At 37.9% G+C, this 110,545-nt stretch overlaps 1 protein-coding gene across 1 annotated transcript; it reads right to left on the bottom strand.

Annotated features, from left to right (window-relative positions):
• Positions 1-21,631: 21,631 nt before the first annotated feature.
• On the bottom strand, positions 21,632-86,326 carry TMC1 (transmembrane channel like 1). Its single transcript, XM_030969437.1, is given in 19 exon segments — positions 21,632-21,660; positions 21,759-21,835; positions 23,385-23,510; positions 25,968-26,207; positions 27,755-27,822; positions 30,711-30,839; positions 31,982-32,134; positions 32,353-32,532; positions 34,514-34,708; positions 36,708-36,852; positions 39,301-39,443; positions 43,014-43,112; positions 45,936-46,042; positions 48,373-48,454; positions 49,306-49,396; positions 61,451-61,591; positions 67,107-67,470; positions 67,607-67,669; positions 86,293-86,326. Coding segments are annotated over 19 exon segments (2,466 nt in total).
• Positions 86,327-110,545: the final 24,219 nt, after the last annotated feature.

Genomic DNA, 110,545 nt, shown 5'->3' with positions numbered 1-110,545 from the left:
CCACCCTCACGGTCTCTCAGCACCAGCAACCACCAGGCAAGCTCTGGGATGGAGGCCTTCAGACAGCCAGTCACAGCCTGCTACTGACAGGCTCGTATTCTCTCAGGACTGAACCCAGAGCCACAAGTCAACCCTTCAATACACGGGCTCAGCCTTACAGACAACCTGGTGCACAGTACGAGCCCTGCCCAGTAATAAGAACATGGCACAACAAAAATTTTAAGCAGCAAGTATGGAGAATTTGCGCAGTATAAAAAGGAAAAAGGGTTCTGTTCTTTTGGATACACTGTCACGTTTTAATTATTTTTCTTTTGAATATTATAGTTGGAACAAAATACAGATGAGACTTTCAGCCTCTGACTCTTCTTAGAATGCCTTTTTCCATTAAGAACTGGACATAAAATTTGTCGTATTTCTCTCCACATCCTCCATACTATCTATTTTTGGAAGGTATCCATTCCAAATCCCATATTCATGCCTGTAAAATAACTTCATAAGACATAGTTTTCAGACAAATTGAATTCTGATCTCATATAAGAAACAAGTAATAATAAAGGAAAAGACGGAAGAATTAATCAAAAGTAATAATTATCAGAGATTTTCACTGTCAAATAATAATCAGAAATAATTATCAGAGATATAAATAATTATCAGAGATTTTTCTGCAGAGGATAGTAGAGAGAAGAAAGCACAGAAATAAAAATAAATTACAAATAAAGTAAAAAACAAACAAAAAAATCTTTAAAAATAAGCTGCAGATAAAAAAATGGCAAAATTATCTGAAAGTCTTTTAAAGTGGCAATGAACATAGTTTTAGTGAAAACATAGATACAGTGAAGGATTTCATATTTTAAAAGAAATGAAAAGCCATTTGTAGAGTTGGTGGATCTTAAAAAATCTCTACCATCTTCTGCTGTTGTATTTAAGATTAGAAATCTCAAAGAAGAATATATAAGTCAAATTAAGCCTATCTCTTAATTTTGTCTTGGATCAAGAGGGTGATTCTGAAATTATATTCCTGATCTTCCTGACTTAACTTCTTTACCTGGAAGAAGGATACAAGGGAGCAAAACGGGGTTCCTTTTTGGTGACATTAAGCCAGCAGGCTCACACGTGGTTTCTGGTATGGTCCAACCACTGTAACAATTCAGCTCTTAGAAGCAGACTAAGGCTAATCAGTGTTCTTTGGCAGCCCAGGACTGCAAATCCAGCCCTACCATGGTGCCTGTGACTGCAAGCCCAAGCAAAGAATGACTTTGGAATATAATGCAAGGAAAGGTAAAACACAGCATAATACAGCTCTTTAGGAGAAGGACCGACTGGACCCTTGTATACATATTTTTTTTTTTTTATCATTAGAATGTCTAAAATATTTTAATAGTGTTCCCAACATTATTGTGAATATGTATTTTAGTTCCCATTTGATAGTCTTGATGGGTAAAAGAAAGCTGGTAATGATCTTGTCCTGTCAATTTTATTTTTTCAATGTGATCAAAATGTGACTTCTAGTAGCAACCTGAAGTTGCCATATTTCAAATGCCTTGAGTCAGAGAGGTGCTTTTATGAGTATATTATGTATAGGGAAAAGAGAGAGGGAGAAAGGGAGAGAGACAAAGTCTGTAATTCAGCCAAGGTTTAACACCCAAAGTTTCCATCAGAGTGAGGTAGAGATTTGCATTGATCTGATGACACACTGAAGTTGTTCCCAAGAGATGCCATGTGGAGAGATATACCCTTTGGCATCTAGTGAGCTTAAGGAATTCAGTATGTGTGATTCCCTTAAGGAGTTGAAATATGTTTGAAGGAGGCAAACAAGGGCTCAATAAATTTCATAGTCCGGTCCAGCTTACATAAGCACATTTTTTCACAGTATAGGATGATGCCCAAGCCAGAAAAGAAAGAAGAATATGGTCCTACTTGTTCCTCAACTGCCAGTTTACTGACTCAAAGGTCAGGGGTGTGTTTTTCTCAGAAATATCTTCACTGTTAGTACTAATCACTCTGTTAATAAAAGAAATGTCCTTTCAAAATTAGGTGTGTTTGTAACTACGTTCCTAGTATTAGAGTCTCCATCTGATGGTGAAATATCTTTGCTATGTTTTTGAATTATATCTGTACATGGGTATGATGACTCGTGATCTGAACAGGAATAAATGAGGACTTAAACTCTGCAAATATTACACAGATGATTAAGGAGGCTCTTTCTTTCTGGGAGTGAATCATTATCATGTTACTCCCATTATGTGCCAAAGCAGCACCATTTAAATTTACTGGAATGAAACACGAGAAGAGCACTAGTTGATCTCTATGTAAATATTGCTTATAATGTTAGTGAAGTTGTAGTCAGTATTTCACAGAGGATGAAATTTAACAAGAGACATTAGAATTAGCATGTCCTTTCAAGGCCCCTGAAAATTGATTGCTAGTGTCAGCAGTAGTTATTAAATGTTTATTTTATTTTTTGAAACCATGCCATTTTTCCAATAGTTCTTGAAGGCAATGGCTGTCTAGGTAAATAATGTAGAGCAACATTCCAGCAGATTTAAATGGGACTACTTCTTTTCCTTGTGAACTCTTTTTCTAATCCCTTAACACTAATAAAGGCACGCCTTTAACATTCATGGAAGTATGACTAAGGACATGATTTTGCAGTTTTGTTTGAAGGTTATTTGTTTCAAGCAATTTTATACCACACAGAAAAGCAAACTCTAGAAATCTGGACTCCTCAGAACCATTTTCTTGCCAACAGTGAGGTGATCCCTGTCCCCTTTCCTGCCTCCAACACACTAATTTTTTTTGAGAGGAAGCTTTTGAATGGCTACAGAAGGATAGAAGCACCCTTAGGCTATTTCAGTCAAAATACTGAATTTGTAAGGAATTCTCATTCTGTTTCAAGAAAGAAAATTACTGATAATCCTTGACTACCAGATATGTTGGCCTTAAGACAGAGAAGAAAAGATATGGAAAAAATATTCAGAGCAAGAGAGGCATCTGGCTTGGATAAAAAGTGAAAATTCCCCAATGAAATAGGTTTTAGGGAGGAATTTGAAAGATGTGAACTTGGCAGCCAAAAGGTTTTTGGGGGAGAAGGGTAGGCCATCTGGGATGCAAAAGATAAGTGCAGAAAAGACAAGTGCAAGAAAAAGAGGGAAAAGGAAGGGAGCAGTAAAGGAAGCATAAGGAGTCTAATGACGAACAAAAGCAAAGGTTCGCCCTGAGATTCTGAAAGATCCCATTGTAAGATCTCATTATAATTTTGAAAGATTTAACATGAACTTTAAGAGATGGAGTTTTCTTCTCCAGCCCCGCTATCACCATGTTTGCTATCAGACTATTTTTGAACCACCCGATCCCTCCGCTCTTCTTCTTTCCATTCAAGTCATGGTACAGTTCTCTTGATGTTAGTGCTGTTTTCCACATATTCCCCCACTGAAAATTGAGATTTAGAGAAATCCTTATTATGGAAAGTATAAAATAAAGCAATAAAAAGAGGTCTCTGGTAATTTGAAAATAATAGTTCCCTGTGAACTTAGTAGGAGGTCTGAAGGACTGAATTATAACTTTTGTTATGCTGAGAGAAAAACAGTGACTTGATGAATATAGTGCTCTGCAAACAAAAGTAGAAAATCTGAAGCACAACATAAACTAAGTCAGTCAGTTTAATGTTGCATGAAAAATAGGGCAGGATAGTGACCCAATAAACAGAACTGTGTATTAGGTGATTTGACTGTTGAAAATCCAGCTTGTGGAACAATCCTCAAAGAGCAGCAACAAGGTTGATACCTACACAGTGTGGGAGCATGTCATGGAATGGACAGGCTAGAGAGTGGCCACACAGCCACACCACAGACAAAAAACACCGGGCCTCAAGAAATAAGAAGCTACAACTGATGATATCCAGGCAGCTTATGGTGAGGAGCAAAGAACTTGCAAAGGGCTCTGGGACCAGCTAGGAGTGCCCATGCAGCCCATGATTGGCCAGAAATCTTCTAGAACATTCTATGAGAGACTATATAGATGGAGAATGAGATGATTGGCTCTTGCAATTAAAAGATAACTATTGTGTGAATATTAATAAAAGCTTTAGTGATGTATAGTTATGCTATTGTAGTTTAAATGTCCTCTGTTCTCCCCATAATTCCCTTTTCTCCCCTGTATTTTGACCATCAGACAGCCAGGGTTGTCTAGGACAGGTAAAAGAAGGTTGCACATGTGTCCCTTGCATGGGGCAGGTGGGAATGGAAAAGCTTGTTGCTTAGGGGGCGCAGCATGGCCTGATCTCCACTCAAGTTGCAAGAAAGAAGTCTCTGCCAATGAATGGTACTGACTGACAGACTTTGGGAGGGGCCAGGGTTGGTTGATGCAACCTCTAGGGGTATATAAAAGACTGAGCATCCAGCTTGAAGATGAACCAGCTGCATGGTATCCACAAGGGCAGTTAATTCACAGCAGCGCTGTGAATTTTTCCTTATGCTGTCCTTTGTTGTATTTTTGTCAAGGTTTAATAAACCTTTTTAAATTTTCAAGGTGAGCTGTTGTCTCTCACACTATATATATATGAGTGTCAGCGCCAATTTGGGGTCTTTGGGGTCTTCTGAAGCAGCCTCTTTATGTTTTGTTTTACACCCTTCTTTGTGCCCTTTTATTTATTTAATACAATAAATAGGAGGTCAGAGACGTCACCATCAGTTGGACACATGCTGCAACACAGTGTTATAAACTGGCCATGCAGGAGGAAGAGACCATAGTTGCTTTTACACATCACTAGCAGGCAAGCATCACAAGCAGAGAGATTTGGCAGAAATATTAACCAAAATACCATAAGGTTGTCCTTGACAGAAGCTGAATAGAAGTAGCCAGCTCTCACAAGAAAAATGATTAGTACTGAGGATTTTTTAAAAGGAAGAAAGCTAGAACAGATAGCAGCAATGAGAAGGTTTGTTTTCTTATTTTAGTTTATATTTTCATATTGCTTATAATCTTATGTGGAGCATAAGGTTATCACTAAGTAATAGCTTGACAATAAAAAATGATCAATACACCCAATCCAAGATGGCTCTAGATATGAAGAGCAATTCAACACACTCTGACAAGCTTTTAAGTTTTTAAACATAGTATTGCACCTGGACACCTTCTTCTCACTAACAGCACAGAAAAATCCCTTACTTTGTCACATTCTTTATGAGTACCATTTCATATACTGCTAAAAAGCTTCGATAATACAGCATGGCCCATACAGCACAAACCCTGCTGCAGCAAACAAAATAGTGCTTTTGATCCTCAAACCTTGCCACATGTTACAAACTTGTAACATACATACTTGCCTTACATACTTGCCTTCTTGTATGTTGGTGACCCCACTATTACCTATGGCCTTCTTGCATGTTGGTGACCCCCCTATTTTGGATTCTACATTCATTCTGAATACAGCTCTTTATAATACATAGTACCCTCCACTTATGACCAAGGAATACACTGTGGTGACAGCAAGAATGAGACTGGTGACATTTGAGCAATATTTGAGATTTATTGCCCTTGTAAGAGAGAAATGCCTGACAGGAAAGTAAGCGAACCAAGTGAGAGCAAGCAACGCTGTCCGCAATTACCTACATTCAGGAACAGGAAAGACTTTTTGGGAGTGTGAAAAAAAAGAATGGAAATGTCATGTGAACTTTCTACTTGGAGCATAAATATGTCCCATGCACAGACATGTTAGCGCCTACTTTAGAACTCATTCTGTGGACAGGCATGCTGCATTGCTAAGCACTGTGTGTTAAAGAGCTGACTCAACTCTTAAAGGATCTTAGTGCACTGTGTTGATGGCAATCTTTTAAAGGCAAAAGTTCCTGTGAATGAACAATCATGGTCAAAGCAAGAGTAAGGAGGCAAAGGAGAGAAGTATTCACAGCTCAGAAAACAAACTCCATGTAAGAAAAAAAAACCCTAAACATTTTGCTTTTTTTCTAGTCTCCCCTTAATTTGATTGAGAAATTAAATTTTGGAGTTACGTACATGTAAATTGGACATTATGGAAAGAATCCCCTCTATTGAGCTAAAGATATCTTGCAGTCTGATAAACAGCTTATTTCATATCTTACATTTTTGCTGATTTTGTGATGGAAGGGTAAGGCTTCCTTTTGTTTTTCTCTAGACCTCAGCAAGCAAACAGAAGAAGACAATTGAACTCGATCTTAGGCGTATTTTCCAACATTAATGATTTTATTCTACTTTAAAAAAAATGCCATTAACCCTAAAGAGAGGTCCAGCTCAATGAGAAATTATCCTAGGACTCTAAACCTTACACTCAGCAAAGCAGGATATGTGTTTTCCTCACAATACGTTTCTTCAATCTTCACTGGGTAACTGCACTCCTTTTCAGAGAGGTCTACATTACCTTAACAAAATCATATCTAAAGGAAATATGTCCATGCATTCACTGATACAAAATACATCATGTCTGACAATTTGTCATTTACTCAAAAAACACCTAGACAGTGTCCTTTTCTGTATGTGTTGTACTAGCCACCACTAAGGCAGCCTTTCTAAAACCTTCAACATTTTATCTTTCATTTTTCCCTGCCTCTGAGAATATATAGACTTTATAGCTAACCTCCACTGGCTAGAAATTGGGCTGTTTAATTACATGGATTTACGGACACCAGAAGACCACCTTTTAAACTTTTCTCCAAATGAATAAATTTTTATGAAATTTGTTTGTTGCATATGCTATTTTTTTTCCTATTTATACTTTACTGACAGAAAAACCTGTATTTAAGTACTAATCCTATGCAACACAAATATGAGTTCCTATGTAAGTCATTTTATTATGGAGTATATTTACAAGAACAGAACATGGCAAAATTTTATTTCATAGGAGGAGATTACAAAAATAAAAAAACTTTGACAGACCAGACATATAGAAAGAAAGAGACATATGCCTTCTCTGTCTCACCAAACATGCCTGCCCTGGTCAAGGTCACAGTGGTTTCATTGCCTCTTTCTCTGCCTACTTCCCTAGCAAACAAGCAACTGCCTGTGAGAAGAGTGGGGTAAGCCAGTCTGATGCAGATTTTTGGGGGGCTTTAAGGCTCGAATGCAGTTGGAAAGCATCTGGGAAGAAGAGATTCACAGCTCATTAGGAGTTCCTTCATGTCATTTGAAAACCTGTATGGGAGAAGCCAACTGTGTACTAACATGATTGACTCCTAGAGTCCAAAACTTTCCATCACCACCAAATCCAGCAAAGTCTGATATTTTTCATGTTAAAACTAGTATTCAGAATTGTCCAAGCTGGCACTGCTTTGTGAATAACAGAGACCACTTCTGAACACTCTATAACCTACACAAAATTTTCAGTCCCATCAACTAAGACTTTTTAAACAGAGTATTTTCAAGGAATGTCTGCTGCCACTAGCATTAATTTTGATGGCTTCAGATAACCTTGTCAGTCAGACAAATATCTCCTATGAACATTGATATGCTCTGAGCAGAAGTTCTTCATTGGAATCTGATGCTTTACTCCCTCAGGACTGCTTGTATGGCATTACTCCTTTAACTTCCAAAAACATGGTTTTGTCTGAAAGACACCCTTTAAATCTTTTATACCGAAAGAAAATGCACATCTCTAAAACTAATCTTTGTGTTGAATGGTTCATGGAATAAATGATTTTGAAGATAAGACTAGTAACAGCGGTATTCCGATAGGAAAATGTAAAAGAAATCTGAGGACAGAAAAAAGAGCACATCAGTTTAAAGAATCCAGAAATAAGTTAAATATTTAAATCTAAAATTCTTACTGTATAAATAAGACCTTGCATGATTAAACAAAAATAATCTGTTTACTTTTTTGTCACTGTGCTCTCTGTAAGAAATCTTGCTTCTTTAAAGTACTCATGCACAAAACTGTGAATGTGTGTTACAGTGAACTACAATCACCTGTTAAAATCCACAATTGCAAGGTTAAATCTCACTCACAATAATCAGATGAAGGCAGAGGTACTCCAGGGAAGAAGGTGGACAAGACTTTGTCTCCCAAAAGCTTTACAAACTTAAAATAACAAAGCTTGAAAAAGGAATCAGAAAAAAAGGACATAAAATAAATCAAGAATCCTACTGAAATGGGAGGATATATTTTTATGTCAAGAGAAAAGTTGTGCTGTCAATATGGATTTGATGCAGAAAACCACAGTGGTAGAAATGAAATGTCTTGTATTATTTAACAGGCAGCAAAATATGGTCAATTATGAAGCCTTAGCATTTGTAAGAATGCATTTTTAGCTATAAAATTTGAAAGCAAAATTAAATTAAACATTCCACCCCCATGATATTTTTAAACCACCACCTAAAAAGTCCAGGTCCTGAGATTTATGGTTTTTCCTTATATATCTCCTTAAGAAGTACAATTCCCGGGAGACTAGAAGTCAGCATGTACATATGAAAAATTTAGATTTGAGAAAAAAATTTACACTAGCCGTAATTAATAGATTCAGAGAATTCATAGCTAATATTAAACTTAAAAAATGCAAGTCCAAAAGGCTGAAATGCCTGCAGGCATCAGTAATATGGACAGTGACACTCCATAGCGAGCAGAAAAGAAGCTGTTTGTGAACTTATGCAGAAAGGTAGAGCAAATAGTTTATTTAACTTATGTGTTATTTTATTATACTTTCTCCTTTCTTGCCAATACTAATTAAATAGATGCAAAAAGTAGCATTATCATCTGCAGATAACCTACTAATATGTAGGATGTTGTTCAGCTCAATCAGTCTTTGATGCAGTTTTAATGTGGATTTCAAGAATTTTTTTTTTAACATCTGTGAAATCTGTTTCTGCTGTTATGACATTTGTGACAGATGGGCCTTATTTCCTCTTCATGGTAAATACATTTGTCCTTTGCCATAATGTATTGGAAACACTTCCTCAACAACAGCAACCAAAAAAATATATAGATGAAGAAAAATAATCTGTCAAAAGAGTACCTGCAGAAGGATTTGTATAAAGGATCTATTCCTAGCCTCAAGGACATGATGGCACAACAATTCTTTAACTTGTCTTGTCTGTCAGTGCAATAAGAAACACACGAATTGAAATAAGTACTGCAGAGCAAGAAAGGATTGCATTTTAACCAAGGATTGAAATATTCTTTATTTCATAATCTGCCAGCAAGTAAATAATACATTTTATGTCTCAATCCCATATAAATTACATGCAGAGTTACCGTAAGAACTGTTAATTTTTTAAATTTTTTTTTTACTCTTTGTAGCAATCTCTCCTAGAACACACCTAGAAGACCGACAAAATAGCATAAATGCTAGCTGTAACACATCCTTGCTGTCTGCAAACATTTTCAGGAGGTACCTTGAGTTCTCAATATCTAAGTGAGCTTTTTAAAAGCATTGAAAAGAAATCTGAAAAACCTTGTGTGCTAAGCACCAAGATAACAATTGCAAAACTGAATTGGCAACCACACGTAGCACAGAGGTAAGCTGCAAGTTTCCTGCATTTTCAGGGAACAGCCCCTATCATCTCTGTGCTCTGGAGTCTATCTCTGGCACAGGTGCTTTGCTTCTAGTGAAACAGGAGAAAAGGAGAAAGTGCCATCTACAGAGCAGGTTGCTGTAGTGACATTTTTTGGAGAGGCAAAAGACTGTGGGAAAAATCTGAAGAGCAAGAGATTTGACACTAGAGTCCTGCACAACAAAATCCATTTGCCACCAGGACCCTAGGACAAAAAAATGGGAGCCTGACAGTTCATGCTGTAGTCTGCAATGCTTGCAGCTCGCAGGATTTCGGCCTGAAACTGAGTTGGTTACTCCTTGTACAGTTTAGGTATGTATTGAGTAGCCTGGTTTTTGACGCTTGAAACAATCAAGTTTTGAACATGTCTAGGAGTAGTCTAGCAGATATATGGGTACCAGAGTAATTTTGCTAGTGGAAAGATGTATTCAACAGAAACTTCAGACAAGGTAGAAGAGGAAAAATTTTACTCTGTCATTCAGAATGTAAGCCATGAAATTGGAAGTTATATGCCTGTTTTGTGGAATTGGGTACTGACCCTCAGTTGTATCTCTCAGCTAGGTAGAGCTGACACAGGAAAAGTATCCACCAATTCCATCTAACGGAAAGATCTTGGCTGAATCACTTTGGATGGTCATGGATTTGTAGACTAGCCCTAGCAAGAGAAGCCAAACTAAAAGAGCATATTCAGTGGCCTTGCTGAAATTTATCCAAGGATCATCAAAGGTGCAGAGATTATACCATCACTTGAAAAGTAAAATGTGTGATTCTGCTATGTATCTTTGGCACATCATAAAAGAGTACAGACAGATTATTCTACATAAGTAGTAAAATATTTCTAGCAAGGATGCTGTGAAAAAAAATTATCCTGATGATGAAAATGAGATGGATGGCTGAATGATAGATGTCAAAGGCTGGTAATCAGTGGTAGAGGGAAGAGTTGGAGGCCTTTGATTGTAGGTATCAGTCAAAGTCCAATACTGGGCCCAGTATCAGTGTCTTCAATGAAGGGGCAGATGCCTCCTCAGCAAGTTCACTGATTGAGCTGGGAGGAGTGTCTGACACCCAAGTGCTGTGCATCCCTTCAGAGGGTCCTCAACAGGCAGGAGAGGTGGGCAGAGAGGAACCTTCTGACAGTCAGCAATGGCAAATGCAGGATCCTGCACCTGGGGAAAAACCACTACATGCACCAGGGAGGGCTGGGGCTGACCTGCTGGAGAGCTGCTCTGTGGAAAAGGACCTGGGATCCTGGTGGACAAGCTCTCCATGAGCCATCAGTGTGTCTGTGTGGCCAGGAAGGCCAATGGTGTCCTGGGGTCCTTCAGGAAGAGCACTGCCAGCAGCTCAAGGGAGGTGATCCTGCCCTTTTGCTCAGCCCTGGTGAGGCTCATCTGGAGTGCTGTGTCCAGTTCTGGCCTCCTCAGCACAACAGGGACATGGAGCTCTGGGAATGGGTCCAGGGGAGGGGTACAAAGGTGGTTAAGGGAACAAAGCATCTCTCTTATGAGGAAAGGCTGAGGGAGTTGGGCCTGTTCAGCCTCAAGAAGAGAAAACTGAGAGGGGACCTCATCAGTGTAAGTATCTGCAGGGAGGATGCCAAGAGGATGGAGCCAGGCTCTTCTTGGTGGCGCTGAGCGACAGGACAAGGGGCAAGGACAGGAACTGATGCACAGGAAGTTCCACTTGAATAAGAAAATCTTCTTTACTGCTTGGGTGACCATGCATTGGAATAGATTGCCCTGAGAGGCTATGGAGTCTCTTTCACTGGAAGAAGACTATTAAAGAACTGTATGGACACAATCCTGTGCCATGTGCACTGGGATGACTCTGTTTGAGCACGGAGATTGGACCAGATGACCCACAGTGGTCCCTTCCAACCTGAACTGTTCATGCAATTCTGTGATCCTGTAATTCTGTGATGATGCTGAGTTTCATATTCACTCTTTGCTGGAATTTGTTCTCCTGATTTCTTGCTGCAAGATTCCCATACCATTTTAGTTTTCTTGTGGCTTACAAAAGACAAAACAAACTTACTCCACACTGCATAGTGGCAGCTATAGCCTAGATTACTTGGGCTTGTTCTGGTGCAAAAATTGCCTGGAGGGAGTATTGCTTCTTGATGTAAATTTATTTGTTGTAGTCAACTAAGAAACAAAGTGAAAATTGGATATACCATTGTTGTGCCTAGCACCTGACTGTTCTGCCTTAGATTGAGTTGAGAACAGAATCTTTTCTGCATTTTCATAATTTTTTTGTGTCACAGAATGAAAATGTGAAGTCTGAAGTATCCTTGAACTTTTTCACTCATGATGTGAAAAATGAAGGACATGTGCCTTCATATACCTCCTGAAAGAGACGTCTCAGCTTTTTAAGACAGGGTTGTATTTACTTGCATGGACAGTTCGGGCGAGGCAGGACAATCCCTCTGCCCTGTTCTGTCACAGCTTATAAAGGCTGCAGATTTTTCTTCAATCATATCTTTGCCTGTAACCTCTCATTCCTGTGGTGTTTCAGCTATTATCATTAGATTCACCATGATATGAATTCTTTGCAGAGCTGTTTGCTACCTCTACTGAAGGAGCTACAGTTTGCAGTTTATCCAAACACCTTTGCTCTGCAAAAATGTTTCCCAAATTATCCTCCATAAGACTTATCTGTTTGAATATTACTACACATCTATGCATTTGTCCAGGAAAATGAAAATCAGTACTTAATCTATACCTAGTTATTTTAAACAAGACATGTTTTTTTGAAAAAATAGAAGATTCTGAAATGAAAGTTTCCTTTGATGAGTTTGGAGTTTGCCTTTTTTGTATACTTATAAATAATGTTTAAATCTATCTTTTTGAACAAGCATCACATTTTGTCTTATTTGAAGTGAGAGAATAGATGGACTATTTTGGTCTGAGAAGTACCTATAGATCAGATTATATGATTCAGCAATATTGATTTAAAAGCAGAAATCAAAATACTGATTCATAAGCAGTTACAGTACCAGTTATTATTTCTAAAAAACACATTAATGTTGGACAGGGTTGTTCCCCCTGAATTTTCGCATTCACTATGTCAGGTGGCCTATTAATTTTTTTATTTCTTTTAGATAGCCACAGAACAGCAAATGTACCACTGGCATCGGTTGAAACATCATATCAGCAGACTTCTGGCACTTCCACAAATTCCCACTTGATCTGAAGCTATTAGCAGCCTTAATTCTTTCAACTTTTATGGGATCAAATAGAAAGGATTTATTCTTTCCTAAGGCAATTACTCACACAGATAGTTGGAATTATCTTATGTTGTTCTGACCTCTACTGGAGAGAAGACCAAAAGCACATGTAATTTTACTTTTTATTTGTTTTATGAGGCAAGTGGAAGACAAAGAGAAAAAAGTACTTTTAACATCACTGTAAGCTTTAAAGACATTTTTTATTATGCATGCAAGTAGTAGAATAATTTATATCTGATGGCCCACAGCAGTGTGAAACTAATGGTTAGGTACTCACACACTTAGATGCTCACTTAGTAGCTCCTAGTTCAATTTAGAGCAGCTTTGTAGTGGGAGACTCACAAACAGAAAAAACATCTAAGCTGCCTCAAAATGTTCCCATGTAGTTCAGGACATGATCTAGTCAGTAAATTTCACAATATAAAATGTTAGAAATAAAGAATTGGCTAGGCAGATGACTTTTTTAATAAGTTACATTCAACTTAAATTCAGCAGTTAATAAAGTGAAGACACCAGGTGTTCTTCTGCAGTCAGTGAATGTAAATGCTGGATTATGATCTCTTTTATCTCTATTTTTAAGTGATAGAGTGAATAGAGTGGAAACTAAACTAAAAGTGATGTCTACAGTTAGCAAGGAAGAAAGGCAAAGAGCAAGATTTCAGGGAAAGACAAGGAAGAATTGAGGGACAATTTCATCGAGCTCATATACTAACAAGAAAAACTGTCTTTCTTCAGTTAAAACTGGGGAACTACCGAGACAAACTATTTCCTAGTTCGAACACTCTGGAATATAAAAATACAGAAAACATTTTACCAATCAAATTTAATTGAGGTGAGAGGCTCCTTCAAGGTAAAGGTGGGATTGAAAGAGTCAATGAGTGTCTTTTAGAAAGCCTAAGAGTCCTGTCAGGGACGCCATATAATCTTTAAAAGTAAACATAGCCAGCCTGGGTTGGCTATGTTTACTCAGGTAAAGGCCTAAAAATCCATACATAAAACTAGTGACATTCTAGTGGTATTTTGCAAAATTGCATATGGAACTGAGTATAGTATAATGAGATAAACCCATACATTAAGTAAGGAAATATCATTTTAGCCTCTGGCTTGATTAAAAGCAAAAGGAAGAGTACTGGGATTTCTCTCACCTGTACATCAAAAGAGGAATTAAATGATGGAGCCCACATGTAAAATAAGTCCTACAGTAAGAAAAAGACTTCCTGACTGGTCTGTGTTTCAACAGCACTGGTTAACCACAGAAACTCTCCTCCTGCCTCAGCCATGGCACGACCATCCCAGCACAATGATTCCAGTGAAATACACATGCCTAGCACACAGGGATTGCCGGTTTCACAGAAAGAGCATGACTGTTTCATGAACTGAGAGGATATACAAGCATGCTGTGCCTTTTCTATCCCAGATTTGGGGCATAAAGGAGCAGCAGCTGCAGGTGGCAAGCCTCTCAAGCAAGTAGATAGCATGGCAGCTCAGGAAAAAATCAGATCCTGCTTCTGCTGTGTCAGACTGGGTCATGGGACATAGCTGGACCAGCTTGCCACCAGGAAAGTGGAACTACAGCCACCACCACAATGCTGTACAGAAAAGGGAAAGTAAGTCACTTCCCTCTTCTCATCAGTATCTGTGTGCTCTTCAATGATTTTGCTGCAACCTTCCATGGTAAGTATTACTAAAAGCCTGGCTCACAGGGAATCCAAAGCCAAGGTTAAAGGCAGCTCCATACTGACATGTCCCATTGAATGAACATGCAGGAGACAGCCCAGATATTTAAGTCCTCCTTGATTTGAGGTAATGTTTAGAAGATGAGGGCTCACAGGTTGTCGACCAGGATTCCCACTGTCATCAGCATCCTGATGTGGAGGGTATGGCTAGGGTAGAGAAGATGATGCTTTTTGCTATTTACAAATTTTTTGTCTATTTGTATCTTTGCAGATTTTTTTTTTATATAGATGTATAATTTTTAACACTTTCTTATGCTTTAGAGGTTATCCTTTCTCACATATTTATGCCAACTTCTTGAAATTCTGCTTAGTCTTATTTTCAAGAATTTCTAACAAGAGCACCCAGTTTTGCACCAGCATTTAGGAGACATAGCAAAATATGGCTGAGGAACCCCTTGGAGTCTTTCCAATAGGGCAGATCCAAGGGTGGGTTAAGTTACCCGGACAACCAGTCTTCTATTCATTGTACCTGCTAGATACATGAATTAATTAAACTCATTAAAAGTGTGGAAATCCAATAACATGCTTGTGCATACACAGCTGTGTTTTTGCGCTTGAAAGCTTTCATTAAAGAACTGCTCATTATATTATTACCATTTTTATATTGTTTGGAAAGCTTTCCTTTTGATTCCAGGCAACAGGGAGCTGCCTGGACAATGTGCCTTAATCAGAGGAAACCAGATTCTAACACGTAACATGCTTTGGAACTTAGGACATCTGTTGTAGATGATAGATTAGATAGACAGACAGACAGACAGACAGACAGATAGACGGATAGATAGATAGATAGATAGATAGATAGATAGATAGATAGATAGATAGATAGATAGATAGATAGATAGATAGATAGATAGATTTACTCCTAGTCTTGCCTGGTGATAAAAGCAGCATCATATTATACAGGCAGATGGTGGGCCCTAAAATTCTCTGAAAGCTGTTATTTATAGTAAATTGTCAGCATGCCCCAGAGAATCTCACTTCCAATACATGTTGTACCACTTTCCTCTGTTTCTGGAAACGACAGAATATTTGCTTTCCACTGTGCAGCAAAGTTCATTTGAGGAGAGGAAACACCAAGTGCCAAGGAGCTTATTCTGGCAGATAATATTAGAGAGCACAGTTTAAACTGAGAATTCCCATCTGCATGAAGCACACAAGAGCAGCAGTGGCACAGACAGAACTGTCAGTCTGCTTTCATGTGGTAAGACTGAGACCAATATAGACAGTAAGAAACTGCTCGTTAAAAAAAAAATCCCAAAATAAGCACTTCTCTATTTTTAATCTAGTTGCAGCTGGAACAGAACTGATTTGTGGCCCTTCAGCGTCATTGTTGTGTGTGGCCATCAGAGATACCAGGAGGTGGCAGAATGTTGACACTGGCCTTTAAAATTGTGTGAGAGATTTTAGAGTCTCTCAGTCCTAGGTATTTACACATTAAGGACTTTAAAAACACAGTTGCATGTCTCAAAAAAACTGTCAAGTCCACAGAAGGAATGTGCCATAAGATAAACTGCCACAGCAGGAACTTGAGACAAAAAAATTATGACAGGGAGGTACTAATTCCAGGCCTGGGGAGGTGAAATCTGATTATCACTTTATGGCTAACATATCTGGACAAAAATTCCCAGTGCGGCAAACTGTGGGAAAGGAAGCAACTCTCATACACATACCACACCAAGTTATGAGAATAGCATCTGCTACTACCCCACAGATACTTGAATTCCAGATACTGGAATGTAAAAAGGTGAAAAATCCCCAGTAGAACTGTTCTTGGATCCCCACCACGGGGAAGCCCAGAGTGAAGAAGAGCCAGTGGGATGCCCCTGGATCTGTGGGTGCTGACTGTCTTCACTTGATCTCTCTGTCTTCTCTCTACCCATCTCCACCTCCAAGACCTCTCTTCTATAAATTTTTATGTTTTTACCTCACATTTAGAGTTAAATAAAATCCATATTCTCAGCTCATTCTGTTATTCTGTGATATTCTTTATTTCAATATCTGGTCTTATTTGCACTTTAATTTGGGCAGAAGCATCTCTCACTAATCATAACAACCAGCTCACCAGGCTTACCAGGATATTTGGGGAAAATATCCTCAATGTATTAAATATGGTTCCTTTAAACAGGTGAGTGTGACTTGCAGACTTTCTAAAACTATCTTTTATCCAAAATATCTGGACCCACGGCTCTGTCTGCTGAGCAGTTCTCAGGTGATTTAATAAAAAGAAGTTTTGAAATATCACATTTACTTTCAGCTAGCAAGAAATTAATCCCATGATAATTTCAGTGAAATATTGCTACATATTTTCACACTGTAAGGATCAGATTGTTACTTTCATAAGTTGTGGTTTAGATTGATATCTTTCCAGAGGTTATTTGTGTTTTGCTCAAGAACTGGCCTTCATACTTTGAGAACTTACGAAATTATTTTAGAATATTTTGTTTCCTATAATTATTATTACATATCACTTTTTATCTTTCTTCAACTAATTTTTCCAGATCTTAAAAAAATTATTTTTGTTTATATATGTTTTAAAATCCAAGAGTCATTCCCTATCAGTGATGCAACCTAATTGTCCCAATCTGCGGTTAGCTACTTCTCTCTCTTTTGGATAGCTCATTGCATGATAATAGATTTTAGCTTGAGGATCAATGACTTGAGATGGCTACGTGTACCATTTTGTACTTAGAAAATTCAATACTTTAAAATGGTAATTTTGATGGGTAAAATTGGTATTGATTTAAAACTATTGGCTCTAAGAATTATGGATATAACTCTTATAATATAACAGTTATAATGTAACTGATGCTATATTTTGAGACAACTAGTTATAACTATTATTGACAACAAATTACAAAATGGATTTTTTTCTAATCTATTTCCAAGAAAGAGACAGAAAAAATGTTCTTGATCTTTTTTTTTTTATTAAGATCTTCACAATGGATTAAGAATGTGAAATATTAAAATCTCTCCACAACAATGGAGAGCTGACAAGGACACAGACACGGGTGTCAAATGCTAAGTACTGAACATTATTTACTGAACATATCATTAGTTGTGCAGGATACCAATGTACACACATAAGAATGGATCAAAGTGGAAAATAAAACACAGGTATTGGAAATTCTCTTTCCTTTTGCAATTTCCAAACTAAATCAGAAATAATTTTGAAAATTTACATACCTGTGATATTAAGAGCAGAGGCTATTATGTAAAAATGCACAAAACATTTCAACAAAAAGTCAATGACCAAAACAATCCTCAAAGTGTGTAATACTATTCTTCATTATTATTTTACTAACACACCACCAGATGTGATTCATAACTTTCTATGACTATGCACTGCAACTGAGACGTTACATCTCAAAAAAAAGCAAAATATTCTGATGTCATATACTAGCTCCTTTCTTTAAATTTTCATGCTAAGCAGAATAAAATAGTCAGACATTTGAAGTGCAGATCAGTACATTCCACTGTTCCCCAGACACACAGGAAGATTATATTTGTTCTTACATTGAATTATTATTAATGCCTAATATCTTTCAGCTTTTTACCTTTCTAATAATGTAAGTACAGGCAAATGCTTCAAAGAGAATGTTTACACCCAAATGTGATACTGGTAGTGTTTTGCATCCTAACATTAGCAACATTTCCATGTTGTACTGAAAAATAAAAGTGTCACAAAATAGACTGATGAAATACCTTTACTTTTAAGTACCAAAGAATAAAAATAAATATCTCATTTTCAATCACAGAACAACATCTAGCTTTGCTATTGTTATTCATACAGTAGATGGCTGGTACATGCTCATCTCTGCATATACATATATTTTATGAGAACACACTGGCTGTTGAAAATCAGTACAGCATACAGATCTAACAGAAAGCTCCCCAGAACAATTTCAGCTGGGAATTCTTTGCTGTGTCTCTCTTCCATTCACAATGTAAAGCAACCCCACAGAATGAAATACTAAAACCACTAACAATGAGAAAGCCTTTAATATCCTCAGAAAATTTTCACTCCCGACAGAGCAAGGAGTCATTATTAAGGTCTGTATATGTGATGTAAACATCCCTCTACATTTTAGGGAACCAGACTGTATGGTTCTTACAACTCTAATTTACTCCAACACCTCTTGAAAAGCTCCCCAAGCTCTAAAGTATCTTTAATCTCAATTTCTTCACCTTTTCTATAAAAAATCATATATTTTCTAAGGAATATCCAGAGTTTTCTTATTATGACATACTAAAAAGCAATGAACTAAAATCTCTGTGTAAATCAATATTTCAAGAGAGATCAAGCCCAGCTGGTAGGAAAAAGCTCGTTAGGAAAAAGCTTCTTAAAAGCATGAAAGCATTGCCATACTGGGTTTCATGCTTAGCTTCAGTAGAAAAACTGGCAACCTTTTGTTTCTGGGCTAGATATATGCAGTTTAAAAACAAATCCTATTAGAAAACTTACCAATTAATAAACAGTTTGAATTACTATACTTTTTCCATGAGTCTGAAGTTCATAGATGAGGAGAAAGGTGAAACAACTTGCACTGCACTTATCTGTACTCTCTCAAAATATACGACTCACAGCACCCCAGTTGCAGATACATCCAGTGTCTGCTCATGGAAGCAGTACAACAGCCAAGTAATGTATAAAGTGAACTTTCATTAAACTTTCCAAGCTCTGGCAATTGATTTAAAGACTGCTTGAGCTGGAAGTTGGATCACTGTCGTTTATGGGGATACACAGACTATGCTGAGGGGTTTTGTAAGCTGAGGGGTTTTGTAAGATCTTTTTGAAACAAGATCCACAATTTAATTAGATGGAGGTTGTTTTGTGATATCACAGACCTTTTTTATACAGGGATATGATTAAGATTTTTCTACAGCACAAAATGAATCTCTGTTATACAGAAGGCCCTCAATGGAATTACACTTATTTTTTGGAAGACAGTACGTTGATTCATTTTGTTGTTATTAAGCTTGTGAGTCTTAAAATAATTATTAAGACCAACGTTCTGAAAAAGGAAATAAGATCAGAACAAAAAAAATCAACCTATCTTACTGAATTAGGTAACATCAACTTGCCCCCAGGCTTATATCTATCCTGTGCTTCCACAAGACCTGTCAGGAAAATAACCTGTTCCACCTCAGACTACATAGAGACAAATACAGGTATCCAGTCATAAATTCAGAGAGAAGATTATGCACTACATACTTTTATGCAATGTTAAGTGTCTCTATATTACTAGGGCATTTAGGAGAAATTACTCAATAATTGTCTTACCTCCATTCCCCAAACATGTTTTCCTGCGCAGGAGATACTCCTTTACCACTCTGATTTTTAAAATGTATTTCTAATCTTCAAGAATGTGATAAAACTATTCCTAGCTGAAATTGGTAGTGTAATAGGAGTTAAATTTTCTTCATAGTTACAGGCAAGCCACTGCTTTTCTTTTTCCTTTTTAACAATTTACAGAGACTTTTGATGGAATCATGCAGATTTCCCTAGTTTTGGTCCAGGTTTCCCTATGCACAATCTGAAATCTTTGGCTAAGCATATTTGAACTGCAGAGGACAAGATACATGCAAGGTTAAACTGATTCTCATTTATACAAAGCTGTGCTTTCAGTGAAATATTCTTAGGAAAAGGAAAAGACATTAGGGACAAAATGTCAAGCTTTTAAGAAAAGTCAGTTGAATACAAATTGTTTTCCACTATTCTAACAAGTATCCCCAATAAAAACCTGTAATTTTAGCAATTTATTTTGATACAGACAACACATTTTCACAATGCCTTCAAATGCAAGAAGACATATGCCACATTTTCTTCTGATGTTCCCATGCTGCAGAAAACTGAAGCACATGGGTTTCTTCTATGCACATGAAGATTTACGACAAATATAGCAAGGTTCTGCTCTTACAGGAGTGTGGTGGGTTTAGGACCACGCTTCTATCCTTCAGTGCCTTATTCTTAAGGCTTCTTATCTGTACATGGGAGGGCCCCTGGGCATTCCTGGCTGCATCCCTGGGGGGCATGGATTTCCAGGTGGGTAGCCTGGCATTCCAGGCCTTCTGGGCCCAGGTGGCCTTGTCACAGCTATGGATGGAGGAGGAGGGTTTCCTCCTCGGCTCTGTGGAGGACAATGGCCATTCAGGACAGGGCCAGGATGCTGAGAAGAGCTGGCTTCTTGTGGCTGGCCTGTCTTTGATCCATTGCCATCCTGCCCTTTCTTGCTGTCTGAAATGAGTTTGGAGGACAGAATTAACAAATGATCATGCAAATACGAAGTTCCTTGACAGGGAAATCCAGCAGCTGCCTGACTATCCTAGATTGCAGTAGAAAGTCTGGGCCTCCCCTGCCCAAACCTGGGCTAATGCTCCTTCATGATCTTTGTGCTGTATTTATCGTCCATTTTTTCTGCAGGTCTCCCATGTGAGTATTTGGGCAATTTGTCAAGATGCAATTAGATATTGTCTATTAATGGTGATGAAAGCAGTAATTACACATGGCTCTTCCAAAGACAATCATCTCTCACCTGGGTTTCCCTCCTAGGCTTGAGGCTGTTTAGTGGCTGTAGGGCATATGTGCATGATGAGGGAAAGGAAACAGCCAGCAAAATCCCTCAGGACCGACTGACACCCACCTGCCCCAGCCAGGCTTTCTGATAGGAGCTGCTTAATGTGTTCGTACTACAGCTTCTCCACATGAACCTGGCACAGGTGACAAATACTTTCTTGCATAATTCTGCATTGACAAAATGCAACAGAAGGGTAGTAGATGTAGATTTTGACTGATGTGTGATAGATAAGAAGGATCACTGACATTTAGACCAGGCTTTTTTCAGGACGGTTATGACTTTCACTTCAATATAGTTTAGCTTTTTACTTTAGAGTTGCTAGGCATGAAATTATGTTGCAATATTTCTTTAAAAAGCCAAAGAAAGAAATAGACTAATACTTGTGATTCGGTATTGTGAAGGTGATTGCGAAGGAGATTAGATCACACAAGCATAAATTACTCATCGTGAGACATTCAGACCAATTCTTACCTGCATTTGTAGTGGACTCATCTTGCTTGTCTCCTTTAGGCTTTGCCGGTGGTGGTTCTGTCTCAAATGGATTTTCCTCTTGCTCATTTGATTTTTGTGCCTTTTGTTTATTTCTTCTTTTATTTTCTTCTGCTTGCTAATGATAGGAAGAGAGATGGCATTTTTCAGTGACCCCCAACAGTCTCTCTAATATTTAGTAAAATACAAAAAATCAGTAATTCTCTATTCTTACACTTTGTAACTTCTTTTTAAGTTCCAAGTTCGCTTCCTTGTAGGATTTGGATGTTGCGTTGAGATAATAAAGGCTCAGGCTAAATTTAAAAAAATAGTAGTTTCCTGTTAGACAATGATTTAATTACAAAGACTCAGAACATTCCTTTAGCAACCATTACAGTTGTGATAATATAAGGCCTGTATCTTTTTCTCATTTATTGTCCTTAATCAGTGCTAGTATTTTGAACTATAATGAACAATGTGCTTCCTTACATTATTCCTTCTTCAGAAGGCACTGTTATTCCAGGGGGAAAATGAAAGAAATTATTCTATCCATTAATATTCTACATTCAGTCTTATAGTATTTAAGAAATATGTTTCATTAAGTAGTGCTTAACTCTGAAATTACTTCTATAGAATAACTTACAAAAGTTAACCAAGTCTCATGACATGCCTTAAAAATGAGTAAATCATATTTATGAAAGTTCCTGAACAAATATAGTAAACAATCTGAAATACTGTCAAGAAAACAACCAAAATCACATTCGTTTTTTTTCCCAGTAATCCTTCTACTATTATCCTTCTTCTACTAAGACAAAACATAATATTTTCATTTTTCAGCGTATGGAATTACTATTGTGACAACTTTATGAAATTAGTAGTTTTCACTATTCTGACTTAATAAGAAAACATCTGCTATGAAGTCTTTAATTGACATAAGCAGTAAATAAATAATCAGCACATGCTGTTTCCTCTGCCTTGCCCGATTTTGCCTTTTATTTTTCCTCTTTCTTTTTTTTCTTCTGTTTATTTTTAGTGTCCTTACCCTTTACAGCTAAGGGTTAAAATAGAATACGGCATCAAGTGAACCTTGGCAAAATTTCATCTCAATATTTTATATTGCACATATAAAATCCTTTTGTAATTTATATTGTGTTCTGTAATGTCTACATTTATTTGCAATGCAAAGTTAAATCCCAGCGTGTTTTTGTATAGAATTAAACTTCAGTTCAGCAGTATGCTAAATACCTGATATAATAACCCTATCAAGCAAGTTAAAATGCCATGATAAAATAGGTCTCAATAAAATCTCCAAGAGCAAATATTCCAGGGCCATTTTTCTTTACCAATTACTGACTTACTCACAAAAACCTCTACTAGCCTTGTTTCACATGTCTGTCCCAATAATATAGAGTACAGTCTTTATCAATTAAAGACACTGAAGATTAGGTTCACTGACAGTCACTGAGAATAACTCTGCTCCATGATGTTCATGTTTCTATTGAACTTGCTAAGGATTTATAATGTGCTGTTTTGCATTCTGGACAAGATGATCAATGTCACAGCATTACAAATTCCCTGTGTACCTTTTGCATTTTAATAGTTTTCTATCTTTTGTGGCGGGAACAACATTTTTAAAAGTATAATTAAAGAAAAAAGAAAGCCATTGAACAAAAAAGAGATATCAGCCTTTCTGCAAATGCACATTAAGTATGTTCAAAGAAGAGACTCATGAATTGTTCAAGTCTCTCATCACTGCACAATTAGTGCTGCATTTCTTAAATATTCAGGCAGTGATGACTCAGAGTGAAAGAAACTTATCAGACCTTAGATACAGCAAGCATTGAGTTAATATTCTGTACATACACCATCAGCAATATAAAGGGTAGGATTATTCCAGGGTTAGAGGCATAACCAAAGACCTTCCCAAACCAGGAAGGAAAGTCGTGCTCCAGAGTTTCTGATATGACTTCAAACATTCTCGTCTTCCCACTATTAAACAGAAAAGTTGACAATATCACATAAAATTATTATGGCAACCGTGAATATATAAGCTAATCACATCAAATCAAACCTGGAAAAAGGATAATATAAGGTATGTTAACATTATTTAAGACTTTACACTCTGGAGGGAATATTGTCTAAAGTAGTATTTATGTATTCTATCGGGGGGAAAAGACACCAAAATACTTATTGTGTGCTAATAGATTTTGCCAGGTTACCACCCAAATTATTCCTCAGTGAATCAGTGTATGAATTGTGATCTCCATACCACCAACCAACGAACAAAGACTTATTTGTGCTCTATGAAGACATGGGGGAAAAATTCAAATCCTGGTTTTTATGTTTGACAAGCAAAAAGTGGTCTGCAATTATTTTTGTTCCACCCAATTCTCCTCTCTCTTTGGTGTGTGAGCAATGCTGCACAAGTCAGTGGCTGTGTTTCAGGATATTTTTGCACTTGTTGCAGCAATCTAGTTATCTTCATATGTAATTGTTCCAGCTTATTTATTAAGTTATTTTCTCCTTAGGCTATTTTCCTTCTGAAGTGTACCAATAGATGTTCTGAAAATCCCGTTCTGTTTATCTTGCCTTTTTCTATGCCTCAGGGCACAGAAGTTTGTAATTTTTAACCTGGACAAGACTGGTAGAATGGGTCCCTGTGTATCAATTCTAATTAGTAGTTCTACTTAGTTGTAGGAATTGTCACCAAATTGCCATGTGATTGTCCTGTCATTGAAGCTTTCTGTCACTGCTTTTCAGTCTGGTAAAGAATTTCTTATAAATGGGTCTTTTTTTAACTCATTCTCAATGTTTACACTCTTTCAATTAATATAAAAATTTTGCAGGTAAAATTCTTCTCTACTTTCTCTCTATTTGCCCTACCCACTCACAGTAGATGAGAAATTCCATCCTCTGCTGCACCGTGGCTAATTCTATCCTTTCTTCCCTACTCCTGGCAGGTCTCTGTTGAATTGCGTATGTTGCTTTAATGAATGGACTAAAATTTAAAAAAAAACCAAATCAAAACTAAACCCTAAATGATTCACAAATTTCAAAATGGATGGGACACTGAGCTCTCAACAGGAAAATGTTTTGGTTTTTAAATGTAAAGGAACGATCTACCAGTATTTATTCGCTGGCTATTCCACTGTAGCATTACCTATACTGAGGCTGAATGAACCTTCATCAGTTTCAAGTGCTCCCCATCAAAAGTTACATTGAAGATTTCACTTTTTGATGAAGAACATAACAGAGAAAAAGTGGCAAGAATTATCCTTCTCATTTTGAAGAGTAATCTCACCATTTAGTTAATACCCAATTCAATAACTGCTGCTACTCATATCTGACTTCAAATATTTCCCTCAATGTATTTTTGCTAGGACTTAAAAAAAATCTTAATTTGCATCTCTTGTTTAGTTGTAAATTCTTCACTAAATTCAAACAATTTTCTGTGTTGCCAGAATTTTTGCCATGTCATGTGGTTCTCCCTTTTAGGTACCTATGACTATTGCAATGACAATCTGTTATTTTGCCTTTCCCCAGATTTAATGTGGTGAGACTTCTGCTCCGTTACAAAGTGCACCGGGGATCACAGATTTTAAAACATTTTACAACAGTAATATTTTATTTAAAACTTCCCTTGCAACCACAATGACTCTTCTACGGTTCTCTCACTCCTGCTTTTTAAATATTTTATTCAAAAACAAAGGCTAAAGACTTTTAAAATTTTTAATTTCTTGTCTTGTCTGTTGTCAAATTATACAACTCATTATAAATTTATCTCATGTTACCTGGCAGGTAAAGATGATTCAAATGATCCTAGACTTTCCAGGTACTGTGCACAGAAGGAGAAAGTGTGGCAAAGTCTAAACTACCTTGAATTCAAGATGTGTTTGCAGGGCAGGCCTAGGTGTTTAGAAAAGGTCCATGACTATGGAGACCTTGAAGACTTCAGAAACAAATTCAGCTTCACAGTGCTAGTACAGACTCATGAAATTCTGTGAGCTGGAGAGAGTCAAGGCATTCAAAGACTGAGCCACAGTACATTTATCACACCCTCACGCATTCTGATCTGCCCTTCATACAGGACATACAGACATTTCCTGAAAGCCATCTCTTTCAAACACAACAGGTCACTGCTCTACTCCATAAAAATAATTTTACTTCAGTGCAGCAGTAAAAATAATTTTTTTCATTGAAACTGACAAAAATAAAAGTTTTTCTGTTCTACACCTCAGATAAAACTTTCTAAAGAATTAGTCAGTTTTCCAGGATTCCTGCTTTGGGAATTATCCACAATGAGAAACGTATCACAATTAAACACTCAGCATATCAGGTGCTAATCCTTATTATAGAGGCACTTTTTCATTACTTCATCATTCTCTGTGATGTGGGGAAGCAGATCATTTCAAAAATTTCAAAAGATGGAGGTAAAATGCAAAGAACCTGAAAGGACCACAGTCAAAAGATGGTGGGATGGAGACAATGGTGTACACAGCAGGTAGTGTGGAGAGAAAAAGGATGAAAAGCAGCATGGCCATGTAGAAGTTATTGGATCTGGAAGCCTTGAAGACTCGTTCCTGGGGTACGTTGCAGCACATCACTGCCCAGCACTGCAGGTACATTGATGTGTGGAGGCGGAACACATTGATTGCTGGGAGACATGGAGCATAAAAAGATCCCATCCTAGAAGAGAAGAATATAAATAAAATAACCACTATGCTATAAGATTTCTGTCTTTCCAAGTATGCCACAAATTCCCTCTGTCAATATGTTTTGCACACTGTGTACTTAGCAATTCATATAGCCAACTTTATGGGGTTTTTAAACTGGCCTTTGCTTCTTTTTAAAAAAGCTTGAATGAATACAAAGAGAATTATCTTCATAAAAATATGAACTTCTTGTTACAAAATTCTCTTTCTCTGCAAATTAAATGAGGACTTGGTGAAAAGTTATTCACTCTAATTTTTCCAGGTAGCATCTTGCTTGTGTTGTGTCAAAAAATGATAGTCTTTTTATAAAAAAATAGATATTACCAATTCCTACAGCTAGGTATAAACAAAATAATTTCATTCATAATTTATAATTTTTATTGATATACTAGCACTTTTTTGGAAAGATATTTTTGCTTAATTTACATTTATTTTAGCTGCTGTTGCCATGCTAATTTAGTGCTTCCTGCCAACAATCTGTTAATTGATTCTGTAAAATATATTTTTTTCCCTTATTATATATAGTTGCGTGGTTATGGCACCAAAATAATTGGCACATTTTAATGTTCATCACACCTTCTTTCTTATGTCATGCTGACTTAAGAGCAGCTAAATTCATTTTCCTGGTCAAACAGTACAGAATACAAGAGATTGGGAACCTGCTTCTTCCTTAATCCTTGATCCTGTGATCAAGATGATCAAGCTAAGTTGCTTTGCCCCTGAGTGCCTCAGACATTCCATTTGGAAACAGGAGAGATATTTACATTAGGGTTGGAAAGACCTTCTGAGTACAGAAAAATGACAGGCTTTATTATTTTAATATATCCCCTTCCTCTTTTCATGCATCTTAAATGAAATGATAAAGGGCTTTACTGAAGGGACGGCTTTTACCATACAAAAAGCCTGATCAGCGAGGTCATACTAAATGTAAAAAATTAGGCCTTAGCAAGAATTGAGAAGTCAAATGCTTGCAGAGAACAGTTCCTGAGGAAGACTGAGCATGTTGCATGAAGACTTTATATGCTGGTGTTCTTTACCAGTCATGTAAAGTCCAAAAATAGAATGAAAACCTACACCTTTCCTCTACATCTGACTGATGCTGCAGCAGTAGCATTGTTTACACATTCATGTGACTACACAGATAAGTATAAATACATTTGCTTTAAGGCCTTTTTGCATAGGAACAGGGGAAAAGAATGGTAAGGTTCACTGAAAGGCTAAATTTCGAAGCAAAACACTACAGCAAGCAGTCAGTGACCAAAAGAGTAAATTTAATTTATGCAGATTTTTACTGGTTGGTTTTATCAACTCGGTGCAAAATCCTGATATATGTGGTCCAATAATCTCAGTCCATAACTAGTATTGAATTGTTCCAACTGATTGTATGGTATCAGAGTTTGGTATATATTGCATATACTTCCATCAAATTAAAGAAATGGGATAGGGTCAGTATTTCAGAAAAACCCTTCACAGAGATAAATCCCACCATCCTGCAGATGCAACATGCTTTGCCAAACCTACCAGATCATGCCTTGGTTAAAGATCAGTCCCAGCACATTGCCACTTATATCAAACTCAGAATATGATGGCTGAAAGAAATTATACAGGTGTTTTCATTAGGTTTGCACAAAGGGTTTTAAGATGAGTCAGAGTAGATGAAAATGTTCACTTTGAAGAGTAGCACCACACTGGCATCATGTTGCAAGGCCTCTTGATGCATTTTATCAGTGAATCATGAAATAAATTATATAATTCAAGGCTACAAGGTAGTATTTAATATAGTTCACAGCATTTACTGAAAATCTTTCTGACATTTGTTCAGAAGCAGGTGTTAATGGAAAATTAAAACAATTTAGAAAATGTCCATTGGAGTTGCCACTGGTTATCGAAATATTTTGTCCTCCAGTACAGCACCAGCAGAGAAATTTAATGTGATGAATGTGATTTAATTGATTTAATACCCAATTGAACTCTAGCACTATTTTTCCTTTTTTTTTTCATATTCCAGCAATTGCACTTTTAGTTTTCCTTTTAACATTGATAAAGGTTCCCAATCATTTTTTTTATGGATATCTTATTTTGAATTTGGGTATTTGATTCTAATTTTCCCTTTAAGATTCAGAACTTTAAGAACTTTATATGGTCTCATTATCTCTTTCTTTGCTGAAGAAAGCCCTGTATCATACATTTTTATTTCCAGTGTGGGCACAGAAATACCATAAATATTGTTTAGTCTTTTATTTCTGAACTAATAATTTGACCCTTCATTCTGGTTTTTCAAATCTTTAATCACTTACTAATCTTTTTTTACCTTAATTATTTATTTCTTATTTATTAAAATTTCCAGTTGTAAATATCGAATACACTGAATTTAAGCAATGATTGAAAGGCAACAGATGTTATTTTGTGTCCATATGCACCAGATCAAAACTTTCTGCTAAGATATTGATGGCTTTAAATGTTTTGTTTGTACCTGAATGTTTGTTTCAAATATATTATTTATATATTTATACATATTATTTATATATTTATATATTTATACACTGTAACAGGTGTCTTGCATGATTCATCATAATGATGGACAAAAAGACCATGAATAATGCATATATTCCACATATGATAACTGATAGAGGGTAAGAGAGGCATGAGATGCAAAAATAACAATTCCCTTACAACTGAAGCAAGACAAAGTCATTCTACTGAAGTCTTCAATTAAAGCCACAATTTTGACTTGTACTGTGCTGTGCTGTTGGAATATCTGAAGTTTCTGCACTTTTTCTGTGTAATTTTATGCATATACACATATATATATGTTTTCATTGAAGTGATATATTTATGTCACATGTATTTATGAATCTGCTAACATAAGGGGAACAATTAAAGAGATTACTAATATTACACTTGAAAAGCAGTTGACTAAAGAGATATGTATAGGTTAGAATATCAAAAGAAACATGGAGATATTAATAAGATCATAGAGACTAAAATAATGCATGACTGCTTTTTGTAACGTAGGTGCTAGCATTTACAGATTAAATAATTTGAAATCCAATTTTTAAACAAATAAAAATAAGGTCTTCCCACACAACATGTAAGTTAATCTCTGGAATTCTTCACCAAAGGATATCTTGATCATCAAAAATGTTTTTCTTGTAGCAAAAGGCTTAAAATTAATGGATATATATCCATGACCACTAACCACAGAGACACAGGTATAGCTACTTCCTAAGGAAGGTTTTCAAATGAGCTATTTCTAGAAATTCAGTGATTTCCAGCTTCAACTTCCACTTCCAGGTGCTGTTTCAGGCAGCTTACTGGACCTGGGGACCACAATGGACCAGAACATTACAGACATTCCTATATACTGCCAAATAAAAATGTCAATTATAAAATGGTTTCAGGATCCCCTACAAGCAGATGCGTCGTTGTCAATTTTTCTGTTCATGCTATATTCGAACTCTTTCCATTTCATTTTGATATTGCAACAGTTATTACCTGTTTGACCACAACCTGACTAACTGGTAGTCTTTGTATCCATCCCCACACTAGTCCTGCTGGAAGGTAAAACATAAAAATAATGCTGAAATTTCATAGGAGTCAGCAAGGAAGAATGAGATTGCTGTACCAGAAGCAAGAGTTTTTTAACAGAAAACATGAAAACTTTCACTTTCTTTGGAACACTGGGATTTCCCAAGATGCAGTTCTTAGCAATGTGAGAAATTTTTACATGTATGAAGATAAAATTTTGACAAAAGGTGGTGAAAATTACAACTATGACTGCTTATGTAGAGATACTCTTGATAGTCTTAAATTATGTAGCCTTTTTCTGTACTTCTCAGTAAGTACAAAACCAGCTTCAGGAGTTTCACAAGCTCTGACAATACCATGACTCTTACTTAAAAGATGAAAAACAGCATCAGACCCTGAAAGCATAAGTAGCTGGCAAATTTAACTTGGATCAGGTCAGTGTGAGACTGCAAGTCTCAACTCCCAGGGGAAGAGTTCTGTGCCTGCATTTGTTATGGGCCTTACTAATTTTACATCAGCTAAACTAATTCTAATGAAATACAGATCTATCTGTCTATCTATCTATCTAGTAATACTTCTAGAAGAGGGTCTTTCATAGTTTTCTTCACAAGAACTGTGCTTGAAGACCCTATCCAATCAATGAGATTATACTCTGTGAAATGTTCAAATAGTAAATGTGTGAAAAATGTGTGTTCTTACAAAGAAAATAAAATTTGCTCTTACAAAATAAAATAAATTAAAGAAGTCCTAAAGTTAGCAAAGTCTAAAGAAGAAGAAAAATATTAAGACATAAGCAAAATGCAAAAAAAACCTAACACCATGTGTAGTTCAGGGATTTTGAAGTTGATGTATTTACCAAAGTTAACTCTACAGCATTGACATGAAAATGTATTTTGTTACTAAATTGTCAAGTGATGGATAGGAAAGACATTTAAAATCAGATACTTACAAATCCGTACTCCAAATCCCAGCACCAGCAATAATTGAAAAACCTAACAAAGACGGCTCTCAAAAAATCGCCAATTAGAATTGTGATGTATGTTGTCATCATGTCAGAGACTGTCAGGCGCACAAATTCCTGTTAGAGCAATATTCTCTTTTAAGAATACATTTAAGCAATTAATAGTTACAATAATAATTAAGTACTGTACTAGATCTTTAATTGTGCTTATCCTACTTCAACATGGACGAAACTCTTGACCTTCCTATATTCATTGATTCTGTAACGTGCTAGAACTACTGCCCCTCATTTTCTAGAGTTCTTAAACTGCTTTTGATCTCTTTGAGAATATTAAAAACAAAAAAAAAAGTGAATGGCTTCTTTCTCAAGGAGTGTCAATGTCCAGTGGATATGGAGAGGAAGAAAATCCAAATGCAAATCCTCATGCCTCTACTTTTATGTTAGGCATTTTATGTTTCACTAAAACCTGCTGTACCAGGCCTTACCCTGACAGCCCAGAAAGACATTACTCTCCCTGATATGAAATTAAGGGTAAAATTATTTCATTATGAGCTTTTGGTGTTCTTAGCTTCTTATTCAGCATCAGTGAAAAGAAAGGAGCTGATTTTCCTGCCTATATGGTCCCTGCTAGAGATTTATTATTTCAGGAGAACAGATTGCTAGAGTGGTGGAGAAACAGCAAAATTTATTCAGTATTGAGTTTGTTGTCATGGACAAAACAACAACAAAGTAGGATCAAATAGAGGAAAATGGTACGTTAGAAAATTGTTGGAAACCATATTTTATGCTAGTGGGTCAGTAAGAGTGAATGTTCAACTGAATCCAATAAAATATTTGAGCAGATTTTCCACTAAAGTTTTATTGTCATTAGGCATTATTTTACTTGGCTAAAGACAGAGATGCCTTCTCAAAAGCATACTGTTGTAAGAGCTGTCTTACATACATGTCCCTTTTGAGCTACTCCTTTATTTTTTCAAAATTAGTAGACAAGCAAGGAAACTAAGAGGATAGAGGAAAGGAGAGGGAAAAAATAAATGCTTTCCATTCAATCAACTAACACAAGAAAGAACTTCCTGTTAGACAGGATTCAAAGAAAATAAAATAATTTTTAAAAAACTTTTGGTCCAAGAGAAAGTCCCACATCTGCTTCTCCTCACATTGTCTCGCTTGTTAGCCAAAATACAGAGGATTTAGATATCATGTCCTGTAAGAGACTGTATGATCTATTTTCAAATCTGAGCTCCAAGCAGCTACATTACCTGTCCTACCATTGTTTCCCAACATGGTCCTCTGGGGACATCAGCAGGATCCACCTGTATTGGAGGAGCAGTTGAATTCTCTGGAATAGTACCATTGTACAGACTGGCTTCCCATATTGTCATGTTGTATTTGACTATCTTTTCTTCTTCCAACTAAGTAAAGAAATAAATCGGGGGGAAAAAATCAATGTGAGCTTGTTACCAACTCTCAAGATTGTCTATCCCAAAATTCCCATTGCTAACTTAGATAAATGTAATTTGCAGAACAGAAATAAAAGAATGCCTTTCACAGATATGTCTGTGACTGACTGGAGTGCCTCAGTGTTGCCCAGCAACCTGTCAAACATAGTGAAGGGAAGAAAATATCTTGCCTTGAGGTTGATTTCATCCATTAGGGCAATAATGAAAGTGTAGAGATTGCCAAGGAAAAGAGCAAAGATTCTTCCCAGCTGCCATCTTAGAGCTATTCGAGGGTGGTAATTTTCCAGAGAACTAATTACATCAAATAAAGTTGGACAGAACATTCCTAAAAGTGACATAACTGTGTTCACCTGAGGAGGGGGAAAAAAGTTGACAAGGAAATATTAGAGACAAATTATTCTATTAATTCCAATTTGGGTGAAAAATATATTTACATTACTAATTTTTATTTGGTATTTGATTTAATAAAAACCAAAACCCACTCTGAGTATCACAAGTTGATGAAATCCACACACAGTTCCAGTCTGCCTCTTTCCACTAATTCCCTATTCCATGACACACTAGACTGTGTGTATCTGAACTGTGTTCTGGCAGAACTAGGAACTACTGATATGGAGAGGGAGATAAAAACATTTACAGCATTAAAGAGAGAGAAGGAGAGTCAGAGAGAAAAATATCTTTTCCACAAAGTCATCAGCATCCCATTATGCTGTGAACTTCAGGAACACATGACAAAAAATATATTTACCAGGGGTTTCTCAGTCACATATAAACCATGTTCAATTCCTTAATGACTCTAGTGTAATGAAATTTTCTACAAAAGCAGATTAATACTTTCATGAAGAATGTATATTTTTAGAGCTTCCTTCTTCCTTGCACATAGGAAATGCGCTTTTTTTAAATTTAAAAATTTTACATTAGGCATTGGGATTTTTTTCTGATCAAATCCTCAATTCATATATTAATGATGCAAACATAAGAAAATTTGATCTATAGAATAAGAAAAATGTGTAAATTTCACTCAGAAGCCAAATATATTTATGCAATTAAAATATTAATATCCAGTCAAGGGCAATGTTTTGTATTCATAAATATGTTAATTACCCATCAATAGGAAAAAATTTTAGCCAAATAATGTCAGTATTGTTTTATCCACTCTGCTTTGGAGATATACCTGCTCCAGATCTTAGTTCTGTCACCTTAGAAGCATATTTTTATTATAGAAACAAAAGCAAAACTATGAACATAAAGACAAATGTTACCTACTTTCCAGATTACAGCATAAACTAATATAACAGCCTTTGGTAGCCCAGTTCCTGTTTGCACAAATCTGTTACCACATCTTTAAACTGAGAGAAAGCTGAATTCCTCCAAGCTCTGTTGTCTCAGAGCTTGTGTTGCCTTAAATCAAGAAGTTTTGTACACAATTTTTCCTTTCCTATCAAAATAAAATGTGATAACAACTAACCTAATCCACTCTCAACAGTCCTATTTCTCTGGATTCCAGAAGTGGATTATTTGATATTTTAATGTTACTTTCTCAGTCAGGCTTTGGTGTTGAAAATTCTGGATTGCTTTTCCATGTTCCGCATCACCCATCTCATCAGCTTTGTGAGGCTAACACTTTTTTCCTTACTTTAAGTCAGGTATGTACTTTACACTCCAGCTCAATGATAACCTTGAAGTAACAAACTAGTTTTACAACAAACACAGTAGCATTTTTGCTAAACAAGTAAAACCTTCCCAGGTTTTCAAACAGCACGCTGACTTCAGGTGCACACGCACACTGCTGCAACAAACAAAATCGTCATCTTCACCATACACCCTTATCAGGCAGGGTGCATCTGCATTTGAGGGAAGCATTAGGCTCAGATTAGGCACAAAAGAAAATCTCATGGGACGCATGAACAGGGCAAGTGGAACTGGGAGGCATCAGTTTCAACCTGTTGCTACACTGCAGAGTTGTATCCATGAAGCCCCAAGTAACTTTCTCTGTCCCCACAGATCAATTACTCTGTTTGGGCCAGTCTCAGGAGAAAAGGAAGAAGAGAGTGGGCTCCTTGAAGACATCTTATGAATCCATAGAGTGTCTGGAAAACAATCCTAAGAGCACAGAGGAGGAAATGTAAAGGCCTCAAATGAAATCTAAATACTGAGGGATATTTGAAAGAAGCCAAGTAGAAATTTGATGGAAGCAGAGAGACATATGCAATTCTTATGTTAGATATTTCCCACCCACACAGAGTATTTAAACTACCGGGGACAAAAAGGCAACGTGCAAAGCAGAGGAGCACAGTTTCAAACCACATCTATTATAGAAATAGCACGAACTTCATTTCTTTCCCACCACCCGTAGTTCTCCAGACCTTCCAAGGCAAATTGCTGGGATCTTCTTACAACAAAAAAGATGAGGTAGCCACTTCCAGCAAGTGTGCAAAAGGCTAAGAAGTTAGCAAGAACCCTTAGGAATCGAGTCAAATGAATATTTTCTTCTTTTCGGCTCTCCTGCTCCTCCACAATTGCTTCCTGCACTTGTTAGAAAGAAAAGAATATTATCAATACTTTAATGGTCAAGGCCCTACATTGCTTCAATTGTTAGAAGTCAGCTAAATAAATTACAAAGATGCAAATGGACGTCTGGGGTTCAAGTTTTGAGATGAATGTATATTGTCTCATAAAATCCTGTTCAGGTCCCGCAATATTCTGGGGTTTTGCCAGAGTGCCTTTGCCCCTGTTGATTGTGCCCACAACGAGTCTTGTTACACTTGTACTCATGTGTCAAAAAATACCTAGCATGTTCTTTCAGCTTGCAAGGTGAAACAAGGTTGAATGATACAGCAGGATAAATGATTGATTGTCTGTCAGAAAAGGAAATGTCACATTTTTGAAATGCACATTTGTGAGAAAAGAGGCAAATGTTTTACTCTGAAAGTCAGCAACTCAGAAAGAATGAAAAGATGCGGGAATCCCCCCCAGAAAATTGGACAGTGCAGAGTGTCAGACTGCACAACAAAATGTTTGCCCCACATTTACCCTTGATCACAACTGATAAATATTAAGACTCTAAGGCAACTATAATCTCCAGTTTTTACTCTTTCCAGGTGAAAGAGCTTTTGGTCTGGAGGGTCCTCATGAAAGGAAGTTTTGTCACAGCTTCTGACTTTGTTTAGGGATCTGTTGCCCAGAGGGGAAGCTGAACGACAGTGTAATAATTGCCTTTCATGGTTCTGCTCCTTTTACAGCATGTGTTTGTCACATAAATGAGAGGAGACTGCAACAGCTTTCAGACAAATCTCCCATGACCTCACCCAAGCCAAGATTTCACCCTTTCTCTCTGAGGTTCCTTGCTTGTTTGCAGCAATTACAGTAAATCTTCATGAGTTTGTTTCTCAAAATTAAGCCTTTTTCTCAACAGATTTGTATTCTTTCCCAAATAGCTTTCAACATCTGCTCTTAGTTGGCAGGCAGGGAAGCTCTTACAAATTCAGCACTTTCAAGCAGTATTTCTCCTGTAATTTCTTTCTTGGCATCTTCTCTTGATGACTTACATTTGAGGGCAGTTCTCTGTTATACCTGCAGCTGAGGGGGCGGACAGGGTGAAGTGGGTGTGCTGTCTGTGTGTGGCACTACTGTGGACAGGAAGAGTGCAGCTGAGCAGAGCAGCCAGTGCTCAGAGTGTCACACTTGTCAGTGTGACTGCGAGCCTGGCACCTTCTTCATTGTCTCAAAACACTACACCTCTTGTTATCTGTACATTACATTGAAAATTAAATCTTCTTTTGCATGCTACACTGGTGTGTCCCAGCCACCCTACAGCACAAACACATTCTTTAACATTCAACATATAGAATATATCCCCTCCATTGTTTTCACAACCCTGTGTCTTACATCTTGCCCCAGATTCCTTACACAACTACTCTTGAAATCAGTATACCCTATACACTGGAAAGAGGCCTAACATTGCATTGCATATTGGGCTATATTTTATAATTAATTTGAAAGTAAGACATTTTTTTACCTAAAAGCAAGTAGAAACTCAAAATTCTGAGGCCAGTTCTTCTGATAAATAGCCCTATACAGATTATTCTATCATTTTCTATTATATTCTATTATTATATTCTGTTATATCTCTTCTCTGTAACAAGAGAAATTGACAATGTGAGGTTCCCAAAAGGGGAGCAACATTTTGAAAAAAGTTTTTAAAAGTTTTTCAGACAAACACCATAGAAACTGGAAGCCATCAGAGATGAGAAAAAAGAAAATATAATTTTTACAGTAGAATCAGTTTTCTAAAACTGGTACTGTCAGCAGAGAGGACACAAAAGATGCTAGTGTTATTTCTTTCACAATTACAAAGAAAAAAAGTCTGATGGCAAGACACAGAGACTCAGAAGGGTGTACAGATGCCAATTTAAGTACACGTTTCTGAGCCTCAGCACACCTTACTCTTGACCTTAATTCCACCTAATTCACACCAGTGTGAAAGCCAAATCGTGTTGTCTCTCCTTAGTAAACTCTGTTTTACCTTAAAGCTTGTTGTGATGGAGGCAAACTTATTATCTGCTGTCTCAGGATTGCCAATCAGGTAGTCCCAGCTTGTGAACATTTTCCAGCTGAAATTAAAACTAGTGTCATCCCCACCACCATCGTCATTTGCATTCTTTGCCATTCTACAGAAAACGCAAAGACACAGGAAGCACTTGTTAGCTCTAGTTCTGCTTTGTGGGCATGACTTTTAAATGGTTCCTGATTTCTAACTCTTTTCCTGAAAAAACTCTACATCATTCTTGCTGTTAGTTATGCTTTACTAAATCTTTATTTCTGAAACAAGTGAGCAATGTGGAGATTTTCTTATTTAGACACTTTATGAGCTCACCACAAATATTTTTATGAGAAAGAATAAATGTATTTCATTAACCTCTCAGAGAAACTCTGCTAGATAAAAAGCTTAGTAGAACAACAATATTGAGAACATCTCTTAAATAGAAAGGTGCAGAGCATCCTGAACTGCAAGAGACTTTATTAGAGAGTTCACAAATAGAAAAAGAAGAAAAATCCAATAAACAAAATATTCTAAAAGCAAGCAATAGACAAAATAAATGCATAAATAAAGCAAAACATATAACAAAGAATATAAGAAATATTCTAAAATAACAAGGCAGAAGAAAAAGTGGTTTTAACATATAATATAGCACTCATACAACAATCTTCCCTATCATCTCCTATGCATATACTAAAATATTTATTACAGTGTCCAGAAACATCAGATTATTTCTTCAAAGAAGTATTTCTTCAGATTAAACTTAATCTTGTCTTCAAAGCTCTCAGTTTTAAAGGAGTTTCATTCATGTAAAAAACCATGGTATTGCTTTGTATACTTTGCCACCTAATTCAAGAAGTCATTAAACACAAGGAAAGAGTGTGCTGATAAGATACACACAACTTAGTCGTCAGTATTTCTGGTCAGGAAAAGGTAACACTTATTTTAAATCTTAATAATCCACCACAGCTATGCTATTAATATTAATATTAATATTAACGCATTCTATGCGTCACATTTTTAAAAGTCCAGTAAAATACATGCTCTGAAATCTAGATTGAGAATAGTAAGCAAATACAGAAAACCTTTCTGAGATGCCAAAAATCAATATCAGGGTTAGTCTTATCCATAAGAGTCAGACATCACAAAAGGTTCTTGATAAAAGTCTGCCCTGCTTCTGATTTATAGAGAAAGACATTTCCTTCTCAAGAGTTTCTAATGAAATTATGACATTGTGATAAGAATATAATTTCTTTGCAATCACAAATATTTCAATTTTATGTTATATACTGCAGGAGTTGAAGGGAGGAGATCTACATCTAAATATTTCCTCTAAATAAAATAATAGTGCTTATAATCCTCACTATCTCTTTCACATAGACCTTTCTCTGTTCTCAGTCAACAGCAGAAAAATGATAGCACCTCCTGCTACACTGCTTTTAGTTTCTGTGCTCACTGTGCTCATTTTTGGAGAAACAGAAAAGGGCAGAAGACGGCAAGAACTCTCATATGATTACCTAAATATTGGTCATAATTAGTGCCATATGGCAAGATGGAAAATTAGCACATATGATGTATTTTTTTTCTTAAGGATATTCCTTTGTTTTGGGCTCCGGGGTTTTCCTGCTATCAGGAATATTTTTTGTCTGAGAGTCATTGAAATAAAATTGTCTGGGACTAAGACTTTTCTAATCTTGGTAGTTGTTTTATCAAAAGTATTTAAAAACCTACTTTTGAACTAAATCAATTGCTATTTTATTGTACTAGTTTGTTACATCTCCAAAAATATGTATATGTGACTGAAGACATTTTTTTTCCTCAAATGATTGTTGCCTTATACAGGAAGCCAGTTTGAAAACAGAGCATGAATTAATCTAGTGCTCATGCAAGTGAAAAATACTGGCTTCAGAACAAAACAATGGAAATACACTAACTGCATTTTTCTCAATGTTTAACAGTGTCTTTGAGTCTTGAACTGCAAGCTTTTTATTTTTTTCCCTACAGGCTTTTTATAAAACCACTGCTAGAGGCGTACTACTGTGTTAGATGGTCATCTTTCTTGAACCAAGGGTATTAAAGATTATATTAACTGGCAGCATTTACTGTGGAGTGTGAGCTGAACTGTGAATGAAGAATTATTTGCCATATGCTTCTTTCTTGTGTTCTTCCTTCATAAAAGAGTTTTAACTCACATAAAGTACCACTGAAGGTAGAATTATGGAATTTCCTGGATTTTAGCTGAAAATCTACTGGATGCCAAGTATTATGAAAAGATGGGCTGACAGATCTCTTCCTCACTTTATGCATTCATTTTTAATTTTGAAGTTCAGGAGAGAAGTGTTTTGTTATTTCAGTAAAGATTTACTCACACTTTCACAACACTGTAACACAACTTCTGGCACAAAATAGATTAAAAAATACAGGTTGAAGAACTCTTATGTAACTTTGACCTTGCACTTGGTCTTGCATTGTCCTGTACTTAGAATTAGTGCATTTTTTAAAAAGACAGTCTCCAGGGTCAACAGTGGAATTACCTGCCTTTTTGAATGTACTTTTTCCAGAGCCAAGGAGAACTTACGTTCGAGTGACAATCATAAAGCTATAGCCAATAGACCCAATTCCAACAAGGAAATATGAAAGAGGCATCCTGAACTTGAGCCACCCGATTGTCCTCTGATTATTGTAATAACCGTAAAAGAGTACAGAATACTGTGCAAAGCCCTGAAAAGTCAGAAAAAATTATAATGTTATTTTGCTATACTTTTATATATAATGCATATAATCAGTAAATGTGTCAATAGCAATATATTAAAACATTCATTTAATTGAATTCAAATTAGTTGCAAATATCACTATAATAAAGCTCACAGAATAGGAACAGTGTATCTTTATTTTAAAAAGACATAGAATATTTCATAGCAACTTCAAAATCTTTTAAAACTGGTCATTAACAATCCCTCTACAATTTAATGAGTCAAAACTTTGTCATAACATACTTCTTGTAAAGAAAGAAACATATTGTCTTACAAAAATTGTTTTTCAGATTACTTGCAGATAAAATCCCACATTTTTAACTTAATTTTCACCTTTCTAAAATTTATTTGCCTGAATTTGATATGAAAATCTTGTATGGTTTCTTTGTCTAATAACAGTTGTCTGTTGTTTATTGGGTGATCATTCAGTGTATATGATAATCAATAGGTAGGGGCATTTTATAGGAGATTATTCAGTATGTAATTCTTCAGCATATTTAGACTCGATTCTAAGGCTGTAAAAAATGCAATATAAGTTCAGTATCTTTCTCTGCAATTCAAACTCTCTCTTCTAAATATCATAGTATGAATTTCCCTCTCTTCTACTGGTCAGACAGATGATTTTTCTAAATTTCAACAGTACGTTATTGACTGTAAGAAATTGCTGGTGTCTGCATGGATCAAATAGTTAAATCTTCCTGGTAATTCTCAGGTTATTGCAAGAACTGATCTCCTAGAAGAAAGCCAAAACCAGAGCCTTTCCCAGGACAGCTCAGTGCATGCGCAGCAGTGGCAAACCTCCAGCTGGATGTAAGAATTCCAAGTGCAATATGTAGTATTTCACTGCATAGTTGGAGGATAAACCATGTATAATTTTGACAATAATACAATAATAGGAAGGGTAGGTGAATTTAAAAACCATTTGCTACCATTGTTTTTCAGTTGCCCACTTTCCTTAAAATTACTAACATCTTTCTCTTTTGTTTTTTTAAAACATGCACTTGATTTATTGAAGCTTTTCCTATACATGAAATGAGTCTCAGGCTTATTTGAAAATGAGTCTCAGGCTTATTTGAAAAACCTAATTCACAATTCTAAGCTGAAAATCAAATATAAATATATGGCACACAAAAATATTATTCAAAATATCTTAATCCACATATCTCATTTTTCTTCATCTCTGACTAGATTTGAGAGATGTGCTTATGCATGATGAATAAAAATATGCTCATGTCTAATAAGGCAAGTATTCTAATGGAGCACATTCCTTGCTAAGTGCTAATAAAACATCTACACCAGTCAGAACACATTCAAATTCAATAGTATGTATACTGCATATTTTTGGTCACCTATAATTCCATCTTAGTCCAGGTTTCAATACAGCCTAATCCAGCTCTGGAAAGCCTTTTGGATCCCCAAAATCATTAAAATGCCTTTTTAGTCTCTGTGTTCTGCAAGTCAGGGGTAATTCCTGAACTGTGTATCATTCAGTTTGTTGATTCCACATCACTTCACCATAAGATTAGAAATAACTTCAACTCTGTAGAAGTAAGTGTGCATGGAAGATGTCTTTCACTCCTTTCTGAACCTAACATAAAAGAATACTGATTAAATGTGTTACTTCAATAAAACTGGAGACACTAATATTTTATGACTGGATTATAAACTGAAAACTAAATGTTAAAATTGAATTCCAAGTAGAATATATCAAAATACAAATATGCTTCCCTTTGCCATGTCACTAATGTGAATCAAGCACAAGAGAAAGCAGAATGGGCATGTTGAGCTCATCTTTTCTTGTCTTAGAGAGTAGTTAGGTGCTATGATCCAATTATAAAGAGATGTCTCTGCCCAAAATAAGGTGACCATAAGAGACCATACTCTGAATTCAACAGCACAGATTTTACTTAATGGTAAATGTGGGGGGGGGAGAGACACAGAGAGAGAGAGAGAAAGAAATGGGGGGTAAGAGACAGAGAGAGAGAAAAAGAGGAATGGAGAGACAGAGGCAGAGAGATATTAAGTAGAAAGATAAAGATATCACTATCACCACATGGATTCATGTGGCATGCTGCCAGTCCTTTTTCACCCTGGTCTTCTCAGTGGAAGAGTCCCAAGACATTCTTCCTTGGTATCACCTTTGTACAGTCTGAGTTACAGGTGTCCACGAGGTTGCCATGATTTGGGATGGCATGTGGATGAGCACTTGCTTCCTTTCTCGCTGTTTGCCACAGTGGGAATTTTTGTCCAGATGCTAACCAAGCCTTCACCCCTGTTAGGCCTGGAATTAACTACTGCAGCATCTGTGCTTATCTCAGGTTCCACTATGTTGGTTTACCTAATGGGGACAGTGTTTCCTGCTGTATTTTTTAAGTCCTTACATAGGGCTTGGAATTCTTGGATTTTGTTGGTGTTTTGTTTAGGATAAAATATTGATTGGTGATGTGTGATCATTTATTTCTAAATTACCTGGTAGCATACAAGTGTTGCTAGCAGATGAAAGGTACTATCTTCTGTGCTGTTTAAAGTACAGAGATGACAAGACAAAGAAGTCATTGTCTTCAGACAATATTTGACAATCTGACATGCCTCAAGAATTTTTTTTCCCCTCAATCTTACAGGGGATCCATCTCTTTCATTGCCTTATTCTATGTTTATGATGTTTGCATTTGCTCCTTTTGTTAAATGCTACATTGTTACTCATTGCATTTTCTTCTTCACACCTGTCCATTTATTTCTGACTATTAAAAACTTCTCCTGTCTTTCTACCATGCCTTCATCCATCTTCTCTGGAACACATTTATTTTACAAGCTTTGTTCTGATATTCTGTATAAAGATCTTCTAGCCTATTCTCTTGGCAAAATCTTCAAGTTGCTGTAATTCCTTTCTCTCCAATATTTCCCTGATATTTTTCTTTCTCATTTTATAATTTCAGTACCATTATCTCACTAGCCACATGATAAGATTTATTTTTACTGTCACTCAAATTTACAACCTCTAATGCACTAGATGAAATGACATTTTAAGTAGTCACTGCAAAATGTTACATACATATGTTTTTAGAAAGGTCTTCTAATGCTTTTTTATCCGAGGAGAATCCATCACTGGCATTGTATGTAATCGAAGGGATAAAATGTGTGGAGTTCACTATTATTTTTAATGTATTTTCTTCTCTTTATTTCCTAATTCATATTGCATTGTAAAATTCAGAATCTTAATCATATAAAAGCAGAAGACCAAATTCACACTTCAGAAGTGGAAACCCAGTACCCCAGAATGACAAACCAGCTTTGAGATATTTTCCCATGTGTCTTTGGATTGCTACATATACTGAGACATGCTTGTGAATATTAAGCTTCATTATGTGTTTGTCTGAAAGAAACATCTATAGAGAGAGCTTGTGAAAAAATATGAAAATTAATTTTCTTATGAATTATCTCCTGAAATAATTCATATTAAATAACTGAACATTAAATAATGAAGTAATTGTGAATAAAAGTCATGTGGATATGCAGCGTTGCAAGATCATGCACTTACACTAAAATCCCAGAGGGTAGCAAAATTCATAGCAGTTGCTTCTTCAGCTCTTGGGACAGTTTTTCTAGGCAAAGAGCCATATGGCTTACCCATCAAAGCCTGAAACCAAAAAATGAGAGTAATTTATATTTTAAAGAAAAATAGCAGCAAACTGCCATTTATTTGAAAGACTGGTTTTATGTTCCTAAATTCCCTAACGAGAAAGACATACTTCTACAATTCCTTTCACTGCTCCCCACATTACTGATTGCAACTGTGCTTAGCATATGCATTCAAGGGTGTGTTCTAAATTTAAAATTTCACTAGTATCAATGGATTGCTAACTGTGCCTCTCACATTCAAAGGCAAGAGAGAGTGCATCCATATTTCTCTAATGAGTGGTGTTTATCTTACAAAGACCAAAATATTAATTTTTCTTGCAGTATGGATTTTACTGGGATACTTCAAATGAAAAGTATGGGAAGATGCTATGGAATCAGTTTTTGGATTCTGACAGTTTCCCTCCTGTTGGCAAGATGCTTGTTCAGGCACAGTACATCTCCTCATGGGGTCTTTTCCAGGCTCACTCTGAAAACTATTGGACATTTATTCTGTTTTGGCTTCTATGGAAGATCACAATATGACGATGCAAGAATATTCTGAGTTGAAATGGACCCGCAAAGATTATCAAATCCAACTCCTGGCCCTGCAAAAGATCATCTCAAAGAGTCACATCATGTGCCTGAAAGTATTTTCCAAAAACTTATTGAATGCTGTGAGACTTGGAGCTGTGACTATTTCTCTGGGGAGCCTGTTCCAGTGCCCAGCCATCCTCTGGGTGAAAAATCTTTTTCTGATATGTAACCTAAACCTCACCTGACACAACTTCAGACCATTCCCATGGGCCCTGTCACTGTCACCACAGAGCAGTGCTGCCCCTCCTCTTCCCCTCATGAGGAAGTCATAGATTGCGATGAAGTCTCTCCTTAATCTTTTCTTCTTCAGGCTGAGTACACCAAATTACTTCAGCTGCTTCTCATAGAGCTTCCCCTGGGTGCCCTTCATGATCCTTTGGATACTCTCTAACAGCTCAATGTCTGTTTTATATTATGGCACCCAAAACTGCCCCCAGCCCTCGAGGTGAGTCTGCCCCAGAGCAGAGCAGAGCAGAGCAGGACAATCCCCTCTCTTGCCTGGTTGGCAATGCTGGGCCTGATGCCCCCCAGGACACACTTGGCCCTCCTGGCTGCCAGGGCACTGCTGGCTCATGTTCAACTTGCCACTGACCAGGACCCCCAGGTCGCTTTCCATGGTACTGCTTTCCAGCATCTCATTCTCCAGCTTGACCATGCATGCAGGGTTGCCCACCCCAGTGCAGAATCCGGCACTTTCCCTTGTTGAACTTCATATGGTTGGTGATTTCTCATTTCTCTGATTTGCTGAGTCTCCCTGCAGGGTCTCCCCGCCTCCGAGGGAGTCAGCAGGTCTTCTCAGTTTTGGATTGTCTGTGAACTTGCTTAGTATCCCTTCCACTCCTGAGTTCATTAAGGAGATGCTGAAGACCACAGGGCCAAGAATGGAGCTCTGTGGAACCCCACAGGGGACAGGTCACCATTCTGATGTCACCCCATTCACTATCACCCCTCATGCCCGACCTGTGAGTCAGCTGCTCACCCACGCCATGATGTGTTTATCCAGCTCTGTGCTGCACATTTTCTCCAGGAGGGAGAGATAGTACTGAAAGCTTTTCTGAAGTCCAAAAAGAGTTCATCCACTGGCTTCCCTTGATCAACTGGTTGAATTACTTTGTCATAAAAGGATCATAGGTTTGAAAAGCAGGACTTTCCTCTTATGAAGCCATATTGGCAGTGAGCAGCCACATAGTTCTTCAGGTGTTTTTCAATACCTCAGAGAAAAAAACTTCCCCTTAACTTTACCAGGCACTGAAGTGAGACTGACAGGCCTGTAATTTCCAGGGTTCTCCTTCTTGCTCTTCTTGAAAATTGGAACACTAGCCAGCATCCAGTGGCCTAGGACATCTCCTAACTCCCAAAACCACTCAAAAATCATTGAGAGATGTTTTTGCAATGACATAGATCATAAATCCCATCAAACCCTATATATTGGTAGGGATCTACCTGGAGGAATAGAATTTCAGAGGAATTTCATCCCACTGAAGTGCTGGGCTGGGAAGTTGTTGGAAATTCCTAGCTCTTTCTTATCTGCTTACTACAAAATGAGAAAGATAAGAGGAATATGGGATATTAAAACCTGGGAGTTGGCACAATAATTTTACTTCCATAAAAGCCCTTCTTTTAGAAGGGCAATATGATGGCTCAAAGAAACCCAGGAAGTATTACATTTCATAGAAGTAATTTATGTCTGTGTCCAATATCTGGTCTATGTACCACTTTTAAAAGAGATGTTGCATACTGCGAAATATGAGAGGTCTCTCGTGACTTTATAACCCTGTTATGCCTTATAAACACGTGAGTGTTACATCTGAAAGGATCCTCTGAGCCTCATGAAGATGTATCTTTCTATAGCAATGCACATTTGGACAAAACAGTCCTCCTGGGATTGTCTTAGTCTCAGTTCCTCTACTTTGTTATGCACAGAACCACCAAAAACAAACAAACAAATCCACTTCCCCAGACAACAAAAAACTCCCACATCTATGTCATCCCAGACCTCAAAAACCATTTCAGAAGACAACCCTAAATATATTTTTACATTTTCCCAGCCTGTTTAATTCAAGACATCTCTCTGTAGAGACAACTGTCCACAAAGGAAGCCCACTTATACAGGTTTAGTACAGTCTAATACTTCCAAATGGAGCATAAAGAGACTAAAAACGTGTTTAAAGCTGCAATCCTATGAAATCTCACTGCAAAAACAGAAATTCTTATGGCAATCCTTAAAGATAATTTAAAAGATTCCCACCTCAGGCAACATTACAAGACCAAAGGTCAATCCAAAGAGAATCATATTTATTCCATACATCCAACGCAAAAATATGAAGTAAGATGCTACTGATGAGCCAAAGTGACCTGTGAAAACATGAGATGTGATTAAAAGGCAGATAAGCTGGTCCTTTGAAGTTATTTTATCTAAGAATGCACAAAATTTACTCAAAAGAAGTAAAATCAAGAGAGGGTTTTACACATTTGATGGATTCAAATTTTAATTAATTTTAAATTCTAATTAATTCTAAATTTCATTTATTTTATTTTTTCCTTTATTACCATAATTCTAATAAATTTTTTGCATATTGCATACTAGATGTCTTGAGATGGCTGAAAAAACAAGAACAAAAATATAAAACTATTAGTTAAATAGACTTTCTAGGGTCATATAAAAGCTGTGATGCTTGCTATTATTAAGTAATCTCTAGAATTATGTTTCAATTCTATTTTTTTTCTGTCTGATGTGGATTTTATGCATTCTTGACACGCTAAGCCAGAACCAGCCCAGTTTTAATGGGAAGCAGTGCAGAATTAGCCAGCAAGGAAAGTCTTTCCAAGATGATAAAACACTTGTCAGAGCTGGTATAAGAGTGCTGACCAGATTTTTTTCACTAGAGATGAAAAACATTACCTGCAAGTGTTTGCACCCTTTCCCTCTCTAACTTTTCTGTTTATGTGGTCCATCTGTAGCCAGGTGTTCAGGCAGTCCCATCTCTAGGTGAAGTATTTGACCTGAGACACCCCCGACCCAGACCTGTACACAGATTACAGGCTGCAAGGGAAGCACTGAGAGCCAAGAGCCTGTTTTGACCCATGCTCTGCAAGTTAGGCCAAACAAAAATAATAGCTCAGATTAAACCCCAGCTTGCTTTAAAACAGTTCTGCTGATTATAGGAGAGCTGTCAATTAGATAAGTACTAGGTTTCAGTTCCATTACCATTCATTTGCAGGGGGAAAAATGAACTTTCAATAGGTTTTTCATACACAGTCTAGTTTGGCAGCCTGGAGCACACTGATAGCGAATGAAAAGTAGATCTCTCTGTTCAGAGACACTTATTTACATCATTATTTCCAAACTCTTTTGCAGATATGTAACACATTCTTTCAGTCAGTAATATGAAGTTAATTGAAGTTAATATACTTTGTGTTATTCGGGATGCATAAATTCATATTTTACTGTAACAGCTCAGTTGGTAGAAAATTCAATACACTTAAATAGGTAAAATCCCAAAATATAAAATAGGCCAACTAAGAGACATTTATCACAGCTGTGCAAAGGGAGGAACAAGCCATTCTGTCAAGGAGTTTAGTAATTTAAATCTGCTTTATTCATGGTTCAGAATTAAACCATCATTTTGTAATTTTGTGTGAAGTGGCCAATATTAGCATTGACCGACATACTGGGAAGTCTGGGGAGAGGTATAAATCAAGAGATTTTGAGTTACTCTATCTGGTTGTGAGATGCAGATTACCCAATTATAACCAAACTACAGCCCTTGGGAGACAATACGGACTCAAAAAATACAGTGCAGGAAATTATGAGTATTTCTGATTTCAGGTTACTTTTGTAGACCTCTCCATGCCCCATTATTTCTTGTGCTCAAATCCTAATAGCCCTGTAGTATTGTGAATACCTTTTTTTCATGCACTGAGTTATAGTTCTTGTATCAGTTACCCTGATGAAACCTCTGTTATGCATCCATTTGGAACATTTACAGTGAGGTAATGTGTTAGAATACCTGCATCTGTATAGTTACTGCAAGCCAATGAACAGACAACTCATGTACTTCATTCTTTTTCACCAATCAGGCAAGAACAGACCCCTCTGGTAAGTAAAAAACTTAACTGTGGATGAGGACAATTTAGCCATGACTGCCCTCAGCTGCATTTTCAGAGTGGGCAGGTCCGAACTGCAACAGGGAACGTGGAAAATGTCACAAATGGACTGCCCTAGCTGTGAACAAAAGTGGCCCAAGGTTCACCAGTATTTTGAATCCACTCCAAGGTGCAACATGTTCTGTGTATGAATGAAAGAGTTCTAAGTAGACTTTAGCCATCATTTCCTGCACCCACAGCCTCACCACACAAGGCATTGGCATGAAGATTGGTGTGCATTTTAAAATAAAGTGAAGGTGAATAAAGTGAATGGCAAAATCCCAATTAAACTTTTCTAGGATTAATTTCAACACTGGCTCTTTAACTGCTACCTGTATAGCTGCAATTTTAATCTGTAAAGTGATACCCTCTGAAGAAAATTTTCAACTAGTTATATTATCAAGCTTAATTAATATTAGTGAAAAAATTAATACTCATTGATTTTAAACTATATATTGAATATAGATACATATACTAAAAAAAGTAGCATTTGGGAGACATCAGAAATATCATGCTAGATCCTATTCTTACTTACTTACTTTCAATCTCCTTAATTTTCATTTCCCAGGGTATGCAGGCTGTCTTAAAATTTTCAAAATCTCTTTGAAATTTCATCCATTTCTGGAACGAGTCACAGAAAAGAAAAAAAAAAAAGGAAAAAAATAACAACAACAACAACAAAAAACCACAGCATCATCTCAGTGCCCAGATGCTCAGTTCTACTTGAGCTAATGTAACCCCTTAATCATTCACAAAATCCATTGGCAGAATCCACAAAGTGATTATTTGTGAAGAGCCATCTCCTTTTGTTTATTTTAATGTCTTCTACTGGATTTGTGTGAAGCTCCTATTTCTACCACAAGAAGAATTATTACCTAATCACTTCCTTTCATGCCAATCATTTTTCTTTTTCTTTTTCTTTTTCTTTTTCTTTTTCTTTTTCTTTTTCTTTTTCTTTTTCTTTTTCTTTTTCTTTTTCTTTTTCTTTTTCTTTTTCTTTTTTTTTCTTTTTCTTTTTCTTTTTCTTTTTCTTTTTCTTTTTCTTTTTCTTTTTCATTTTTTCTCTTTTTTTCTTCTCTTTCTCTTTCTCTTTCTCTTTCTCTTTCTCTTTCTCTTTCTCTTTCTCTTTCTTTTTTTCTTTGTCTTTTACAGAGGGCTGTCTCAAGGGAAAAACTGAACTTTGGATTCATTCCACACAAATGCCCAATCCACACCAAGACAAATTAGCTTTCACAAGATTTTGAACCCTTGCAAACTCCTGTAAAACAGCTGATTTTAGTTTTGATGACAAGTTTTAAAAATCAAACCATAAGCTTTCATTAGAAATATTTTCATGCAAGATCAGTGAAAATAAAAGTTTAAAATCCATAGAGAGACAAGGAACGCTACTGTGGAAGATGAGTACCCATGGCAATAACCTCCAGAAGGCTTCCCACTAGCTTTACAGGAAGTTAGTGAAACAATCAGTTTACCTTCATCATCATCACTTTGTATGCATAGAATTTTTTTCCTTTTCCTTTTCCAAGAGCACCTTCAAACTTCTCAACAAAAAGCTGTGCTTCCCTGGAAAATGAAGGCAAAAGAGTGATATAGATTATGTTATAGTAAATTTTATATTGTCTCTATCATATTAATGTAATTTTTTTACTCCTCATAGAATTTTATAAAATCTTGTTACCTTAGTAATGTTTGAAACTAAAAGCTCAGCATTTTTGTATTTTGCAGAAGACTTTATATGTAATGTATATGTAATGCAAAAATACAAGCAACTTCATTCGCCTGATCTAGTACAAACATATTTGCAACTCTCAGATTTGCCTATGTCCAGTCGAGGTAACTAAATATGTTTAATCACAGTAAGTCAGTAAACTAACTTTTGCAGTTCAGCTACTGCCCATTTATGTGATGCACATATAGTTATTCATGTTATTCTGACAGTTATTCCAAGAGAAGAAATAAGCATCTTCATGAGACACTGCAGATCCTTAGTTGTGATCACCTTTCTTGCTTTCTGCAATCCTTTGCTTTTTCCTACTCTTCTGATTTCTTCCTTGATCTCTTCTTTGATAGTGAATAAAAGTGAATTACCATTTTAATTACCAACATTTGATCTCTTTTGTGTCTTAGTCATGCTCTGGATACCTTTGAACCTCTCCCCTCTGTATTCTCAGCTTAGGATGCATTCCCACGTTGGGAGAGAGATGTGTACACTAGAGCTTTGGTTCCCTTTGCCCACCCTTCTCAATACTACATTTAATTTAGCCCTTCTGAATTTCTGTATGTACCTTCTCTAGCTGTACCATTCCCAAAGCAATTTCTTTCAAATACAGCTTCACCGGTCCTCAGTAGGCTAAAATTTTGCCTATAGAGATATAATTTAAATAATATAAAGGTGAAAGGAAGAATTTTAAACTCTTTTTAAAATGCATAAAGTCCATGGATTAAAACAATAAAGAGATGAGGTCCAGGTCCACTGCATTCTAATGTTTCCTCCATTTAATCCAATTTCCATGTATGACTTTCCACTATGTCTCTCCTGAGAAATGTGCTTTAAAGGCTAAATGTCCTAAACCACTGGAAAACAGACTAAGGATTCTTAACGCTCAGTGTACACACAATGCTGTAAACTGTTTTGTTGTCACACTGTATAACTTCAAAGCACTCTATATTATGTTTATTATTATTATATTGTATTGCACAAAGCACCTGGGAGAAGGTAAAATTGGGAATTGGGAAAATACTAATTGTGATGCATATTGATGTTGATGTACTTTTCTTTCTTTCCAGAGCTGCTACAGATAAGTTTACCAAGTGAAATTAATTATCATGTTTATATTTTCTGCTCATATATTTTATACAAGGAAGGAAAAACACAGTTTTAAGCAGCAAAATCTGGCAGTGCTAATGACAGTATAGCAGTGTAGCCATGACATAACTTTTCTAATTTAATGGTTAAAAATCTCAACATCTATAAAAGTAGCTGTGTCTTTTTAGTAACTACAAATGCTTAGAGTAATCTTCAATCTGAAGATCTATCAAAGCCTTTCAGAACTTAGACATCCACTGCAACAGTTGCTTTAACTTGCAATACCAAGGATCCAAATAAGTGCGTATAAGTGCAAAATTGAGTTATTTAATTTAATTTTCAGTCATTGAGAGCTTTCCTTATTTGAGAGTTCTGTGAGCACTCTCCCCTTCCAAGTGCTTCTGCCCAGACCCTGCTGGTGAAACATCAGGGCCAATGTAAATTCACCTGGCCTTCTCAGGACTACTGCACGCATTTTCCAACATTTGAAATTATGGATGTTAATCTAATCGCCTTTTTTTTCTCTCCATAGCAAAAGTAAAGCAAAGATTCAGATTAGAAAAGATAAAAATACCCAGCCACCCGCACAACCACAGAGCCCACCTATTGATCACATCAAACATGTTTTTGAGGATCAAGTCAGTGTACTTAGAGGGTGTAGATCCCTTCTTTCCAATCCTGTGCTTCTAGATCACATTTCTATTCTGGACTGTTAAGTCTGATCTTTCTGTGTTTAGCTAGTACTGACACTCATTGGGGATTCTTTATTTTCCAAGCCACTCTGAGTCCCCAGAGATTTTACAAAACACCGCTCACATATTATTTTTTCATTTTGATTCTCAGAAAAATCTATAATTAAATTTCAGCCCTTCCAAGTAAGTAGTAGAAAACAGATTAATTCTGCTTCAGGAAACTTCTGTCCAATGGTTGCCTTTAAACCCAAGCTTCAGGATCCAAAATCTTACTGCTCTGTCAACAGATATAAGGGCATCCTGACAGCAGATGGCAGCTTACTCCTAAATTCAGCAGACAGTGCTGGAACAGTGCCACAAAAGCAGGAAGACACAATAAACTGCACACCTACCAATCTCCCTGGTCAGCATATTATATTCTATTATCACTTCTATCACTGGGTGATTCAGGCTTGTTCATGAAAATTTTCTGAAATGAAAATCTACAGAGTAGAAAACTTGTGTTTTCAGTCACTAACTATGTTATGCTGCAGAATATGAAATTTTCAAATTTCAAGTCAGGTTTTTTTTTTCAGAGTGAAGCAATAAGTTAGAAATTTAAGAACATAATGTGAAAACAGCAATAAATACATTAAAAAACCCTTGATAGCATATATGAGTACTTTTTACATCTAAGTGAAACACTCAAGCTCTCCACAAACTTGTTCTGATATAAAATAAAGCTAAGCCAAAACATGAAGAAATTTTCCACTATCAAATTCCTAAAAAAAACTATCTTAAACACCTTCTTTACTTGTTTTAAATTAATACTGTAAGGTTTTCTGCTAGAACTAGTTTTTCTTATCCTCATCTGCCTCCTGGATCCTTATCAAGCAATCTTTCAAGTGTAATCAGTATTTAAGCTTTTTCTCTAGGACAAACCAAAAAATTGCTTTTTGGAGATGGTGATCTGGACCTATAGATCTTATGCTGCTGATGCTCTTGAATGCTTCCCTGGATTCTGCTTTGCCAGTGGCTGAAATTTCCTCTCTCTCCTTGCACCCCATCATTCCTAAATGTTTTATAACATTATTTTCACTTATTTTCATTTGGTTTCTCTGCATTGGACTAAGTTCATTATTGCATCACAAGCAACCATTTCTTACTGAGTGGTTTCAAGTGCAGTCAACTGAGTTGCACAAGACTGGACCAAGAAAACTGTTGGATCCACATGTTCACAATATTTATGAAGATGTTTCATCATAGAAGCATGAAGCAACTTTCACTTTCTTAACAAATTGCTTTCCCATGCTAAAAAGTTTGTTGCATAATTGCTAAGTCCAAATGGTGGACTTGCAGTATCATTTTCATTTTCATTTACTCTGGCCTAATAACAATGCACTTTAATTTATATTTTTTTTATTAATAGAATTGCTGGCATTAGTGCATTGACCATTAATGCACACAGACCGTGACAAGATGTTTCAAACATGCATTTAAACTGGTGACAATAATGTTTCCAATTCTTGTGAAGTAATGGCTAAAATCATTACATAGTTAATGATCACAACATAATTAATAAAAGAGTAGCACATGCTATATGGCCAAAAGAGAACAGAGTGAATAGAGTGAAATCCATCTGTCATCCAGCTGGAGTGGTGTTTCCCAGGGCTCAGTACCGAGCACAGTCCTGCTCTATAGATGATCTGGAGGAGGGGATCAAGGGCACCCTCAGCCAGTTTCCCTCCTCAAAGGAGGTTGTAGTGAAGAGGGAATCAGTCTTTTCTTCCACATACAAGAAACAGGACAAGAAACAGTCTCAAATTGTTTCAGAGGATGTTTAGATTGGATATTACAAAAAGTTTCTTCACCAAAAGTTGTCAAGCATTGGAACAGGCTGCCCAGGGAAGTGGTAGAATCACCATCCCTGGAGGTTTTGAAAAAAATGTGTGAATGTTATGATGAGGGACTTGGACTAGAGATGGACTTGACAATGCTGCGTTAATGGCTGGATTCGATGGTCATAAGGCTCTTTTCCAATCCAAATTGTTTTGTATTATTGTTATGAAATTGAAAAATTACTTTAAAAAAATAGAAATTACTTTGTGAAAAAATAGTGGAAGTATTTTTTCACTGTTGGAATAAAAGAAATCAAGTTACCTTTGATGTTCTACAGGCATATCTTACATTTTCGTAGTTTTACCAATAACATTCTAAATAACATTTTCATATTGCTTATGATGCTGAAGCCATCAAACAGAATATGCATTCATTCTCTCCTCAGCTTTTCTTCCCCCACCAGCTCTGCAGCAGATTAGTGGAAACTAACTAATTACTCCATTGAGTACTTACTCCTGACTTCTGTTTGTAAGTTACTTAAACCTCCTGACCTTAAAAGTTCAGCATCAACTTGGCACCATTCAGTCAGGGACCAGGCTTGCCATGTCCTTTCCATGCCTGTGACACATGTTCTTGTTAAATATACTTCAACAGATTACTTAACTAAGGTTTCTACCTTGATGTCTAAACTATCTAAATGAAATACCTCTATTTGTACAACCCTGTGGATTTCTGTCAAATTTTGTCCTGTCCTTCATTTCTTTTGTGCTATAAATAACAGGGAGAATGGACAAGTCTTAGAAATTCTTTAGAAACCACAACAAAAACCAAAAGTACATGTATACATATTCATGCCCACTTGGAAGTATTGTGATTTCACAAACATGAGGATGTGTCAAAAACAACGCAGACCAACAAAACCAAGCTTTGTAATCACTGGTATCATGTGTTAGAGGTAAATTATCTGTATCACAGGATAGGCCAAAGTGTACCCCACTAGCTAACTGTGAATTTAAAGAAGCTTTAGAGAAAGCTTATTAATTGAATTACAGATGCAAGGACTAATAAATATTTCAGGGGGCCAGGCATTATTGTCCCAGAGAAGCCTGAGTCAATTATTAATACAAGGTGTGGAGTTACAGCTTCCAAAGTGCTAGGTGTACAGTACCTCAGGCACTTCTGTGCTGCAGAGGGGATGCGTTACAGCTCTTAGAGCTTGTTGCTAATGAATAAAATTTGAGTGGATTGATCACGTTTTTCAGTAACAGTTCAGGAAGGTTTCAGACTCTAAGAACTAAAAGCTCAATCAAAAGAAATGTTGATCATCCAGGACCTTTGTAAGTCTTAGAATATTGGCTAAAAACAGACTTCAAAACAAATATTGTTGGGCACAGCTCACTTGAAAAGCAGTTCAGCAATAATAGTGGGCAAATTATATTGTTATTTAATACCCAGCTGGCCTCCAAGACAGCCAGTCTGGCCTCCAGGACTGTCAGTATATCCACAGTAAGAGAGATGAAATACTGATTGATGGGATTACAAAGAGTCCAACAAAAGATGAGAAATTTCCACCATCTCACACATGCACCTTATACATCTTTGGGTTTGTCTGCTTATAAAATTCCTTATTTCCAATTCATTTATCTCAATGGGCAGTCTAAGTCCTGTAATAAAATGAATTATGCTAGAAAAATACTGAAAAGTCACCACAATGTATTCTGTCCCTAGCATGAGATCTGCTATGATGCAGTGACCACATCAGTGGAAAAGGAAAGCACATCAACCTGTTGGAGCTAGTCCAAAGGAGAACTGCCAGGTTGCTCTTAGAGTAACTTGGTTAGAAGGATGGAGCCAGCCTCCTATGAGGAAAGCCTGAAAGAACTGGGTTTGCGTAGCCTGGAAAAGAAAATGTTTCAAGGTGACCTAATTACAGCCTTCTAGTCTCTGAAGGGGACATGCAAGGAAGGGGAGGGACTTCTTACAAGGGGTTATAGTAATGGATCATGGGGGAAAGCCTTCCAACTGAGACAGAATAAGTTTGTATTAAATATTAGGAAGAAATACTTTACTGTGAAGGTGGTAAAGTGTTGTCACAGGCTGTCTAGAGAAGTTGTGGATGCCCTATTCCCAAAAGTGTTTGTGGCCAGGCTGGATGAGGCTCTGAGCAACCTGGTCTAGGGAAAGGTGTCCCTTCCAATGGCAGGTGGGTTGGAATAAATTTAATTTTAAGGCCTCTTCCAGCTCAAACTGTTCTATAATTCTAAGAGAAGAAAAGATTCTGCACTACACTGATTTTTCTAGGGGAAAAAAATAGTTCTCCCATCTTTCTTTATGACATGCAATTAATTGGAAGCCCTTCAAAAAACCTAAACTTAATGTTTTACTATCTTTTTTAATATAATTTGTTATTTCACTTGTTTTGATAGTGTACTAACTGGCTTGTGGTGTAGCTTTAGAGAACAAGTTGGCATATCTTTGGGTTCTTGTGCTCAGATCTCTAATTGTATGTTATCATAAGAAGCATTGCTGTTGGATACAAACTGCTCAGTTACTAATGGAATTTGTGCTTTTATAGCACAGAATTTTGTCTATCTAAAGTGCCGTGAGCACTAATAAGAGAAGTGAGATGAGTATACCAGAGTCAAGCACAGTACTTAAATCCTTCCCTTTTCTTCATATTGGTGCAAAACTCAGGCAGAAAAATGCACAAACAAGAATACAGTTACCAAAATCCAGTCCTCAGATTTAAACTGTGATAGCTTTCCCTGTAGGTTTTCCAGTTTGCAACAGCTGAAGCTCTGGTCCATTAGTTTGGGTTTGGTTGGTTTTTTTTGGTACCTTCTTCTAATCCAAAAATCACAGAATCATAGAATGGTCAAGACTGAGAGAAACCTTTGAGACCTTATATACAACCACCAACCCAGCACTACCGCTGTAATCCCAAATCCTAAACCACATCACCAAACAGCAGACTGAGATGCCTCTTGAACACCTTCAGGGATGGTGACTCCACCACCTCCCTGGTGCATCCTATTCCAAAGCATGACCACCCCAACAGCAAAAAAGCTTTTTCTAGTGTCTGATCTGACTCTCCCTTGTCTCAGCCCGAGGCCATTTTCTCTTGTCCTCTCACTGCAGGCCCTGTAGCAGATTCAGGCCCCGACTCACCTCAGCCCCTTACAGGGAGCTGCAAAAAGCAATGAGGTCCCCCTGAGCCTCCTCTTCTTGAGAGTAAACAACCCCAGCTCCCTCAGCTGTCCCTCATGAGAGATGTTCCCCAGTCCTTTCAGGAGCCTCGTTGCCCTTCGCTGGACAGGCCCTCAGTGTCCCTTCTAAAGTGAGGGGCCCAGAACAGAGCACAGACTTGAGGTGAGGCCTCCCCAGTGCCCGGTCCCAGGGCTCGATCCCTGCCCTCGTCCTGCTGGCCACTCTGTTCTAGACACAGGTTGTGTGCCACCAGCCTTCTTGGCCACTGGGCACACGCACTGCTAGCTCATGTTCAAACAGCAGCCCTCTGCTTTCTTTCCGAAGATCTGCTCTCAAGCTGCCTCGCCCCAAGACTGTAGCACTGCACAGGGGCTGCTGCAACCCCAGTGCAAGACACAGCACTTGGCCTTGTTGAACCGCCTGCAATTGTCCTCAGCCCACTGACTGAGCCTGTCCCTCTGCAGAGCCTTCCTGTCCTCAAGCAGACCAACATCCCCACTCAACTCGATATCATCTGCAAATTTAATGAGGGAGCAGTCAATTCCCATGCCCAGATCATCAATAAAAATGTTAGACAATGCTGACCCCAAAACACAGCTGTGGGGAGCACCACTAGTGACTGGCCATCAGCTGGATTTAGCTCCACTCACCACCACTCTCAGGGCCCAGAAAAACAGATAGTTTTTACCCTAGTGCACCCATGCAAGCCAGTTTTTCTGGAAGGATGCTTTGGGAGACTTTATCAAATGCTTTTTTGAAGTCTAGATAGACGACATCCACAGGCTTCCCTTCACATACTAAGCGGGTCATTTTGTCATAGAAAGAAATAGATTCTCTTTTTTTCTGGAGATCAGGCCTAGTATTAACCAGCCTGGCCTTTTTCCCAATGACTTGTCTTCCTGCATATGAGGACAGCCGGTTCCTGAATATTTAACAATTTCCTTTTTAAAGCATATCCATCCTTCCTGGACTCCTTTGCCCTTCAGGACTGACTCCCAAGGGTCTCTGTCAATCAGTCAATCAATGAATTTACTCCTCTCTAAATTTCAGTCTCGCAAGTATTAATTAATGATCATTTTCACCTGGTGGATCTTCAGGCAACTTTGTGCTGACCTGAGTAGGCAGTGTCAAGAAGAAATATCACAAGTTCTCGTCTCCCATAGAAAAGGCAGAGCAACAATACTCACAAACCATGTAAACCAGTAGAAGGAAAATTACCAGAACAAGAAAACTCTTCTGAAGAAGATTATTTGTCTTAGAAATGACAAAAAGTCTGGACTCTAGGCACATTGATATACTCAGGAGCACAGACCAGCATGTGCCCAACCCACAAGTCTATTGCTTAGGGCCTAGAAGAGTGGGGATGTTGTTGTAACATCTTTTCACTCCTCTCCATTTCTTCTTCCTCTCTTTTTCACATCTCCAGACATGTGAAGATCTGACCACAATGTCTCAAGGTGAGCTTAGAGTCTGACAGTATTAATACAGCTCAACTTGAAACTGCAGAGGGGCACTGTATCAGAGCAGAACCCTCATCAAGTCACGGTTCTTCAGAGAATAACCATAGGCTGTTTGAAATGAATCTTTTTAGACACAGGGATGTAAATTAGAAGTTAGAGTTGATCTAAATTGCCAGTGCAGTTCTATTAAGGATGCCATTTCTGCAATGAGCTCTCAGCCATTTTTTGACAGAAGGCATCTTCTTCAGAGTAACTAGTTCTACATCTGTGCTCTAAAATGATTGTTCATTTATGCATTTTTCCAAAGAATGAAGGAAAATATTTAGCATTTTCCAAAGTAATCACTAGAGTTAAGTATAAATCATCTTTCCCACCATATAGAGTTTAAGCCATGAATTTTTTTTCCTTTGAAAATGCTTAAACAACATTTTTAATTGTAAAAAATGCCTTTTTCTCTTATAACCACAAATGTCATTGGAAATTAAATCTTTCTCCCAAAATTGTTTGTTTTGACAACACTTCTTTTAAAAAAACAATATTTAAAATTAAAAGTCCCAATTGATGTTAATATTAGCCATTCAAAATTATATTAAAAGTATTTTTTATATTATTTTGAATGGTTTTATCATGTATAGGAGTATTATTGGATAGCACTTTTCTTCCACTCTTGGAAATCAAGATGCTAATACAGAACAAACATGGAAGCGGGGGTTGGCTTATATAATTATATAACAATTATCATAAGGCTGAGAAGAAACCTCCAATGAAGCATCTCTCAATTGTGAAAGCTGGAAGACTTCCAGAAACAGGGCAATTTGTTCTTCTACCTGTAAGGAGGTAGTTTGGTTTTTTCACCACATATCACACAATATTCTAAACCTTTCACAGAGAAAGAAGCAGATGCCAGAAGGAAATACTTACTACTAACAATGGTTCACCAAGAGTTTCAAGAGCCAGAAATGCTAACACAAGGTTATTCAAAAGTCACATTATCAATTTAAAAGTTTAAGGCACTTACAGCCAGCATGTGTCCATTTTTCTTACATACAAGAACAATGCCAATAATGCCAATCTATTAGACTATCTATTAGACTATCTGTCTTAAATTACTTGCTAAAATACAGAACATAGATACGGTAAAATATGCTGATATTATTGTAACTGTAATCATAATAGAGTGCCCATTTATAAGATAAAAATTTTACTTCAAGTAGCATAAAAACTCCAGATCTTGTTCTTGCAACTCAGTTGAACTTATGCTCCAAAGAAACAATTACAAAAGCAGGAAGTCTAGAAAATATACTCTATAACTGGTTTTTGGTATGCATGTCCTGGGATCAGAAAATAATTAAATTATTTAGGCTGTAAGGATTCTCATAGATTTCCAGACCCTCTGCCATGAGCAGAACAGCTCTTACTAGGTCCAGTTGAGCAGAGCTCCATTCAGATTGTCCTTGGACACTTCCAGAATGGGGCATCCACAGCATCTCTGGGCAGCTTCATCCAGTGTCCCTCTACCCTCACTACAGAGAATATCTTCCCTATATATAGTCTGAATCTAAATTCTGTAAGTTTTTATTACCATTTTGCTTTAAGGTTTTATTACTTCTTGTCTAATTACTGCATCTTCTTATAAAAATCTGTTCTCTCTTTTTTAAACACCCCCTTTAAGTATGGAAAGGCTGCTATAAGGTGTCTCCAAGGCCTTCTCTTCTCCAGGCTGAACAAGCCAACTCTCATAGCCTGTGTCCATAGGAAAGCTATTCCAGTCACCTGACCATTTCTGTGGCCCTCCTCTGGACCTGTTCAAGCCTTTCCTGCACTGAGGATCCCACATGCCAGGTAGGGTCTCATTAGAGTGGTTTAGAGGAGCAGAATCCCTTCCCTCACCCTTCTGGCCACACGGCTTTGGGTTTGGTTTGCTGGGCTGCAAACTCACGTTGTAGGCTTTCCTTTGACTTTCCATCCACCAGCACACCCAAGTCCTCCAAAGGGCTGTCCAAGCAGACATTGACCACCAATTCCCTAGCTGTGACCTAGGGAGTTGGTCAGACAAATTCAGACAATTTCTTAGCAATCTTACAGTCCACACATTTAATCCATATCTTTAAAATTTGGGGAGAAGGATTTTGTAGGGTAGCATGTCAAAGACCTTACAGAAGTCCAGCTGAATGACACCCACAGCCCTTCCTTTGCCCACTGATGTAGTAACTTCATCACAGAAGGTTTGTTGGTTTGTTCGGGCAGTTTCTTCCCTGGTGAAGAGGTGCTTATTGTCTCAAATCACCTCCCCATCTTCTAAGAGCCTTAGCAGAGTTTCTAGGAGGATTTTTTTTTCTGTGAATTATTGTATTAATAGAGTGTTTCCTCCAATATCAGTGCTCGTAACCAGGAGTACAGAGAAAAAATTACTTCTGTGCCATCTTTCCTTACCAGATATCCCAAGGCCCAGAAGTGTCTCTTGATCATCCTTCAGCTACATGTTGCAGCATCATCACTACCCACACGGAAAAGCAATAATGGAAAATAGTCTAAGGGACACCCCAAGTCAAGAAGTTTCCTTGGAATTGCTATGAATTATGGGATAGAAAAGAGGCTGTAAAAATAGAAGCTTTCTCCATAGGAAGACTATAAACAAATGTTAAGTTTATGTACATGGGGATCCTTCAGCTGTAGACTATCCAAAACCTAGTCTGCCCATTTATACTTTGTTAAAGTTCTCTTACCTTCACAATTCTTCTACTCTACATCTCCTAGATTCTGTTTCCTTTTACCTAGTTTGATTCTTTTCACTACCTCTTTGCAAGTTTACCCTTTCCAAAATTACCTTACCTTCTAAAAGGATAAATCTATGGACTTTCCACACTATATTTCACATCTGTGATTTCTGTTCATATTAAAATCTCTGCAGGACAGACCATCTTTTCTTTGCTAGATATGTTTTGTTGGTGTCTTGGTATTGCTGCAGCAAATTAGTTATTGAAAAAGGGGAGCATAGCAGTTTTGTCAAAAAAATAAAATTCTCTCAATTTACTCAGTTCCTGTGCTTGGTGGAAATTTAAATGTGAAGAAATACTTAATTATTGGTTTCCAAGTAAATATAGCAATAGGTATGCTAGGGCAAAATACAGTTTTCTATGTGGTGCAAATAAAAATACATGAAAATACAAGTTCTGCCTCCAAAGAGTTTGCTTTTCCATAAGCTATTTTTTTTTCTTTCTTTAAAGTCAGGTTAGGGAGAAAAATCCTCTCCTTTCTCTCTAGCAATCTTGAGGTAATCTTGCAATTTCATCATTTTTCTGAGAGATATCAATGAGATATTAATCTCACCAATTGAATAATTCATCAACATCAACCTAACTCAAGAAAATAAAAAGATTTTGCGCCGGGTTGTAATGGAAATTCTGAAAACAAAAAGCTTAGCTTTCCATATTTGATTTCAGCTCTACTAGGACAAGTGAGCAGTGATCAGCAGCACAATTTACTTCCACTTATGGTGCGCATACTTTCTAGGGAAGAGAGATTAGAGGTGGTCTGAAGTTAATTTTGTGAGTAGGTGCGGAACTAAAGCGAAAATTCAGAAAAACAATGCAAAGCAGCACAACAGACATTCGTTATGGAAATCAAACCATACTTCAGGACAGACAACTTCTTTTTCATCTTCCATGGCTTGTTTCGTAGTGTGGCAATCAGTTTCTTTTTTTCTTCTACCTCTTCTTTCAGCTTGGCCAATTCCTCCTCTGTAATTGGCTCCTCCTCAGATTCAGAACCAGAGCTTCAAACAAAAGCAGCAACAGAAAAAAATCACCAAAACTCAGATAGGACAGATGTTTTCACAGAAAAACATACTTTGTGTTAATTTCTGATAAATATGAGGCTATATTAATGCCTTCACACTTGCACAAAAGGGAGGACCCACTTTCTTTAGACTTTTTATTAGTTTTAGTATGAAAGGCAAAGCCTGCACACAAAGTGCAGAGCTGGGGGACAGTGAGCAGCATGCTTGAGGTAAAATCTGACAGTCACTTATTCTTTCTGCAGCTGTAATTAACCTTCTAAGAGTCCCACCCAAACTCACTATGGTCAAGTCAGGATGTTCTAACTGCAGCCATGAAGGAAACTCCTTCACCTCAGTATGTCCCAGTAGAGAGACAAATGACAGCCCATACACTTACCAAGGCAGTAACATTTCATAGATGGGAAAAAATTCAAAGCCAGATTTCAGCAAGCATTCAAGGAAAGGAGGTGCAATTGTAATGGCATCTCCAGGTATGTTGTGTCTGAGATCTGAATTCATTATCCATACATCAGTTTGTTGTGTCTTTGCAAAGAATCGCTGATTAAAACAATATTCACATTTCTAAATTCTGCATAGATATCCTTTTCTTTGAGCAATCTTGCATCTCATATAATGGCATGTAGCAATTCATTGGCAACAAGTGCTTCCTCTTTTTATGCAAGTGAACAGAAAAGTGATAAAAAGGAAATCAATAGACTGACTTTCTGCCCTAAAAAGCTGACAGTGACAACTACCACTAAGTGATCTCTTGGTGATAGCAGTTTGATGCATTTCTGTCTGTTCTTGTTTTGCTTTCTTTAGCTTCTTTTGTCTATTTGCTTCCCTGTTTCTTTGTCTTATGAATGTTTAAAACTTTACTGAAGATTTGTTTGGGGTTTTTTAATGGTTTTTTGGCTTGACTGGAGAAAAATTAATTCTGACTTTATCAAGTAAGTAGTTTTCAGACTCTTTTGTTCATACTTCACCTTTCTGCGAATTTTATATCCAAGATCTGATGTGAGAGCTGAATTATTCATTACCTAATGTATAGGTTCTATCTCCTAAAAAATTTAAAAATTATAAAACTTTTCCTCTATCAAAACAGGTAACACAGGTCTTTTTAGAGATCTAAATGGCATAAATGACACAAGAGTTTACCAGCAAGAATACTTACAGGATTCAAAACAAACAAATAAAATAAAAGCAAAGTACTTTTTGAAACACAGAAAAATACAAGTTTGTTATTGGTCATCTGCCTATAATCTTCATTAATTTTACTTAATTAAAGGAAAAGATTAGGGGGTGAGCTGAAAACTTTCAGACGCACAGAAGTTAGCAAAGGAAAGAAAGAGGCTTCCATAGCTATGGGTCACCTTGCTATTAAAGGTGAAAATCCGTTTTATTATCATAGAACCATAGAATCACAGAATGGTCCAGGTTGGAAGGAACCTCAAAAATCATCTCTCTCTAACCCCCTCTGCCATATGCAAGTATGCCATCCACTAGATCAGGTTGTTCAGGACCCCATCCAGCCTGGCCTTAAACACTCCACAGCTGTGGGGCACCCACAGCTTTTCTGAGCAACTTGGTCCAGTGCTACACCACACTCTGAGTAAAGAATTTCTTCCTAACATCTAATATAAATATGTTCTCTTTCAGTTTAAAACCTTTGCCCCCTGTTCTGTCACTGTCTGGCCATATTAAAAGTCTTTCTTCCTCCTTTTCATAAGGTCCCCCAAGGCAGATCTCCCCAGAACCTTCTCTTCTCTAGGGTGAACAATTGCAATTCTCTCAGCCTGTACTGTAGGAGAGGTACTCCAACACTCTGAGCATCATTGTGGCCCATACTGAATAGACTGTCACGTTAGAAACTTGTACTCATCAGTCTTATCGTGTTGGGCTTTACATGGCAAAAAACAGTATCACAGAAAGCTTGAAGCTACATAAAGAAAAACTGCTACTGAGTACCACATCTATTTATTGTCACACCAGTATTGTGAAGAGCAAGCTGAGAATGGCATGAAAACTGAAGTCAAATTGATAAAGGATAACAAAGTGATTTGTGCATAAAATTTTGAGGGAAAATGCAAAGAGAGTTATGTCTTCATGAAGAACAGAAGGATTAAAAGTTTGATTTCAGAGAGCTCAGAATCCATTGTCACAATCAGATGTTCTCCATTTTACTAAGCAGAGTGATGCACCTGACATTAAACATGTCCTTTGATGGAAGATTGCTGGGTTATGCAAAGCTGGAATTTGCTGGTTTGCAATGCTGCAGTGAGAGAGTGGCAAACATGAGAGTTTTGTGCTAATGCAGTGAGCTTACTGAGAAAAGGAAGCTTAACAGAACACAAGAGGCCAAGTCAGGATTAATATAGGCTTTGTGCCCTTTGCCAGCTACTGCTTTTTTTGTCTTTACAAACATGTCTCATCTTCCATTCTTCACTTTCCTTTGGAACCAGAAAAATAATAAAAAATCCAAATTCCAGAGTTTCTTTAAGAAATCATTATTTTCTAGTGTGTTTGCATTATGCAGCCAAATTTGGTGGAGTAACAGCAGACTTTTCCTTCAGCTGAAGTGGTGGAAGACTATGTTATTCAAGTCTGGAAAGCAAAATTCTGTCTTCTGCAATCAAAAGTCTTAGCCTTTAATGAAAGGTTTTTATTCACACATTTGAAGGTCAGAAGGGTTCATTGTGACCTGCAGGCTAACATAAAGCATCAAGTGTCAATAAATATCTTGACATAAAGACCCCATCCTCCTTGGCTCCAATTCAATACACATCTAAGTCAGTAGAGTTCTTGAAATCAAGTGCTTCTTCCAAGTTGAACACACAATGAATTTCTTCATTCTAGTTTGGTCTTATGGCCTTATTATACATCTCTATTTTAGTTTTAGTTTCATCACCTCTTTATGCATGTAATTTACTTTTCTCATTATTTCTATGTATAACATTAAAAATTAGGATGCAAATGTTTTCTTTGGGCTAGGATGTTGCATGATAAGACTGGTAAGACTTTGAGAGTATAGCATGATAATTTAATAAATTTTACTAAATTTGAAATCTTTCTAGTTTTTTGTGTAAGTTCTATTTATTCAGATAATCCCTATAGCATTGCCTGTCAGTTAATACTATTCAGTTAGAAAAAATTAGTGTCTTAATCTTCCATGTACCTCCAAGCTTTCGCAGAAGTTTTATACTCTCAAGCAAACTTAATAAAAGTCAATTTACTTGCAGATAGAGTTATGCAGTAGGAAGAATATGATCCCATTCTATTTTTTTTTCTTGTGTGACAGCATAGAGTTTCTAAAACCGATCAGACAAAATGAAAAAAGGCAGTAAAGTACTAAACCGTTTTTTAACCCATGAACATCTCCAACCCTCATAGTGAGATTAAAGGAGCAATTTATCATTGATATTTTGGGGTCAATGATTATGAACAGGGTAAAGCAGGCTCTCCTCACACCTTCAATAACAGGTAACAATCAACCTCATCAACAACCATTAACATCTAAGAACAGAAGATTTAAAACTCACCGAGAAAGAACTCCTTTGATCATGGCATTATCCTGGGAAATTCACTACCACAAATTAATCAAGAGTGGAATATTTAAGTTTTGAAAAAACAGAACAACTAAACCAGAAAATCAATGCAGAGTTCTTCTAAGATTCCCTTATGTCCTTTATGTAGAATAAGCAGTGTATGAAGAGGTTTTCCTGATTTAAATGAAAAGTACTGAGGGGGGAAAGGGCAGCTGGAGCAGATTCTATTGACTTGTACTGTGATCTCACCAAAATGGGGCATGTTGCTAGAGTTTAGCAAAAGCCACCATGGCAGTGGTAAATACAATATTATCTCTCTGTCAAATAGTTCCACTTTTCATTTAGGGAAATTTTTCTTGTGTTTTCTTTCTCAACTTCTGATTTCGTTTTCCCACTATTTCATGCTGAAACACTTTGGAAATTAAAAAACTGCATCAGCAAGGTCTATGTTTAAGCAGTATAGAGAATTCGTTGTAATAGATCCTTCTGGACTTGCTAGAGGAGGAACCTAACTTTCCATTCTGAAGCCTTACAAACCCTTTATCTCAGTCACAGCCAAACTGATCAGCAGCCTACTATACTTCATTCTTACATTATTTTGGTTTTTTCTTTTGAAAATATTTTCAAATATTCTTATTATTCTTCAATCTTTTCAGAAGCTCCTGTAAGTCTGAAAAGACAATACTCTTGAGTTATCTTTGAGAGCGTCCTCAGTTTTTCCTCAAATGTTGTTAGGCTTAATACTTTAAGATCAATGTCTTGATCAGGCAGCAATTTCAAGTTATTTAGCCCAAAATTATGTATTTTAATATCAAAAACTTTGGAAGACAATAAAAAACATAGTGCCCTTGTTCAGTTTTCTATTTTCAGTGGCCTTTTTTAATTAACACTGAGTAAATGTTTATGATGAAGACAAAAATAAGCAAAGGAACATAGGTTTACACAGTCAGAGCTGTTGCTCTGTGAATACAGGAAACTGCACACAGAAGTATAATTGCCACCACAGTGAAGAGCCAGCAGAAAAAAAGATTTTAGGCCTTCTTATTCTCATTGGGAAGGGAAATGAAGTAGAAAGTATGGAAATGGGATCACAGACAAATTAATACAACAGCATATCTTACTGTATTTTTTCCTTTCCTTTTAGTCCAGCTGTGCTCTCCAGTGATGCCTCTGGGAACAAAAACAGCTGTAACAAGTGATGACCGAGGAATGGGAGTTTCTCTCCCTCTCCACTGAGATAGCTCCATTTGCTCCCTTTTACACGGCTCCTGGGGTTGCGTCCTTTCAAAAGCACAAGGGACAAGGAGCAAGGGAATGCTAAGATGGCAGAGAAATAGAAATGTTTTTCTGAAGGGCTCCCTGTCACTGGAGTCTTATAAAGACCCCAGATTGCATTAGATACTTTGGAAAATTGAAATGTGACATTTCAGAGGAAGTGAGAGGGAGACAGATTGCAAAATCCCATTTTAGTTTTCGGTTCCAGGTTCTTGAAATTTGGGCACAGATCTTAAAGACCTGGCTCAAAATTGGCTGGGAAACAAGAATGTGATCTTCTGAGAAGCATCAAGATTTTAGCTCTATACTGGAAATAAAACTTGGCTTTCTTGGAAGGTAATCACCTTGGAGTTTGGGGCATTTTAGTTTTGCAGAAAGAAAAAAGTGGGGCAGATCTCACCACTTTCCACCACCTCTACCACTTTCTCTTCTCCTCTGTCATTTTCGCTCCCTTTCTCTAGAAAGCAGCTCATATACTTGGAATATAACTAGATATGATTTTCCAGAAGGTTTCCATTTCACTCAGCTGTCATTTCTTCATTGCAGGACAAAGAATATCTGTCCAGCTCCAGTTTGACTGTCACAAGTAAGGGAGTCATATTGACTCTTGGTATTTCTCAGCTATAAGAGAAAACAGGTTTTATGTAAGACAACTATAGTTTTATTAAAAGGAAAAAAAAAAACTTAATTACCCTGATTTCTTTTTGTCTTTTTTCTTCTTGTTGGCCTTCTCTTTTTTCCCTTTTTTATCAGACTTTTTGTCCCCTTTCTTCTCATTTTTACCTTTCCCACTTTTATCCCCTTTCTCGTCTTCATCCTCTTCATCATCTTCCTTGGATTCCTGATTTGCTCGATTCTTCCTGGCTTTTGCAGATTCCATATCAGAATCACCGGCCTCATTTCCCGCTGCTCGTCCTCGTCTACGGCTTCTGTGCCTGCGAGGCCCAGCTCTCCTCATCCCACCTTCATCATCCTCATCGTCCTCATCACCATGCCTGTCTCTCCCTCTGGCAGGTGCTCTTCTGGTTCTTGGTGTAGCTCTCTTCTTCCCTTTATCTGTGATTGATTAAAAAACATAAAAGCACACATGAGAGGAGGGTGTTTGTTAGAAGGAGACCTTTTCTCCTCCTTCATTCTTACTAATAATCAGAAAGCGTCTATGTCCGGCCTCAAAGTAATCCAGGTCACTGACCTGTTCCTTTGGCATTTTCTTCATTCTCAACTGCACTGCCTTCTTCATTGTCATCACAGCCATCTGTCAAGTGAAAAAAAGAAGGCCAGTGGATATGAAGGGTAGATCAATCATTAGGAAATCAGGGGTTTCAAGAAATTCTTGGCAACTACCGTTTTGTACCTCTTTACAATATTTTATGAAACCAGCCTTTCAGAAATACGGCAAACAGTTTTCAAGGGGTAAGATGAAGACAGAAATGCCAGTTACACTTTCCTTCAGCACTCCAATAAGTACACCTCAAAGGGACACTGGGAAGAACTCTTTCTTATGGAAGCAATATAAAGGAAAGGAGCATGCTAAAAAACCCCTAAAATTTGAAGAACAAGGATGAAAATGCTTCTCAGACAATTCTCTGAGATTTTCTTAAATATGAGAGATAAATAACTTGCTGAAATTTAAAAAATACAGGAAGAATCATTTTCTGATTTGACTGGAGGGCATGAAGATCCAGACCTGCAGCATAGCTGAAGAGTGCCATTCCTGAAAAAAGAGGAAGTTCCAGCAATCAAATCTCTAATCAAAGGGAGAAAACTTGTATGTTCTACCACAGCTCACTTGTACATTCTACCACATACAAGTTCTGTTCTACCACTCTACCACACAAGATGTTTTTAACATTGAAGGCTTTAGAGGGATAGGTTTTTTTAGACGACTGTAGTGTTTCTCCTTAGAAATGTCTTGCTTAATTTTTCATTCTCAGTCATTCTCAATAAGCTCAATGACAGACAATGTCTGTGCTACCTATCAATAAGCAGAAAATTATCCACTTCATTTGCCTGGCACACTTTGAAGCTGTGATCATGGATTTATAGACAATAAACTAAATAATAATAATACTATCATATGTATTATATCCATCATAGTATCTAATTAATATCTAAAGAATGTGTTCTTTGAATACATTGGTATGAATATACCACTTACCTTGTAAATAATCTGAAACTGCTTCTGAAACTGCTACTGATATTCCCTAGGAAAGTTTCTTCAGAAGAAATATCTGAGAAGCCAAGTTCTAATGGGCACTTTTGAGGTATTTTTGAGCTTGCATGTGCGGCCATAGAAATATAGAAATAGGTGGCAGTAGGAAATTAATGAGAAGACTAATAGAGATTAGTGAAATAGTAGAAGTAGCTAGTAGTTGTTCTACTCCTATATAATCTGTATGTTCTATGTATATATTGTCTGGTTTCTCCTCTGGACAGGTGATAGGTGCTGTTCCTTATAGTAGCATTTTTTAGGTAAGAAACTGCAGTATCTTCCTTTTTCAATCATCCCTAACATTTCTGAATTTTTCTTTATATTCTTTCCTCACACATTTCCTGGTTGCCCAGTTTCTCTTATAAATTTTACTAAACCACTACCAATTCATTGAAAATTTATACACAAATTGATTTATTTAGGGACTGCCATGGTGAACTTCTTGACTTCTCTACACAAAACATCTGATTGTAATTAACACTTTCTACCACTCTGACAGCATCTGCACCATAATTTTTAAGATTATGCAAAAATATTGTCATTCGATATCATCATTGGAATGTGACAATAAGTGCTCCTTTGTTCTGCCTGGACACATGCCTTCTGCTGCTGACAGTTACAGGATCTCCTTTGATAAAGACCATTGTGCTGCTATTGAAAGCTTGCAAAGATGAAGACAAAGATCTCTAAAGAGATACTTCACATGCAACAGTAGGGCACTGCCTCTTGTCAAAACAAATGCTGTGGCTGATCTCCTCTGGCCAAACAGAAATTTCCAGGAAAGAACTTTATTTGTTAGAGATTGGCCTCAGTGCAGCCTGATGAGCCCATACAACCAGCAAACAAATGGAAATTTATCATATATACTGAAACATGCATCAGCAGTGAAGTCTACCAAGCTTGAGTAGATGTCATAATGACATAACAATGACAATGACAAGGGATTGTGAGACACAGAGACTTAAATGAGGTAGAAGATAGCTGCTGGAATCTGTTTAATTCTAGTAGCATAAGGATAGCAAATTCACTACACTGCAAATTTGAGGTAAAATTCTTAGGTAATTTACAGACTTCAGACTGCTTGGAAAAAGCATTGAAAACACTGCTATGGGTGAGTGCATCTGAATATTGAGTGCTATATGTTAATGGGTTTTTTGCATCTGAATTATCAGGAACATGAGTGATAAAGTACATTTTTTTAAAAAATAAGGAAAAAGCCTAAAATCAAACAGCAATAGATATTGCCACAAAATAAACCTAGAAAGCATGACCAGTGATTACATGGGACTATCAGCTAGAAATGGGTATTAGAGACATGCCCAGGAAGCATTAGTACACCTTCAAAATTCATGTCTGCAAAGATTTAAAATTTTATTTCCAAACTGAACTTTATATGGAGACAAAGTGTGTTAACATGAAGACTGTTAGAGGTGTGCCCTTCTCATTCTGGTATATCTACAAAAAAAAGACCTCCTCCAGGTCATAGGTGCATGCAGAGAGCATTTTGCTGAAGCTCAAGGTAGAACTAAAAGTTACTGTGACAACAGTGATAGCAGTTTGTGCTGTTTAGGAGAGGGAAAAAAAAACACTGAGCAGAAGGAATGGAAGAGCTTTGTCACCCCTGAGAACTGTGCTGAACCACATGTATGTGTGGGTTCATGTAAGCTATGCAGCCATCCCACACTGCACCCACATGTAGCTACACCTGGCAACATGTATTTCAGAGAAGCTGCATTAATAACTTTTGTGTCTGACTGTTTTGCGCTTATTATTGAAAGACCAGTGTTGATAGTTACCTGGGTATTTGAGTAATAAGATAAAAATAAAAATATTATTGTTATTGTTATTGTTATTTCAGGTCATAAACTCCATTATACTTTTCAAAGAGGAAACAGGCTAGGCAGCTCACAATGCAGCAACTGTACACAATTGGTGCTTGTGTAAAAGCCTGTTTCAATGAACTACCAGAGAAGCATTTCTACAATGTTCAAATGCAAATAACACTTTGTGATGACACTATATCTAAATGCAGTTTAGTACTTCATTTAAATGTTCTGCTGTAAACCACAACATAGACAAAAAGTAGAGTTCATTCCCAGGCACTGTATTTTCATCCTACAGGAAGCCAAAATGCTTTTTTTATGTTTTGGTTTGTTAAATTGTAGTATTCATTGCAGGAAAAAAATCCTCACTATATGAGAAATTTGCAAATTAATCTTGAGCATTTTTAAAGAGATCATGTGATTCCACTTATCAAAAGTTCAGTGAATCCTCCTGTAAAAACAACTGTCACAAAAGCACTGTCTAGAATTACCAATTTTTCCAGAAAAGGGTTGATAGAACCCCTTATCTTCTCAGTGTTAATATTCATAGGGCTAATAGCAGCCTTTGACTCAGCTAACTGGAGTTAGTCTGACTCAGAGCCAAAGCTCAACTGCAAAGCCTTACTAGATACATCATCTTGTCCTAATAACTGTATACTTGCATATGTATCTTTAAGTATATTTGAAGATATATTCCATAACTCCTTTTAGTCCAGGAAATCCAATCACATTCTTATTTTTTTTTCCAAGTAGTTTAAGGGAAACTTTCTCATCTTTCTAGATTAAGGGCAGTGATAGTGTAATCTAAGTAAGCTATCGTTTTACCCAAAGGCTTATTTAGACTATAGCCATAAATAAGACCACAAGACTTAAAGAAGGTGTTCTGAATATGGGCTCAGACCAACCTGCAAGTCACAGTTACAAGGCAGAATATCAGACAGCTCAGGGAGAGGACTCCAAACATTGACATGTTGGCTGCTGAGGAAACTAAGGGCAGAAAAAAAAATGCATAACACTGTAGTCTTTGTTCTATCAGGTGTTGTTTAGCAGATCACAAGAATAGTTTGATCCTTACCTTGATTTCCCAAGTTGTTTTGATACCTTCTGTCAGAAGCTATTACCCAGATTTCATGCTTTGTATTTTTTTTTTAACTTATTCTACACTGACATAGTTTTATGGACTTTTCACAGTGAGAGGGATAATAACTCTTGAAACAAACTCATAGAACATGGCCCACTCTTGTAACATCTGCGCTCCCACTACTACTGTGTAAAGCCAACTGCTGCTAAGCAATTCCGCATTTTGGTGCTACAAAAAATTCAGTGGAATGTAAAGTAACCTGTATATCAAAAATGCTGTCTGACTTTTTGTTTATATTATAAAAACAAATTTCTACTTAATTAAGTGTCAAGTCAATGAAATGGATCTTCTGCCAACAGAGCCTCATAAGCAACTACTGTGTTTGTCTCTGAATTGGACCTTGTCCTTTTAAGTACTGGAAACACATCAGCCCAGTTAGAAAATAAGCTAAGTGTTCAACAAGAGGAAATGTCAGAAATGCAAGATTGTATTAGACAATAAATGCCTGGCAAGTGTTACTCAAAAAAGGGTAGTGTCATGTTACACTCAGTTCTATATATTTGCATACCTTTCTATATTATTCTTTCTAATCATGGATATAAGACAGTATCTCACAACACTCCTGTAACAATAAATATCACTAGAAGTAACACCTGTGAAATACACCAGAAATAATATATCTATGTCATAGTAAATCTATTGGAAAAGTGAATTAGTGAAGGCTTCAACATGTAAGATTTGTGACCCTAACAATAAAGACCGCATCCTCTTAGTCTCTTTCCAGACTTTGGGAAGAACATCTTGGCTCACCTTGGGCACAAAAGAAGAGAGTTTCAAACACAGAAATCTCAAATAAAAATTACATTTATAGAGCAGCCATAACATTCGGTATTTCACACCATGCTTTATTTTTCCTCTGTTTTTTTCCCAGTGTCACAAATTTTATTTCCAATGAGCAAACATAACAATCACACAACTGAAAAAATGTATCCTGACCAGCAATAGCTATGAATTTATAAGGTAAAATAATAATAATTATTCAGTTACACACAAAATGGCTAATATATTGCTTGTTTTTTCCATCAAAATCGGCAATATCATAAATACCAAAGTAGGTAGAATATTTTTGGTAAATGTCATAAGAACACCAGGGTCTTGGAAGACTTACTGGTCTTAATGTACAATGCTGTGTCCTGCAGGCCTATACACCTGAGTCATTTCGAGAAATTGTCTCTGGGGCAATAAGCTTTCTTCCCTCTGCAGCAAAGAAAATTTGTCCACCTAATATTTGAAATGTTTGAAATCAATATTTGAAAACTATAGCTGGAGACCACAGGGAACAAATGAAATCCATTCAATTCACATCCATAAATAGCTCATTTCTTCTCCATTTGTAAGAAAAAATTACTGATTTTCTACTGAAAGGTCAGAGGCTGAGCTCACATGGGTCATGTTGACACTGTAGCTAATATGGTATACATCATCTGATTGCACTCTCCTCTTTCTTCCTGGCTTCCTGCTAGGCTGTACTTATACATGGCAAGATTTGATATCTGTCTCTCAGTTTGAGGGTCAGCACTTCTTCTAGGCTAATCCTCCCCTCAGGGATAAAAGGATTCTAAAAACTGATATTACTGTTATAAAGTTCACAAAAGGTAGAGGGGGAAGACAGTTCAATGAGAAGCCCCTTAGAATTTCACCCCCTTCAGGAAAATGTGTAAAATTTCCAGGCCTCTGTGCCTCACTCCATCTCTGTGTTCCCCTATGTGTGCCCTACAAAGGTCTAACCTTGGGGCGCTTCTCCTTATCCAAGGCTAGAGAGCTGACCAGCTTGCAGGCCACATTGGTTACTGTAGTAAAACAAGACACAGCACTTGCACTTGGTCTTCATCACACAGTGAGGCAGTGGTGGGAAATTTACCATTTTCATTGCAGGCTTTACTGCAAGAATTAGGACCAGACTATTAAGTGTTAAGTGCACCCTGATGAAAAAAGTCTGAGACTGCAGTAAACCATACCAATCTGGCCTTTTCCAGTTCTGAAATGGGATTTATTTAGCTCATTGTCATTCACTTATAAAGCTGTTAAAATGGGAAAAACACATATGTATATGGAGAAAAAAGTTTATATTCAAGTTAAAAATGACGGGTTCTTAGTGGATATGAAATCAATTGTATTTTTTACTATTCATGAGTAGAAAGGTCTTTTAAAGTTGATAACTAGAGCTGACCAGCTCACCACATATTCTTTTTACTATATTTAGAGGGTAATAGGCACTTTCCAACTGCTCCCTTTTGAAAATCCACTCTGAAGATTTTTGACCTAGGCTGTCTTTTCCTGTATGAGATGCCAGGAACAATGAATTCACATTCATGAACTCATCATAATGGACCATACATGTCCTACTATCTTAGATTTTGCAGAAGACATGCTGTGAAACATGAAGAATCACCGGACAAAGAATGGTTTCACTCAAGATAAAGATACCAAAAAGCAAAAATGCATTATTTGAAACTGTTGCAAGAATATTCCTCAGGACTGTCAGCAGTGATGACATAAAACCTCCTGTAAAGAAACTGCAACTAGATTAGCTCCTGAACTCTGTGCTACATAGCTCTAGCCCCCGGACTTTTTAAGTTAGGAGAGGATTAAGAACTATATTCTGGAAGTGTCTCATAGTTACTTGTAATGGAGGTTCAGCTTTTCATATGTTCTGAAATCATAATGTAGTCCTAAGCTTACTAACATGATCTCATCTCCAAATATACACACAACTGTCATTGCTAGGTTTTACTGTAAATTATATGTACAAGATAAATTTTCATGAAAAAACAAGAAGTGTCAAGGAGTGAGCATGATTCAGCAATAAAAATCTTCACCTTCTCCAGATAAAAAGTGTGCAGTATTGGCTTGCCATGGGAATGATATCCTCTATAATTCAAATGAATAATACAATCACTGAATAAATACAAGTCAATTCAGTCAGGTATTTTCAAGTAAAATGCAGATGTTAATGGCAAACTTAGAACCTTGTTAGTCATAAAATTTGTTCAGTATGAATTCTTATAAAAATGTGTATGTTCTATGGTCATGCTCATAAGATTTCTTATGAAGATAAAAATTCTTTAGTAGCTATTAAGTATTTTGCCTGTGCTGCATTAAATTCTGTGATTCTCTCATGTTAAAATGAGTTCCATTAGCATATACTGCTTGAAAATTAAATTGGTCAGTAAAGAGTGTTGTAGAAAAAAAAACAGAGGTGGAGAAAAATGAGAGGATCTCAGACAATAAAAGGAAAGCAAATAAGATGAACTTTTAAAATTAACTGCTTTTTATATTCTGTCGAAATGCTCAGCAGTCCCTTCTGATGTTTTCTATTGAAGCAAAATATATTTTATTAATATTGAGTGTTACAGTTATGGATTAAACATCTAGGAAGCCCTGTTTAGTAGTAACAGCCCTGGTACTTAGCAAGACCTACAGAATAAGTCCCTTATTTTCTCCCATGCTGAAGACAAGAAACATCAAGCATACAATAGAGATCCCTGCTTTAGAAAGAGTAGCACTGCTCATGAGAACTGAGAACACTTCTCATATTAGACTTGCGTTGCACATCACCAGAACAAACCATTAGACATTATAATCCTACAAAAAAAAAACATTTCTTAGATCCAGAATAGTGTAGTATTAATATAGAAATGCTGCTCATCTTACTATGAAGAATGTTTGACATTTCATAATAAATATAGAAAGCAGTAAGAAAAACAGGCAATTTTTATGCACCTAACAGAAGCCACAAAGTAACACTGTTTCCTTAGTATTTCCTACAAACTGCATGTAAGTGTAAGAAAGTAACAGGACTGTAGTCACAATCTTTTGATTTACTAATCAGTGGAAAGATACACTACCATGCTACAACTAGTCAACTTCCAAATAAAACACATTTCTGAACAAAAGATAATGCATTGTGACTAACAAGATTTTATATTAAAAAGAAGTAGAAAGAACAATTTTCACACTGTTGAGCTACATGCAGAAAATGAATACATGCTCAAGTCGCATAATGATATTTGCAATTACCTTTTCCTTCTGTTGACTTGTCCTGTTTAGTCATTGTGGTGTTTCACAGGGCTACTGCAGGTGCTGGATATACAGGAGAGTGTCTGAAGGCTGGGTGGTTCAAGATGAAGCACCCCACAATATCATCCTGCCTGTCATTGAACGGGTGGCGCTGGTGAAGTTTCACTCACTGAAATATAAGAAGATACTAATTTCGTAAGTGATAAATCTTTCATGAGTGTTTAGTTTACTATTTAGGTTTGGCATGCTAGGATTAAATGAATCAAAGAAGTTATTCACTTTCTTTATTCTTATTGCTGAAAAAACACTTCTGCAATGTACTTACCTATGACAAACATAGGTTTAAGTGCTTAAGTGCCTTACTGAGGAAGGAGGTTGCACAGTGTCCACATGATTATGCTGTCATGCTGTATTCAGACCTACAGTTCTGCACATGGAGGAAATTACATAGATTATTCTTCTGTCACAAAAGTCAGATTTTACAAAAAACATGCTTAAATTGCATAGCTTTGATAGAATAGCCAGACACTGATTTAAAAAATCTTAGCAAAATGAGGTAGATTCTGACTTACCTGCTGGTTTGCATTTGCACCTCCTTGCAGTTCTGTTAGGACTTGTTTCTGCCTTTATATCCAGATATTACACCCTGAGTTTACCAGTTTTATGCAGATTGGCCTTTGATCTAAACTAACAGTGAAAGAAAGCCAAAATATAGTTTACAAGACAAGTCAGGTTTGGAAATAAAAACTTGAAAGAATAAATTACAAATAAAACAACATGAAATACAATTCTTGCATTAAGTATTTGTATTTAACTACATAATTCCATCATAACTCTTTAGTTGAAATTCTTTCACTGTGACCCAGCTGAAAAAGAGTGCAAGAATCTGCAGAACAGCCTACCTTCTCAGATGCTCATAAGGAGTGTCTGGATCCTCTTACATACAGGACTGTGAAAGCCATTTTTTTTCTTTGGAGTTGTCATCCAGGTGTCTGAAGGAAGTTTATCTGGAAATTAATCCAGTGAGGCTGACTACCTTAGCCTTTCATTTTCTTTTATCATGGGGCTGCTTGGATTTTTTGTTCTGTTTTGGAACATACTGCTATTTCTCTTAAAGTATTAACATTGTATGTTTGAAATATTCCCCAAGAGATTAAGCCTGCCTTTACAGTTGTAAGAGTCTCTGTGTTATATAACATTCTTTCTGAACTTGTATCTTTCCCTTTTGCTGCATTCTTATATTAGTCATTTCATAGTATCCTAGATCCTGTGTTTCTCTATACTTGGGAAAGACTTCTAATAAAAACCAAGAAATTTAGGAAAATGTTCAAATCATCTCTGAATATCCCTAGTTAGACTATGTTTCAAGTATTCAGAAAGTAATAATCATGTTCTAAAAATTCAGTTGGTAGATTTCTGTACTTCTTTAATAACAGAAAGAAGAATATCTTGGGAAGACCAATGAGCACGGATTTGCAAGTACTTGCAAAAAGAAGCAGTCAAAAAATTCTAACAAGATATTTTGCAGTTGCAGTCAAAATGAGACCAGAGCACTGGTCCTATAAGTCTTCTTCAGAATTTAAAGTTAGTAATACCTCACTTACATCTATTAGCCACATTGGAAAATATTTTACTGGATATGTGAAAAGGAAAGGGAAAAATATTGAATGCTGACTTATCAATCTTACCCAAAATAACCGCAAAACACAAAAATCAGAGATGCAAAGGGAATATTGTAAAAGATACGTACATAAAAGAGGTAAATGTGCAGTCTGATGTTGTCTGTGGGTGAATATTTGCTATAATGTACATGAATTGTGAACATTTTGTTTTGTTTCTTAAAGTCTCCTGACTCAGTCAGCAGCTATATTTCATTAAATACTTTTATCACAGCATAGCTTGTTAGTGTTTCCAGTCTCATTTGTAGTTTATATTTGTGTCTGTACAGTTAAATGTTTCTTTAAGTTCCTCTACTTGCTGCCCTCATCAGTATGTCACTGTGGGGCTGCGGCGCAGACTGGCTCACTAATCAAAGCAAATAATCAGTTTCTTAAGTCAGCTTAGTGCAGTGATCCCATGCACAGCACAGTCCACAAACAATTGTACTAGCACAAGAAGAAGTAGTCAAATTTTGACATGATGTGGGAAAGGGCAGCCGGGGCCAGGAGACAGGAGACAGGAAGAGGCTGCAAACCTTTGAAGAGAGACTTGTCACTGGAGCTAACATAGCAAGGAGATATGTGCTAGATTTCCCTTTACCCTGGGGGTTCAAATACTAATCAGAGATTGAGAACAGTTTTCATTTACACTAGCTTCTCTTTACAGCATACAAGTCTTGAAAGACAAAAAAACACAAAACTCCAAAACAACCCCAAACCAAACCAAATCAAACCAAATAAACAAACTAAAACCCAAAGAAACAAAAAACCAAACCTACTTCAATTTAGCTCTATACAATAGCAATGAAATCAGAACATACAGAATGCTATTGATAAATAAAAATATATTAAAATAGTCTCAGTGCAGACAAGTTTAGAGAACTGGTCTTAGTCCTGGTGGACTTTGTTGAACACTGTGAAAGTGTCCATGTTGGCAAACGTCACATTTTATTCCCTTTGTTCAAATCTCCATCTCTTCATCAGAAATATTTACTATACATTCTGAATGTAGAGTATGCTTGCTGAAGCATGTATAGTAGGCAAAAGCTGAGGATGGCAATACACAATTATCCCTACCTTAGCTGAAAACCCATAATGAGGAAGAAGTGGAAAACACTGGTCTACATACCCTTCTGCAGACTGCTGAAGTGATAGCCATCTGCCAAACAGATAAATCCAGCCAGGGAAAAGAGCCATGACACCAAAGAATGATGACTTAACCATGTTTTGCATAAACATTAATGCCTCAGTAAATCTGCAAGCATCCATTTTACTTGTAAACAGCTGTTAAGTTACAGTGCCACAACCTATGCACAAAGAACCTCTGTAATTTCCTTCTTCACACTTCTACATAGCAGCTGAAAACCCTTTCTACAACCATGAAATGTACTGAATGTTGTTTCTTATGTATTTCAAGGTGAGTTTTTCCTCTGTTTCTAAACTTAATGAAAAACATAGGGCAATCATTTTTTTTTCTGACAGACTTTGCTGAAGGTTACTCTTTTCAGGATGGGATTTTATAATGCCATTTTGTCTAGAGGCATACAAAATGCATATTCTGCCTGTCAAAGGACATGATCAGGGAGTTCTGGAAGTAGATACAAAGCCAGTCTGAAGGCATGGCACTGTCAGCATGCTGGCAGAAACACCTTTTTCATCCTAATGTAGTACTTAATGTCAATCTTTCCCTAACTCTGCATTCAAATGACAGATGAGTCTGAACAGCATTAACTGGTAAGTCTGTACCTACTACCCTCATTATCCCACATCTTTTCACAGCTGAGTGGATGATTTTGCCAATCAGTCTGGGAGCAGCAGGAGACTGCAGCAGAGGTGGCTGAGGTGGGATGGGGGTCAAAACTTCCCCTAGGGGCACCAGCCTGCAGCAGTGCTAGCAGAGCAGGGAGGTGACACTGGCACTGGGGGGACCTTTGTAAGGGTGAAAGGCACCGTCACATGACAAATCAGATTGATTCATTTCGTGCCAGAAACTTCCAAAAGCTGACTTATGTTCTTTTCAAATATTAATTCCCAAGTCAACGAGTTCAGCTGCTGAACATGGATTAGGGAATGCCATAAACAGAAACACAAGTAACATTGCTCTGGTGCCTCTCTGGTATGGACTGAGAAAGGAGTTACAGCTTAAATCTACTTGCAGAAAGAGCTTTATTTGTGTAGAGATCTCTGAGCCCCTTGTGGAAAGGAAATCTAACAACCAAGTCAGAAAAACTACAGGGAATGCCAACACAATTTTACAATTACTGTTTCTAAAGCCATTTGTAATTTCTCTGACATTTCTGAAATACTGTATTTCAAGTTTTTCTAAAAAACTGGAATTTAAACCAAAAGTACAGCAGGATGTAATCATCATTAGATTCTCATGGTAGACAAAATAACTGGGTTGAAAGAAAAAACATCAAAAGCCTCACAAAGAAGTCATTAAAAAATTCTAATCAATTTATGTGAATAAAGATATTTGGGTGGTATGATTTAGAGGAATTTATCCAAATTGGTCTTGGTCAATGAATCTATCCTGCTTTATTAGCAATTGGAATGTCTTATTATAGCCTCAAAACCCACTTTAAAATCCTTTAAAACCCACTTTAAAATCCTAAATATTCACTAAAACTCTCTAATTTTATTTTTTTTTTAATTAGAAAAGGATATATTTAGAAAAGTTTCTACAGATCCATATGTTCGGTTCTTTGCACCTCTTCTGAAAAATTTGAGCTGGAAATGTTCAGGAATTTCATGTGAAGATACACATATATATATTTCCTCTAATGATAATACTACTTAGAATTAAATAATTCTATTTAGAATCATATCCTTATCTTTCTTCTAGCCAAAATTAATGGCTGAATGAATGGTCATTAATAGACCTGCTTTCTTTATTAATATCCAGCAGCACACAATGGCAGCAGAGACTGTCTGTGTGACTGCTTGTAGCACCTGCTCTGCTGACAAATGGGCACATTGCTCAAATAATTGCATTTACTACTTAGTTTTGGCTGCGCCCGGTGGAGCAACTCCAGATTTATTTCCGTGACTGGAAAAATACTGCCGTGCTCAAATGCTGGATACACAGACTGAGGCTTGAAATACATGCTTAAAACCATAAAATCACATTCTCCTAAAAATCAAAGCTATAAAGTTAAGTACTCTTGAAATAATTATTTGCAACATAAAAGATCCTTTGAGAAAAAAAACACCATTAAATGTAATAGACACTAAAACCTGTCTTAAAGTTACTATGATTTGGACTAAAATTCAGATTATCAGCTAATATTCTAAAAATCTTACCATTATGACATCCTACTGAGTTTTCTTCACATAATCTTTGGAATTTACTGGAAAACAAAGGCAACTTTGCAAGACTTTTTTCAGAATACCCTTGTGTCCTTAACAGAACACCATTGCATCATCATTTAGCATCACAAGATCCTTGGGAAAAACGCCCCCTCATATTCCTGAGCACAAAGATTTCCATCGCTATAGCAACAAAATGCCTCACTCAACATTTTAAATCTATGGTGTTCCTGGTCCTCCAAGCCCTAGCTCAGCCTTCTAATTATCTCTAAGAGGAGATGAGACAGCTGAGTATGAGCCATGGAAAGAACTTTCTTTTCTTCCTAAAGTTTCTTAATGTCTCAGAGGTTTCAGTTTCCATTTTCCGTGGGTAAAATGCCATGTTGCACCTCTCAGCCAAATTCTGGGAAAAAAATTCTACAATTCTGTTGCACACACTTGTCTTTATTATATGATGCAATACTCACTCATTAATTGCAATTTTACACACACACATGTTCATGTCTGCCAAATTATATTAATTGACTTAATGCTCCTCATTTACGTGGAAGTGGAAAAATTTATTATTTTATTATTTCCATCACTCTTTGGCCATACATACATACATACATACATACATACATACATACATATATACAACAGAGAGTCAGACAGAAATTTGTATTACTGGTAAAAAAGCTCCAGTGGACAGGCACTGGAGTAGCAGGGTAACATCAGACACTGGTGGGGACACCAGTGGGGACCTGCAGGGCTCCATCCTTGGCCCTGTGCTCTTCAAGGTCTTCATTAACAACTTGGATGCAGGACTCAAAGGAGTACTTGCAGATGACACTTAATTGGAAGGACTGTCAACTCTTTCAAGAACAGAAAAACCTTGACAAACAAGAGAGCTGAGCAATTACCAACCACATGAAGTTTAACAAGGACGGTGTTGGATTCTGCAATGGGGTGGGCAACCCTGGCTGTACACACAGCCTGGGGAATGAGAGGCTGGAGAGCAGTGCTGCAGAAAGGGACCTGGAGGTCCTGCTCAGTGGCAAGTTGAACATGAGCCAGCAGTGCCCTGGCAGCCAGGAGGGCCAGGCGTGTCCTGGGGGGCATCAGGCCCAGCATTGCCAACCAGGCAAGGGAGGGGATTGTCCTGCTCTGCTCTGCTCTGGGCCAGCCTCACCTCGAGTGCTGGGGGCAGTTCTGGGTGCCACAGTATAAAGCAGACGTTGAGCTGTTAGAGAGCATCCAAAGGAGGGCAAGGAGCATGGTGAAGGAGGGGAAGCCATATGAGGAGTGCCTGAGGTGCTTTGTCTCTTCAGTCTGGGGAAGAGGAGACTGAGGGGAGATCTCTTAGTGGTCTTCAACAGCCTCACAAGAAGAAGTCAAGGGGTAGGCACTGATCTCTTCACCCTTGCGACCAGCGAGAGGACTCAAGAAAACAGCATGAAGCTGAGTCAGGGGATGTTTAGGTTGGTTATCAGGAAAAATTCTTCCCCCAGAAGGCTGTTGAGCACTGGAACAGGCTCCTCAGGGAAGTGGTCACAGCACCAAGCCTGACAGAGTTCAACGAGTGTTTGGGCAATGCTATCAGGCCCACAGCATGATTCTTAGGATGTCTTGTGCAGGGTCAGAAGTTGGACTAAATTATCAGGATGGGGTTCTTCCAACTCAGCTTATTCTGTGATTCTGTCTTTCTATGACCTCTCCTGTGTATCTGCAGTTGCAGCTATCAACAGACGGCAACACATGCCAACCAGCTGCACCTTAATGCAGGAGCTCCCCACACAGCAAAACCAGTATCAAAGGAAAATCACCATCTCGTTACTTAGGAAAGCAGTGGACAACTCAACAGATGTTTTGCTTAAAAGAAACAAAAGAGAGAGCATGAAATTGAACTGCATTAATCTTGCATCGTGTCAGTAATGTCTGTTCTTCCCATGACTTGTTACATCTAAATTAATCAACTGTTTGGATGGTAGAGATAAAATACCATTCTTGGTCAATCTGTCAGTGATATAAACAATGCACTCTTTTGTTTCATTGTATGGGAATAACTTCAAAGCAACACCCAGAGAGCAGCTAGCTACAGGAAAAAAAAGGCTGGAAACAGTCGACTTCTGGTATGACATGCAAACCTCACTTTTTGGCTGGTGTTTCTAATGGTAAATGGATGCTAATGTGCACAAATTGTACCACTCAATAAAGCAAAGAATAACTACAGAAGAAAGCAAGGAGATCTATATGCCTTAGTCCATCTCTTCTTCCATCCAGGAGAAAAAAGTAGAAACTTAATTCTATCTCCATGTATTCAAAAGGCACATGAATCAAAAACCTGAATGTGGCTGTAAAACTTAAAAACCTGCAAATAATTTTGTGAACTCATCACTACAGGAGTAACATATACCAACAGAGAAGACAGATATAACTACAGAGACAGGTGGACATGTGTAAATAAATATTTTCAAATATACTGACCTTGATATTCACCTGTCCCCTCTTTTTAAATAAAGTCCAGTTTTCCTCTAATGATCAATCATATAAATTTATTTATATGCCTATATCCTCCCTTTAAAACTATGGCTATTACTCCCATCCTTACTATCACATTAAGTCTGTAAATATATATAAGGAAAATGCAGGAGAAGGTAGGACTGGGTTTTGGGCCAATCCTAGAAAAAACACATCATTAGCAAAAGCAAAACATGGTGATATGAATCCTGTAACTGGGGTTCCTTGCTGGAGGGTTACAGCCCCCTTCAGGAGGCATAGGCAGAGCAGGTAAGCTGAAGGGGTTGTGTTTTATGTACTGGATGGTCTGGGGTGTACGGCTCTTGCAGCTGGAGGTGACACTGTGGAGACCCTTTGTACAAAAAAGAAGGGAAAAGAAAATAAAGAGGATACAGGGAGAGCAGACTTCAGGGTGCAGAAGGAGCTACTTAGTAAAGTCCTCTGAGGATCTGCTTTTGAATTTACTTGGGTTCCATGAATGCTGGTTGCTTTTCTGTCAACTCTTATGAGTAACAATTTGATAGGAGCAGTCAATTTCAAGCTAGCAGGGCAGAACAACAGCTTGGCTAAGCAGGTATCTGCTTCCAGAACTTAGGCAGAAAATGAAAGTGCACTGACATTGAAAATGGGGACAGACAACACAGGGCAGCTACAGCAAGGTTGCCCTGTTGTAAGAGAAACTGTGTTTCTCCTGCAAAGTTTGAGAAAAGCTAAAGGAGGATCAGACATAACACTGGTCCTTTGCTCGACAAGGCTGGTCATAAACAGGGACATGGACAAAGCAAAAACTAAAGCCTTTTTCAGCTCTTGTCTTCAACACCAGTGGTGGGCCCTGGTGCCCCCAGAGACCAGGGTTAGAAGACCATGACTAGGGGCAAGATACACTCTCTTTCAACTCCAAACTTGTTCCAAACTTGCTTCCCCACCTGGATGCACATAAATCACTCCAAGGGGGTTTGTTCCAGGGTACTGAGAGAGCTGGCTGATAGTATCTCTTGATCTCTCTCCATTATTTTCAAATCTTGGGAGTCTGGAGACTTCCCAGTGGACTGGAAACTAGCAAATATTGCCTGAGTTTTCAAGAAGGGAAAGAAGGAAGGCTGGCAATTACGGGTCTGTCAGTCTCACAGTGCCTGCTGAAATTATGGAGAAGGTTAATCTTGAGCTACTGAAAAACACTTGAGAGGCAATAAAATCATTGGCAAGAGCCAGCACAGGTTAACAAAGGGAATGTGCTGCTTAACTGCATTAATTTCCTTTTATGACAAGGTCATACTAGTAGTTGACTAAGGGAAGCCAGAAAATGTGTGTGGTTTTTAATTTTAGCAAAGACTTTAGTAATGTCTTTCACAGTATCCTTACTGATAAACTGGCCAGCACACAGCTGGACAAGTCAATAATATTTTGGGTGAGCAATTGTCTGATGGGTTGGGCTCAAAGGATTTTATTAAGTGGGATTAGAACAGGTTGGCATTTAGGGCCAGTGCTGTTTAATGTTTTTTATAAATTATCTGGACTCATCTGGACACAGGAATCAAATGTAAATTAATAATTTTGCCTACTATACTAAACTGGGAGTAACTGTGGACTCCTTTGAGGGTAGAGATCTCTCAGAGAGAGATCTGGATGGACTAGAGAACTGAATAATCATGAACATATGAAAACAAAAAAAAAGAGCAAGTGCTGGATTCTGCATCTAAGATGGGAAAATCCTGGGGGTATGTACAAACTGGGGGATAAGAGGCAGAGAAGCCGCCCAACAAAAAGAGATTTGGGGATTTGGATTGGTGGCAAGTTGAACATGAGTCAGCAGTGTCCCATGGCAGCCAAAAGGGCCAGCCATTCCCAGGAGTACATCAAGCACGGAATCACTGGTTGGTCAAGGGATGTGATTGTTCCATTCTACCCTGCACTGGGGTGGCCTCACCTTGAATCTTGTGTCAGTTCTGGGCACCTTAAATATATGAACATCGAACTCTGGAGTATATTCAGAGGAGGGAGACCAAGTTGAGGGTAAAAGGACTCAAGGGCAAGATTTAAGAGGAGCATTGAGGTCATTTGTCCTGTGCATCTTGGAGAAATGAATGCTTGGGGGAGACCCTATTGAAGTGTAGCAGTGGAGGAGTGACTGCTGGCTTCCTCTCTCTGGGAATCAGAGCTACTTTAGAGGAATGAAGCTGCTTAGGAGGAAGTTCAGATTGGTCTTTAGGAAAAGATTCTTTACTGAAAGCATTCTCAGTCACTGAAACATGCTCTCCTGGGAAGCGGTCACAGCACCAAGTCTATCAGAGGTCAAGGAGATTGTGGATAATGCTCTAGTTGTATGGTTAGTCCCGAGAGGAGCAGGGGAATGCACTCAATGATGCTTGTGGCCATCTTCTGATCTGAAATATTCCACGTTTCTGTGATTCTGTGATTAGCTGTTTTGCTGTTACTTGCATGTACATTGTTTGAATGTTTCTGTGGAGGCACTTGATCTTCTCTCCCAAGATACCTTCAAAGGCAGCAGAAATGGTAAGGAGTGGGAAGAACCACTACAAGGGAAGAACTAGGATGCTGAGGTATGTATAGGGTTGGTCTGAATACCAGCATGAAGGCTTTGAAGGTCTAGGAGCTGGATGAAGGTCTCTGGAGGTCTGGGTCCTGGATGTAGAGGGAGAAGTGAGGAATTCTCCTTGGGATGCAACTTCTATTTCAGTCCTGGATGAAGTAACACACACAAAGCTTGCACTTTTATCTGCCTATTACAGAGGAAAAGAGCCAGTAGATGGCACTCCAGTATATGTAACTTTCTTCTTTGGGTTGAAAAGGAGTGTAACACCAGCTGTTTTACTTGCCTATGGGATGATATGTGCTGCTTATCATTCACAAAGGAGATTCTTAATCTCTTAGGGATGTTGCAAATGTACGTGCAGGAAAGAGGCATCTCCCTAGCAATCAGCATAAATGTTCCTAGAATTCTCCCCAGTCCCCAGGGTGCTCATGGATGCTGTGGCCTCCACACTGAACCACAGAATTTTCTTCACTTCAGCTGGACAAGCTACAGAAAGCAGTTAGTCAAGATGTTCACAGGAACCAGAGTCATCTAGGACTTAACAGAGGAAAGTGTTTCAGAAAAGTGACAAGAGAATATCTGTGCTGTGAATGCACAGAACATTGTTGTCTTCTGACAAGATTCAACATTTTGCAGTGTTTCCTTAAGGAGTGTTCTTTTACCAACATCAATGAGTTCAAAACTGCCGCTGGCCATTATTATTTTCTCCCGTGGAGCAGCGCTGGTTGGGCTGTACTGAAGTAGTTAAATGGGCAGAAGCAATGCACTTCAGATTCAGCCTGCTGTGCCTGTACCTAGCCAAAGGTGGAGAGCTGGCACTGGAGCATCCCCAGGCTTCACTTTCCTGGGGGAAACCTTTCCAATGAGCTCTGATACCTTTAATGAAGAAACTGACATTAAAATACTGACATTGAATTTTGTGCTTCATGTAGTGAATTAATAAAAAAAATTGGGGAGGCAATGAGGTTTTTGTCAAGTATAGTGTTCCAGACTCTTTAACACAACTCTTTAACACATATTATGTCTTGTTCTTTTCGGGTTTTTCATTTTAATAATGAGGTCCTGCTGAAGGCTTATATCCTTTATAAACTTTTTTCCTGTTCTAATTGTAAAGAATATTTTTCATTGCCTTCATTCAAACAGAAGTTGTCGATTTAAGACAGAAAAACAAAGCAGAGGAGTGGAGAGCAGTGGTGTTGCTTTAAACTAAAGTTGCCAGAAGAGGGGAACCTCAATCCATCCCATTCCTACCAGTCTCGGGTCAGGACCAGCAAAGGATGCTCACAGTCTAGAGAGGGATCACAAGTCAGCAGGAGAGCTGAGACAGTTCAAAAGAATTCCAACCACTGCAGTTACTAAGTCAGCTTCATAGGGGGTCATATCTAAATGCCTCCGTGCAAATGCACACAACATGGGGAATAAACAAGAGGGATTAGAGATATGCACATGTCTGCAGGACTGTGATCTTACTGGAATCATTGAGATGTAGCGGGATGACTCCTATGATTCATTCCAGTGTTGGAATGGATGGGCACAGGCTGTGTAGGAAGGACAGGCAGTGGAAACGAGGAGAGGGTGTCTCTCTTCATGTCAATGACCTGATGGAGTATATGGAGCTCCGTTTGGGGATGGATGAGGGACCAAGTGAGAGCTCATGGGTCAGGATTAAAGGGAGGGCAGGGACAGGTGACATAATGTGGGTCTGCTACAGACTGCCTGACCAGCAAGACCAAGAGGATGAGGCCCTCTATTGACAGATAGGAGCAGCCTCACATTCATTCTTCTGAATGTCAAGTCCTGGTCCTCAAGGGGGACTCCAATCACCCTGATGTCTGTTGCAGGGACAGCACAGCAGGACACAGGCAATCCAGGAGGCTGCCAGCATACAGTGATGACCACTGCCTTCTCCAAATGAGAGAAGGGCCAACAAGAAGAGGTGCTGTGCTAAACTCTGCTCTCACCAGCAAGGAGGGGCTGACAAGGAAGGTGAAGCTCAAGGGCAGCCTGGGCTAAGTGACCATGAAATGGTGCAGTTCAAGATCCTTGCAGCAGTGAGGACAACGAGAAGCAAGCTCCAGACTTTAGGAGTGATGCATCCTTCCAAAAGGAAGTCTGGCAAAAACTCCAGGAGGCCTGTGTATATGAGCAAGAAGCTCCTGGAAGAACTCAAGCACAAAAAGGAAATCTACAGATGATAGAAACAGGGATAGACAACATGGACAAAATAAGGGTTGGGAAATCTACAGCCATGATAGAATTAAACCTTGACAGGGACATCAAGACCAACAAGAAAAATTCCTACAAGTACTCTGGTGGTCAAAAGAAGAGTGGGGAAAATGGTGGAGTCACTCAAGAAGGAAATTAGAGATCTGATTACCTGCTATATGAAGAAGACTGAGGCATTCAACAAAGTTCTGCCTCAATCTCCCCTGTCAAGTACGCCAGCCACATCATCTGTGATGCAGAAGGAAAAGGCAGGGGCTGGAGAATGAAGAGCTGTCGAAAATCAGATTCAAGGCCACCTAAGGAAGCTGAAGGTGCACATCTCCATGGTACCCCATGACATGCTTCCACAGATCCAAAGGAAAATGGCAGATGAGATGTCTAAGCCACCATTTGTCAGGTTTGAATGGCTAGGCAGGGCATAGCCTGGTGAAAATCCTCCTCACTGAAAAAGGAATATAAGGTCCCTTTTTAAAAAGGAAAAAAAGAAGACCCAAGAACAATGGACCTTCCAGTCCCACCTTTGTGTCCAGCAAGATCACAAATCAGATTCTCCTGCATGTTGAAGGAGGTAATAATTGACAGTCAACAATATTTCTCTAAGGGCAAATCATTTTTGTTGGGTTGGTCTGGGCTGGGGTTCCTTGTCTCATAGCAGCCCCCACAGTGCTGTTCCCGGCATTGGTTGGAAGGTGGTTGATAGCACAACAGCGTTTTGGCTGCTGCTGAGCAGGGCTGGCACAGCAAGAGCACTCCCTCTCCAGCATTCTCTCCCATCAAGGGGCTGGAGTGAGCAAGATCCTTGGAGGACACACAATTAAGCCACCTGACCTAAACTAAACCAAGGAATGTTCCATACCAAATGGCATCATCTCAGACATAAGAGCAAAGGAAAGGGCAAGGAAGGCAGGTATTCATTATTTACAATATTTGTCTTCTGGAGCAACTGCTACATATGCTGAGGCCTTGCTTCCTGGGAAGTGGTTGAACATTGCTTGCTGATGAGAAGCAGATAATAAACCTTTTTTCTTTTTCCTCTTTCTTGTGCATGCACAAACTTTTGCTTTGCTTCAGTAAATTGCCTTATCTCAGCCTATGACTCATTTTCTTATTTTCTCTACCCTGTCTAGCTGGGGAGGGGAACAATAGAACAGCTTGGTAGGTGCATGGCATCCAGCCAAGGTCAACCAACCACAATCCTTTTTGATTCCCCATGTGGGGCTTGAGGCATTGGAGACAATGGCAGACTTGATTGCGATGTACTAGATGGAAGTTACATTCAGCTAGTCGTATTCAGCTGGAAATGACCAGGCTCCTGTGCTCGCCATGGGGCTGTATTTCCTGGCTGAATATTAGAGTCTGGAGCTTGTCAGTGGCCACTTTTTGCTTTTGCTGCTGCTGTAGTGCTCATCACCTTCCTGTGTTCTGCCTGGGAACACCTTGGTTATGACTGTGGTGAAGCGCCTGCGCTGCCTGTGCCAGCATGGCGCTGCTGCTTTCCGTGCTGGGAGATGCGGATGGAGCTCCAGTGGGAAGGGACTGTGGTGTCAATGAGACCATGATGGAGCAGAGATCACCTGCAGCCCATGGAAGACTAGGATGCGGACTGTGCTACTGGTGGACTCTGGAAGGAACCGCTCATTGTTAGCCAAGCTGAAAACAAGGGGAGGGGTTTGTTGCAGGGTTAAACCAGACAACCCGGACTAAAAGGAGCAGGGAGCTTTAAATTATTGTAAGCCATGAGTTGAGTTGCATGTTTCAGGACTTATGAAAAGAGAAACTTCCCAAACCAATGGAAGAGAAGCCTTACAAGAAGCAGTTGCAGTGCAGCAGTGACCCAACCTGATGCGGCATTGGTGCTCAGTAAGTCCATCCAACATACCAGCTCTCCTGTCCTGAGGAACCATCACAACAGATTGACCCCAAAATCATGAATTAATTTAATTCAACAGATATTTGGTGGACACTTGATGCACATTTTTCAGGGGTGGTCCATCGACTAAGAGAGAAATAGTGTGTATATTTCATAAAAGAATAGGAAGTGGGGTGGTCATTACAGGGGTTGTGTGGGACCTGATGACAATCTTATGTACTCTAAAGAACATACTCTAGTAAATAGTGCAAATCAATTCCTTGAGATATTCTGACAGGACACTACATCTGTACAAACTAGGTTTTGTATACAAGCTGTAGTCAGCATTCCTTATGCAGCAATTTTCCAGCCTGGTTGTACTGGTGAGTAAGAAAATTTTGCAATTCTTTTGTTTCTTCTTTTATTTCTATTTCTGTATCTTCTATTATCATGTCATGGTGTTTTTCTAGGAATTAACTGAAGAATGCAATAATGTAATTTTTTTTCTGAGACTCTGTGAGCATAAAATGAAAATGTATCATGCTTCTCCAGTATTAAAAAGAGTCACTGTTAACTGGAGCCAGCAGACTGCTGTAGAGGTTATCCAGATGACTAGTGGAGATCCTAGCTCAGGTGAACACCGAAGCACATGCTCGTGTGAGGCACTTCAGCAGCCTCGTCTGTGAAAAAAATTGGCCATCAGATGTTTAAGTGACTAATCATGTTTCTTCTTACCAAATGGCATAAGCATGAGGTGTTTGCTTCTCAGTAAAGCCAGAAGCAAAACACCCATCAAGAATAGACCATGTCAAGGCCAGTGACTAGAGAGCACCCCAATCATTTTCTTCAAACAGTATTCAAATCAGACACTGGAGGTTTGTGGAAGTCCCCACACACATGACAGGACACTATTACAATTCACCATGTCATTATTCTGGTTTTGGACTCCTAAATCCCTTGAAATACAGTTTTGAACCTATACAAGTTATGTAATTCAGCAGCAAGAAAATCTCAGATCTTTTGCGGCATTTTTTTTTCCTTATTTTAACATTTTACTCAGACTTTATGATGAACCTAATAGATATTTCTGCCTTAACTAATTTGCAGCTTAGTCTCTTATAAGAGATTTACTCCTGCTAATTTGCACTTCTTTTTCTTCTTTTATAATTTAGTTTTAAAAAATACTACACACAGCAGATATTTTTAACCAAAAAGATTGACTTTGATGAGATTAAACTAGAATAGACTTTATTATTGTATTTTTTGTACTAATATACTACTTTTTGGGGGTAAATTTTTAAAGTCAAAATTTCACTGGCATATTATGGAGATAAGAAAAAAATAGTACAAAATTCCTTTTTTTGATGATAATAGTTAAATACTGTGGGTATATATATAACTCAAGTTTCAGAATCTTAAGGAGCTAACATCATTACTTTATCTTTTTGTATTCTTTCTTACAGTAGGGACTAGAAATGGTCCTCCATCAGCAGGACCCTTATCAGGGTGTTCAACAATTGATGGCAGTTTCTCTACTTGATGGCTTTACATTCATCATTAAAAAATAACTTGTTCATACACACACACAATTTGCAACCTGGATTCTGTGCCTGTCAGAGTAATCAAATCATTACTGTCAGTAGGTCAATCACTAATATAGTGCACACAGGTTGTGCAAGATTGCCAGTGATCAACCCTTGGTTGTTTTTATAAAGAGTTTGCTCAAGAAACTGCTGTCTTCCTAACTGGCAGGAAGCACATGAACGAAACCACAAACAGGAGTTATGGTTTGTGCTCTGTCTCTGGTTTCTCAGCAAAAAATCCAGCACCTAGGTTTTCTTTTGTCACAACAAAAAATTTATGCATTTTGTATCATGGCTCTCTTTATATGTGCTGGTTTATTGTGAGTCAATGTAAAGACTGTTAACCATGGTTGAATGTGTTTCAGATTAATTACCAGCTCCTGACATTATGCCAGTTGCATCATTTAACTGCACTGATCACTGCTAGATATGACAAGTTCACATATCCTAGAGTTTATTTTGCACCCCATAGTTTAAAAATGGAAGCTGACCTTCCTGTTTTTAACCACACTGATCTGTCATGTGAGAGCTGTGCCACTCTAGTAGAGGGTGCCAAGCGTATCTAAGTTACTCATTGCCTCATGAGCCAGGAAAACATTGTGCTGGACTGTCCGTGCAACTGACAGAGGCCTCACCTAAATCAATGCTTGGTAAACTGAGGCTATGGGGACATTCTACAGACAGTTTCCATAGCAGAGGCATCTGTGAAGGCAAATAAAGTCCTTTAGACACCTTTGTTTTTCTTCAGGACACAAGAGAGAGCTCAAATGAAAATATTCATTAGAACACAGAACAGCCAGTGAGACTCACATGTTTATGTAGAGCGGCTCTTAACACCCACTGGAGCTAGTGGGACTTAATTAGAGGAAGTTTCCAACAACATTCTCATCTGATGGCCCAAACGTGGAGCCACACTGGATTGGTGGGCTGTCATGAAAACATTGGCCCTAACAATTAGTATCACATTTCAGCGTGAGTCACAAGCACTAAAACATCTATAGGGAAGGCTTCTTGCAACACTGAAGTCACCTCTTCTACCTACAGTTTGTAATTTCCTTCTACCTCACAGAATTCCTAAAAAATCATGTATGACTTAGCGTTAAGAGCCCATACAAGAATTCTGAGTTAAAATACTTCCCCATGACAAATGGAGAAGTCACCCAAGATGGACAAGCCTCACTGTTCCCAGCAATGTCAACATCCCTGACTATGCATGAACATGTTAGAAACATTTTAGATGAGTGAGCAGAGAATAGTATTGTTAAAAAGCACTGGGAAAAACAATATCCCCTGTCATTTTTGCCATCTTCAAAAATATTTCTAGGACATTTTTCAAAGAGCAAACCACTCTTCTTTGCTATTTCAAAATAGTTCTTGTACTTTTGTATAAATATAAATAAGAACAGCTCTCCTGGACTGGACTGAAGGTTCCTCTTGTGGCTATAAACTCTATGACCACATAAGCACATCCAGCTGTGGAACACAGACATCTCTGCCCCCTTCCTCTAGTGCCCTCCTCACAGCCTCTCACCCTTTCCAGTTGACAGACCTCCCAAACCTGACACAGTCACTGTGCATTAACCAATCCTCTGGAGAATTCTTTTCCATTAATTTGTTCATCAACCCATGCATGATTTAGGTGCCCTTTCACACCCTGACCCCTCTCAGCCTGATGAACCAGGGGCTCTGCTTGTTGATTCCTCCCAACATTCATTTTGGAAGAGACAGCAAACAGATGTCCCTGCCTGGTACATTGCATTTATGATTCAATTGATCCCTGAGGAAAAGCCTTCCCAGCTTTCTCACACACCTTAGCCACAGCCAGCCTCTGCTGAGCCTGCCACTCACCGTGCCATGCATGCCATACGCAGGCCAGCTGAAGGTTTGCTATTGAGGAACTCGGGCTAGGTGTCCTGGGGTAGTAACAGTGAGATCCTGTGGGGACAGGGTAGGATAACGCCCCACAAGTTACAGTGAGAGAGACCTGCTGAAAGGTGGAGCAGGGGCAGTTTGGACCCTTGGGACATCTCTGTAGAGATAAGTGGGATTCCCAGAAGAAAAGTCACACATTGCCACTTGGAATTAAGAATATGGCTCTTGTCTGTTGCATTTGTTTGTTTATTTTTCATTCTTGATGCCTTTATGCTTTCACTGACTGTTAAATATTGGGGGGAAAAGCCAAAACCAGCACCTACATAGACTAATGAGCAATGTTCTTTTCTTCTACAAGAGGTGAGGAGGAGTTTGGCTTTTTACATGCCAAAAAATAAAATGGATAAACCAATCTGTTTCACCCTTTGACGTTCATGTGTACAGGCAATGGGAGTGGGATTTTTCAAAGCTCCCTTCTAACACCCTGAGCTAGAGCATGCACACTAGAAAAAATCCTGTTTGATAGAGCCTATGAAGTTTTCTCTTCCTCCTGTTCCCATCTCTCCACTTTGGATGGTCTCCCTGACTGAGATTCAGTGTCAGGGTACAGAAACAAATTCCCTTTGTTTTCATGCAAAGATGCTGTCTCTATATACGCCTCAGGAGCACAAAAATATTTTTGAGACTCCAGACAGAGAATCACTGCACCATACACAAAAAATCCTTGAGCCATTCCAGAGACTAACTCTCCTCTCAAATGCTCAGGAGCATGTCTCTGCTTGATCAGAGCTGGCACCTGTTCTTACTCCTTAGATCAAGTGTTCAACAGCTCCACAACTGATATTAAAACCAAGTCATCACAGAAGAAGGAGAAGTCAGGTGCTCAAATCTGTGTCAGAATTTCAAAACAAATATTAAGCAACATAAGAAATGACTCATTCATGTTATTACAGGGCTCCTCACTGGTGCAGCTGGATGAAGTGAATAAAAACAGGAAGAGAAGCATGAGCTGCTTTCCAATGTTTTTTTCAACTCAGACACAAAAGCAGTATCTGCTCCATCACATGTGAAGCTGCCATCAGGGCCACATCTTGCAGAACCTTCCCCACCAGTAAGAAACCAGCCTCTCCAACAAACTACTTCCCCTATCTGCTCTGGACTAGGCAATAAATTAATCAGATGCTTGTAACGCTGTGGCTGAAAAGCCTGTGAACTTTTATTGTTCTTGGGCAAAAAAAAAAAGAGCAGTGAATGAATTTAGTACTAAAAGGTCTTCTAGGCCCTTTGGCACTTTTTTATTTCTCATTTCCAGATGATATTCTGGACTTGCAGACAAAGTAATCAGGTAGCCAAGGAAGTGTCAGGTTTCTTACTGACCTATATTTAAACAAAGGAAATCTATATCCCTGGAGCTGATATGCTCCCAATTAGTCTGCATATTAAATAAACCTAGTGCGGGAAATAATGAAAATATCTGTTTTCCACGCACTCTGTAATTACCTATTATGTCTTTGATAACAAAATATGTCTTCTCACACTCTAAATTGCTGAAGCTGTGCTCAGTGTTAGCCTGGAGAAAAGTGTGGTCACTGCTGCCATCCTTCCTTCCCTCTCTGGACCATGTCTGGCTGCAGGCTCCCTCGAAGAATTGGATAGGACAAAGCAGAGGCACCAGTCACATTTCCTGCTTTGTATTGGTGATGAGCATAAAGTAAAGCTGAATTATTAATGCAGACCTATCTCCAAAGCAAGTTATTTGTTAGTAGCTAAAAGAAGAGGAAAAGCTAAGAGGTTTTACTATATGATATTGACAAAAAAAAGGGCTCTGGTGAAGTCGCTGGTCATGGTGTGATTTAGTTTAGTTGAAAAGTTAGTGTAGCTGAACTAAGCAAAACTAATTATTTTTGCAGGAGCTGCAGAGTCTGTGCACACAGTAATCTCTTACTCACTCCACTAAGTCTGGTCCTGCAGGACAGGACACTACAGACAACCAGGGTTAAGGCAGTAGCTCTTGTTTTCAATATACCTGAGCTTGAAAATTCTTCTCTGTGGAAAGCCCAATTTCCCTCTTTTTTTAACTATTCATGCTGAATATGGTTAATACATTTGTGGTCATATGATGCACCTTTTTCTTTTTCTGTCCTGTTCAGTATGACTCTAATGCTAACAATTTTAATTCGCAGACCTTATAGAGTTTAGTAGATTACTTTTAGAAAGCCTGAAGGACCCACATGCTTTTGAATTTATTCACTAGATCTTCAGCTATCTGATTTAGACACTCTCTGCTAAAATAAATGAGAGATAGTAGTTTATAATGTGCCAAATGTTATGACACAGAAAACTTCTGTTAAAAATATGCCTAAAGCAAGTTTCTAATAAAGTTCTTGAAATGCTGTCTGGTTTCTCTGAGTTAAAGCCCTTACTTCTTAGGCAAAAAATGAGTGTTCAGATTTTAATCTGTAGCGTGATCTGTAAGAAATCCTCACCAAAGCACTAGATTAAATAAGATAAAGAAAAATTACAAGGAGGGTGAATCTGAAACCTTTATTATATTGTTAAGATACTGTTGTGAAGGGAAGGATGTAAACTGAAAAAGACAGCAAAATGCCATGTGCTGCTCTAGGCACAGGCATGAGGAGCACACAGATCTGTCCTAGATACCTGTATAGTTCAGAATCCATCTTATCCTTCAGACTATTTCCCATTGTCCTTCATCAGCTGCGTAGCAACACCTATAATTTACAACAGTAATTGACATTTCCGAGCCTGCGAAAAATATTGTTTTTCACTTCATACTGTCTTCCTTCCCTTTTAATAAAAGTAAGAAAATACAGAAATTATCAAGCCATACTTGTTTGCAGCTTCTAATAGTAAACAATTCCAGTAGTAAATAGACAGTGCATGGAGTAAATTTCTAAAACTCTATTTACTCTAGTAAATAGAGTTATGGTTCTGCTTTCTTTCATTCACCCAGCCTCCTCAAAGGAATTATTCCTTCTATTGGTGATTTTTTTAATTGGTTTTTTTTTGTGTCATATTGTTTAAATACTACCCATATGCAAAATTGCTCCATGCACTGTCTGAGATATCACAGACCAAAGTGCATCTTTATTTCCTTGTTTTTACCTAGTTGAGTTAATGCAGGAGAAGTTATCCCCAAATTGTAAGTCTGTTTTAAAACTTAATATGGTTACATCTCAAGGAAATCTCCAGTGCATACAGTGTTCATAAAAACAACTTGTCAAATTTCTCCAGATTGGACTTCACTGAAGTCACAGCAATCACCAAGGCTTCATGTCTTTAGTAAAGCCACACAAGTGGACTCACTAAGACACTGGTAGGGAAGGGCAGTGGTGCTCAGTGGTGAACCTACACCTGAACTATACTGGATAACAATTCCAATTCACAAAAGCACATCACAGGGGAGGAAGCCTTTCACACCGACTGTATGTTTATTTACTATCAAAGCAGCTCATCTTTTCCCTATCACAACACCATTGACAAAGCAGTCACATCGAATGGGACATAAAACTGTGCAGTTGACTTACCTGCATTTAAAAAATAAAATTTAGTCAGAGTGAAAAAAAAAATACTATAGCCATTATTTAGAGAGTGGCAAAGCTGGATGAGGGAACACATAGCTATACTTTTAAGTCAGCAGAGAAGAACAAATAAAACCACAAGTTATTCTTGTGAATTAGGAAGCACAACACATTTCTTATCTTCTATTGTCAAGAGTCATCTGCAATGGTATCTTGTATACCATTTATACAAGAAATGGTATACAAGAAACCATTTCAGATGACTCATGACTCTTGACAATAGAAGATAAGAAATGTGTTGTGCTTCCTAATTCAGATGACTCCTCATCTGAGGAGAGTACTTTTAGAACGTTTTTCTCTCGAAAGGATCACCTCACTTGACAAATTGGTTTTCAACTACAGGACAGGTTTTAGAGCTGCTACATTTTTGTGAGAGTAGCAATCATTTCACAGTTTTTTTCTGAATGAGGAGACAGACTGTGATTCAAACTGCTATTACCCCTTGTATTTTTGGATGTTTACAAGTTTCCATCTTACAAAATATTATCTCATTTCTGTGTTTGGAAACACCAGACTTCTTATTTCTTGTTGATCTTATTTTCATCAAAGACATTAATCTGCTGAGAGATCAAGTAAATCCATTTGAAAAATAAATATAATTATTTGATAAACACTGTCCAAACAGATCACAGAAAGAAAATAACAAGAGCAAGTGAATTATTACAATAGAAAATTGCACCTTCTGAATATGAAATATCAGTTGGATGTTAGCTACCAAAAACTTCTCCAAAGCAGGTTCATTCATGTTTGTCCATAAAAACACTGGTGGTTCTTACCACTCCTTCACCAGCGTCCCTACTTCGTGAATCCTGCCCAAAATGTAGTCAGGCTAGGGACAGAAGGGACCACTTCAGTCCAGGCTGAAATCTGTCTCATAACTTTGCATACTGAGTTTCAACAGTTGTGTACCACATGCCTTTTTCTTAGCTAACAGAAATTCCATAGCCTGATCTGCAGCCTGAAAGAAGGGGTGGACAGCACCCGCTGAAGTGCCCGCTCAGAAAAGTGGTGAAAATTAATATGACTTTGTTCTTCACTTACAGCATGTTGAGGTTTACCTTTAATAGTCTTCAATTACAGAATAAGAATAGCTATGGGACATGAAATCCAGCCTGGGCCCAGAGCATCCTTGTTTCAGCTCTTCAGTTGTTACAGCTCCTTAAGATAATTTGGTTGTGAAATATTTTTTCTGTATTTTTTCCAGCTTTTATCACAGATGAGCTCTGTAATCTAAGCCACTGTATGATCTCACAACCAGTGATATCTTTACAACTGAGAGTATATGTAACTAAATTGAGCTAACCGCATTCATAAAGGCACATTTTGCTTGGAAACTCATTTTGTCTGTGACAAATAAGGGTGGAGTTAGAGCTATTCAAGCATAGGCTGAGAATAAAGGCAAGGGGTAACAGCCTTCAATAACAGCACCACTGCTAAAAGAAATACTTGTTAAGTCAAAGTTTCTTTATGAACAGTACCTTTCATTAAATGTTTTTTTTTCTTCTTTTCCAAAGATCAGTTATTAGTAGTTCATGCCATGCAAATGCAGCTATGATTAACTGGCTAAAGAACTACATCATATATTTCTATTGCTTACTGAGTCTTTAACAGGTGGTATTAAAAAAGGCAGAGCAAAACTTGAAATGCAAATGTGATTATGTACTTCAAAAAACCCCAGCAGTTATAATCAACTTCAGTCAACAAGCTGAAAAATGTTCTACATGTCTTCTACATGTTTCCTCAAGTGGCAAAACTGAATAGCCTCAAGGTCTTCAACAAAATTTTCTTGGGGAGAAAAAATCAACTGGATAGGTTTTTAAAGTTGGAAAAATAGTGTAAAGCTTTTGAGACATTTAAGCTTCTTCTAAATATCACACATAGGACCAGGAGGGAAAAATAAACTCCAGATGATCAACTGGAGTTGATCCATTCTCTGCAGAAAAGAAAACTGCCAAAGAAAAAAACAGTGAGGATCACAGTAGGAAAACAATAAATCAATTAGTAGTTTCTTAAAGAACACAACAGCTACTCAAACTGGCACTATAATTTGCGGGTTTGACCTCAATTACTGTCTCTGTTTACTGATCAGAAATGAAACCTAACACCACAGGTGCAGTTGCAGAGAAAATGGGTGCTTCTCGTAGCTAGTAACCTAGAAAATGTAACAATGTAAATGAATTGGTTTTTCTATTCTTAGGAATCCAGTAAAATCTTCTGCAGCAGTTAAAAATCTCCTTGTGTTTAGTACCTATTTTCCTCCCTGTAGAGTGGAAGTGCAGTGATGATAGTCACCAAGCCCATTGTCCTTCCTGTTCTAGATGAGTTATCTTTATCTTCCTCATCTTTACTCATACTTGCAACACCAGCTCCTTCTGATGATAGACTAATTACCAGGACTATTGGGTAATGCATCTGCTTACTAGCACTGACAAGAAGAGCAATGGTAATATAAAGGGCCTTGCTGTGTGCAAACAGCACCTGTTTCTTCTACTGTTCCTAAACCTGTACAGACACTCAGAAAACCCTGCCTTGAGTGTGACAGTCTTTCAGTAAGTGGTTGCTTGATAAAAAAATGTTTTATTCCATGCGGACTTTAGCTCTTTCCATCCTTCATGGAAAGTGGGAAGGATCATCCTTCTAAGATTTCAAGGAAACAGATTATTAGCCTGCATTTAATTTATCTAAGCATTGTTGGCAACCAAATCCATTGAAACTTACTTGAGCATTTTAACTTAGATTTTATTCTCAGCTTGCCTGAATATGGCAAATGCAATTAAATATGATTAAAATGTCAGGAAACAGCAGAAAACTCACATCGTATGGGGATAGCTCATTTACAGAAGACTTTTGTTCGGTATTCCTGGCACCCAGATTGCTCAGGGAAAACCAAAAACCCAAGCTAATTATTCAGGGGACTAGAGAAATGCTTAGCTGGCAAATGGGTGTTCTGGTTCATGGTTGGTTTTTACCATTCTCTGCAACTTATAAACAACACTGGAAAATGGATTACAGGAGCACTCTCCTGTCCATCCAGAGTTGGTTTATCCAGCCAGCCAATTTGAATTGATCTACCTGACTTTTCCTTATATGGATGATTCACAGCTCATGAGACTCCTCCAACTAGAGCAACCTTTTCTTGGTTGATGGTAGCAAAACTGGCTCTTCACCTATGAGAAATGTCCAGAAGTGGGCAGAACCCCTTCTGGATGATCCAGAGCTTTTGGGGATGATGGTCAGCAGCTGCTGACCAAAGTACACTACCTACCATGAATGCCAAGAGAAAGCACTGGGAGGAAGAGAGACCCTCCCCAATAATATAAACCCACATTCTTTCACATCCTAATAGATTAGCCAAGTGCCTAAATGAGCATCTTGAAATTAAGAGGACATTATACAGCAGGCTCCTCCAGAGCGTCACAGATTTGTCAAGCAAATGTAGTTAGAGCATTACAATAGAATACAACAATACAAAAATACAAGGTGGTAGCATGAGCAGTTATTGTTTTTCATTACCTAGAAAATGTTACCAGTTATTGGTTTTCATTATTTTGCATGAGACAAAATATTTTCAATCCTTTAATCTGTGAACCCTGAACACTGAATTCACTACAGAAAAGAAAAAATCATTCCCAGGGCAGGGTATATTTTTAAGGTACCTCAGACACTTAATTCATTAGAGAAAAAAGGTTCAATAAACTAAAAGGATATTTTTGTTGTTGTTGTTGTTGTTGTTGTTGTTGTTGTTGTTGTTGTTGTTGTTGTTGTTGTTGTTGTTGTTTTGATAGCATCACAAGTAAATGCTGCTCTACCAAGGCTTCTTCAGGCAAGCACTGCACAGGCCATAAAATTCTTGCCGTGAGGAGACTGCAACCAAACTTCATTTACTCTTGAAAGTAATTGTGATACACTATTGTTCTTTACATAGCTTAAAAGATGTGTACCCTAATAACCAGAGTAAATAAATGGCTGATTTGGAAGTTCTTTTTGTCCTGAGAGCAATAGAGTTGGTCATCAGGATACACAGCTTAGAAATATAATAGGGTGCACAAAAACATTCCTAAATATTTTCACATAAGTTTAAGAATCTTAGTAACACAGTTAGTTACAACTAGCCTTTTTTTTTCTTGCCTCATTTTCACTTCTCCTCCCAACAACTTTATTGTTTTTATTTTTAAAAAAGCATTCCTTTCAGAAAATGTTTATAATATCCTAATACTTCCAGCAGAATTTTTGATTTAAAAAAAAACAATCATGAGGCTACTTATAGATGCAGTCAGTTATTCTAGGAATTCCTTTCTGCAGCACATTTGAAATAAGTAGAATTAAGCACACCATGGCAAGATGCAGTGAAGTCCCTGCACTGATTCCTCAGTGGGCCCTACTCCCCCTTCCTCTCCCACACTCACTGTGGCACCAAAGGGCTTCCAGTGTATTTTTCAGTCAACATTTCTCACCCATTGACATGATCTCCACTTCCACCCCTCTGCTGCTCTCCCATGGTAGTTAGTCTTGCCCAGACAACCTTTTCTGTATCCCGAGCTACTGTCTTGAGCTACAGAAGGAAGACAGACTGCTATATTGTTGCCTTTATTCTGGTTATGTCTGAAAAACAAAAGCCTCTCCTATGCCCATGCCTTCTTCATCATCAAAAATTGGTTCCCTGGTTCCAAATGTAACCTTGCTGTTACGTTTGTTTAAAACTTTGTGCTTTGCTGTTATGTTCAAGTACTTTAAGCTTTGCTGTTGTGTTCAACTACATGCAACCCTCGCCTTCCGTTCTCTTTTCAATTTGCTTTTGTGACATTTTTTCATTTCCTTTCATGCAGAAAGAGATTTCTACTCTGAGCTCTTCTGTGACAGCTCCTTCAGGCTGCACAAAAAACTTTCTCACACAGATCAGACTGCTCTAAATGGTGCTGCTGTAGCAGCTGCTGCTGCTGCTGTGTACACTGACCAGCACCCACTTACCATGGAAGTCACGACAATGCATGTGGAATAAAGTGCCAGGACTAATGGCAGGAATGAGCTCTGCTCCTGCCGCTATATAGGCCACAAGGAATAGGATCAAAGAACCTGAACACTGAAGCGGCTCTTACTCCATCCTAACTCCAATTCATTCTAAATAACCAAGGCTTTCTTGAAAGAGCAGTAGGAAAGGATGAAAAATGGAAGGAGGAAAAAGTGGGCTGGAGACATTCAGAAAGTGCTTTTAACAGCCTTTGGAACAAATGAAGATCCTTGTCCCTGGTGGTTGTACGTGAACAGCTTTCCTCTATAGATGAGGTCTGCAAAGAAGTACTCATAAAGGTGAGGAAGATACAAATGACTCACCTAGAACAGAGGCAGCGATGTGGTCAGTGAGTTGTTTATTTGGCTTCACAACATCCTGCCTTTTTTAATTGCAAGGCCTCTCCAGGTCCTCCCAGGGAACCACCCACCCCTTCTCATGTCTGTGTACCATATCTGAAGGTGATTTGCCTCTGAAAACAGGGAAGAATTTGGCAGCAATTTTAGTCGTGCATTACTTCCACTAGCGTTCTCAGTATTACTGTATTAGTGGGATAGGACTGCAAAATGAAAATGTGTCATGGCACACAAGAAATGAACATGTAGGCTCTATGTGATATATTCTATTTGCTATTTACCCTTGTAATGTGTCTTACTGTTCTCTGCCCAGTTTCTCCTTGAAATTACAGGATTCTTGGGGCTTGCAATTTTTTTTCCATTTTCGCAGTTTTGTAGGTGTCTCTCTCTACATTCATTGTCTCTCATGACACTCTGCTAAGCAATCAGTCATTTCTCTGTGACTGGCAGTTTCTTACAAAGGCATTTATATACCTTTGTTATTAGTCCTTCTCCAGCCAGAACACATTAATTTCTCTACAGGCCCTTATTATTTCCACTTTTAACTTTGTGTTTAATCCCCAACACCAAACAAACTACGAATGTCTTTAGGGATTTCTCTTAATCTTGTTTTTCTTGTGGAGGATCTTGTTTGTTTCAATAGCAATTAGCTTTTACTGTTCTACTTCCCTCTTTTGTTTCACTTGGTCTTCCTCCTAGATGTTACTCCACTGCACACATTCTATTGTGTGTTTGGAGAGTACCTAGCATGTCACTGTCACTGCACATCATTGCCACTGCTGTAAGAAAAAGGTCTTAATTTATTGCTTAGGAAATATCATGCCATGTTATTTTCTGAAATTTCTATAGTCACCTGAGTCTTAACCAGTAAACCCACAAAAATTCAGAGGAAACACATAAAGGAGAAATTACATGTGTAGCAAGTTCAGTCAGTTAAGTAAATATCTTAGTATCATAACCATCTGTGCCTGGTATCAAGTGCAGATAGTTTATTTTAATACTTCATTTCTAAGTGTAGGGTATCCAAACAGAAGAATTTCTAAGCATCAACAGTTCTATAGGGACATACACTAATCTTTCCTTTTTCATGTTATACAGATTTCTTTATAGATAAGATCCAAGAAACAGCTACTAACTGTACTTCTTTAGTTGAAACAGCCTGTCAGACATCACTTAACTGAAGAACTTTGGCTTTGGTTTAGGAGGGTGTTGTGAGCTGTCAATTTACTTTAAACAAAAGGGACACTGAAGGTCGTCTAATTCCAACTCTCCTGCCATGGGCAGGTACAACTTCTACTTGTCCAGATTTCTCACAGCCTCGTGCAGCCTGGCCTTGAACACCTCCAGAGATGGAGCACCTACATCTTCTCTGGGCAAACTGTGCCAGTGCCTCATAACCCTCACAAAAAATAATTTCTCCCTAATATCTAATGTAAACCTGCTCTCTTTCAGTTTAAAACCATTACCCTTGTCCTATCAATACATGCCCGTGCAAAAAGCCCCTCTCCACCTTTCTCTCAGCAGGCCCCCTTTAGGTACTGGAGCACCCTACCACTCCTCTAAAACCTTGTCAGCCTTCATAAGAAATCCAGCAAATGTTCCCTACCAGCTGAGCGACTTCCTGGAAATCTGCTCCTGACAAGAACATGAGTCCTTTTCCTGACTGTGTGCCATGCTCCTGCCAGCTCAGCAGCTCGTGTCTGCTGGACTGAAATCATCCACCATGCTCAGCAGGTCAAGCTGGACTCCTAGCAGCCAGCAGCTCTGGAGCAGACTACAGTGCTCCGCCAGCGCATTCCATCATGTGATTTATAACCCTTTTCTTTTTCTTTTTTTTCTCCAGAGCCACTCACACAGTTTAACTGTTATTGGAAAGGACTGTAGGGATAGAGTGGAAACCCAGTAGGGAATCCCTGTCTACCTGGGTTCCCCCACTCCTCACACACATACTGGTGAATTTTGTCTCAAGTGCTCAGCAAAAGATTACTCACTTTTCAACTCCAAGTTGTCCATACTCAAATTTGATGGAATTTGGAAACTGTTTGCATGAGGCAAACTTCATCCTTCCATACACAAACATGTGATAATGAAGGAAGATTGTGCTGGATAAGGACTCTAAATGATGATGACATTGAGTCCAGGCTGTGTACATCTTGCCCTTGTCACTCTCACTGACTAACTTTTCTTTAATTCAAGTTTTGGTTTGGGGAGGGAGGTTTGTTTTGTGGTTTTTTCATGAGCTTGGGGGGAGGGAGGTTCTATTTTGGATTTGGGTTTGGCTGTTTGGGAGTTTGTTTGTTTGTTTGTTTGTTTGTTTGTTTGTTTGTTTGTTTGTTTGAAATGCTTGAGAATAGAAGAGAAACAATTCCCTGAACAATTTATTCTTTATCAAGTACCATACAGGCCTGAAGCAACATGTACTAGGGTTATTTTAGCACATTGCATGGCAGAATATGTTGTTAAACATGTGCAATTTATTGAAATAAGTATTAAATAAAGATTATATTTTAAATGCCAATTGAAACACACAAAGATGCACCAAAATTTTTCCCTGACAAGGAAAATACTACAAAAACAACTACTTTATATCAAGTAATTTTCAAATCAGAGGAATATCAAAAAACATCAGACAGACTTTAAAATATCTGGGGCATAACTTTAAAATATAGAATGTCACCTAATTAATATCAAGCAAGGTACCTTTTTTTCCAAAAGGCAACATAACACTGCTACCAGCATCTAAGATTCAAACTAGGTTAGATGTGACTGAAAGTTTGTTATAGTTACTGTTTTGTGAACACTGGGATTCAGTATGTTTTGGAGAAAGCAGCTGAAACTTCACTTGATTTTATCAGTGTTTACTTATCAGCTCTATGATATCTGCAAAACAAGAACTGAACATTTTGGCTGATTAGTTCTTGCCAATTGCAATGGAAAAATTGAAAGGAATTCACCTGCTCATATTTTGGAACAAATGATAAAGGAGCAGCTGCAGTAAATGAATGGTAAACACTCTCAGTATAATTGTTATCTGATTTTTGGATGTCAACAAAAGAAAAAGTGAGCCTTTTCTTAATTACCTAAATTACCATAAAAAACAGGTTAGGATTTACAAAACTGTGAGAACAGTTCTTACATAAAACCAGCTTGTGTGTCTGGAATCCCAGCAGAGGCTTAGGATACTTCCCAGATAACTGCCCACATTGTTATAGTCAGCCTGGTTGCACAGGACTGTGTGTGTCTTATTCCATCTTCCTGCTGAGGTTCCAGTCTAAGTCACTTTCTCTCCTGTGTCTGTAGGATCCTCCATGGAATATTACATCTCCCTACATAAACTACATGAAAGTCCTCTTAGTCCACTTGAGTTTCCAGATTATTAGGTGACTTCAACACATTATTCTGTTGTGTTGAAATAAATTAACTTTTCCACACATTGTGAGCACAATATCTTGATCATAACATTGTGGACCTCCACACAAATCCTGCTAATGATAGTACCTCTGTGAACAACTCAGCAGGATTCCAATTTGGGATTTTGGGATGACACAGGGCACAAAGAACATAATTAGTCATGCACATGCTGGATGGAGAAAGATTCTCACTTCAGCCAAGTACGAGAGTAGATATAGAAGAACATAAAGTCACAGTAACCTCTCCAGTCCCTGATCTTAGCTCCCACTCATAGTCATACCCATCACCCCACACCCTCAGGAACCTCTCCAAGGATTAAAGGGAGTTCCAGGGTTCCTTTGCGCTTCCACAAAGACCTCCTGCCAGGTATTAATCCCTACCAGACCCCAAACTCCCCTTTCTGTTGGACACACAGATGGTAATTTTCCAGTGCTTGCAGCTTCTTTGCTGTGTCTCCTTGGGGTAGATTTCCTGCTCTGCCTGCCACCAGCTGACCAGAGAGAAACCAATGGTATTTAAACCAGGGCTAGAACTGATTCATTAACTTTATTTTTCCTGCACTATGAAATTTTTAATGAAGGTGTAACACTGGTAAATCTCTGGATAAATGCTAGCCTAGACAAGTTTAAATGAAGCAACAATCTTCCATTTTAAACCTTAATATCGCCATTCGTTAATCTCCTTCTCTGTTAACTACCTGGGTGCTTATCTTGATGCCCTTTACCAAAACATTTGAGGTCTGACAAGATGATATTTACAATAATAAATCTCTCATCTTTCTCATCATGTAGTAGTTGGAACTTGATTAGGAATAATTTTAGGCGTTGTTACTCCTGTGTTCTCCTCAGGGACCAAGCAAGTCTTGTTGACCGAAACACTAGTAAACAGGACTATGATGAAACAAATCATCGAAGTAAAAGAGCTGGGGTGTGCAGCCCAAAGCATTTAAAGAAATGCATTAGTCATACCTTGGAAACTAATCAAGAATTTGGGGAAGGGGGGCAGAAAGCTAGTGAGGTCAAAAGGTAGGCAGAACTAGCTGTAAATAACTTCCCCCAAGATAGCTGACTAACACAACGTGCGTGAGCTGAAACTTGTTTATTTGAACCCTGTGAACCCAGCACACATTTCTGTTGGTTAAATATCTTGGTGCTGGAGGCAGATGCAAGAGGTGAAGGTTACTCCCTAGTTACTAACACTAAGCAACCTGCTCTCCCACAACTCTCCACCAAGGGCTGGAATGATCAAACAAAAAACCCTTAACCCCTGGGAAATACATTCTCCTCTGACAGGTGGGAATGGTCCTGAAAAACAGCATGCACATCCACCCTTTTTTACACACCACATATTCCAGGACTAATAATGGAAAGGACGGTGGGGGACACTGCTTTGGAATTTCTCATTTATTTTTCTCAGCATCTCCTTTCCCTCTTGTTTTCCTTCTCTGCCCATGTCATGACCTATGCCTTTGACATTTTGTTGCTGGAAACACATATTTTGGCAAAAACTGCAGAAAAAAACAGCACTGGGCACCAGTGAAGCCACCCTGAATAAATGTGGAAAGAAAACCCAAGCCAGAACAAAAAGCACCCTCCTAGAAGAAGAGCTTCAAACAAACTCTAGAACAATAGGATCTTATTACTTTTTATGATTCTTTTTAAAGTCGGCTTCTGAATAGTGGATATTCACACATTTCATCAATGAAATTTACTTGTCTGCAGATATTATCTATATTCTAACATGCTTGTTTTATAAATTTTAAGGAGGGAAATACTAGAAGTGAGAACAAAGAGTAAACTATTTCACTGCACTAATAAACTTCTCAAATCCCAGTAGTAAAGCCAAGCTGTAATGAACATGTCAAATTAAAACTCCATAGTGCTCTAAGCGCACCTCATGGCTTACTCCTGCTGCATCTCAGGTGACTTAAAATCAGTTTGGTGATGTCTGCCCCATTTCACAATTGAACTCAGAAGCTATCTAAAAATAAAATCTGAATGAATTTGTTTGCAGCAACCTGGTACAGGTCTTTTCCTGCTGAGATCAGACTATGTCAAAACGCCCCAGTTTCACTGTTAGAGTGAAAAGATTATTCATATAGTCAAAATCATGACAAAAATTTTAACAGGAGAAGGATGAAGGCTGTACATAATTACCAGCTGAAGTGAGAATAGTTTGTGAGTGCAGTTCACAACAAGGTCACTGCAACACCATACTTTCACATAAACACACTTCTCACTATGGTAGTGCCTCCTTTCCATTACTGTAATAGTTATGTACATTATTGGAAGGAAAGGAATGTTCCCTGATGCCCATTACTCTCTGGAAAGGGAAGAGAAAGATAATGACTTTTGCATTTTTAGAACTGATCCAAATTTCTTGCTGTAACTATCACATATTAAGGATGTAAGTTTAATTGTCATTATCACCAAATAAAAATACCTAATTTTTCCAGAAGAAATGCCAAACTGACATTGTTCTGTTTGAACTGCTGTTAATATGTAATCCCATTGAATATATCCAAATATCAACTTGTAGGAGTTTAGTACAGCAAAAGCTGTAAAAAAACTATAAAAAAAAAGATGTTTCAGGCAGTAAACTGGTTCTTCAACAATTGAAAATTGACATTCATGACAAGACTGCAACTAAGTTATTGCTATTGTTATTTCAAGGGATTATACTAGAGAAATAACAGGTTAATAGTTGTAGTGTAGGATTATTCAATGAGCTGATTCAGGATGAGCCTGATAAGGCATAAACAAGTTTTGACTAATTATCATCTAAGTCAACATAACATTGTGTGCACGTGTGTTGTGTGTGCTGAATGGAACTTACACTGTTATGAATGTGTCAGATCTGCAATACTGATTACTCATCTTTGCTTGCAGACAAACTGAAAGTACTTGCTGTTAAGTGTGTGTGCCAATTAAGTCATAGAATCACAGAATATCCTGTGCTGGAAGGCACCCATCAGGATCATCAAAGTCCAAATCCAAGAGTCACACCATGTGCCTGAGACCATTGCCCAAACACTTCTGGAACTCAGGCTTGGAATTATGACCACTTCCCTGGGGAGTCTGTTCCAGGGCCCAGTCACCCTCTGGGTGAAAATCCTTTTCCTGATATCCAACCTAAACCTCCACTGACACAGTACCCTTATGAATTAAGTAGAGAATATTGTCATTCAGGTTAATGGTGGCTCAAATATTGCTGCTTGGTGAATGAATTTTTTTTAATCTTTTAATAACTTCCTGTTCTCTTGTGTTACAGAAGCTTCACCATCCTAAGAAACTGGAGCATAAACTGAAAAAATCATGTCTATAATTCAGCTATTTGTAGCCCAGCATTACATCAGGAGAGTTCTGAGTTTGTCCACAGTGCTTTCTGTGCAAAGTTTGGAGAATAAATGGCCTTGACATATCTGTGAGCCCACAATTGCTCCTCCACTTGTGCTTCGTGTTGTTATCCTATAGAGGTCAAGGGATGTCATACATCTGCATTCACTTGTTCAGTGTATAGCTGTGTCATCTTCTTCTGCAGTTACCAAGTCAAACCTAAGTCCTTCATGCAGCGTGCCACTGGTCCCCCCAGTCACACCCTGGTGATTGGCCAGACACAATTCCTTTCCTGGCACCACTATCAGTCAGGAACTACAACTGGATATAGATCATTACACTTGAAATTTAAAAAATGCTTTCCACTTAACTTCCACTAACAGTTTGTGGAACCACAGAAACTGGCTAATATGATGGTTTTATATTATCTGTTGCAGACAAAATAGCCACACTTGACAATATTGTTTCAAAACAATTGGAACATTCTGTTTAGAGGAATTCTGCACTGAATGAAGGCAGCAGCCCCAAGAATCTTCACGGAGTGCCAGCATCAGTCAACATTCTGCTTCCCAACAGCATTATGTATGAAAAAGAGTCAGATTCTTTAAAATGTTAACATCTACAGATGAATGAGCAGTCTAAAAGTTTTGAGACTCTCAAATTTATACCTGCAAACCAAGAGGCTGGGGAATCAAAGATACCATTGCCACAGAGCAGACAGTTCCTGAATTCTGAGAGTTGCCAGAGTCAGATTTCAGTAAAAGAATTTTCCTTCCTTCTGCTGATGACTTGCACTTGCCTGAGGCAAGTCATGGTGAGAAGCAGAGGTGTTCCGGCTCCAAAGCTGCATCCCAGGAAACAGGTGGCCACTGCCTTCGGGTCCCCAGCTCCCAGACCACCTGCACACATGATCAGGCTGCAGTCTCATTCAATCACTCTTACTGCACCTACTTATATAGGAAAATTGTTAATCCAACAACTAGCAGAAGATGGCAAATAGTTCTAACCAAGCAGCGAGCTCTGTCGACTGTTAATAAGTTTGTTTTAAAGTAGTACAACCTTGCTCTGACTTTCAATAGAAAAGCTTTGGGTTTGAACAGGCTTCCAAAATATTTAGAATCTCACAGACTACTTACATTGGTTGAAAATGACCTGTGAAAACTCAAATTTTTGTTGGGGATGTATTCAAAAAGAAGTATTCCAAATTTAAAATTGCAAAGAAATTACTGAATAGGTTATGTTTCAAATCTTAACATTATTATCACTGTAGAAAAATGCTAAAAAAATGCTTTCTGGCCTAATGTTTTGATTTTTCAAAAGAATAAGGCCCAGTTAAGGTCAGGAAAATGAAAATTTAAAAAATATCCAAAAACTCTCTGTTCAATTTTCAAACCAAAAGAATAGAGCTGTAGTAGCATGGTGAGATATTGTCTTTTCCTTCACTCTGACCAGTACCTGTTGAGAGCAGGACTTCAGACTGCACAGCTGCAAAACCCATGCTATAGAGTACAGCCTGTAGTATCATGAGTACACTTTATCCATGCAAATCATTCCACTAACCTTATTTGGACAAGTCATTTTCTAGGCTGATCTATATTCTCCAGCGTTCCCACAGTTTGTGTTAAAAATATCTGTTGAGTGAGAAATGAATTATTAATGAATTATCAGCCTCA

Source organism: Camarhynchus parvulus, chromosome Z (assembly GCF_901933205.1).
Source record: "Camarhynchus parvulus chromosome Z, STF_HiC, whole genome shotgun sequence".
Taxonomy (NCBI): domain Eukaryota; kingdom Metazoa; phylum Chordata; class Aves; order Passeriformes; family Thraupidae; genus Camarhynchus; species Camarhynchus parvulus.
The sequence above is the reverse complement of the archived record's forward strand: the minus strand, read 5'-3'. Positions and strand labels throughout refer to the sequence as shown.